Here is a 144,179-nt window from a genome sequence, read left to right on the forward strand (position 1 = left end):
CTAGGTGTGGCCTCACCAGCAACTTGTACAGCTGCAACATTACCTCTCTGCTTTTAAACTCAAAACCTTGAGTAATGAAGGACAAAATTTCATTTGTTTTCCTAATTATTTGTTGTACCTGCAGACCAATCTTCTGTGATTCATGCATAAGGACACCCAGGTCCCTCTGCATAGCAGCATGCTGCAACATTTTACCACTCAAGTAATTATCTATTTTGCTGTTACTCCTATCAAAATGTATGACTTCACATTCACTAATATTGTATTCCATCTGCCAGACCCTTGCCCATCACTCAATGTATCTATGTTCCTCTGCAAAGTTTCACAGTCCTCTGCACACTTTGCTCTGCCACTGATCTTAGTGCCATCGGCAAATTTTGACACCGTACACGTGGTCCCCAACTCCAAATCATCTACATAAATTGGAACTAATTGTGGTCCCAACACCAATCCCTGAGGCACACCACCAGTCACTGATTGCCAGCCAGAATCGCACTCACTTATCTCCACTCTTTTCTTCCTTTCAGTCAACCAATCCTCTATCCATGCTAATACTCTACCCAAACACCATGCATCCGTATCTTATGCAGCAGCGTCATGTGTGACACCTTGTCAAAAGCCTTTTGGAAATCTAGGTACATCACATCCACAGGGTCCCCGTTGTCCACCTTGCTTGAAATGTCTTTATAGAATTCCAAAAGATTTGTGAAGCATGACCTGCCCTTCATGAACCCAAGCAGCATCTGCACAATGGGACAATTTATTTTGAGACGCCTATTTCTTTCGTGATAATAGACTCAAACATCTTCCCCATTATAGAACTCACTGGTCTATAATTCCCCACCTTTTGTCTACTTCCCTTTTTAAGCAATGGTATCACAGTTGCTATTTTCTAATCTGCTGACACTGTCCCAGAATCCAACGAATTTTGGAAAATTACCAAAGGTATTTCTCCCTCCAATTCTTTTAGTACCCTGGGATGCATTCCATCAGGACCAAGAGAGGTATCTATCCTTAGCTCCATTAGGTTCCCAACACTAACTCTTCCTTAAAAATAATTGTTTCCAGGTCCTCACCTACCTTCGTCTCTTTGTCACTTACTGGCATGGACCAGGTATGAATGAATCTGTACGAATCCGCATCTCACTCTGCCAAGTCAAAGGAGTGGTTATGAGCACCCACTTCGGTCCCATACCTGCCTCTTTATGTAGTATTTGGAATTATCCTTTTTTCTGTCCTACATTAGGCCTCTCCCACAAATCTTTCTTTGGTACATTGATGACTGTTTCATTGATGCTTCATGCTCCTGCCTCAACCTTGAACATTTTTTATCATACTGCCTCCAATTTCCACCCCACTATGACTTTCACATCATCCATTTCCAACACTTCCTTTCCTTTCCTTGATCTCTCTGTCTCCATTTCAGAGAATAAATTGTCCACCACCATCCACTACAAAGCCACTGACTCCCATAGCTTCCTTCACTACAGCTCTTTCCACCCCATATCCTGCAAGGATTCAATCCCATTCTCCCAATTCCTTCCCCTACATCATATCGGTTTATACGATGCCACCTTCCAGAACACCGTTGATGACTTGGCTTCCTTATTACATAACCGTGGTTTCCCACCTACTGTGGTTGACAGGGCCCTCAACTGCTTCCAAACTATTAACTGTGCTTCTGCCCTTGCTCCTTCCTATCACTCCCAACAGAGTGATCACGTCCCCCTTGTTCTCATTTTTCACCCCACCAGCCTCCACATTCAAAGGGTCACTCTCTGCCATTTCAGAGAAAACCAGTAGAATGCCACCACCAAATACATCCTCCCCTCAAACCCACTGTCTATATTTCGCAGGGATCATTCCCTTTGAGACACCTTAGTTCAGTCCTTGACCACCAGCACCACTATCCCTTGCTATGACATCTTCCCATGTAACCGAATATGCAACACCTGCCTCTTCACCTCCTCCCTGCTAAACATCCAACGGACAAAATAATCTTTCCAGGTGAAGCAGCATTTCACCTGTCCTACTTCCAATCTTGTGTATTGTATTCACTGCAACCAATGTGGCCAACTCTACATTGAAGAAACAAAATGCAGACTGGGTGCCTGCTTTGCAGAACACCTAGGTCTGTCCGCAAGCAAAACCCCAACATTCCCATAGCCAGTCGTTTGAACACAGCATCTTGCTCCTATGGCCACTTGTCTGTTCTTGGCATGATGTAATGCTCCAGTGAACCACAGCGCAAACTGGAGGAGATGCATTTCATCCTCAAACTAAGCAGTTTACAATTTTCTGAGCTGAATATTGAGGTCAACAACTTCAAATTGTGAACCCATTCCTTCACTTTTAGCTTTGCTTGTTGCATTCTCTGTAATCCTCTCTCCATTCTTCGACCCCAGTGGGACTGTCTATTTTTTCCTCTCTGGCATTGTTCTACTTTTCACTCATTCCAATCACTTATTCTGAACTATCAACATAATTTCTCCCCCAGCATTCCAAACACTGCATCCCCCACTTTTGCAGAAATGCTACCCCCTCCACACTTCACTTCAGCTCTGATGAACAGTCGTCCAGCCTTGAAAGGTTAGCTTACGTTTTCTTCATGGAAGCTGCCTGACCTGTTGTGATCTCCAGCACTTTACCTTTTCAGTTCAGATTCCAGCATCTGTAGAACTTTGCTCCGAGATTACAATTCCATTGCTGTTGATGACCCAAAGCACCTCAAGTGTTGCTATATCTATCCAAACTCTGTCCCATTTAGCATGGTGATATTGTCACATAGCACAATGGAGGTTATTCTCAATATGAAGGACTTCATCTCCATAAGGAAAGTACGATGGTAACTTACCAATACTATCTGGGACAGATGCATCTACAGCTGGCAAGTTGGGAAGGATGAGTCAAGTATGTCTTTGCCTCTCTCACCACTTGCTGCAGACCCAGTCTGTCAATTATGTCCTTTAGGACCCAACCAGCTTGATCAGTAGTACTACTACCAAACCATTTGTTAGTGGACATTGAAAGGTTCCTCATGGGAGACTAATTAACAAGGTTAGAAAACATGGAATACTGGGAGAACTAGCCATTTGGATACAGAATTGGCTCGAAGGTAGAAGACAGAAGGTAGTGGTGGAGGGTTGTTTTTCAGACTGGAAGCCGGTGACCACTGAATGTACCATAAGGATCAGTGCTGGGTCCACTGCTTTTCATTACTTACATAAATGATTTGGATGTGAACGTAGGAGGCATAGTTAGTAAGTTTGCAGATGACACCAAAATTGGAGATATAGTGGACAGCCAAGAAGGTTACCTCAAAGTACAATGGGATCTTGATCAGATGAGCCAATAGGCTGAGGAGTGGCAGATGAGTTTAATTTAGATAAAGGTGAGGTGCTGCATTTTGGAAAGGCAAATCAGGACAATACTTACATATTTAGTGGTAAGGTCCTGGGGAGTGTTGCTAAACAAAAAGACCTTGGGGTGTAGGTTCACAGTTCCTTGAAAGTGGAGTCATAGGTAGATAGGATAGTGAAGAAGGTGATTGGTATACTTTCCTTTTTTGTCAGAGCATAGAGTAAAGGAGTTGGGAGATCATGTTGCAGCTATACAGGACATTGGTTAGGCCACTTTTGGAATATTGTGTGTAATTCTGATCTCCCTCCTACAGGAAGAAAGTTGTGAAATTTGAAAGAGTTCAAAAAAGATATACAAGGATGTTGCCAGGATAGGAGGGTCTGAGCTATACGGAGAGGCTGGATAGGCTGGGGCTGTTTTCCCTGGAGCACCAGAGGCTGAGGGGTGACCTTATAGAGATTTATACCATCATGAGGGGCATAGATAAGGAACATAGACGGGGTCCTTTCTCTAGAAGTATAAAACTAGAAGGCATAGGTGTAAGGTGAGAGGAGAAAGATTTAAAAGTGACATAAAGAGCAACTTTTTCATGCAGAGGTTGGTGCATGTATGGAATAAACTACCAGAGGAATTAGTGGAGGCTGATACAATTACAATGTTTAAAAGTCATCTGGAAGGATATATGAATAGGAAGGGTTTAGAGGGATGTGGACCAAGTGCTGGCAAATGGGTCTAGATTAATTTAGGATATCTGGTGGGTGTGAATGAGTTGGGCCAAAGGATCTATTTCCATGCTGTACTCCTCTATCACTCTATGAAATCCCAATCCAGAGTCCATTTTGTGCACTTGCCTTCCTCAGTGCTTCCTCTAAGTGTTGTTCAACAAAGGGAAGTATCATCAGCCGAGGGAGGATGCTACATGATTATCAGAAGATTTCTTTGCCCATGTATTTTCATATTACAGTCGCCACATACTCAGGATCAATCTCATTTTTCTTCTCTTATAAGGTTGATAATTGCATGCGTGATGCCTACTTGTCGTTTCACCAACTGTATTGTTCTGACACTGGCCATAGTTTATCCTCTCATGGCTGTGCTCCTTCATTATCATGGACAAGCAAAATAATGCAAATGCTAGAAATCTGAAGTAAAAACAAAGTATTGCAATAGTTCAGCAAGTCTGTTCTTCAGAACTAAAACCCATTGAAATTGTTTTTTGTGTGCTGTGGAGAGTGGGAGGAAAAGCAGTGGAACAGATTGTCAGGGTGCCCAGAGCAAAAGACAAAAGAGTTCCTAATGGTGGTGAAGAAGAGATAGAGATGTACAATGGGTATAAATGAAGGTATGGAAAGGAGAAAATGAGTTGTCTCTGCTGACAGTAAAGTCAACAAAATACAAACAAAATACAACTGTATGCATATGTGTGTTGGGGTTGGAATGATGTAAGAAACATCAAGGGTACAGAGGTCATGCAACAATGTTGTGGAATTCAATATTGAGTCCGATTGGCTGTAAAGTGCCTAAGTTGAATATAAAGTGCTGTTCTTCCAGCTTGTGTTGGGCCTCCCTGGAACTCTGCTGCAGGCATAAGTCAAAAATGTTTGCATAGAAGCATGGTTTATTTAAATGCCAAGCAACTACAAGATCAGGGTCAGTGGTGTTCTGCGACACTGACACCAATCTGCATTTGTTCTCATCAATGTATAGGAGACTGCATTGTGAGCAGGGAGTGCAGTAGACCAGACTGAAATAAGTAAAACGCAGCTTCACCTGGAAAGTATGATTCAGGTCTTGAATAGGCAAGTGTTACACTTTCTTTGATTACATGGCAAGGTGCCATAGGGAGTAAGGAAGCTTTAAGAGAACTTAAAGAGAACTGAACTATATCATGGAGGGAATGGCCCTGGTGAAATGCTGACAGTGGAGGGTGTTTGGTGTTGGTATCCTGCTGGAGGTGGTGAAACTGAAAGAATTATCCATTGAATTCAGAAACCTACGAGGTGGAAAATGAGAAGGAAAGCACCATCATTCTGGGAGGATGGGAAAGGGATAAGAGCAAAAATGCTGGAGATGGGCCAGACATAATTGTTTGTCATGCCAACCATGGTTAGAGAGCTGGAGAACCATCAGGAGGATGCTGCCTGGCTTGTGTTCTTTCAGCCTCCTGCTTGCCTACTGCCAACTATGGTAGCAAGGATGGAGAGGGTTGTGGAATAATCAGTTGAAGAAAAAGGACATTATTTTGGAGTGTCAGAGAATTATCCAATTATTAATAATGCCCGTATGCAGATCTTGTGAAATTGACAAATACCAGTTTATTTCACCATAGCTTGTGCCAATGTTCCATCCAGTAGCTCAGCAGACCCAAAAGGTTTCAAAAGGGGTGCAGGCTGCATATCCCACTAGCGTTTGTTGGTCTGAGGGTCTGAATGAGAACCTGTCAGTACAGAGGATTCGGTCAGGATTGTCTAGTGGTGTCTCAAAGAGGTCAGGGCGTGGGGTGCCAACCTATTGAAATAGGTCTAAGCAGTCATGGTCTTCTGCTTGGGGATTCATGGGTGACAGGAAGAAGGGTAGCGGGGTTTAAAGTGGGGGCATGCCAAAGGGAAAGGGTAGCACAGGATAGTAGTGTGACCTCATAGCCTGTTCTCCTAGTGGCTGTGAAATGTTGAGTTTCTGACAAATTAAGCAGCAGGGAGACTGAATAGTGAACCAAAACAGTACATGGATAATCCAGCACAATAGAGGTGGACTTCTCTCCCATTACAGCGGTGACCACCACAGCTCTTAAACAGGCCGGCATTCCCCTTAGAACAGGTGGCAATTGTACAGAGTAAAAGGCTACAGGGCGCTGGAGATCCCCATGCATTTGGGTCAAAATGCCAGATGCATACCCCTCTTTTTCAGTCACATTGAGTTGAAATGGCTGTATATAGTCAAGGACCCCTAGAGCAAGAGCAGTACTTAAAAGTTGGTTGAGTTCTTTAAAAGCGTGCTCCATTTCAGGTGTCCAGTGCACCTTTGTTGGTTGCTTTGGCGAGGATGCCTTGCATAGGCATCATGGCATGGTGCTCAGGTATCCAGGGTCTGCAGTAGTTGATCATACCCAAGATTGCGAGAAGTTAAGTTTGTGTGGTAGGTGGGGAGAGCTTAGTGATTGCTGTTATGCACTCCTTCAACAGTGCTCTGAGACCATGGGAGGGTTCATATTCCAGGTAGCGTATTGTGCCCTTACAAAGTTGCATTTTATCGATGGAGACTGTGTCCATCCTGTGCCAGGCAGTGAAGCAGGGTGACAGTGTCCTTCATGCAAGCATTAGTGAAAGTGGAGGCTAATAGTTAATCATCAGTGTTTTGTAGCAAGGTGCTTTGACATAGCAAGTGTAGGGTTCTGAGCATCCAGTAGACTGCGGAAGCATATACCATGGGGCTCTCCATATCCCCTTAGGGAAGCCGCGTCCATGTGGCCACTGTAACTAAAGGCGAAAAGATATTGGCTTTCAGTGGACAACTTGATGGAGAAAAATGCTGATCAGAGATCAGTCATGGAAATGCAAGTGGCTGAGGCAGGAATGCTGGTGAGGATGGAGTTTGTGTCAGCGACCACTGGGGAGTAGGGAATAATGATAGAATTGATTGTCCATACATCCTAAACAAAACACATTTTCCTAGTCTGCCAGGTTTAGGGATAGGCAGGATGGCAGGGGCTCGTCGTAGGGACTAGAATGCCTTGTTGTAAGAGGGAATCAATGACAGGCTTAATTCCCTCCATTACTTCTGGCAACAGAAGGGACTGTCATATTGACGGTGGTACAGCTCCCCACATATATGGTAGGGCAGATAGCACCAGGTCCATATGCGAATGCTGTGCCCACAGCAAAGCCAGACGTCAGTCAGTAACAAGAGGTTTTCATAGGAGGGGGCAGTCACAGGTGGCTGTTTAGTGAAGGTAGCCTCTACTGATGTGAAGGTGCAGCACACGCAAAACTCTTCCTGCCCTAACCGGGCAACCTGAGTTAAGAGGGGATTTCTAGGGTAAAGGGGTGCAATGTGCAGAGGTCATTGTCATCATCTCGTTATCATGGGTTCCACGTCTTTGGGAAGTCATGGTGCCTTAATGATAAGGGGGATATGTGGAACCGAAGCAGGGTTGTGGTAGAACAATGTTGTCAATTCAGTATTGAGCAGGACTTCTGCAGCTACTCCCTCAGGTCCATCAAACAAAGTCCAGTCTGTACTATCTGGGAAGTCAAAGCGAGGCGAGGCGTCAGCAAGCGCAGAGTTGGGTGATCTCGGTTCATGTGGGACTAAGGCAGTACAGTGAAATTGACGTAGTAAGTGGCTCATCAGAACTGCCCAGTGCAGGATGGAGGTACAGGGGGATGGAGGGGCATTGGGCAAGAGGGAAAGGAGAGGGTCAAGGGGGACATGCATGGCTGTGTGCATGCATGACCAAGTGAAAATATTTTTGACAGGGGGGTGTGGATCCGGCTGCTGGCAATAGCAGCTGGTAGCATAGAGTACTGAGATCCAGGAATCCCTAAGGTGAGACCCTGGGGAGAGCAGTGAATGGTGCCGTTTAATTTACAGTGTCTGACAGCCCAGCAGGGCTACTGGACAGGATGAGAAAATTATAGTTAAGTCAGTGACGGCCACAGATCTGATGCTAAAGGGGACTGGATTTGAGAGTGGCTCTACCATGGGTATGCCAGAGACACCCATGGTGTGGACTGTTTCAGAACTGAGGGGAAGTTCCACAGAGGGAGGTGCAGACAGGTGGGTGCCCCCAGTGTCCACCAAAACCGACTCCCTACCTCTACGCCCATCATTGGTTTCTCAGACAGGGACTGTGAGAGATGTATAGAAGCAACCTACAAAACCTTACTCCCGTGACAACCCTAGGGTCTCTGGGAAGTGGGAAAATGGCTCGTTCATAGTATATAGACAGCCTGCTGAGGCGGCTACCACGGAGAAGCCTGTTTCATCGTGCTTATGAGGGAAGGGGAAGGGTGGAAGCATTCGGCTGCTGCTGAGTGGCAGCTGCCTAGCAATCGTTTGCCCAGTAACCCCACTTTCTACAGACTCTACACTAGTCCCTAGTTCTATCATGATGCCACTAGGCCTGGCCCTGACTCTCTCTGTGGTGTTCTGGCTGTATGAACCGGGAGTATGCCTCCCTCTCTTTCTTAATCTCAAACAACCCCTCTCTATCCAAATTGTTTAGAGTGGTTAGTACAAACCCCCCTGCTCAGTTGTCTGCTAGGTCAAATTTTGTGACCTGTTAACTTGAGCATGCAAGGGCAGTTTACGAGTGTATGGACAGCCAATCTTGCATTTTCCAGTAAGGGTTTGCCTGCTGAAGAGTTCCAGACATCTTTGAAGCAGGCAATGAAATCAGGGACGGGCTCATTTGCCTTCTGCAGGCAATGGGTAACGACTCCGAAGTCAGCCTGTTGCCTTGCAACTGCCTTAATGGCACCTTTGACATTATTTTCTAACCAGGTATTGCACTCGTGCAGTCTCCCACGGCTCGGTGGGAAATTAAAGCAATGGTTGGACAGGTGCACAGTGACTCCCGTAGGCCAATTACAATAGAGCTGAAAATGTATTGCTGGTTAAAGCGCAGCAGGTCAGGCAGCATCCAAGGAGCAGGAGATTCGACGTTTCGGGCATAAGCCCTTCTTCAGGAATGAGGAAAGTGTGTCCAGCAGGCTAAGATAAAAGGTAGGGAGGAGGGACTTGGGGGAGGGGCGTTGGAGATGCTATCTTAGCCTGCTGGACACACTTTCCTCATTCCTGAAGAAGGGCTTATGCCCGAAACGTCGAATCTCCTGCTCCTTGGATGCTTCCTGACCTGCTGCGCTTTTCCAGCAACACATTTTCAGCTCTGATCTCCAGCATCTGCAGACCTCACTTTCTCCTCAATTACAATAGAGACTAGATGTCTTGAGGTAGACAATTGTAAGTAGTGCAGATTTGAAATAGCCAATTATGGAATGCTATCGGATGCTTCAGCAGTTCCAGGGCTTCCTGGACCTTAGTATGAGCCCAGGGCTTGTCAAAAGGCATTGTGCCCATCATGATGCAGGAGCGTTGGTGCTTGAGGGTCTCCAATCTCAAAACAGCGATGCCACTGCAGGTACTTCTTGTGCTTTGCATGGTGTTGTTCAGTATTGGTGCCAGGTCAGGGTGTTCTATGCCTGGTATCCCTTCCCGCGCCTCCTTCTGGGGTTGTGAGGCAACGAAAGCAGTAACGTCACTATGAGTGTGTCTGGTTCTGGGGTTGGGAGGGGAACTTTAGGATACTGGGTATGGACGGTGGCGGGCTGTGGGCAGGGAATCCAGGGAGATTGTAGTATCTGGAGCCTGGTGGTGCTCTTTAATTTTAGGGGGCTGGTGGTCCTCTGCGACTTCTTTAAGTTTATCTACCCACTGAAGCATGTTCTCAGTGTCCAAGGAAGGGTCCGTGTGCCCAGCCGCAACACTCGTCCTCCAACAGTCAATTTTATCTATCGTAAAGGAGCCTCCATATGGGCAATTCCCGTGTGACCATGTGTACAAATCGCCACTGAAGGGGATCAGATATCTACTGTCTCCTGTTTCCTTCCAAACCATGTCTGCCAGTGACTTGCAGTACATGTATTTACTATGGCTCCTCTGAGTTTTCCGTGATAGAATCAATGGCCGCGAACAACTCTCACTGGCAGGAGGAGGCAGAGCTATCCTCGGGGGCAGTCTGTCTCCAGACCGTTTCAAGTTCCGCAACTCCATTCCCCTCTGGCTGATCGAGCTGAGAATAAAGAACAGGCTGCAACATGGATGAACACAGACACAGACAAGACAAACTGCTAGGACAGACAAACAATTCAGTGCACTATACGAAACGAACAGAACAAGCAAAGGCACTGTGGTCAATTTCCCAAGATCTCAGGACTCTGAAGTTGAGAAATTTAAAGGGTGATCTTTCTAATCTTCCTTCTTACTAGGCGCGTGTCTTCTGTGTACATCAGCAATCTAGCTCAGGTCAGGATCATGCAAAAAACCAATTAAGAGAAATTTAGGAGGGAGTGAATTTAGGTAATCTGCCCAGTCTACTGCCTTATCTAGTCGTCTGTGCTCTTCCAAGACAAGCCCGCTGGTTCAGGTAAGGAATGCTCTAGTGGCCGGATTGGAGGACAATTTAGTGAGATTAAAATTTAGGCGCTCCTTCCTATCTACCTTGGTGGCGAGTTGTCTGCCCTTTCCTTTAGGAACAGCCCACTTGGAGAGGTGTGGAGCACGTAAATTGCCAAATATTTAAACTTTAGGTCTGGTCAGCGGCCCCGTATAAAGTAGGGGATCTGCCAGCTACACAAAACCGTCAGATAATTGTCCAATTATAAATAAGGCCCACAAATGGATCTTGCGAAATTGACAAATACTAGTTAATTTCACGATATCGTGGGAAGAGAAATTGACCACACTTTTTTTATTTTCAAAAAATACTTTATGAATAAAAATATTTTAATATCTATACAATTCATATGTCATTCATATGTATACATTGCATTTCATTACATACAGAGATCAGAATTAATCATTCGTATGCACAAATCTGTATGTTTATCATCCAGATAATTAGCTGAGGCATCAGCGAAGCCCAATTACTGAGTGGGCCCACTGTTCTTCTTAAGCGGGCAGACCTTACATGGTGGTCTTTCCCCACTGTGCCTTGACGGCAGTTGTCCCAAGCTTCAGAGCGTCCCTCAGCACGTCACCCTGGACCTTGGAATGTGCCAGTCTGCAATAATCAGTTGGGGTCAACTCCTTCAGCTGGAAGATCAACAGGCTTTGGGCAGAACAAAGAGCGTATTTCACCGAGTTGATGATCCTCCAGGCACAGTTGATGTTCGTCTCGGTGTGCGTCCCAGGGAACAGACCGTAGAGCACAGAGTCCTATGTCATGGAGCTGCTCGGGACAAACCTCAACAAACACCACTGAATTCCTTTGCATAGGCACATTCCAGAAAGAGGTGTGTGACAGTCTCGTCCCCTTCACAGCCACTTCGAGGGCAGCATGCAGTGCGGGAGAGAGTCCAGGCATGATAAAGGATTTCACAGGCAGAGCCATGTCTTGGTGCTTGTTGGAAAGTTCTGGCGATCTGGCATTCTGCCAAATGGCTGTGACAGCCTGCCCAGGGAACTACTCGACAGGATCCGCTCTTTCCTTTTCCCGAAGGGTCTCAAGGGCACTACGTGTTGACCACTTCCTGATGGACTTGTGGTCAAAGGTATTTTTCATCATAAATTTCTCCACAAAAGACAGGAGATATGGAACGGTGTAATTACGGAAGATCAACTGTTCTACGTAGCCAACAAAGAGACAGGCATAGCTGGGGCCCATACATGTGCCCATGGCTACCCCTTTGGTCTGGAGGAAGTGGGAGGATTCAAAGGAGAAATTGTTAAGGGTGAGGACCAGTTCGGCCAAACAAATGAGTGTGTCAATGTAAGTGTACTGTTGGGGACGTCTGGAGAGGAAAAAACGGAGGGCTTGGAGGCCCTGGTCATGGCGGATGGAGATGTAGAGGGATTGAATATCCATGGTGAAGATGAGGCGTTGGGGGCCTGGGAAACGGAAGTCTTGGAGGAGGTGGAGGGTGTGGGTGGTGTCTCGAACGTATGTGGGGAGTCCCTGGACTGGGGAGATAGGACAGTGTCGAGGTAGGTACAGATGAGTTCAGTGGGGCAGGAGCATGCTGAGACAATGGGATATATTTCCCACCAGGGATATATTTCCCTCCCCACCCCTTTCCGCCTTCCGCAAAGACCATTCCCTCCGTGACTACCTGGTCAGGTCCACGCCCCCCTACGACCCACCCTCCCATACTGGCAATTTCCCCTGCCACCGCAGGAACTGTAAAACCTGTGCCACACCTCCTCCCTCACCTCTATCTAAGGCCCCAAAGGAGCCTTCCACATCCATCAAAGTTTTACCTGCACATCCACTAATATCATTTATTGTATCCGTTGCTCCCGGTGCAGTCTCCTCTTCATTGGGAATACTGGGCGCCTACTAGCAGAGCGCTTTAAGGAACATCTCCAAGGCACCTGCACCAATCAACCAGACTGCCCCGTGGCCCAACATTTCAACTCCCCCTCCCACTCTGCCGAGGACATGGAGGTCCTGGGCCTCCTTCACCACCGCTCCCTCACCACCAGATGCCCGGAAGAAGAACGCCTCATCTTCCGCCTCGGAACACTTCAACCCCAGGGCATCAATGTGGACTTCAACAGCTTCCTCATTTCCCCTTCCCCCACCTCATCCTAGTTTCAAACTTCCAGCTCAGCACTGTCCCCATAACTTGTCCGGATTTGTCCGACCTGCCTAGCTCCTTTTCCACCTATCCACTCCACCCTCTCCTCCCTGACCTATCACCTTCATCTCCTCCCCCACTCACCCATTGTACTCTGTACTACTCTCTCACCACCCCACCCTGCTCTAGCTTATCTCTCCATGCTTCCAGCTCACTGCCTTTATTCCTGATGAAGGGCTTTTGCCTGAAACGTCGATTTCGCTGCTCATTGGATACTGCCTGAACTGCTGTGCTCTTCCAGCACCACTGATCCAGAATCTGGCTTCCAGCATCTGCAGTCATTGTTTTTACCTCATTCATCCTACGTATCCTGGTGTCATTTTAGTCTGCTTGGGCATTGTGGTAACTGGGTTCCTGGGAAGACAGAGAGCACACTTGGGACTTCAGGAGCTGCAATGCCATTGTGAGGCAGTGAGTCTCATTAGCAGATCATCTGGATAACATATTCCTTCAGTCAGCAAGGACTTAGGTCATGGCTCTTTTATTGTCTGTTCCTGAGTGTGGCCAAGTTTACGTAACAGTGGCATTATGGGTAGGCCCTCTTTGGCTAAAGACAACCATAGTGTCTGTAAGCAAGTGGTCTGTAGGCAAAGTGGTTTTTCCTTCTCCTACATGGAGGCAGACCAGTAGAAGGTGGCATCATTGTAATATATGCAACTGAAATAGACATATAGGGAGAATTCTCCAAATTCAAAGGATTGAAATTTTCAATATGAAGCCTCCATTATGCTCTATTTATACCTCTAACAATGATTGCTGTTCTCCTAGGGCTAAACATTCTCATTCGCAGTTCAAGCGTTTTGGTAGATGTGGTTCATGTTGTCCAATCTCCCCTGGGTCAGGATGATTTTTCTAGTGCAATCTTTAGCCTTTCACCTCATTAATTATGCAACTGAGCTATTGGGCATATTTCTCGGAATCTCACAGCCAGCAAGGCAGATGGACTCACCACCAGCAAAACCTTCTGATATACACACCTCGAGTATTATATTTAAAGCCTAGCTGCACATCACCTCTGATGGTGCCAACTAGGAACAGCGCTTCACATAGAAGTCATGAATCTGACCATGTCACAAACAAAAGGCAAGCTCATTCACCACTTAATGGATAGAGATCTGGAGGTGCTGGCGGCTGGCCAAATAGAAAGAAGGATAGTCCATTTCCCCATTGGCTGTTTATGAGATCACACCAACCAGCCTGGATAAAAATAACAGCACAGGTCACCGTTCTGTCCCAATTAAAAGGAATGCCCAAACATGCAGAAAGAAGGTCAATGCTATGCAAGCTTAGCTCCCACTATTTCTTCTTTGGTATCTCACACTCACAGGATGAGCACTCACTCTAACTTTCCTATTGTACACATCTCTCATCCAGGCTCATGGTCTACAACTTTCAGTATTGTATTTCCCTATTGCCTCAAGGGCTCATATTCTCTTAATGCTTTCAAACCATCAACACTCCTCCTCTCCGCATTTCTACTCATTCACTGGGGACATCTCTCCTGCTCATATACAACTACCAATTGTTCTGGCATCCACTTCAAATATACTCCAAGTTTCCCTTTGTCTTGCAGGATAAACTAGCTCATTAGCAGCTGAGAGACTCAATATTTATTGGGTAGGGCAGAGGGGTGGTCCTGCAGACAGCAGACAGGCTCTTCACTCCCTGCAAAGGAGAAAATCTTAGATCTAGACAGAAAAGACTAGCAGAACACAGCAAACTTCCTCAAATAGGCCAATGCCTTAGTTTTACTTTGAGTTCTGAGGAGGAAGCCAGTGAATTCTTAGAGGAAGCACCAGCAAGGTTTTCACCATGCCGTACACCAGCTCAGAGACTTTCACCTCAATGGGCACTCTATCTACATTGTGCTCCAAAGCACAATCTGGAGAACATACTACCAAAACTGGTTGAGGAGGAAGTACCTCACATCTCTGACACTTCGTACACTGCCACAGTCCAGGCACCTGCTCAGCTCAGGTAGAATATATGCTTCTGTTCTCAATCATTAATGACTTGGTTGACCTGCAGAGACAGGCACAGGAACACCTGGCAGGTTTTCTAGAAGTACTCAGTAAGCTGGAACAAAGGTTGAGGAGTTTACAACATTAGTAAGTGCCACATTGACATGGGTGGATGAAAGTTGGGCAAGTTGGAGAATGCAGCAATATCATTCAGAAAAGTACAGTTGCATGATGACTGAGACAAGCATTTTGTGAGCTGCAGCCAGCAGTTATTGGTTAGGAATTTGTGCCATTTAGTTTCTGAGTGAAGGAGTAGAAATTTGAAGTGAGAGAAAAATAGGGAGAGTTGAGGGTTTTAAATGAACTCACAAACAAACAGAAATTAGGTAATTATAACACAGCATAGAGTCATAGAGATGTACAGCACAGAAACTAACCCTTCAGCCTATTTCGTCCATGCCAACCAGATATCCGAACCTAATCTAGTCCCATTTGCCAGCACTTGGCACGTGTCCCTCTAAATACTTCCTATTCATATACCCATCCAAGTGCCCTTTAAATATTGTCATTGTACCAGCCTCCACCACTGCCTCTGGCAGCTCATTCCATACACACACCATGTTCTACATAAAAAGGTTGCCCCTTAAGTCTGTTTTATATCTTTCCCCTTTCACCCTAAATACATGCCCTTTTGCTCTGGACTCTCCTTCCCCAGGGAAAACTCGAGGAGTGTGGTATTGGAAAAGTCAGGCTGTATCCGAGAAACAGGAGAATTGATGTTTCAGGCATAAGCCGTTCATCAGAAATGAGGCTTGCGGGCTGGGGGAGTGCTGACAGATAAATGGGAAGGGGTGGGTCAGGAGGAAGGGAGCTGGAAATGTGATAGGTAGATAAAGATGGGGGTGAAAGTGATAGGTCAGAGAGGAGGGTGGAGCAGATAGGTGGGAAGGAAGATGGATACGTAGGACCGTTCAAGAGGGCGATGCCAAATTGTGGAAGTTTGGGACTGGGATAAGGTGGAGGGAGGGGAAATGGGGAAACTGGTGAAGTCTACATTGATCCCATGTGGTCGAAGGGTCCCAAGGCAGAAGATGAGGCGTTCTTCCTCCAGGTGTCAGGTGGTTAGGATTTGACAATGGTGGAGGCCCAGGACCTGCATGTCCTCAATAGTGTTGGAGGGAGGGCTAAATTTGTTAGCCACAGGGTGGTGGCGTTGGTTAGTGCAGGTGTCACATAGATGTTCTCTGAAATAATCCACAAGTTGGAATCCTGTCTACCCAACGTAGAGGATACCACATTGGATGCAACAGATACAGCAGATGACACGTGTGGAAGTACAGGTAACTTTCTGTCAGATGTGGAAGGATCCTTTGGGGTCTCAGACGGAGATGAGGGGAGAGGTGTGGGTGCAGGTTTTGCATTTATTGCGGTGGCAGAGCAAGTTGCCTGGAGGGAAGGGTGGTTGGTGTGGGCGTGGACCTGACCCTGACAAGCGAGCCGCAGAGGGAATGATCTCTCCAAAACGCAGATTGGGGTGGAGAGGGAAACCCACCCTGCACACCCCAGGCAAAGACTTTGTCTATTTACCCTACCCATGCCAAACTTGCATTTAAAGCTTGAGGGGATGATTGAAATAAAACAGTGATATTTCTGAATCTCATTGATCTTTTTCCAGATTTTTCACCATTATTCTTCCCACACCAGGGAAGTGAGGCATAGATCTAGTTGCAGATTAGAACCGCATGTTTATTTGTAGAAGTTCAGTTAAGCAGATGCAACTATTGTCACTCTAATGTTGAGAAACAGCAATGCATGTTGGTTACATTAGAAACATTTCTAGGTGTTAAAATTACAATCCTGTGGTGTTGTTTTTTTTAAGGAGTTGGAGTGTCTCTCACTTGATTGGTATTTTGATAGAGGGGAGAGACCATTCATTTGGGAGCTTTTTTTTCACTCTTGCAAATGTAGTTCAGAGGAAGGATCTAGTTAGGTTCCCAAGCCAGCTTTGACTAATCACTTGCCTAATCCCTCTGCTAACACACCATCAGCCAATTCATCAGACTAGTGTTACACTAATAAAATGAAAATCTCTCAAATTTTACACATGATGATAATCGGTTCTGCAAGACTGTCATCCAGAAAACTTAAAAATGAATTTCAAACTTCTAATGTTGAGGTTAATCTTTTTATTAATTATTTTTAAAAGATTTAAGTAAATTCACATTTACGACCTCTTCTGTCCTTTTTTTGCCTAAACCTATTTTCAAGTGATGGACTTCTGATGAATTAGTCCCCACTTGTGGTCAAATTACACAATATTTTAATAAGCATTAATAAGATTCCTGAAGAAGGGCTCATGCCCGAAACGTCGATTCTCCTGCTCCATGGATGCTGCCTGACCTGCTGCGCTTTTCCAGCAACACATTTTCAGCTTTTCCTACTGAATTAAACCAGCTGCCGCCTCTAATTCGTATTAGTGTTTTCGCATGTTCATTGATTTGCAATCGGTGCTATTCGAATTTTGCAGCTGACTTGGATAACACTGATTGCTTAGTGGCCATTACTAATTCTCAATATCCCATTTACTCAGCAAGGATAATATTGAACAACCGTTTAGTATCTTCAATACACAGTTGTACAAGATACAAATGAGAGATAAATAATTGTCACTAAGGTTAATGATTTACAGCGGAACTTACCTGCTAGCGGGCGGGGATGGATGAAGAGCAAACACGTCAGCTGACCTTTGGAAGAAAGAAGCGCGTATTAGTTTATCTGTTTGCGATATTCCTAGATCCCATATTCAATATCTATAAGGAAGAAGATTTTAAAAACGAATGTTAGCGAGAATTAGTGACTAGAAATATTCAGTGCAGTCGGCAAGGTAGTGGTAAAATCTGTAGAATGAATCATTACAACTCGAGCTTGTCTTGGTGAGTGTATCACGTTCTTGGCGATTATTATCAGCACATCATCACAGAAGATGATCCCTACACAGTTTGATAACTGGACAACACACTCTAACTCGTCAGGAAAAGAATCAACTGCAACATGGCAAGTCATAAATCAGGTTGTTGTCTTCAGTATTCTCACCATGATCATAGCTGGAACTATCTTTGGAAATCTTTTGGTAATTGCTTCAATCGCCTACTTCACCAAACTGCGGACTCCAACTAACGCTTTTATAGTCTCCCTGGCTGTTGCAGATTTCCTCGTTGGCATTATTGTAATGCCTTTCAGTATGACCAAGCTGGTCTTTGGATGGTATTTTGGAAAAACATTTTGCAAAATCCACACGATCATGGATGTAATGCTGTGCACCGCTTCCATCATGAACGTCAGCTGCATTGCCTTCGATCGATTCTATGCCGTGTGTTACCCCCTGAAATATCGGTTCAGGATGTCTCAGAAAAGAGTGACCATCCTCCTTCTGATTTGTTGGTTTGTTCCTGCTTTGGTGTCGTTTGTGCCCTTGTTCCTAGATGTTCATTTGAGGGGTTTGGAGGCCATTCTACAACCCCTCGATCCACACAGTTGTGTGTTTATGGTCAATATTCCTTATGCTGTCTCTGCTTCAGTAATCGCCTTCTACTTTCCCATGTTGGTGATGCTAGTGGCATATGGAAAAATTTTTCAAGTAGCAAGGCTCCAAGACAGACAGATATATAGCATTGAAAACGGGATACAGGGAGGAAGCACTTTGACGCGGTTCCAAAATTCTTCCATGGAGAAAGAAAGGAAAGCAGCTAAAACTCTTGGCATCATCATGGGATGTTTCCTGATCTGCTGGTTGCCATTCTTTACTATGAATATAATTAACCCTTTGCTTGGATACCCAGCACATCATGTTCTTCTTGAAGTTTTTTTATGGTTGGGTTATGTTAATTCAACTCTCAATCCTTTGTTATACGCTTTCTTCAATCAATCTTTCCGGCAAGCTTTCTACATGATAATTGGCTGTAAGGTTTTGGCCAACAATTGCCAAAATAACCACTTGTCAGACAGCACCAGACAGAATACACATCTTGCAACCCTGTCACGTTAAGACTATCTCCCCATTTAGCCAAATGAGCAAATCCATGGGCAGCAACATGATCGTTGCATAAAGCTGCTCGATATGTTTTGACTGCAATAAAGAACTTTTTTTTCATCCATTGAAAACTTGTGTTTTATTAAACAATGGGGTGTTTGATATTGGTAAAAGTGTCCTGTGCTGTAGGTGGTTTTAAAGAGCAAAGCAATAACACCAATGTGGTTCAAAATATTTGGTGATGTTTCTTCTATAAATATTGGTCATTTTGCAAGAAAAAGAGCATTAGTGATAACTATAATTTCCTTTCTGTTAAACTTTCATCCATTTTGTGAAATAACTTTTGATAATTGTTTTGATCTCTTTTCATTGTGTGCTTAAAGCTTTAAATTGTACATTCAGAATAAATATTTAATTTGTCTTAAATCTGTTTTATATTGCTCAATTTTTAAAAGCACACTGTATCTTATGTCACATTGCTATGTTAATCACGTTAATGCTATGTTAAAAATACTCAAGGGAGTGTCTGATAGATTTGATTTGAAATTATGTGAAACAACTTTTTTTGTTGTTGTGTGGAACTGGTCTTTTTATTTCAGGAAAAACTGCTTTAGCCTGTCTATTGAATTCTTTCCTCTCTGTCCAAGTGTTTGACATCTCCTTTAATTTGGCTCCTGAATTTGTGAGTACTTTTAAAATATATTTAAGATTCTTTACTACATTAAAAGGACTTAATGCAATCAACAGCCAACAAATTATTTTCTGGCTACAAACTGTCAATATTTAGAACACACCAGAAGCTGTTTGTCTTCAATTGGCAGCATTGAATCTTTGGAGCAGTCTAAAACTAACCTGATCCCTCTTCTATAATCTTGTATCTTCCTCTGCTTTTAAATATTTCTCAACTTATCTCTCATGCTTTTTCTCTAGCAATGGAACCCATTTTAGATTAGATTAGATTACTCAGTGTGGAAACAGGCCCTTCAGCCCAACCAGTCCACACTGACCCGCCAAAGTGCAACCCACCCATACCCCTACATTTACCCCTTATCTAACACTACGGGCAATTTAGCATGGCCAATTCACCTGACCTGCACATCTTTGTGACTGTGGGAGTGAACTGGAGTACCCGGAGGAAACCCACGCAGACACTGGGAGAATGTGCAAACTCCACACAGTCAGCCACCTGAGTCAGGAATTGAACCCGGGTCTCTGGCGCTGTGAGGCAGCAGTGCTAACCACTGTGCCACCGTGTCTAACTATTCCCTTGGGGAAAACCATTTTCCTAATTGTGTTTGGTTGTTTTAGTGACTATCAGAAATTGATCACCTGTTTCCACAACAACTGGAAGGAATTGTTCTTTAGTTGGTCACTCATAAACAAAATTCATATTTTTAACTAACTCTAACTTAATCTCTAGTTACTGTGATCTTTCCAGTAGAAATATTGGTACTCATTTTACAGAGATGGGAAACTTCCAAGTGAGTGATTTATTCCATGTTCTAATTTGAATTTTCCGGCCCTTTTTTTTTCTTCAATGGATGTTCAAACACTCATAATTTGCGGCACAATTTGTACATTGTGTAATTTATTACTTTTACTCCTATTCCATATACTCCTACCTATTATCAAACTCCAATTATTGAGCTTCATCCTTGTATTTTCTGGTAATATCAATGTATTTTTATTTGTAAGCTTAAAATCATTTTCTCTTGTCCTTTCCATTCATTGCCTATTTTGGATCCTCCAAAATTTCTTTCCAAAATGTAATATCTCATACTTATTATATTTTGTGAATGAAATATTTAGATTCATTCTCTTGTTTGCCAAATTCCTTTCCTTAGCATAAGCTTGCTATGTCCAAATTATTTAGATAGTAACTCTCTCCAGCTTGTGGCATAAATAAAGCTAACTACAAATTCTAGGAAGAAATGTTTTCAGAACTTCACTGGAAAACATGGAGTGCCCATGTTGTTTGTTCTTTGATTATTTCTGATCAGTTGGCCATGAGTAGTAACATTTAGAGTACGATTGTACTCATTTGTTCAAATCTCTATTGGCAGGGCTTTTGACTTTTAATGGTGATATTTCACTTGCTGTAGGATGTCAGCCTGTAAAAGCTGCATTGGCCAGAGAAACCAGAGTAGGAGAAACTCTAAGAAAGAATTGGGAAGACCTAACCTTAACCTTTATTGCATTGCACACATTAACATTCCTAATGGCCAAAGAAATCCTAATTTTAGTTCAAATTCTGCTTCTTTTAGTCTAATTGAACTTTGCATTGGATTGTTGTATGTCCTCTTCTTTTAAAGAATTTGAGGAAGCATTTAAGTATTAATTCATTTTATTCCTTTTGTGTGATGTGGGTATTGTTGGCTAGGCCACATTTATTGCTCCGTGTGGTACATGTATGGAATGAGCTGCCAGAGGAAGTGGTGGAGGAAGGTACAATTGCAACATTGAAGAGGCATTTGGATGGGTATTTGAATAGGAAGGGTTTGGAGGGATATGGGCCAGGTGCTGACAGGAGGGAGTAGGTTGGGTTGGGATATCTGGTCAGCATGGATGGGTTGGACTGAAGGGTCTGTTTCCATGCTGTTAATCTCTATAACTCTGACTAATAATACTTCAAAAAGTGATGAGCTACCTTCTTGAACTACAGAAGGCCACATAGAGTAGAAATATCAACTGTACATCAACATCAGCAAGTTTCAGGATATTGACGCTGCAACAGTGAAGAAATTGAGGTATAGTTCTAAGTTTAGGATTGTGCGTGCTTTGGGGAATAACTTGCAGGTGCTGGAGTTCTGATGCTTTGGCTAGAAATGCCATTCTAGGTGGCAGACATTTTGGAAGGTGCTGTTGGTGGCGTCTTGGTGATTGACAAGATGCATTGCAACAATGGTATGCTCTGTAACTGCATTACTGGCAGAGACAGTGAGTGTTGAAGGTGATAAATGGGGTATCAATTAAGGAGATTGGATGGAGTTGAACTTCTTGAAGGTTGTTGGAGCTGCTCTCCTCCAGCAAGTGAGATTATTCCATCTGTCTTTTCAGACTTGTGGTTTGTAAATGATAGACAGACAATGGAGAATCAGGTGGTGAGTAATATATTGTGAAGTTCCAAGCATCTGAGCTCTTGTAGCCATAGTATTTATAGGTGTAGTTAGATTTTCAATCTTTCTTGACAATGGTAAGCCCCCAGGATGCTTATTGTGGGATCCAACTATCGTAATATGGTTACGAAGTGAAATTCTTCATTGGGAACAGCCTGACATTTAGGTAATGCAAAAGTTTATTTTCTGTGCCACAAATGTTACATTTTTCTGTTTCTGGTGTAAACAGATGGGTTACTGAGCAAGGTTGGGCTTCAAAGATTGATGAAACAACATGAAAAGGAAAATTGACAAATTTGAGAAGAACTGATCCAAGATGCTCAGTGAATTATTAAAGCTGAGTACTAATTCACTGTCATTAAGTTCTTGCTTCTCAAGCTATGTATAATGTGCAAGTGATCTGCCCAGCTAGGGAGATGATGGATTTGTATCTGGATGCATTGCAGTTCTGGACTGAACATCTGTCTAATGTGGCTATGGAGACCAGCGATATTAAAAGATGCCAATTGATGCAGTGAACATATTAAAATCTTGGGTGTCTTGTCTATCCGGTTACTGCAATGATCTATTTTCAATTTTCTTTTTGCCATTGTTAGCTTGTCTACAGAGACAGAAATAGCTATAAATTGAGACTTACTTATTTATGAATTGTGCAACTTAAATGACAGCTGTTAGCAGGTTCTAAGTTTGTTTTATTGTACAGTTGTAAAGCTTCTTTACAGAGATTTTATTTGGTATAGAATGTGATGTTCTAAAATAGACTAATTACATTTTATAGTGATGAGTTACATATCAGAACTATTCATGCTCTGTTCACTTCCTATCTTGATTTCAGTGGCCATATGGCAACACTTATACAAGTACATTTTGTCAGGTTATTTTTGGTTCTCCCTTCCTTCACTTTCAGCATGCAAGATCTGCTTACTGGTGAAATTGCAACCATGCAAACACCAGATTTTCTGATACTTTTCTGACAAAGCAATTATTTGTCAGATTTTACAAACTAAGTGTTAGCAGGTTCCACTGTTAATTGGAGAAGAGAGCACATCTGAGTCTGTTCCTCTTCTAATATCTACTCCTATGCTCTTTGTTAGAATTACTCCATAGCAATGCATGCAAATACAGTGAATGATGGAATTTTTTTTTAATGCAGATATCCTTAGGTCAATTAGTCTCTTACATCTAACCCAATAAATTTTCATCTCAGCCCTATAGGATGTAGAATTTATGAATTGGTCAATATATCCCAGCTATTCACTATTTACATTTGCTGAATTGATGTTTGATATAAAGCATTTTGAATTACTCCCAGATGTCCTGGTGTAGCACTGTAGAGGCATAAGCCCCCCTGACTGGGAACAAAGACACAGGAGGCAGGCAGGAATCAGACAAGTGGTTAGTGCAGGGAGAAGGCCAAAGACCTTCCACAAATTTGGTTAGGTGGGAGAACAGTCATTTTTCCTAATGTACAGCTCTGATCGGAAGAGATGTGTGATACACTTTTTTTGGTGAAATACAACATTGTAACAATGGTCACACACTCCCCATAATCTATACAACCAATCCTGTGAAAAACTTGATGTGATGGAGCCTCAGGGTCCCATGATCTCATGGCATTTAATAGGCATTGTAGTCTCCAGGCCTTTGGGATCTTTCTATGCATCCTATTAATTTGCATTCCAAAATTACTGGTTATACTCCTTTGGGTCTCCTTTGAGACTTCCTTATCCCTAAGAAGGACTGTTTAAGTTCTATGTGCTATCTCTATTGAATTTTGTTAATCCTCTTCTAATTTCTACTGTCCCAATTATGTACCTACAAAACAGTTGATCTTAACTAACTGCTATAAGATTTGTAATATTAATTTCCCAGTATAAACTTAGATTGTTCACAACTTCAGTTAAAAATTACAACTATTTCATTCAGGACTTGCCAGGCATCTTTTTCAGCGATAAGGAAAGCATTTTGTAAGACTAAATGGAGTTTCACATGTAGGTTTAAATGGCTTTCCTCCGATGCTTCTATTATAATTTGGTTATGTGTATCTATATCTCTAAGTATGTTGAAATCTATCTCCATGATTTATTCACAATATTAACTAGATTATATTTCTTAACATTCTTCAGATAATGTCAAAGAAGCAACTGAGTACTCCAAAATAACTAGCAGGTGTTTTCATAGCTGCTTAATTAGTTAGGCTGATTGCATGAACCAATGATTTACACCCTGATTTTATAACTGGGGCTGTTCACCTAATGGGACAACATCTGTTCATTTTAATAAGGCTTGAATCATCCACTTATTTGTTTTTAATGAACTTGTATCTATTCTGAGATACTCTCTTATCAAACTGTCTTGGATGGTAGCTTGTAGGCCTCCTCCTCCTCTTGGAGTAGTCCTATTTAAGTGAAACACAATGGTACCTTTTTAAATGCTGCAGCAGACTGTTCATTTTGTGTTTAATTCTATTTATGCCTTGATTGGCCACTTTGTGTCTTTTAAATGTGGACTGCCCTTAAGCTTATTTCTCTCTCTTTCTGCATTCCTTCATTGTTGAATGGTCCTGGGCTATGTACTGGAGGAGATTTTTATGATCATTGTGGAGAGTGAGTTATCCTAGTGGGGATAGCAATTTGTTTTTAAGCTTCTCATCTAACCTAATAACTATGGACACCTAAGAAATCTGTAGCTGTCTCTTTTGTTGTGCATTTTAGGATAGTGGGCCCACTCACTCAAATAGTTTGTGTTTCATGCATATGGTAGGTAGGTTGGTTACAGCTAAATTTCTAAGACATTGTTTGTTTATTTTGTGACCGCATGAGGTTATTTTTTTAAAAAAACTAAAATAGACCTTTTGGACTCGAACAACAAAACATTTAAAGCCATCATTGTTTGCTTAATTATATTTTATCTTAGAATCTTAGTGAGTGTGTTTTAGTAGGTTTGATTCATTAGCCATAAGATTTTATTTATTTGTTCATGTATCATTCCTATTCTTTAAGTAAATGTCAAATTGTGTGCTTCAGAGTCAGATCTACAGCACAGTGGGGAGGGAAAGGAAATACCCTTTTTAGCCATTGTCAATGTCAGTCAAAAAAACAACCAAGTGTTATGGATCAGACCAAGCCCCCTCCACAATATACTGTATTTCCTCCTTTTAAAGGTGAGTGCTGGGCATTGCACTCTGGTAGCTTAACCACTTGAATTGCACCCAATCATAAAGCAAAACACACTTTAATCATACACTACAATAGTTTAATACAACGAGAAAAAATAAAACTTATGTAAAGTTTTCCAATAATCAGTTTTACTCTGAGATATTTATTAATAAACTAAATACACTCTTGGCAAAGGCAACTTCATTTAAATAGATTGTCACATTTAAATCGCCAGTCCAGGAGGAAAAATATCAAGCGGAAACGGAGTAGCAGGGAGAGATTTACTGCAGCACCTCACCAGCTGTTGCTGGGAAACCAAAACTAAAAATCCTGGTTCTGTGGGATCTTGAACCCACCCATTTAGGCTACTTCTATTGTTCCAACATATAAAAACCCCTAGGTCTCTCAAGCTGTTTACTTTATTGGATTTAAATAGACAACTCAGTACCTCTGTCTTAAAACCTCTCCTGCCCAAAAGAACAAAATACATCTCTTAAAGTCATAATATCATTACACCTCCTGCCTTTTTGTAAAAACAACTATTGCTAAGCAAAGATGACTTAATTTAAAAAAATCTTTTTAGTCTTGTGGTATTAGTACACTGTAGGTATATTGAGCTTGAGTTGCCTGATTGATTGGGCTAGAGTCCTGGCTGAAAGATATAAACCTTCTCTGTTTCTGATTGCACTTCAGTCCTACGCTTCTGTTCTTTGGGCACTTGTATGGAGTGGAGGAGGGTGAGACTGAGGGCCTTCTCGTGGGTCTACTCCTGGCCCTGGCCAAATTGGCCATAAATAGGTCCAGTCAGCGGGCTGTGAAGGGTGTTGTTAATGCTAATTGCCTGCCCCTCTTCTGCATTTATGTTAGAGCCTGGGTACCCACTAACCCGCTTGAGCTGTTCAGGGAGGAAATCGGCATTGCAGGGAGCGGAATGTATTACTTCACCGCTCCAATTCTATTTTTATTTAATCTCTGCCCTCCCCTTCACTGTTTGATCATACAGCATTTCCCTCTAAGAAGGCTGTGACTGCTTGTCCCTGGCTACTTGCATGTTTCCTTTCTGCCTGGTGGTGGAAATTTAATAAAGATTTGTACACCTCGTGCCTTTCGCACACAACATGGATGCTGGGAAAAATAAGGTTGGAAGTTGTGGCTGCCCTGCTGTGCTTTTCCAGCACCACACTGTTTGAATCTGATCTCCAGCAACTGCAGTCCTCACTTTCTCTGATAAAATCAACCAGACTGAATTACAGTCAGTGGAAAATAAAGTGAGGATGATCAAAGGTGGCCCTGGCTCCCACTTCTGCACTGGTATTTAAGTCTTTCCTTGGGTTGGTGAATTATTACGGATAATCATATGTAACCTGACCTCCATCTTGAAATTCTTACACCTGCTATTGAAAAATGGTCAGCCTTGGAAATGGTCATGTAGCCTAGATGTAACCTTTTAGGGAAGTGAAAAGGCAGCTATCTTCATCTAAGGCACTGGCCAATACAACTCCCAAATGAGATGGGCTGACATGCAATGCCTCCCCATATGGTATCTGGATAGTGTTGCTGGCCAGTGGCCCAACAGAGAGGAATGCCTGATAGCAAATACTTCCCAGATTTTGGTTGATGCCAAATGCAATTACACGCAAAGAAGGAAGGTCTGGCGGTCATGTTCGGTGTGAGAAAATTCCATCAATACCTTTTACAGATGTAATAGTGACAGACCACAACTGCCTGCTGGGGTAAATAAAGAGGACAAAGTCATACCACCTATAGCTTCAAGTTGAATTCAGTGGAGGGCCCATATTCTCAGTGGATATAATTACAAATTGGAACATTGTGCTGGAGCCAAGTGGCAAATGTGGATACCTTGAGCCACATCCCACTGGCAGATACACCATGGGTGGTGTCTCCCCTGGAAGAGTCCCACCCTGGTTTTAAATTTTCTGGACAGCCTTTCAGTTACTGCTGATAATATCCGACTGTGGTCATAGAGAGATCCTGTCTTGGCAAAACTCAAACATGATGGGAGAATCAAAAGGGTCATCACAATCAAAATTGAAACCAGATCATTGTAAAGGATGGCATATTATTATGGGGAGCAAGAGTGATTGTCCCAAGTAAAGATTGCTGCCAGATACTGGCTGAATTCTACCAGGGTTATCCAGGGGTCTCCAAAATGAAGATATTGGCAACAAGTTATGTTTATTGGCCAATAGTGGATGCCGATTAACCGCAGTGGTGGGCAGTGCTAATGTCCGCAAGAAAGTCAACAATGACAAATTACCACCAGCATCTCCCCATATTCATGGGAATTGCCAGGTAAACCCTGGACTCTGTTACATGTTGGCCATGCCAGCCCTTTCATGAAGTCAATATTGCTGATCATTATAGATGCCCATTCAAAGTGGTTAGAAGTGCACAGAATTCATTTGGCAAACTCGGGGATGTTGATTGAAAATCTGCGAGCATCATTGTAACACAAGAGCTCCTGGAAGTGTTGGTTACAGACAATGGTAAGTCATATACCAACAGGGAATTTTGAGTATTTCTGAACATCGAATGACATTCAGCATGTTTGGAGAGATCCGTAAAATCTATTGTCCCATGCTCTGACAGAAAAAGCAGGCTTAAAGAAACAGCCTATAGCTTCACTCCATATCAAACTGTCCTAGTTCCTGTTTGATTGTAGGACCATAAGGTCAGAAGTGGGATGTTTGCCAATGAGTACACAGTGTTCAGCACCACTTGTGACTCCTCAGGTACAGAAGCAGTCCATTTTCAAATGCAACAATATCTGGATACGGGTTTGGACTGACAATTGGTAAGTAACATCCATACCACAGAAATGCAAGGCTATGACCATCACCAATCAGAGACGACCTAATAACCACTCCTTCATATCCAATGGTATTAACATTACTGCATTCCCCCACTCTCAAGATACTGGGGATTATCATTGACCAGAATGGACTGGATTCATCACATAAACACAATGGGTACAAGAGCAGGACATAGGCTAGAAACACTCCAGTGAGTAACACACCTTCTGATTCCACGAAGCCTGTCCATTATCTACAAGGCACAAGGCTACAGTATGATGGAATACTCCATACTTGCCGGATAAATGCAGCCTCAACAACACTCAAGAAGCTTGACACCAATCAGAACAAACAGCTCCTTTGATTGGCACTACATCTACAAGCATTCATTCTCCATCACTGACGTTCAGTAGGAACAGTGTGTGCCATCTACAAGAAATTCACCAAAGATCCTCAGACAGCATCTTCCAAACCCACTTCCATCTAGTAAGGACAAGGGCAACAGCTTTGTAGGAATACAACCACCTTCAACTCCCCTCCAAGCCACTCAACATCCGGATGTGGAAATATATCACCGTTTCTTCTGGCAATCCTCCTCATTATCCACATTTTCCCCAAAGCCACAAGTATACTAATTAGACCATCTATATTCTCATAGAATCCCAGCAGTGTGGAAATAGGCCATTTGGCCCAAAAAGTCCACACTGATCCTGCAAAGAGTAACCCACCTAGACCCATTCTCCTACACTATTAGTCCATATTTACCCCTAACTAATGCATCTAACTTACACATCCCTGAATATTATGGGCAATTTAGCATAGCCAATTCACCTACTTGCACATCTTTGGATTGTGGGAAGAAACTGGAGCATCCAGCGGAAACCCACGCAGACATAGGGAGAATATGCAAACTCCACACAGACAGTTGCCTGAGGATGGATTGGATCAGGTCTTGGCACTGTGAAGCAGCAGTGCTAACCACTGAGCTCCATGTTCTCCTCCAAGTCATTGGTTGAATGAGAGTCGCAAGCAAGAGTCGCAGCACTGATCTCTGCAGAACACCACTGGTTATACATCTCCAGTCAGATAAACAACTTTCCACCACTACTCTCTGTCTTCTGTAATGAATAAGGCCTGCATCCATTTTACCAGCTTATTATGGATCCCATGTGACTTCACTTTCTGACCAATTTCATTCCTTTCTTGAGACTTTGTCGTGACTGATCAATTAAGTGGCTTGCCAGGCCATTTCAAAGTGCAGTTGAGTCAACCTCATTCTCTGGGACTGGATTCACGTGTAAGCCAGGGCAGGAGACGATGGCAGATTTCCTTCCCTGAAGGACATTAGTGAGCCAGAGGAATTTTTCTGATAATTGGTAATAGTTTACTGGTCTTCAGTAGATTGTAAATTCAAGATAATTTTTATTGACTTCAAATTCTACCATTTGTCATGATGGGATTCAAACCTGGGTGCATAGAACATTAGCAATGTTTCTAGATTAATAGTCTAACAATAATGCCACTATGCCATCATCTTCCTTGGAGTTGGACCATTTATATATTGCTTCAAGAAACCATCCTGGACGCTTTAAATAAATATCTCTCCATCCAGCAGTAAGGGAGTCCCTGTCAATATAGGACAAGTTATCACCCACCGAAACAACTCTGTTGTTTTTACATTTTTTCATAATCTGTTCCAGTATCTGTTTCTCTAATACCCATTGGCTGTTGAGAGACCTTGTAGTACAACCCCATCAAAGTGGTTGCACCTTTCTTATTCTTAAGCTCTACCCATATGGCATCACTGGATTACCCTCCCTCACTATGGCTGTGATATTCTCCCTAATCACTAATACAAGTCCCCCAGCATTTTTCCATCCCTCACTATCACACCTAAACATCTAAATCCCAGAACATTAAGCTGCCAGTCGTGTCCTTCTCTCAATCACATTTCTGTAATAGCTACATTATAGTTATATGTGTTAGTACAAGCTCTAAGTTCATCTACCTTATCTGCCATACTCCTGTTGGACCAATACACTTCAGATTTCCAGTTCCACCATGTTCAGTAACCTCTCCCTGTCTGTTCTTCCTCAGCATCTTACTAGCCTTCGACTCTAATTCCTCCTTGGTCGTTTCACCTGCTGACATACTACTCTAGTTCCCAAACCTCTACCACACTGATTTAAACCCTCACAGGATTACCACCTGTGACACGTGCCAATGAAGCTAGGAATAAGAAGTTAAATTTGTGGCTATAGTCCTGGTTTAGGAGAGAGTTTAGTTCAGATATGTTAGCCACAAATTTAACTTCTTATTCCCAGTTTCACTGGCACGTGTCACAGGTGGTAATCCTAAGATTATAACCCTGGAGGTCCTGCTTTTCAGCTTTCCTACCGAACTCTCTGAAATCCCTTTGCAGGACTTTATTACCCTTCCTGTGTATGCCACTCGTACCAATGTATAACACAGCCTCTGCCTGCTCACCATCTCTTTTGAGAAAGTCCCAGAGCCACTCAGAAACATCCTTGACTCTGGCACTAGGAAGGCAACACACCATCCTTTATGGCTTATTTTCATCCCTAATTAGAGAGTCTCCTATCACTACTGATCTACTGCACTTTGACCCTCCTTGATGAACAACAGAGCTGCTGTGGTACCACTGTACTGGCTCCTGCCTAATAGGTGATTGCCTCTAGTAGTATTCAAAACAGTGTACTTATCAGAGAGGGGTGGCAGCAACAGGGGACGCCTGTCCTACCTGCTTGCCACTTCTAGTTGTCAGCCACCTTTTGCCTGAACTTTCGGTGTGACCACATCTCTCATACTCCTGTCTATGATGCTTTCTGCCTCCTATGTGCTCCTCAGTGTGTCCACTCACTGTTCGAATCAATCCATACACTATGACAGGGGCTGCAATTAGACACACTTCTTGCAGTTGTAGTCATCGAGGATATTTAAACAGTTTCTGACTTCCCACATTCTGCGGGAGAAACATACAATTATGTGGACTGCCATTTTTACCCTCTAGCAACTATTTAATTAAAAACAAATTTCGATTAAACTAAATGGTTGGCATGATGGCTCAGTGGTTAGCACTGTAGCCTCACAGTGCCAGAGGCCTGGGTTCAAGTCCAACCTCGGGCGACTGTCTGTGTGGAGTTTGCATGTTCTCCCTGTGTCTGCGAGGGTTTCCTCCGGATGCTCTGGTTTCCTCCCACAATAGAGGAGATGCAACAAATCTGAAGCCTCCAGGAACAGACCTCCCTCCAGATCCTCCGCTCCATGCTTGCGGCCATGCGCCACTACCTACACTGTCTGCAGTCAGCCTTGCCCCAGCTCAGGACAACACTCTCCCAGACCTGCAAAGGACCTTAGCTGTTCTTCATCCTCAGAAGAATTCATACACTGAACAAACGTTTTTTCCTAGCCATATCGAACACCAAAGAAAGTAAGTACAAAAAACTTTCATGTACTCACTTCCACACTCCGGATTCCTCGACTGTTCCTGAACCTTCTCGCGACCTCCGGAACCGCTCTGGCACTATTGCCCATGCGGCCGCTGCAGCCACCACTGCCGCGTCGAACGGTGACATCACTTCCGCCCTCACTGCCGCACGGACAACAGCCACCACCGACCATGCAGCCTCCGTGATTGCCGCCCAGACAACTGCCTCCACGATCGCCAGGAAGACCATCACCAACAGATACGCAGCAGCCGGGACCAGCGCCGCTTCTGCCCTGTGCGCCACCTCCACCCCTGGAGCTGCCGTCGCCACAGCCACTTCCGCCGCCGGAGCTGCCGTTGCCGCAGCCACTTCCGCCCCCAGTGACGCCACTCACCTGCTCAAGGACCACACCGCACACTACGCCACTCCCACATTAATCTCCGCCCCCATATTAATCTCTACCCTGATGTTAATCTCCGCCCCAACATCAATCTCTGCCCCCACGTCGATCTCCGCCCCCACGACCTACTCCGCCCCCACGACCAACTCCAGCCCCACACCAGGTCCCAGCTTCTAGGTCCCAGCCCTGCCGTATTTTCATGATCCCTCCAGGACTCTCCCTCTCTGAGGATGAACGATCAGGCCTCACTTTCATTCCCTACGCTCCCGGATCAATGAGTTCGACACGCGGCTAGACATCTAGCATTTCTTCCGCCGCCTTCACCTCCGTGCCTACTTCTTCAACCAGGACTCTCGCCCACCCTCTGATGACCCCTTCTCCTGCCTCCAACACACCCCATCCACCTGGACACCCCGTGCTGGCCTCTTACCCATCCTCGATCTCTTCATATCCAACTGCCGCCGCGACATTGACCACCTCAACCTGTCCACCCCTCTCACCCACTCCAACCTCTCACCCTCACAATGCGCAGCCCTCCACTCCCTTTGCTCCAACCCCAACCTCACCATCAAACCGGCAGACAAGGGAGGCGCTGTGGTAGTTTGGCGCACCGACCTTTACACCGTTGAAGCTAGACGCTAACTCGCAGACACCTCCACCTACTGCCCCCTTGACCATGACCCCACCTCACACAGCCAAACCATCATCTCCCAGACCATCCATAACCTCATCACTCCAGGAGATCTCCCATCCACCGCCTCCAACCTCATACTCCCACAACCCCGCACAGCCCGTTTCTACCTCCTGCCCAAAATCCACAAACCCGACTGCCCAGCCGACCCATTGCCTCAGCCTGCTCCTGCCCCACCGAACGCATCTCTGCATACCTCGACACTGTCGTGTCCCCCTTAGTCCAAGATCTCCCCACCTACATTCAGGACACCACCCACACCCTCCACCTCCTCCATGATTTTCGCTTCCCCGGCCCCCAATGTCTTATCTTCACGACAGACATCCAGTCCCTATACACTTCCAACCCCCATCACGAAGGCCTCTAAGCCCTCCACTTCTTCCTCTTCCACTCACCCAACCAGTACCCTTCCACTGACACCATCCTTTGACTGACTGAACTGGTCCTCACTCTTAACAACTTCTCCTTCCAATCCTCCGACTTCATCCAAACCAAAGGAGTAGCCATGGGCACCCGCATGGGCCCCAGCTATGCCTGCCTCTTCATCGGATATGTGGAACAGTCCATCTTCCGGACCTACACCGGCAACACCCCCCACCTTTTCCTCCACTACATCAATGATTGTATTGGTGCTACTTGTGCTCCCACGAGGAGGTTGAACAGTTCATCCACTTTACTAACACCTTCTACCCCGACCTCAAAATTATGTGGACCATCTCCAACTCCTCCCTCCCGTTCCCCTCTCTCCATTTCTATCTCGGGCGATTGACTCAACATAGACATTTACTACAAACCGACCGACTCCCACAGCTACCTAGATTACACCTCCTTCCACCCTGCCCCCTGTAAAAACATCATCCCATATTCCCAATTCCTTCGCCTCTGATGTATCTGCTCCCAGTAGGACCAATTCCACTACCAAACTACCCAAATGGCCTCCTTCTTCAAAGACCGCAATTTCCCCTCCGATGTGGTCGACGATGCTCTCCACCGCATCTCCTCCACTTCCCGCACCTCCGCCCTTGAGCCCCGCCTCTCCAATCGCCACCAGGACAGAACCCCACTGGTCCTCACCTTCCACCCCACTAACCTCCGGATACATCGTATCATCCTCCATCATTTCCGCCACCTCCAAACAGACCCAACAACCAGGGATATATTTCCTTCCCCACCCCTATCAGCGTTCCAGAGAGACCACTCCCTCCGCGACTCCCTCGTCAGGTCCACACCCCTCACCAACCCAACCTCCACTCCCAGCACCTTCCCCTGCAACCGCAAGAAGTGCAAAACTTGTGCCCTCACCTCCCATGGTGTTAGGTGCATTAGTCAGGGATAAATATAGGATGGAGAATGGGTCTGGGTGGGTTACTTTTCGGAGGGTCAGTGTGGACCTGTTTGGCCGAAGGGGCTGTTTCCATACTGCAGAGAGTCTATATTTTTTAAACTACAGCTAACTAGGTGGCCCTAATGTTACGTTCTCTGAAAGAAATACTGAATGCAGCATTTACTGTAAACTACAGTCTAGGTACTACTCTAATTCCCAGTAGTGCATCAGTTACCAGTAGCCTAAGTCCCACTACTCTTAAAGCTTATGGGTATGAAAACATTAATGGAAATTGGATGTAAGAAAATTGAAGGGCCAAAGGGCCTGTTTCCACACTGTAAGTAATCTAACTTCCAACCTAACCACTGCTTACCAGTCAGGATACCTTCTGTCCAAAACATTACTTTAGATCATGTGATGTGACTAAATGCAGCTCCTATGATTCTACCCTTGTAATGGATCAGGGTCTTCCCTGTGCTTGAGTTTTTACATGCTGGTTCTACTTCCCAACTGCTGATCAAGGCAAGGCTGCTATTTGAAACAAGCAATTGTGGTGATTGCAGCAACTTCTCTCTGAAACTTCCTTGGTCACATCTCACTGGCGCCCTCTGTTGGATGCTCTTCCTCCTGTTGAGCACCAGGTCACCTGCGATCCTCTTTTCAATTTTGGTGACTGAGCCAACTTCTCCAAGAGTCCTCCTTGCTCACTTTTCTCTGGTCCTCTCTGTTCTAGAAAGCACATCAAAACAGAATATGCATACAATGACTAGATAACTAGTTCTTGTAATGCTTCATTGAGAGAGAAATAATCCGTTGCTCCCGCTGTGGTCTCCTCTACATTGAGGAGACTGGGCGCCTCCTAGCAGAGCGCTTTAGGGAACATCTCTGGGACACCCACACCAATTAACCACACCGCCCCATGGCCAACATTTCAACTCCCCCTTCCACTCTGCTGATGACATGGAGGTCCTGGGCCTCCTCCACTGCCGCTCCCTCATCACCAGACGCCTGGAGGAAGAACGCCTCATCTTCCGCCTCGGCATCAGGGCATCAATGTGGACTTCAACAATTTCCTCATTTCCCCTTCCCCCACCTTACCCTAGTTCCAAACTTCCAGCTCAGCACTGTCCCCATGACCTGTCCGGACTTGTCCTACCTGCCTATCTCCTTTTCCACCTATCCACTCCACCCTCTCGTCCCTGACCTATCACCTTCATCCCCTCCCCCACTCACCTATTGTACTCTATGCGACTTTCTCCCCACCCCCACCCTCCTCTAGCTTATCTCTCCATGCTTCAGGCTCTCTGCCTTTACTCCTGATGACGGGCTTTTGCCTGAAATGTTGATTTTGCTGCTCCTTGGATGCTGCCTGAACTGCTGTGCTCTTCCAGCACCACTAATCCAGAATCTGGTTTCCAGCATCTGCAGTCATTGTTTTTACCTCAGAGAAATATTAGTGACAGTATTGGAGTTAACATGTCTGTTCTTGCTTCAGATAGTGCCAGACTCTTGTGTTCACCTGAATTAGCAAATGTTACTTTATCCGAATGTGTTATTAGAGAATCAGGTTACAGACCAACAGGTTCATATGAAATCAAAGCTTTCAGTGGGCTGCTCCTTAGTCAGGTGAAGACGGTCATCTGTTGAACTGAAACCTGGTGTCATGTGACTTCTGACTTTGTTCACCACAGTCCAACACCAGCGTATCCATATCATTATTAGGGAATCAGCACGTCTGCCAGCTGAAGTAGCGTTGAACTCATTGACATCACCTACTGAGTTGTGTCTCACTGTAATGCATTAAGAAGGAATGTAAACTGTAAGCAATCCTTGTAATCCTTTTCTGCTATTTATGTGTAACCACCTTTTGTTGTTGGAACATGTTGAAGAACAGTTACTAATAAGAAATCTAAAGCGATCAGTAATGAACTAATTGTGAATACAAAAGTTGAATCCAGGAATATTACTGACATGGAATAAGGACTGTCAACAGAGCAACAGTTGGTCCGTGACTATTTCTAATGCAACAGGGGATTTGAACACATGGAAGGCCCAAAGATGAAGTGAGAAATTGTTATTCCATTGGCATCAAGTTATGACAACATGAAGGGAAATTGAGATCAAGTATGACTGTGTATACATGGAATGAAGCCAGTGGTTTACACTGTATTAAGAAATCCTTTGTCTACCTACTCCTTATTCCCAAGAGGTCTTGTACCCCAAAGATTCTTTTTTTTTCCCAGAGAGGATCTGTTTGTCTGCTCTAGTTGCCTTGCCTCCTTGTTGCTGCCCACTGTGGAGGTCTCAGCACAAAGGCTCAAGTTCCTCTGCATGGCACCCTCCCTCACAATCACCAATTGTTGCTGGAGGTTCCATTACACAAGAGAAAACATTTTCTATGCAAAGGGAGGGAACATTTCGTGTCGTGTCGTTGAGATCATGTGAAAGTACACAGCAGCATTAGTAGTAACAGATCAATGGTTGTCTCACCAAGGAATGGTGCACATCACTTTCAAGAGGGAATACGAAACTTTATTGCAATAGTGTGGTAAATGTTGCCAATTAGTTTTTATTTTAAATATTAAAAGCTGTAGTTATTGAATTAACATGACCTCCAGGGTATAGGAGTGAATTTTTTGAATTTGTGCAACTTTGGAATTCATTTTTAATGGCTGCAGTTTTGAATATTTCAAATTACTATTTTGAAGAGCTGTGCTAAATAAATGGGTGTATTCAAGGATGAGAGCAAGCGACTTTCAAACTCTCAGTCCCAAGTTGTGCGACTCAAACAGGGAAATGTATATAAAGTATAAGCTAAGCTGCTATTGATGAATGGCAAATGGCTGTATGACATTCTGCTTTTTTTTAGGGTATACATAGAAAATGAAAGAAGATAATTTGAAGATTAGATTGGACTAGATTAGATTGAAGATTAGAATGCAGCAAGAACATATATCACCGGCTTCTATCTCTGGCTAAGACAGACGATCTGAAAATGTGTTGCTGGAAAGGCGCAGCAGGTCAGGCAGCATCCAAGGAGCAGGAGAATCGGTGTTTCAGGCATGACCCTTTCTTCAGGAATGAGGAAGGTGTGCCAAGCAGGCTAAGATAAAAGGTAGGAGATGACCTTCCTTGAAGAAGCTCTCTTCCTCCCTCTACAAGGATTTCAGTGAGTCCCTCTCTCACTGCAGCCCCCAGGTCATCTTCTCTGCACCACCTTCCAAACCTGCAATCTTCTTTCCTGACCTCTCCGCCCCCACCCCCACTCCAGCCTATCACCCTCACCTTTACCTCCTTACACCTATCGCATTTCCAACGCCCCTCCCCCAAATCCCTCCTCCCTACTTTTTATCTTAGCCTGCTTGGCACACCTTCCTCATTCCTGAAGAAGCTCATGCCTGAAACATTGATTCTCCTGCTCCTTGGATGCTGCCTGACCTGCTGCGCCTTTCCAGCAACACATTTTCAGCTCTGATCTCCAGCATCTGCAGTAAGACAGACGATTCGCAACTTTGTAGATGGTACTGATAAGATTAATATTGGGAAGTGCTGTCAGCACTACCCTAAACTCATACCATATTCAAATCTATATAGATTTATAGGTAAAGCAGTTTAGAATCTTTAAGAAGTGAGACCTAACATCTGGTCCTTCTCAAATTTTTTGTAATAATGCTTATCATATCAATTGTTACAACAAGATCTTGATGAGGTTCATCAATTTATTACAAATCCAGACAGGATGCAATAAATTGTCGTCTTTCCACGTGCGGAGGCTGCCCTTCTTTAATCACCCAGCCCTTTGGTTGGTTATAATCAAGGTAATTTACAAAAGATCCCTTCCATTCTCCATAACATTTGTTACTTCGAGACAAAATGAATTTCTATTTTAAAGGAGCTAATTCAACTAGGCCTTTTTTGAGTCATCCAATATAACCTGTAACTTATTGTTAAAATGCAATAACGATAATTTCTTAACTATTGGATATTGTTCTAGTTAGACGAGGAAGTGGTTGTGCTCAACTACACTGGATGAAGCAGGTCCTGTTAGTTTTTCACATTAAAAAGGATGGTGGCAGCAACCTTTGGCATATGTAACAGCCCACAGTGTGTTGTTATGCTTGTACAACAACCTTAGCATTTTATTTGGATCTGAGGGAATCTGCTGATTCATATTCTTTTCCTCACTATGGTCTCATTTCCTGAACCTTGCAGAATGATTGTGTATTTTCTACAAATTGAGGTTCTGCATCCAAACTCTGCTCGCAGCACATCAGGCAATTTTCTTCCCACTGCTGCACTGTACCTTGGTGTAATGCATTGAGAAGGAAGTATCAGAGTCAGCAAGCTGTGAGGGGTCCCTGCTTAACTCTCTTCTGCTATTCATGTGTGACCACCTTATGTTGTTGGAACATGTTGAAGAACAGTTACTAGCAAGAAAGCTAAAACAATGGCATTCCAGAACAGAGAACCCAAACTATTTATTGGTAAATATATTTTGGGGAACCATGTCTAAATTGCCGAATTCTACTTTGGTATAATTGCTCGATTCCTACCTCAGGCCAGCTTTAACTGAGAACTTCAATGATGTTCAGTACCTCCAGACTCAACCGTTCAAGGCACCCCCCACCTTCTATTCATCATTATAGAAACAAAGGAATCAGGAACAGAAAAAGACCATACAGATCCCTCAAGTCTGCAGTGCTATTCAACATAATCATGGCTGATCTTCTGCCTTAATTTCAAATTTCCACCTGTTCTCCATGTCCCTTTGTTCTCTGAGAGAAAAATCTGTCAATTTCACTGTTAAATACCTTCAACAGTGGAGCATCCATCAGACTAGACCATTCAAACAATTCACAGTCTTTCTAAGTGAAAAAAGATTTTACTCATCACAATCTTAAATCATCTTCATCCTAACATTTATGTTCTAAATCCTCCAGCATTCCATATTTATCCAGTCAAACTCTTTCAACATTTTGGAGGTGTCAATGAGACCACATTGTGTTTTTATAAACTCCAGAGAGTATGGGCTGCATTTACTTAATTCCTAGATACTATAGGCAAATTAACAAGGCCAAGCCACCCTAATCTGTGGATCTTTGGACTGTGAGATGAAACTGGAGTCAATGCAGAAACAGGGAGAATGTGCAAATTTGTTTCACACATCGGAGCAACATTGAGGGGTAAAGGGCTTATAATGCACTGTAATTTGCTATAATCTATGTTCTCACAAGACAATCATTTCATTCCAAAATGCCAAGAACTAATTAAATGAATATTTCCTGTTCTGTTTCCTGTGCATACATCTTTTGGGGAAGGAAATCTACTGGCCTTCTCTGGTCCGATACATATGTTACTCCAGAGTCACTGTAATATGGCTGACTCTCAACTGTCCTCTGAAATTGCCTAGCAAGCCAATCTATTCAATGGTGAATAGGAATGTGCAGCAAATGCCAATGTAGCCAGTGATGCCTATACGCCTTGAAAGAGATGTAAAAAAAACTTTAAATAGTAATTTATCTTTACTCTCTATTTCCTGTCCATTGATTTATTCTCCATCCATGCTAATATATTGCCCTCAATTCTGTGAGTCTTATTTTGCCCAATAACATTTAAAGTTGCACTTTATCAAATACCTTTGAGAAACTCTGTTTATAAAATCTACTGCACCCCCTTCACCTATTATGCCTGCTACAGTGTCATAAAACTCTAATTTTGTCAAACACTTTTTTCTATTCATAAAACCATGTCATTCTCTACTTTTCCAGGTACATCATTAAGATATCCTTGAAGATAGACTCCAGCGTTTTCCTGGAATCTGATGATAGTCTAATAGGCCTTGTTAAGGATGCCCATATTTGGGACACATAAGATGGCTGGCAGCTAGGTTGTCCTTCTCGTCCTGCACAAAATGGCAGGCAAGTGGTTAAATAGAATGAAAAGCCTGCTCCAGCATTTAAGTGAGACACAACAGGAATTTTGAAAAGGGGTCATTCTGAGGCAAAAAGGAGTTTGCATAAACAGCTGCAAGGAGATTTGTTAGAGACAGTTTGACAAAAAGCGTCCAAGGACAGATATTTTGAAGATTTGAAACAAGCATTGAAGGGGAAAGTAAACTCCTGCAATAACAAACACAGATGAACTAATGGGATTATGGTTCATAAAGATCTGGAGGATCAAACAAGTAAACAAGTTCATTAAGCTAAAACAATAATTCATTCTAATCTCATCAATGAAAGGACGCTGTCCCTTTAGGTGAAAAGAGTTAGTCAGGATAAGGACAATAAATCTCAGTCCAGAAGACAGCAAATGGTCAACTAAGCTTATTGTGCAGCTGTGAAAACAGCAGATAATGACATTTTGCAGCAATTTGTTGTTCCTTTGAAATTATTCAATATTAAGAAATAGGTTCTAGTTAAAGATTCTTCACGTAATCAAAGAGACAGATTTCAATGTAATTCTAAATACATATATATAACTAAATACAAAGGTCACTAAAAGCATTAAGGGAAAAGATTTAAATATAGATGTGAAAGTTGATTAGTTTTGGGAAGCTTTATCATTAAAGGAATGCCTGGTATACCCTGTAAGAAACAAATTGCTTGCAACTCATTAGTTAGCGCGCTAACAGTAGGGGTAAATATAAAACTTAATATATAACTAACCTTATAATAGAAATTAATATTACAAATCTTATTGTAATTAAAAATCAAATTTTTAAAATTTAATTAGGACAGTGGGAAATATAAGAGGAGTAACAGAATTTGATAGAGGTAGCAAATGAATATAACAAACACCAGAATCCAAACCGTCCTTAGAGTTAAGTAAGCCTTGGACATATCAGAAGAAGTACAGCCAGTAACTTTGGAATGTGAATTAATAGGATGCACGGAAAGATCTCAAGGCCTGGTGATTACAATGTCTGTTAAATATCATGAGATCATGGGAAATTAGAGCTGTCCATCATTGATTAGTTGTTTCACAGGTTTGGATGTATAGAATAAAGGGAAGGGTACAGTGACTGTGTTGTATCTGATTACTGTAACACAAAATGTATAAAAATAGTGTATCCCACAGTGAAAATCAGACCATCATTGAGCACCCTTCTGATCTGAGCTAAAGATTAAGGGCACAATTATGTCCTCACAAGGCCAGATTCAACAGGAGTCTGTGGCTCTCTCCCTGCATGATCCATTGACTGCTTAAATAAAACCTGCCACATGCCTGAATTCTGCCTGCCTCCTGAGTCTTTGTCCTTGGTGAGAGGTTTCACTCCTACAAGTCTGTAGTTCATTTTACTTTTCTCTCTCTCTTTCGGTCTGTCTTCTTTTTCTTGAATAGCAATTTGCTAACTTTCAACTTGTGGGAACCTTTCTAGACTCTTGGGAATTTTGGGAAATTCAGTACATCTGCTAGTTCTGCAGGCACTTTTAATATGGGATAGAATTTATTAGCTACTGGTCACTTAGTTTCTCCGATATATCTTTTCCCCTGATAAGAGTCATGGACTTGAATTAATTATAATAAATGGGTCCCTGGTTACCCTCTATTTCGGATATGAAATTTGACTCTTTTAAAATAAAGACCAACATTTGTTCAACATTTTTACCCTTTCTTCAATTCCTGTGATAATTTCTCCTGGCTTTACATCAAAGGAACCAATATTACAATCTATTCTCTCCATTTGTATATTGGAGTGTATTGTCAGATCAAGTTTGCTGCTTTTTAAATAAACATTTTCCTCCCACTTTTTTCTACTTTCTAAAATTCTACCAATCCTCACACTTCTTCCTGTTCTTCACATTATCAACTTCTTCTTTTAGTTTGATACTATCCTCAATTTCCCAAATAAGCCATGGACAGTTTTAAAAGACATAGCTGCTGGACTGGGTCTGTGGAAGGTGAGGAGGGGGCCAAAATAAAATAAAAACTTATTTGACTTCATTCTCACCCATTCACCTGTTGCAGATGCATCAGTTCCTGATAGTACTGATAGGAATGATCACTGCAAAGTCCTTGTGGTGATGAAGGCCGTCTCCACATTGAGGCCACTCTCCATTTAATTGTGAGGCATAACTATTGTGCCAAGTGGAATATACTTGAAACAGATTTGGCACTCAAAACAGGGCATCTATGAGGAGTTGTGGACCATCAGCAGCATCAGATTCATACTCTGCCTTATGGCTTGGCACATCCTCTACTTTACCATTACCATCAAATCAGGAGACCAACCCTGGGTCAGTGATGGGTACAGGACGACATGGCAGGAGCAGCATCAGACATACCTAAAAAATGGGGTGACAACGCGTTGAAGCAACAGCAGATGACTACTTGTATGACAAACAGAAACAGCATGTGATAGAGGGAGCTAAGCCTCTGAACCAACAGATCAGATCAAAGGTCTGCAGTTCTGCCACATGAATTACTTGACAACTAAGAGAAGGAAGACATGCTACAAATATCCCCATACTCGATGGGGGAATCCAGCATTTCAGTGTAAAAACAAAACTGAGACATTTTCAAGCATCTTCTGTCAGAAATGCCAAGTGGATGAATCATTTGTACCTTGTCCTGAGGTCTCCAGCATCACAGATGTCAGTCTTCAAACTAATTTAATTCATTCGACATAATTATCAACATAACCACGTTGAAGGTTCCAGATACTTCAAAGGTTATGCACCAAGAAAACACTCCAGCAATAGTACTGAAGTTTTTTATTATCCACTCATAGATTGTGGATGTTGCATGTTAGCTAGTATTTATTGCCTGACCGAGCTGCTCGTGGAAAGCTGCTTTCTTGAACTGTTACAATCCACATGCTGTAGGTTAACCTACAATACCCTTAGGGAGGGAATTCTTGGATTTTGATCCTGCAACAATGAAGGAACAATGATATATTTCCAGATCAGGTTGGTAAATGACTTGGAGGAGAACTTGCAGGTGAACATGTTCCCATTTGACACATGCTCTTTCCCTTCTAGACTGAAGTGGTCATGGGTTTGGAAAGTGCTATCTCAGGATTTTTGATGATTTTCCTGCAGTGTAAATAGTACACACTGCAGTTATTGAGCATCAATGGTGGAGGTAGTGAATGCTTGTGGATGTTGTGCCAATCAAGCGGGCTGTTTTCCTGTCAAATGAGTTCTGCTTTGTCAAATCAGTGGAGCCGCAGACCAGATCAGAAATCTTAAATTCTAGTCCATTAATCAGGATCAAAAGATGACTGACATTTTTCAAAAAAATCACTATTTTGTAAGGCAATCTGCAATAGCTGGCCAACTTGGTAAATTAAATCATTTAATCAAAAGAAATATGACTGGTGAGAACAGACAGCTCAGTTTTCATCAGCTTCAAGGTTAATGCTTCTAACTTTTGCATAGAGCTGGACTTTAAGGTCTCATAACACTTGTTGGATTCTCTACATCACTTTACTGATGATCTAGAGAAGACTGATAGAGTTTAATTCACCAGGCTAGATTATTCTCCTTTTTGTGTACAAGACGTACCTGGACAATCTTTTACATTGTCAGTTAGGTGGCAGTGTTGCAACTATACTGGAACAGGTTGGCATCATGCATCTTCAGTGTTGTTGGAGTTACACACATTCAAGCAAGAGGGGAGTATTCCATCACAATACTGACTTATGCTTTGTTGATGATGGACAGACTTTGGGAATAAGGAGGTCAATCATTTGCTTCAAGATTCTTAGCCTCTGACTTGCTCCTATAGCCACTGCAATTATATACTAAGTCCAGTTGGGTTTCTGGTCAATGGTAATCCCAATGATGTTGGCAGTGGGGGATTCAGTGATGGTAACACCTTTAAATGTCAAGGAGTAGTGGTTAGATTTGGAATGAAGTTGAAGGATGTACTATACCTTTAAGAGAGAGTGAATGCTATTCTGAACTGAGAACTTACAAGCACCTGTGTGATGTTTCTAGATGGAGAAACTGAGGACTGCAGATGCTGGAGATCAGAGTTGAGTGTGTGGTGCTCGAAAAGCACAGTAGGTCAGGTAGCATCCAAGGAGCAGGAGAATCGTCGTTTTGGGCAAAAGCCCTTCATCAGGATCCTTGGATGCTGCCTGGCCTGCTGTGCTTTCCCAGCAGCACACTCCCAACCTTTTCATATGAAACTCTTGACCCCAGGGAGATCTTCAGCTGGAAGATGACAGACACTGAAGACAACAGCAGCTATTTGGTGGTGAAATTAAGCCGATGTAATTTTAATAAGTGTCTTATTGGAATAGTATATTGTTATTGAGTTGGAGGTAGATATTAAGCGGTTAAGAGAAAGGGGGGCTTAGAGTTGTGAATAGTTGTTGTTTAATATTCACTTTTAGAGTTAAAGAATAAATTGATATTATTTTCTTTAAATAGTTGAGGCAAGGTGAGGTTTTCTGGGTGTTTGGATTAATTAACAGAGGGGTTCACTGCTGTATCACCACAGATTGTCTGTTAATACAGCAGGTCATTGCCTAGCATTTGTGTGGCACAAGTGTTACTTCCATTTGTCAGCTCAAACGTGACGTATTTGAACAGACTTGCTAAAGTATCTGAGGAGTCTCAAATGGTGCTGAACATTACATAATCATTGGGAAATATCCCCACTTCTGCCTTTATTGTGGAGGAAAGGTCTTTGATGAAGATGAAAATCATTAAACATTGGACACTACCCTAGAACTCTTGCAAAGATGTTCTGGAGATGAGTTGAAAAATGTGATTCTGGAAAAGCAAAGCCAGTCAGGCAGCATTCGGGGAGCAGAAAGTCGATGTTTCAAGCAGAAGCTCTTAATCAGGAAAGTTCCTGGAAATGACATGACTGACATCCAACAACCACAACCATCTTCCTATGCCTGTGTACTTCCTCGCTCCTCACCATTCAGGGCCCCAAACACACCTTCCAGATGAAGCAGCGCCTTACCTGTATTTCACTCAATCTACTCTACTTTATTTGCTGCTCACAATGTGGTCTCCGCTGCAATGGGGAAACAAAATGCAGACGGGTGACCACTTCACAGAACACATATTATCTCTGCAAAAAAAGACCCTGAGCTTTTTGCTCGTTACTTAAACAAACCACCGTGTTCTCGGGCCCACACATCTGTCTCAGGCTTGCTAGAGTGCTCCAACAAAGCTCAGCACAAGTTATAACAACATTTTCTACTTGGCTACCCTGCAGCCTTCTGGACTTATTATTGAGTTCAACAAGTTTAGCTCTTGAGCATCTATCCCCTTGTATTCCCCCACCCCACATACTAGGCCTTGCTCTCACACGATCCTGATGAAGAGCTTTTGTCTGAAACATCGATTTTCCTGCTCCTCGGATGCTGCCTGACCTGCTATGCCTTTCCAGCACCACTCTAATCTTGACCCTTGCTCTCACACGGGCTGCTATCACACACTACCCATTAGCATGTACGAATAGTCTCATTAACAGTTCTTCATTCCCCCAGACTGTCGCTTAACACTCCTTTGTTTGTCCACCCATTTTTCTCTCTTTTTGGTAATCTGTTGTTTACTATTACTCTGTGTAAAAATCATTGTCTTTTTGGCTCCAAACAGTTCTGAAGAAGGATTCGAAACGTTAACTCTGATGTATCTCCACAGATACTGCTAGACCTGCTGCGATTTTCCAGCAATTTCTGTTTTTGTTTTGGTGTGACCCAGGACTCCAAATGTTAATTCTGTTCTCCCTGCACAGATGCTACCAGACCTGCTGAGTTTCTCCAGTATTTTCTGCAACAAAAATTGATTGCAAGAAGAGCTGAACTCAGAGTTGTCCAACAGGGGGCGTCCGAGGGTGCTATGTTTGCGTAGTTTTTTGAGGGAGGGTCGGGAGCTGGCGAAGACTAAACGCGCATGCTCTTTATTGCACTGCCTGCTGAGATATGTAGTCCATCAAGCCTGTGAACTACAATTCCCGGTATGCTTCAAAGAGGTACCCACACATTTCGATTGGATAATGTTGCCGGAAGTTGGTGTTGCTGTTTCCGCCGGGTAGGTTCATGCGCAGCTATTGAAGAGAGAAGCAGGTTAGTGAAGGGGGTTTATGGAGATGTGATATCGTCGTTTCGGTTAGCTGGGGGTTTAAGCCAAGGCTTTGAGCCCGGTTTTTCAGGCGAGTAAGGTTGGCATCTGGACTCGCCGTCAGTTTCTTCCAGAAATGTCAAATATCTTTACCCACCTCCCAGCCGGAGGCGCCCGGTTTCTTGCCCCGGAGGAAGGGCAGCACCTATATCTAGTGTAGACAAAATAAATGTTAACTTTTCGAATCGAATGTGACCCTCTCCTTCAACTAAAGAGTATTTCCAGTATTCTTCTAATGTTTTAAATTTCAGCTTTCTAGCATCTAGAGTTTTATTTTGCTTTTATTTCTTTGTAGAAAATCTAAGATCCAGAAAGAAAGTTTTTTTAAAAAAAAGCACTGAAGTGGACCAAATCAGGAATCTTCCAGACTTTGTTGCAGTGTCATCTATCCACCCTGTTTTGTCTCATTGGTCTGTTCAGATATGTTATTACACATCTCTGGAGCAGGTTGGACTTAAACCTGGGCCACACTATAATGACTGCCTGACAGTTGTTTGATGCAAATTAATTTACCTTCTAAACAACTTTTGAGATGGTTTTTCAGGGCCTTTAGTTTCTGATAGGTTTTGAATACTACAAAATTGAACAAGAAGTAGATTACTCAATAGAGAATTATGTGATTGGCATGCATTGGGATAATGATATTTTGGATCTACAAATGAATAGAATACTTGCCAATTTATTGTGCATTCCATGTTTTAAAAATGCATTTCAATGTTTAACAGTGGATAATCATTGAGTCTTGAAGTTTGATTTTTGTCTTATTAGAAGGAATAGGATTAATGTATCAGTAAGTACTAGTGCAAATTTATAAATAGTGGGGCAGGGGAATTGCTATTACCCAGAGCTTCAGGCATGGGAAGAAAATGAATAAATACTCCCTCGATATTGCTGAAATTTGGTGGTTCAGTGTTTATTGTAAGTTGATACAAGCAAAACCGCACTTGTTTACTCCTATAAATTTATATCCTGAAATGGAACCTAAACCGACAGCAGAGACTGTATACTGTAGACTTTTGGCAGGGTGGGGACTTACAGTACATGATCCTAATTTCACTTTGGCCCTAGTGGGTTTGAGCAGATTTAAATTGAAATGGACATGAAAGCAACAGCATGCAAATCTATCAAGTGTATAGATTATGATTTTTGATAAGCTATATCTGGCTGCAAATAAGTTTTGGTCATTGTATGTTATTATTTCCTGTATGCAGTCAGGGCAATTTTTTTTCAAGTAGTAGATCCTGAATTACATTTTCAACAAACTTCTTGGCTTTAAACTTTTCCCAGTGCTGACCTTCGCTGAATTAACCATAAAGCAGACTTCTTTGAAGTAACTGATTTTAAAATTGAAAAATACTATGACATTATCAGTAGTTAGTAATGCAGTAGGCATTGAATTTCTGTACTAGTGCGGTGCTGGGCTTGCAAGCCAAATGTTCCAGTGGTTGACTGATCAAATCAGACATGTCTGTCTGACTGGTTACAATGGCCAGAATCCAGACTACTCAACCAGACCATACTTATAAGATACAGGGCAACACTTTTAGATGTAATTCTGATGGTCAGAATTTGTTGAACGATCCAAGTATGCTGATGGCTGCATTGTGGATTTCAGATAATCAGTTAAGTTTGTAATTTGCTCATTTGTGCATGCTAGAAGCAAAATACATTCTTGTGTAGGGACCTGTCTTCTGCAAACAACAAATATATTCACATATTCCAAATTTTTTGATTTACCAGGGGCTTGGAGTCATGTTGTCATTTTGTTTGTGACTGTCCCTCAGCCAATAAATCAGCTTACCAACTAATTAGAACCATGGTCTATATTATAAACTGTCAACATTTAAATCGTTCAAAGTTTGACATTTCTTGCATTTGTGCTGATTAATGCAAGACACACAGTTTTGACAGCAAGTATCTTTTCTTAACAATATTCAATTTTTTGAATCTTGTGGGAAATCTTGCATGAAGGCTCCACTGGCTATTTTCCTTAAGGGTACACAAGTGAAATTACCCCTAGTAGTAGGTACGCTTTTTAAAAGGAATATTATGAACAACTGAATTTACCCAATTTTACTCCCATTATTTGCACAATAGTATGAAAGACTTTACAGATTTAAATTATAATTTACAACTGAAGGATAGCAATTCCATTTATATAGTGCTTTTTGCATCCTTGGACTTATACAAAGTGTTTAGATGTGTTGCCACTGTATAATATGTAAAAATGTGAAAAACAGTTGTTTATATCAAAGCTTGACAAACAAAAACTTCCTATGCCTGACCACTTTTGCAATTCAGTCTGATGGTCTCCAACAATCAATGATTATGTTTAAACATACAAAATGATCTAGTGGCTAAGACTGGAAGTCGATATTAGTAATGGGGAATCTATCACAATGTGAGAATACAAGGATATCCTTGGGGATTCAGGTGACACAGAATCCATATGTAGAAACTTAAGAATTGCTTTCAGTTCAGTTCTTTTTGTGCATTGTAAATAATTAATTGGGAAGCATTGCAGGAGTAAGATCTCTTAACAGTTTGCGATATGAGAACAATGTTTAAAAGACGTGGATAAGTACATGAGTGAGAAATGTTTGGAGGGGATATGGGCCAAGTGCAGATAGGTGAGATTATTTTAGTTTGGGATTGTGGTCGATATGGACTGGGTTGGACTGAAGGGTCTGTTTCCATGCTCTGACTGTTTAACAGTGAGATAAATTATCAACTTTAGAGATGATGGTCAAGTGATAAATTTTAGTTCAATAAAACTTCCCTGTTCTTCAAAATAATCCCTTGTGACAGTGCATTCTTGTGTGGAAAAAGCAGACATGATCACTGTTTAACATCTAATCCGAAAGAATGCAGCACTCAGCCGAGATTGATGCATCTATGTGTTTTTCTCAAATCAGCTTGACTGCTTTATGAAAAGATTTACGAAAAGATTTCTACTAATGTAGTTCATTTTGAATTAAATCGCCTTTCAAGATCGGCTCCTCATCGAGCAAAATAAGTTTGAGTACGTCCCCATTGAAACACCTTCCATGCTGTGTATTTATGGTTCCGTTCCTACACAGGTAAATGTACAGAATAATTACTTTAGTTATAGAGTCACAGAGATATACCCTTTGGTCCAACTTATCCATGCCGAGCAAATATCCTATATAAATCTAGTCCCATTTGCCAGCATTTGGCCCACAACCCTCTAAATGCTTCCTATTCATATGTACATCTAGATACCTTTTCAATGCTGTAATTGTACCAGCCTCCACCACTTCCTCTGGCAGCTCATTCCAGACTTGTACCAACCTCTGTGTGAAAAAGATGCCTCTTCGGACCCTCCTATGTCTTTCCCCTCTCACCTTAAACCTTACCCTCTGGGATCTGGATTCCCCATGTCAGGGAAAAGACCTTGCTTATTTACCCTATCCATGCCCCTCATGGTTTTATAAACCTCTATAAGGTCAGCCCTCAACCTCTGACACTTCAGGAAAAATAGCCCCAACTTATGCAGCCTCTCCCTATAGCTCAAACCTTCCAATCCTGGCAACATTCTCATAGATCTTTTCTGAATCAATTCAGATTTCACAACCTCCTTTTTATAGGAGGAAGATCAGAATTGCACATAATACTCCAAATATGGCTGAACCAATGTCCTGTACAACTGCTAAATGACCTTCCAACTCCTATACTCAATACTCTGACCAAAAAGGAAAGCACATCAAATGCCGCCGTCACTATCATAACTACTAGGACTCCACTTTCAAACAACTATGAACCTGTATTCCAAGGTCTCTTTGTTATAGAACATAGAACATTACAGCGCAGTACAGACCCTTCGACCCTCGATGTTGCTCCGCCCTGTCATACTAATCTGAAGCCAATCCCATCTAACTATTCCATGTATGTCCATATGCCTGTCCAATGACGACTTAAATGAGCTTAAACTTGGCGAATCTACTACTGTTGCAGGCAAAGCATTCCATACGCTTACTACTCTGAGTAAAGAAACTATCTCTGACATCTGTCTTATACCTATCTCCCCTCACTTTAAAGTTGTGTCCCCTCGTGTTTGCCGTCCCCATACCTGGAAAAAGGCTCTCCCTGTCCACCCTATCTAACCCTCTCAAACCCTTTTATGTCACCTCTCAACCTTCTCTCTAACAAGAGCAGCCTCAAGGCTCTCAGCCTTTCCACATAAGACATTCCTTCCATACCAGGCAACATCCTAGTAAATCTCCTCTGCACCCTTTCCAAAGCTTCCACATCCTTCTTAAAATGCGGTGACCAGACTGTACACAATACTCCAAGTGGGGCCATACCAGAGCTTTGTACGGCTCTTCAACACTCCTCAAGAACTTTCCATAAAGTGTACAGGTCCTACTCTGATTTGCTTTACCAAATTGTGATAAGCTTTTTGTTTTCTTTTTGCTTCAGTGGATCAGAACAGTAAATGGATCGGGAATCAGAAGACACCGAGCTTTCTGAAAATTTGGGAACTTTTCTAAATGTTTCTGATGGTGAGGGAGCAACACAGAAACCATCCTCAGGGCATTTAAGTAGTGAGTCAACTTCAAGCAGGCTAACACCTGTGGAGTATGAAACTTTAGGAGCCAGCGGTAATGCTGAGAAGCTCCGATCTGCTCACATTGCTGATGAGGAAGAGACAACAGAAGAGCGCTTCTTTGAATGCAGAGAATCACTGGAGACTGGTGGTTTTGTGGACACAGAAGATGGCGTGACAAATTCCGAGTTAGAGGATGATTCAGAAATAAAAGAAACCAAAAAGCTTGAGTTTGATGAAGAATATTTAAGAGAACTGGAAAAAGATATGCCTGAAGAAGAAAAACAGGTAATCCATGTGACTTGAGTTCATCAGATAATTTGTTTTCCATTTGAACTTGGTCTCCAGTTTTGTGAATGATAAACTGCATTATTTTTGTTTTATCATTCAATTTGCATTACGGCGTTTCTGTGCTAGTGTGTTTCAGGTTCTGAAATCCAAATATATGGTTTTGTGCAGCCATCAGTTTCTTATGCAGTTGCCATTTGTTCATAACTACAGCTATATATCTCAATACATTGATTTGGGCTGTGACAATGGCATGAGTTAAACCAACGATGATAGCTGCTGACCTCAAGGAAAGATGGCTCAGAAGTTAGTACTGCTGCCTCTCAGCTTCAGGGATCCAGGTTCAGTTCCATGCTCAGGTGTCTGCGTGGAGTTTGCAAATTTTCCCTGTGTCTGTGTGGGTTTCCTTTGGCTGTTCCATTTTTCTCCCACTGTCCAAAATTGTACAAGTTAAATGAATTAGCCACGGGATATACAGAGTTACGGGATTGGGTTGGGATGCTCTTCGAAGGTCAGTGTGGACTTGATGGACCAAATGGCCTGCTTTCGTCCTGTAGGCATTTTATCCTATGAAAACCTCAGAGGTCGTACAGTCATAGAGATGTACAGCACGGAAACACTCTTCAGTCCACCTTGTCCATGCCAACCAGATTTCACAACCCAATCTAGTCCCACCTGCGAGCACCCGGTCCATATCCCTCCAAACCCTTCCATACTTATTCAGATGCCTTTTAAATGTTGTAATCGTACTAGTGTCCACCACTTCCTCTGGCAGCTCATTCCATGCATGTACCACCCTCTGTGTGAAAAAGTTGCCCCTTAGGGGAAAAATGTAAACCTATGCCCTCTAGTTCTGGACTGCTCCATCCAGGAAAAATACCTTGTCTATTTATCCTATCCATGCCCCTCAAGATTTTAGAAACCTCTAAGGTCACCTCTGATGCTCCAGGGAAAACAGCCCTAGCCTATTCAACCACTCCCTATAGCTCAAATCCTCCTACCCTGGCAATATCCTTGTAAATCTTTTCTGAACCCTTTCAGGTTTCACAACATCTTTCCAATAGGAAGGAGACCAAAATTCCATGCAGTATTCCAAAAGTGGCCTCGCCAATGTACTGTACAGCCACAACATGGCCTCCTAACACCTGTACTCAGTATTCTGACCAATAAAGGAAAGCATACCAAACACCACTTTCACTACCCTATCTACCTGTGACTCCACTTTCAAGGAGCTATGAACCTGCACTCCAAGGTTTATTTGTTCAGCAACACTCTCTAGGACCTTACCATTAAGTGTATAAGTCCTCCTAAGATTTGCTTTCCCAAAATTCAGCACCTCGCATTTATCTAAGTAAGCTTTGCAGTGAGAATGTAAAAGTACAGAGCTGAAGTTGGACATTTGGCCCGTGGAGACTACCATTCATCAAAATAATGTCTGATCTGTTTGTGTTCCAAGTTCCATACCCAACTACTCCTGATAATGTTTGATTCCTCATAGACAGTCAGCACTTCAAGTTACAAATCTCGTGTACTGATTTCATATTTACATCCCTCCTTAAATAAGGAAACCAAAACTGAACACTATATTTGCAATGTGAACTCACCAATCCTATGTATAACTAAAGTATAACATCATTACTTTACGTTCCATTTCTCTTATTGTAAAGGATAACATTCTTGTGGCTTCATTTTGCTTGTGGGTTGTTATGTTCTTAAATATGGATTCCTGGTGTGGACCTGCGAAGCTGTCCCAAGAAATCAATCCCACAAAATATTTTCAAAGGCAACAACCAAGAAATAAACAGCATTAAAATTAAATCATCTTTTGCTGTTTAAAACCTTAGTTACACCTTATTGAATAATGTAATGTTTTAATGGAGTGCATAACTGCAATGTGAAAGGAGAAAAGGGAATTTGTTTCCACATAATTGAAGTCAATGGGTGCTGGCTCAGAGTGGAATGGGCTGATGTCACTTATGGCAGTGCATTGAATATGTACTTTGTTTCCTGTCTTAATCTGCAATTGTGCTGATGTTGCTGTCAGACTCAGAGGGGTAACAATTGTGAGCACTGACAAGTCAAAGGGAATAGAGGGTGGACAGTAAAGTGGAGTTGAGGCCATAAGTTAGCCATGATCTGATCAAATGGTGAAGTGGGGTCGAAGGACTGAATGACTTATACTTAAATGTGTATGTTTATAAATCTCCCTGCAAAATCTGGACCAGACTGTCATTTGACCATTATATCCAAAAGTGCACGCAACTCTATTATAAATGTTTCCAGTCCCCTTTCCAAAATTTCGGTGCCCCCTATCTAATTTTAAATCCAATATAATATCTGTGGGAAAGCTGGCATTTCCATAGTCCCAGGATTTCAGGAGGCACCAGACTTCAATCTTCCATCTGCACTTGTGTTTCAAACCTTCAGTTAAGCTGTTATTTATGGAATCTGTTCCACATGTCCACAACTCTGGAAGATTATAAAATATCCATTGCTGTCAAATTGAAATTTACTTTTGTGAATTACATTTGTATTCAGTACATGTTAAACAGTATTTCTTTCAAATATTCTCTATTTTAATGCCACAGTAATATCCTTTCTCAATGATGCATTTTGTTTCAAGTATTTCTTCTTTCAAACCATAAATGGTGAATCATCCAATTCGCTGTTCCTTAAATTATTGGTTCATCCCTGTTCTTATCACCAGACTACATTTCTAAATGTTGGCAACCATTTGGTTAACAATGGAGTAATGTTGTAAGTTACATCTTATGACCTGTTATTTACAGGGCATCCAGTTGATAAAGCCATGTTTTCCATTCCCTTTTATTATGAATACTTGTTTCTTTGTTATTCGCATATTGTTGTGCTTCCCATTCTCGCAAAAAATTAGCCTATCTTGAAATCCGCATACTTGACTGATCCCTTTCATAGAAAAACCTCTGTCCTCTTTCAGTTTTCTACCTATTTTAGTTTATTCCTACATCAAGCATGCTCATTATTCTCACCTGTTTTACGTTTGAAATTATTTATCTTTTTCCTCTTTTCTCAGCCTACCTCTTCCTAGTGATCAAAGAACTGTACATAATCACCATTTCTATTGCTGTTGCAACTATATTAGAATCATGCTTTCCCAACAGTGGGTGAGGAGACAAATCAAATGTGAAGGAAAACTGGAAAACACTTGAAACGTGCAATAAGTTAATGTACTACTGTACAGAGAAGAAATTATTAGCATTTTAGTGTAATTCACAATTGGGAAATAAGATGTACAAAGATTTTAATGGAATTGGTAAGAAACAGGAGTAAGAGAGCACTAGAAAAAGTACTGTTTTGAATTGGGGAGGAAATGCAGATTGGTTTAACTTAGATAAAACTTTGAGATATGGAATTCAAGTTATAATGATGCAAAACTGAATTTACAAGTAGTGAGGACCAAAAGTCATACCCTTTGAAAAAATAAATGGTGGATATTTGAATGGGGAAGAGAACGATGACTGCAGTAGTAGGTATGGAATGAAAATTAAAGTGCTGCCAATTGGTGTCTATTCAACAAATTTCAGTAAGAGTGCATTTAACATAAAACCTATCAAAGCACTTAATGGGCATGTTATAACAGAAAGTTACTTTGTGCCACATATGGTGATATTGAGGTAGATGACTAAAAGTTTGGTAAGACTTTGGTTTAAATATGTGAAAGGAAAGAATGAAGCAGCAAAATAAGGAAATAATTCCAGAGTTTAGGGTTCCGGCAAGTAAAGTCATGGCTGTCAGTGGTGATGCAATCATCAACCAAATCCAAAGTTAGAGGAATGTAGATATATTCCATTGTAGAGCTGGAGGCAATTAATATTGCAGATGTGAGATTAATGAGAGATTTGGAAAAATTGGTAATTTTAGCATCAAAGTATTACTTCAGTGAAAACTAGTGTAGGTTAGTGAGTACCTGGGTGGAGTGATAGGTGAGCAGAATTTGGTGCAGGTGAAGACATGGCCAGGAGAAATCATACCAAAATTTAAATTTTCTTGTGCTTTTTAAAATTTAGAAAAATCTTTGTGTAAAAAATGTGTTAGGTTGAGAAAAAAGAAGAATTGTTGGGGAAATATGTTGCTGTTTCTTCAGTATTATTGAGTCAAAATCTTCCTCAGCACTGTGGATACATCTGCAGCACATGGACTGCAGCATTTTCTGGAAGGCAGTTCACTAGCGTTTTGAGGGCACCTAATGATGGAAAATAAATGCTGGCCAAGCCAGTGATGGCTATGTCCTTCAGTTTAAAAAAAGTTGTATGATAAATCTGGTATCTCTGGCCCACTATTGTGAAGACTGACCTGCTCCCAGATGACTGCTCTTGGGCTAGATGTGCAATATTTGTCCATTAGTCAAATCATTTTAAAACTTAGCACTTTCTGATGCTTCATGTAAGGCTTTGGTTTTGGAGGATAAAAATAACTGACAACACAGTCAACTTTATATCTAACATATTTTATGGATATTTTTAGTCAACTGTAGGATTTGAAATCGAATCTCTGAAGAATTCCCATATGTAAGTCATCTTAGTTGTCAGTCTACACTCAACAAATATTCAGTGACAGTTACAGAATTTAGAAGATCTGTATGTTCTGGTATGTGAAGCACAGAATGGAGAACTGAAGTCTTTTTTTGTGGGTTTTCTTTTTATACTGTAATAAAAGATATGACAATACTAGAATTCAAAATCTTTAACTTCTGTAAGGGTATTCAAAAGTGTAAGTCAATGAAAAGGGTGGTGATGTAGAACCTGAAGGGGTAGGGTGGGGGGTTTGGTGAGTGAGTGTGTGTAGATGTATATAATTGAACACTTTTCATGTTACAGCATTATGTTTGGAAATTCTGCACTTCATATTCATACCTCTGGATTTTTAGACTCTCACCAACCTTCTGTTTTACAGCGAAGGCAAAAGTCAAGTCGAACATTGAAAGAAGTTGGAAATGGGCAGTTTAAAAAAGGAGGTATGTTTTTTTTTGCAGCATGTTTTAGCCTCAAGTGTATTGAGGTTAGACGACCATAATGGTCATTTAGCTCAAAATGGCCATGATTCAGAGAAATTAATAAATAGTTTTGTTCATTAATTGTTTGTCCATTTACTAATCTTGCCTGTTAATGTATTATATTGAGACTGAAAATATTATTGAGAATAAAAGCCTATATTTCCCTGGTTTGTCAGATAGAATACCGTGTTTCCAAAAGTTTTTATCGCTTCTGCTCTGAAGTGCTTTCTTTGTCTCCATGTTCGATCTTGATAGCAACATTTGCACCTAGGACTTGGAAGCATTAGGCCATTTGGTCCTTCAGGCCTGCTCTGTCATTCAGTGAGTTAATGGCTAATCTGGTCATAGACTCAACGCCACATGACTGTTTGATCCTATATAACCTTTGGTTGCCATATCTCTGTCAAAAATCAGCCTTAAATACATTTAGTGACCCAGCCTCCACTACCTGGGGAAGAGAATTCCACATACTAAAAATTGAGAGAATTACTATTATTCTTAAATTGCATTCCTAAGTTCTACCGTCCCTGGCAAGAGAAAATATCCTCTTGGTAGCCACCATTTGAAGTTTTTTTTTCAGGATCTTGTATATTTCTATACAATCACTTCTCATTCCTCTAACTCAATGCAATTATATCTTTTTTTCAAATATAGAGACCAAAATTGGACAGATGATTTTTTACCATGATTTTTAGCAGCTGCAGCATTATTCCATCACTTAGTCGTACCTATTGGGGTAGTGCACTAGAGTTAGACATTTAATAAAAAAAAGTATGCAAAGTCCCAATTTACCTGTTGGATAAAACCAGCTTGACAGAAGGCACGGTGGGCGGCATGGTGGCACAGTGGTTAGCACTGCTGCCTCACAGCGCCAGAGACCCGGGTTCAATTCCCGACTCAGGTGACTGACTGACTGTGTGGAGTTTGCACTTTCTCCCCGTGTCTGCGTGGGTTTCCTCCGGGTGCTCCGGTTTCCTCCCACAGTCCAAAGATGTGCAGGTCAGGTGAATTGGCCATGCTAAATTGCCCGTAGTGTTAGGTGAGGGGTAAATGTAGGGGTATGGGTGGGTTGCGCTTCGGCGGGTCGGTGTGGACTTGTTGGGCTGAAGGGCCTGTTTCCACACTGTAAGTAATCTAATCTAATCAAAATGTGGACCAGATTTCTATAATTAATAAAAACAGCTATTTATCGCAAATAAATGTGTTCCAATCACAGGTAAACAACTATGAACTGTTGACATGTAATTCCACTTGTTAATACTTTAACCATAGAATCCCTACAATTTGGAAGTAGGTCATTAGGTCCATGGAGTCCATACTGACTCTCTAAAGAGTATCCCATCCAGACCCATCCTCCTGTCTATTCCTGTTACCCTGCATATTCCATGGCTAATCTACCTAACCAAGACATCCCTGGTACTATGGGCAATTTCCCATGGCCAGTTCACCTGATCTCCACATCTCTGGACCAGTGGAAGGAAACCAGAGCACCTGGAGGAAACCCGTGTAGACACGTGGAGAATGTGCAGATTCCACACAGATAGGATCAAATTAAATCCGGGTTCCTGGCACTGTGAGGCAGCAGTGCTAACCACTGAGCTGCCAAATCAATGTCTAAAGCCTCTTTGCACGCAGAGGTAAACACATAAACAAAAACATTGGTGTTGTGGGTGCATACAAAAGAATACTGAGGAAACAGTTCAAAAGCACCAGTCCTCAGGATTTTATGTAGTGTTCCTTTAGTTTCTTAAGTTCGTGAAGTCTTTGTCTTTTTCCCTTTAGATTCTCACTTCTTCACATGATTTACAAAGACTGTGACATAACAGTTAAAATGAACAGCCTACAGCAACTGTGGGAGAAAATAAACCTATTTTCGTCAAGCTTTAGATATTGTACTGGAGGGAGAGATACAATACCTTGTGCCTTTTTCACAGGCAAGAGGATGCTAGTATTGTTCGCACCCACAACCTGTTAAGCCACCCAGGAGCCAATCAGATAATCGTTGTCAGGCCAATAGTCTTTGGTGTCCACAACTGGTTGCAGTTCCACAAACCAATCAGCAACATGTTTCTGGCAAAATGTGACTCTGTAGAATATTATACACTCCCAAGAGTCAGGACATGTACAAGCATCTCTTCCCCGCGCCCCCCCCTCCAAAAACTTGAATAAAGCAGCAATGTAAGCACTTATTATTTAAAAGTACAATAATTCTTTCATCTGTTCTTTATTGTAAAACAGTCTTTTCATAATTCAGTCCACATTCAGTATTTACAATTTGTAGATTTTAAAAAAAACACCTCATAAATGCTGCTAACATCTAGACTGCATTAAATTGTGTATAAGCACTCGTGACTTTCAGTTGAGTGTCAAGTTCAATATTTTTGCCATTGGCAAGAATTCTGCCTCTGACAGTGTTCCATTCTATCTTTACATGATCCTCATCTACACTGTCGCTGGAAAGTTTCAACCACAGCATTACTTTCTCTGAATTCAATTACTCCGGAGCCTGTTTATCTCTGATATTCCTTAAGTTGCAAATTATCATAGACCATTCATGTTCTTCCTTCAGTCTTGACAACCTTATTTGGCTCTCTTTGTACTAGTAAGGGAAAGTTAGAGTGACTGCTCTTGACATTAAGACAGGATTTGAATGCGACACCAAAATGCCTAGTAAAATTCATCTCCATGCAAATTGCGGCAAACTCTATTGGTTGGAGTGTTAGCTTGCAAAAGGGAAAATGGCTGTGGTTGTTGAACATTGATCCTCAGCCCAAGCATGTCATTGTGCAGTTTCTCAGGATGATGCCCAAGACATGTGCATATTCAGCTGCACCATCAATAATCTCTCCTTCATAAGGTCAGAAGTGGGATGTTTGCTGATTCCATTTGCAAATCCTCACATCTGTGACTGCACGTAGCAAGATCTGAACATCAGGCTTGGGCTTGTATTTGCTAAGTAACATTTGGTGCCATACAAATGCCACACAATGATAGCTTCCAATGAGAGACCATCTAAACATCTCCCCTTGAGGTTTGATAGTATCACTGAAATTCCTACCAGCAGTAACCAGGGATCAGAAATTCAACTCGATCAGTCTATGAATACTATGCCTGCACAAGTCTGGCCTGGGAATTCTTTGGCGAGTAACTCATTTCCTGACTCTGCAAGACTATTAACCATGCGAAAGTCTGAAAAATATATTTCACTTGCCTAGGTTGGCGTAGCTACATCATACTCCAGAAGTTCCAACCATCTAAAGCAAGACAACCTATTTGATCTGCATTCATCACCTTAAATTTTTAGTTTGTCCATCTTGGATCCATAGTGAAAGCAGTATATACTTCTACAAAGTGCACTTTAGCAATGCAGCAAAGCTGCAGATACTTGAAAATACCACATCCTATAAATTTCTCTCCAGGCACATAGTATACTGATTTCGAAATCTGTAGGCATTTCTTCACTGTTGCTGTATGGGAGTTTTGGAGTTCACAGGAGCATGAACTTTGAACAGGAAGGAGATCAACCAGAAAAAGAGCTGTTGTTGAGACAGTCAATGATGGAAGAGTTCGTGAGAGAGTGGTACGAGGCCAGATTGCAAAAATGATGAATTATAATCCATCATGAAGTTTAGCAAAATTTGATATCTCATCACATCTTTAAAGTTTGAAAAGTTATAAGCAATTATAGAATCTGTCTTGATTGCATTTGTTATTTGATGTGTTCTATAGGAGTATGTGTTACAGTATATGACTCAGGTTTACCACGTTCATTCTCAGTGCTAAAATTATTTGTATTTGTATTTAGAATGTGTTATTGTTCTGACTTTTGCAGTATTGTTTGTTCAAACATCTTATTCTGTTAGTAAGACTCCTGAATCTTAAATATCTTAAGCAATTTTGTCTAGTATCTAACAATATATGATCGGGCTCATCCAGGATTTTTAAAATAAATTTGGTGGTCTGCTTTGGGATCATGACATAATTTGCAGGGTTTCTCCATGAACAAAAAAAATGGATGTGACTAGAGGATTTCATCACAATATTGTAGTATGCAGTAATTGGTATCCAAGTTTATAGCTTAGAACATGGTTAATTAAATATTAAACAATTCAAAAAATTGGAGTTTTGAAACTGCTCATTAATCACAATCTTATGGTGAAAATGTCTCCTGTATGGGTAATCAAATTTTGATTTACTGCTGAAAGAGAGAGACTTCTCATCAGGATGGATGCAGGAATCCAAAATTTCATGGGGGGCAACTTGCACAGCATGACAAAAAAAAAGGGTGATTGGATGGCAAGTTGATTCTGGTCAAACCATTGTCATGGACAATATACCCTCGGGAATAGATATCTGCTAGGCTTATGTTTGAAGAAGATGCAATGCTTGGGTACGGTCTTTCTGTTTGTAAAGAATTGGGCCTTGCATGTGAATATGTGTAGCTTCCAGCAAGCGTTAAATGACTGTGACTAATAATTGGAAGTCTGATTAATCATTTTCATGAATTGCATTATGTTGGCAGGCATTCACTATTCCTGGTCAAAGAAAAATTGATGCATGTTGGGTCCCTTCTGCAGATCCAACTTTTCTTTAAATTCTTTTACAACTTTAATGGAAAACTGCCGTAAACTAATCTGATGCCAATGTTGTCTTTACTTCCAGAGTATTTAGAAGCTGAAAACTCTTATACAGAAGCTCTTGGTGTTTGTCCAGCATATTACCAGAAGGACAGATCTATTCTTTATTCCAACCGAGCTGCTGCAAGAATGAAACTGGTAAGCGCACACCTTTTGTTATGCCTTATAATGTTCTGCAGGTTAGATTTATTGACTTTCAGGCAAGCATGTTATCTGTTTGAGGAAGTAGCGCTCTATTCATAGTAAATTGACTTGATTAACAGGTTTCTTTTTTCTTCATTCATGGGATGTGGGTTTTGCATAACTAATTACCCAGAGGACAGCTGAATCAACCACCTTGCTGTGGGTCTGGTGTTATATGTAGGCCAGACCAGGTAAGGACAGCAGATTTCCTTCCCTGAAGGACTTTAGTGAACCAGGTGGGGTTTTCCTGATAATTGGCAGTCATCTGATTTCCAGATATTATTGAATTCAAATTCCACCATCTATGTCATGGTGTGATTCAAACTCAGAGCCCTAGAACATTACCCGGGTCTCTGGATTAATAGTCTAGTAGATAATAGTCGTGATATTATCGCTGAGAGGGTGAGTTGAGTTTTGCTTCCCAGCCTCAATAATAAGGGTAAACTATTGACAAGTCATGTTTGCAAATTGAGTAGAGTTAGGAGAAACCAAACATACTCAGATTTGCATAGAATAAATTTGCCATGAAGTATCTTTACAATTGGTGTTTTAACGAATGTCCTTGTCTTCTCTGACAGGCACCTAACTGTAGACTTGGCTGACTGCTTCATATAATATTAGAAATCCATTTCCTTGAAGTACAAAATCTTAGTTGTTGTCTGTTCCACAATGATTTTAGTGCAATTTTCCTCCAGGGAATCAGATAGTATATGTTTGTGAACACAAGAATGAAAGATCTTGTTCACAAGCCTCTTTGCTGTAAGGACTGATAAGATACCAGCACATTCACCCAGTGACTTGTTCAAAAGTGTTTGTCAAATTGTTGTTCCTTCCTGATCTTTGTTTCATTTAATATATATCCTGACCCTATTGTTTCAGCTACATTGCTGATCCTTAAGTGGAAATGTAGGGGCAATTGTGAGCTAAAATATTTTCATTTGGTCACACTGGTCTAGCAGTAAGATCACTAGCATTGCAGTTTATTTGTTTTTTGCAAAGTAAATACTTATGTGCCAGAAAGTCTCTGCAAGTAAATTTAGTCATTGTGCTAACATTTGATGGACAAACTAGGCTTTCTTCAAAGGCATCAGGATAGGTATATGAATAGGAAGAGTTCAGAGAGATATGGGCCAAATGCTGGCAAATGGGATGAGATTAAATCAGGATATCTGGTCGGCATGGAGGAGTTGGACCGAAGGGTGTTTATGTGCTGTCCATCTCGATGACTCCAGTGAAGTGATGATTCAGGCCTGTGTGAAATTTAACTAGTTACAGTGTTCAACTTAGCTGACTCTATATTGAATCACAATTCCAACAGCATCAACTACTTTCACTCCATGAATGTAATTGACTACTAGTTGTGATCCTAATGATAAATACTGACAATAATTTAACCATCAAATGATGTAGCTAATCATAATCCTGCTGTTGACATGGGAGAAGAATTGATCTTTTCACTAGATTTTAAGTCCTTTCTTATAAATTTATCTGATCATCCTACTTCAAGGAGGACACAAGTGAAAATGGAACATTTGGTTTGCACATGTAATATAAAAATATTGGTGTTGTGCAGACTGGTCAACAATATTCACATTTATCTGGAAAATGGGCACAGGCCTGCTAAGAATGTAACGTGTCAATCCTTTGTAACAAAATGAGTTGGTTTTACTATTTGGAAATGAAGAAAATGTGAATTTTTGTTTTTGTTTTAAAAATTCCTTATAATATTATTTTCTACTTCTACAGTAAATTTCTTGACTAATGAAAGATCAGCATATGACATACATATTGCAGGATATAAAATGCATCAAGTGGTGGAGCAGTTTTCTTGTTAACCAACTGAACTCAATCCTGCAATTTCCAAATTAAGTTTCAATTATTTTGTGCATTCTACAATTCAGATTTAGAAAGAAATTGAGGGAAATTCTGCTTTGAAATTCACAGATGATGTCCAGTTGCAATTAACTTGCACTGAAGAGGTTGTTGCAAAACATTTTTTAATATAATCATTGTCCTTGTGAATTTTTTTCTCTAATACTCTTCTTATTTCAGGATAATAAGGAAGAAGCCATAACTGATTGCACCAAAGGTAAGTTTTATATTTAGTTATTTTCTGAAAGCAAATTGTTAGTTGAAATAAGATTACTATCTTGGATTTTAGAACCTTATAAAAATATACCTCCACTTACATTTTTTGTTCTTGTTTCCATGAAACTGAAGTATTTGAACTGTGGTTTATATTATTTTGATGGATATTCTTTTTTTTAAAATTTGTAGCTATTGAGTTAAATCCCAATTACATACGTGCAATACTGAGAAGGGCAGAGTTGTATGAGAAAACTGAAAAACTTGATGAAGCTCTGCAAGACTATAAAACTGTTATCGAAAAAGATCCATCAGTAGGACAAGCCAGGGAAGCCTGTATGGTAGGTATGATATAAGTGAATTCAAGTTGTACACAGTTGTTCATTGTATCTTAGAATAAAGTATAAAACATTGATTCATTTGTCAATTCAGAGTTGCTTCATATTGTATCACTGCATTTGGCATCAAGGTATACAGTATTCGTTCTTTCATTTTTCAGCATTTGTATTCCAATAAGACAAGTAATTTATTTGTCTCCCTCCCCTTACAATGGAAAATGAATGATATAGGAGAGTGCTGCTTTTCCTTGTAGTTTTTAGAATATTAGAAGCTTGCCATGTGGAGGAAATTGGCGTTGAATCTCCATCCTTTCCCTTTGCTGCATGTCATAGCACGGAACCAGTGACTATTGCTACCTTTGAAAATTCTTTGATTCATGACAAATCCAAAGACTGGCTAATCAGGCTCACGCTTGGATTTTGAGAGAGTTGCTTAGATTTAATGTAAGGAGTTAAACATTGACAGTTCATGTTTCAATAAAAACCGCTGCTCTATGTTAGTTACATATTTGTGCCATTCTACATTTGTCTTTGCTAAGTGCATACATCTGAAGTGTATTTGGGACTGTACTTGGATTTCTGTGATTGCTGATTTCAGGGTTTTTGTTTAATCCTTATTATGTCTTCAGCATGCTAAGTAACTGGCTGTTAATAAGTTTAAGCTTCAATAGTTATATCTTGATGTTTTTGGTTCTTGCTTGAAAGAAAGCTGCGCATACATTTTGTACAATATTTTTGAGTTTAGTTCCTGAACACAGTAGCTTTTATGTACTGCTGAATGTAATTTCTTCATTAATTTGGTGCACATGCGCAGTCATTTTCATAACTGCCATCATGTAGGTCTATCTCTAAATGACTCCCTGACTGTGACAAAGACCTTTGAGGCCCTATAATGTACATGGGTGAGGGGATATCAAAAACAAGGCAGGACTTGTACTATAATTAAGTGCTTGTGCGCTGAGGTGTGTGTAGGGGAAAAAGACATAGCAGTGAGACTTTGAACGTTTGGGGTCAAAATTGAGGCTGCAGTTGGTAGAGGGGAGACCAGAAGCTGCTTTGCCAGGGGGCAGGAAGCATTATTCCTGGCCCACAAGGAGTACTAAATTTGTCACTTATGGAACTGACAACGCTTGAGTCTCTTTCATTACTGAAAAATTTGCATAGCAGAGTTTAAGTAGTGGGGCTCCCAATTACGCTGTGGTAGTCTGAGTTGTATATCTAATAAAGCATTCAACATCTCTCTGGTTGACCTTCAGATACCATGGTATCTGTGTGTAACACCTTCGTATCACATTTCATGTATTCAGCAGTGAAATCCCACTATCATATGGGCTTTAATATAAAGGTTTAGTTTGTCAGTTATTGTGAGGTTTACCTGTTCCAGTAAAGGTCTAAAGAAAATGTCTAAAACTATTTACAAATTGTGATGAACTCTTCAAAGTATGATGAAATTGAACTGAGAGCATTAGTATCCGATGTTGACGGTGAAGTTGTTTTGAATGCAATAATGAGGTTCATACTTGGATTTTGAGAGAGTTGCTTAATTTTCCATTGGTCTTTGAATTTAAATAGGATAACTTTGAGCGTACTCGAAATAAGGCAGGTGAGCTTGCAGGATGGATAGTAACTGGGACTTCGATGTTGTGACCATTTCGGAGACATGGATGTTGCAGGTTTCGGGATTTAGATCTTGCATTAAGAACACGGAAGGTGGTAAAAGAGGGGGGGTTGTGGCCTTGAGACTGTAACTGTGGCTGAAAGAACTTTTGACAAGGGCTTGTCCACTGAGGTAGTATGGGCTGAGGTTAGAAACAGGAGAGGAAAGGTCACACTGCTGGGAGTTTTTTAAAGGCCTCCGCAGAGGTCCGGGGTTGTATAGGAGAGTATTGGCAAAATGATTCAGTTGGGGGTGATCATTATGGGGGACTTTAACTTTCCCAACATTGACTGGAAATGCTATTACTCTAATATGTAGGATGGATCAATTTTTGTCCAATGTGCGCAGGAGGGTTTCCTGACACAGTATATCAAAGGGCCAACAAGAGGGGAGGTCACATTGGATCTGGTGGTTGATAATGAACCAGGCCAATGTTTGATTTAGTGGTAGGTGAGCACTTTGAAGAGAGTGACCACAATTTAGTTACATTCAGTTTAGTGATGGAAAGGGATAGCATATACCACTGGGCAAGAGTTATGGATGGGGAAGGGCATTATAATGCAATTGGGCAAGACTTAGGATGCATAACATGCAAAAAGCAGGGGATGGGGACAGTCGAAATGTGGAGCTGGTTTAAGGCACAGATATTGCGTGTACCTTGATAAATATCTCCCTGTCAGACAGGGAGGAAGTGATAATAGAAAGGGAACTATGGTTTACTAAAGAAGTTGCACCTGTTAAGCGGAAGGAGGAGGCTTATGTGATGTTGAGAGAAGATGATTTAGATAAGGCAATGAAGAATTACAGGTTGGCTATTAAGGATTTAAAGAGAGAGTTAAGAAGAGCAAGGACAGGACATGAGCAGTCTTTAGCAAGTAGAATAAAAGAGAGCCATAAAGCTTTCTAGAGGTATGTGAGCAATAAAAGGATGACTATGGTAGGAATAGGGTCAGTCAAAGACAGAAGTTGTGTCTGGAGATTGGAGAGGTGCTAAACGAATATTTTTCATCTGTTTTCACTCAGGAAAAGGAAAATATTACATAGGAGAAGAATGAAATATGGGATATTAGATAGAAAGGATCAAGGTTAGTAACAAGGAGGTGTTATCAATTCTGGAAGGAGTGAGTCCCCTGGCCCAGATGGGATTTATCTGAGGATTCTCTGGGAAGCTAAGGAGGAGATGCTGGTGCCTTTGGCCTTGATCTTTGAGTTGTCACTGTCTGCAGGTTTAGTACCAGAGGATTGGAGGATTGCAATTTTGTGCCCTTGTTCAAGAAGGGGAGAAGAGATGACCTAGGTAATCATAGACCAGGGAGCCTTATGTCTGTTGTTGGAAAAGTTTTGGAAAGGATTATAAGAGAGAGGATTTATAACCATCTAGCAAGCAACAGTTTGATTTCAGATAGTCAACATGGTTTCATCAAGGGCAGGTCGTGTCTCACAAAACTCAGAGTTTTTTTTGAAAAGGTGACCAAGCATGTGGATGAGGATGGGGCAGTTGACGTGGTGTACGAGGACTTCAGTAAGGCCTTTGATAAGGTTCCACATAGTAGGCTTTTGGACAAAATGCAGAGGCATGAGATTGAGGGTGCTTTAGCAGTTTGGATTTGAAACTGGCTTTCTGTAAAAAGGCAGCAAGTGGTGATTGATGGAAATCGTTCAGCCTGGAGTCTGGTTACTAGTGGTGTACCACAAGGATCTGTTTTGGGATCACTGCTGTTTGTCATTTTTATAAATGACTTGGACGCAGGCATAGGTGGATGGGTTAGTAAGTTTTCAGATAACACTAAAGTCAGTGGAGTAGTAGTCACTATGGAAAAATGTTGCATAGGGTCTTAGATAAACTGCAGAATTGGGCTGAGAGGTGGCAAATGGAGTTCAATGCAGATAAATGTGAAGTGATTCACTTGGGAAGAATAACAAGAAGGCCGAATACTGGGTCAATGGAAAGATTCTTGGTAGTGTGGATGTGCAGAGGGATCTTGGAGTCCATGTACATAGATCCCTGAAAGTTGCCACCCAGGTTGATAGTGCTGTTAAGAAGGCACACAGTGTGTTTGGTTTTATTGACGGAGGGATTGAGTTCCAGAGCTGTAATGTCCTGCTGCAACTAAACCAAACTGTAGTGTGGCTGCACTTGGAATATTGTGTACAGTTCTGCTCACCCCATTACAGAAAGGATGTTGAAGCATTGGAAAAGGTGCAGAGGAGATTTATCAGGATGTTGTCTGGTCTGGAGGGAAGGTTTTATGAGGAAAGGCTGAGAGACTTGGGTCTGTTCTCATTGGAAAGAAGGCGGCTAAGAGGGGATTTGATAGAGACATACAAGGTGATCAGAGGATTAGATAGAGTAGACAGTGAAAGTCTTTTTCCTCGGATGATGACATCACCTTGTACAAGAGAACATAGCTACAAATTAAGGGGTGATTGATTTAAGACAGATGTCTGAGGCAGGTTCTTTCCTCCGCTACATCGATGACTGTATCGGCGCTGTCTCGTGCTTCCACGAGGAGGTTAAACAGTTCATCAACTTTACTAACACCTTCCATCCCGACCTCAAATTCACCTGGACTGTCTCAGACTCCTCCCTCCCCTTCTCTATCTCGGGCGACCGACTCAACACAGACATCTACTATAAACCGACTGACTCCCACAGCTACCTGGACTACACCTTCTCCCACCCTGCCCCCTGTAAAAACTCCATCCCATATTCCCAATTCCTTCGTCTCCGCCGCATCTGCTCCCAGGAGGACCAGTTCCAACACCATACAGCCCAGATGGCCTCCTTCTTCAAGGACCGCAGATTCCCCCCAGACGTGATCGACGATGCCCTCCACCGCATCTCCTCCACTTCCCGCTCCTCCAACCGCCACCAAGACAGAACCCCACTGGTTCTCACCTACCACCCAACCAACCTCCGTATACAACGTATCATCCGCCATCATTTCCACCACCTCCAAACGGACCCCACCACCAGGGATATATTTCCCTCCCCTCCCCTATCAGCGTTCCGCAAAGACCACTCCCTTCGTGACTCCCTCGTCAGGTCCACACCCCCCACCAACCCAACCTCCACTCCCGGCACCTTCCCCTGCAACCGCAGGAAATGTAAAACTTGCACCCACACCTCCTCCCTCACTTCCCTCCAAGGCCCCAAGGGATTCCTCCATATCCGCCACAAGTTCACCTGCACCTCCACACACATCATTTATTGCATCCGCTGCACCCGATGTGGCCTCTTTATTGGGGAGAAGGGCCGCTTACTTGCGGAACGCTTCAGAGAACACCTCTGGGACGCCCGGACCAACCAACGCAACCACCCCGTGGCTCAACACTTTAACTCTCCCTCCCACTCCACCGAGGACATGCAGGTCCTTGGACTCCTCCATCGCCAGAACATAACAACACGACGGCTGGAGGAGGAGCACCTCATCTTCCGACTGGGAACCCTCCAACCACAAGGAATGAACTCAGATTTCTTCAGTTTCCTCATTTCCCCTCCCCCCACCTTGCCTCAGTCGGTTCCCTCAACTCAGCACCGCCCTCCTAACCTGCAATCTTCTTCCTGACCTCTCCGCCCCCACCCCACTCCGGCCTATCACTCTCACCTTGACCTCCTTCCACCTATCACATCCCCAATGCCCCTCCCCCAAGTCCCTCCTCCCTACCTTTTATCTTAGCCTGCCTGGCACACTCTCCTCATTCCTGATGGAGGGCTTATGCCCGAAATGTCGCATTTCCTGTTCCTTGGATGCTGCCTAACCTGCTGTGCTTTAACCAGCAACACATTTTCAACCAGGTTCTTTACTCAGAGTGGTAAGGGTGTGGAATGCCCTGCCTGCTAGTGTAGTTAACTCAGCCACATTGGGGGCATTTAAACAATCCTTGGATAAGCACATGGCTGATGATGGGATAGTGTAGGGGGATGGCCTTAGGTTAGTTCACAGGTCTGCGCAACATCAAGGGCCTGTTCTGCGCTGTATTGTTCTATGTTCTAAGTGTCCACGTTTGGAGAAGGCCAACTATATGGTGCATTGAAAATTGTGCATTTTCATAGAAAAGAAGAAATGTGTTTTAAAATCTGAACAAGGTTTTGGTTAAATGATTGTAAAATCCTCATTCTGAAATTCCTTAATTTTTTGTGCATTTTTTGGTTCTTTCCTTATTGCTTTCACCTGTGATTTGAACTATTTCACTGATGTTTTTCAAAGATTTTATAATTATAACATCTTTTATCTTTGTGTGTCAGAATGGATGTGTTATTTTGGTGTTACCTGCCAGATGTTTTTATTCTCAAGCTTCTCTTTATTTTAGCACATCGTTTTTACCAAATGATGTAAGGAAGAAATTGTAACAGGCGTATCTCCCGTCTACACAATGTTTTAATATATCATGTTTTAAAGTAAAAGTGAAGGAACAAACATGGTTTCTGGCTGACTTAATGATATTGCCCTTGGTACTATCAACAAACTCCATGGTATTGCCTGCTTTTTGTTTTGAATTTACAAGCCTGACCATTTGTACATTATATAGTAGCATTATATCTAATTACAAAATACTTTGGAAATTGGATATCTGAAATAAATCTGTTGGAAACTTCCAAACCCTGCAGAGAAAGTATCAGGTTGATAACTCAATTCTGCATTGAGCTCATGATCCTAAAACATTGATTCTCCTCTGCAGATGCTGCAAGGCCTGCTTAAATATTTCCAGCTTTTTCTGTTTTTATTTCAGAATTGCATGGAGTGCTTGAGAAACATATGCACATCTGTAGCTGGAACAAAGTATCATATTCTACATGAAAAAAGGCAGTGTGTGGTCTATAACTATTTAAATCCATACGTACCCTAAGCAAGCCCTAGACAAACTTGTAGAAAAAGTTTTCCTGATGTAAATGTTATTTCCAATAATAAAGTCAAATATTAACAAAAACTGAGTCTTTCTAATAATATAAATAATATACAGGTTGTTCAGCTACCACACACATTTTGTTAACGCAATTGGCGAATTGAGGACACTATCTAAAGTGCAGACTTTTAAAGTATGTGTTGGCTGTAATGTGATTAGTTGCCGATATTTACTCGCTGTTTCTAAAATGTCGTTTTTCTGGAACATGGGATTGCATAAGAACGCAACCATCGTGTTACAGAAGGAACTACCTGTGTCTACCAGCATTTCCATTTAAAAGTATATTTCACTTTTTGACTTAGAAGCGACTGACCTCTGTAGTTGCATGCTTTGGCCTCTGAGTGGCACCATGGTTTCACCACAAATTGTTTTGTGGAAAATATTTCTAATTGCAATTTTGTCCATGGAGAATGAAATTCTACATATCTCAATTAAGAATTTAACAAATCATGGAAAATTGTCTTTCATTACTTTAAATTTATTCAGTATATTGTCATATAAGCCTTTCAGTAAAGCTTTTCATTAGACCTGGAATTGTCAGTGATTCCTGTCATTATCGTGTGAAACTGTCATCATGTTCTGATCCTTGCACGAGCAAAGTTAAACCAAAATCCAGAAGTTGGCAGTCAGTAATTTTTTGTTCCTCCACATGGTACATTGTTAAAGTTCCTGCAGATAGCAGGCAATCCTTCAGAAATCATTAAATCAATGAGCAGGGTTCCCTCTAAGCTGCATGCTGTGCAGCTACTCAGAGATTCCACATACATTGCATATGCCAACTCAAAGGCATTACTTCTGGAAACCACTATGCGTATGGACCTTGGAGGTCTATATAGTGAAAAAATAATTGAGAGAACGAACTGATGAGAACGTACCATTTTATATTGTACTGATATTAAACTCCTCATAATTTATTAAGAAAGCAAAACTTTAACTGACTTTATAACAGTATGCTAATTTTTTGTCTGCGTGAAACCAATTTCTCATCGACTCTTCTCTTAACCTTCTCTTAAATTTATTCCCTTTATTTGTTGACCCCTTTATTAATGGAAAATGCTTTCGTTTCCCCACCTATCTATGCTGCTCTGTTTTGTACAGTACAATCAGTGCAATGGCTTAACCATTGCCACTTCAAGAAAAATGAGCCCAACCTATCCAACATTTTCTCATAGCTGAGATTCTCCTAGGCAGCATCCTGGTAAAGCGTTTCTGCACTCTCTCATACTGTCACATCCTTCCTGTAATGTGGTGACCAGAACTACATACAGCTAGCTGGCCGAGCCAATGTCTTATACAGTTGCATGACCTCTCTCCTCTTGTATTCTGTGACTCAGCTATTAAAGGCGAGTATCCTATCTACCACCTTAATCATTTTATCTCCTGCCCTGCTACCTTTAGGGATCTGTGGGTATGCACACCAATGTTCCTGTGATCTTTACTTTTCAGAGTCCTACAATTCATTGTGTAACCTCTTGCTTTGTTAGCCCTGTTTAAGTCATTACCTCACACTTTACTGAACTCCATTTGACACTTCTTTGATCAGCCAGCCAGTCTGTCAGTCGCCTCCTGCAGTTTACAGCTATCGTCTTCACTGTTTACTATCCTTCCAATCTGTGTCATCCATGGACTTAGTGATCACACCACCACTTGTTCATTAATGTACACCACAAACAGCAAAGGTCCCAGTACAACCCCTGTGGCCAACCAGCTGGCATTGCCCACATCCCGTGAGTAAATAACCAAATTTTAAAAATGCAGCAGTCTGGTCAGAGTTATTGAGCTGGAATGCGCACCTGGAAAGTCTGCTTCAGAAATCATTGCAAATTTTGTTATTTAGCTGTAAATAATCACAAATGAAAATACCGTGAAATGATGCAGAATGTAGGATTTTAAGGTAACGATCCAAATTACCTTTGCATATCGTATTCCAATTAATCCTTTCTCTCTACCCCATTTCACCAGAAGGCTGAATGCATTTACTCTTGCCTCCCAAACTGCAATGCTGCAGGAGGTTATCTTATATTCTATAAATACTTCGAGGATTGTGTACTGCACATCACATTATGTTTGATGTTTATCTATGAACTGATTATGCAGCTAGTGCAATTTTGCATCAATATTTACTGTGGAAAAGGACATGGAAAATATAGAATGTAGGGAAATAGATGGTGACATCTTAAAAAATGTCCATATTACAGAGGAGGAAGTGCTGGATGTCTTGAAATGCATAAAGGCGGATAAATCCCCAGGACCTGATCAGGTGTACCCTAGAATTCTGTGGGAAGCTAGAGAAGTCATTGCTGGGCCTCTTGCTGAGATATTTGTATCGGTGATAGTCACAGGTGAGGTGTTGGAAGACTGGAGGTTGGCTAATGTGGTGGCCACTGTTTAAGAAGGATGGTAAGGACCCACCAGGAAACTATAGACCAGTGAGCTTGAAGTCGGTGGTGGGCTAGTTGTTGGAGGGAATCCTGAGGGACGGGGTGTACATTTATTTGGAAAGGCAAGGACTGATTAGTGGTAGTCAACATGGCTTTGTGCGTGGGAAATCATGTCTCACAAACTTGATTGAAATTTTTGAAGAAGTAACAAAGAGAATTGATTAGGGCAGAATGGTAGATGTGATCTATGTGGACTTCAGTAAGGCGTTTAACAAGGTTCTCCATAGGAGATTGGTTAGCAAGATTAGATCTCACGGAATACAGGCAGAACTAGCCATTTGGAAACAGAACTGTCTCAAATGTAGAAGACCGAGGATGGAGGGTTGTTTTTCAGACTGGAGGCCTATGACTAGTGGAGTGCCACAAGGATCGGTGCTGGGTCCACTACTTTTCAGCATTAATATAAATGATTTTGATGTGAGCGTAAAAGGTACAGTTTGCAGATGACACCAAAATTGGAGGTGTAGTGGACACCAAAGAAGGTTACCTCAGATTATAACAGGATCTTGACCAGACAGGCCAATAGGCTAAGAAGTGGCAGATGGAGTTTAATTTAGATAAATGCGAGGTGCTGCATTTTGGGAAAGCAAATCTCAGCAGGACTTATACACTTAATGGTATTGTCCAAGGGAGTGTTGCTGAACAAGACCTTGGAGTGCAGGTTCATAGCTCCTTGAAAGTCGAGTTGCAGGTAGATAGGGTAGTGAAGGTTGCATTTGGTTTTTTTTAGGTTACTTAGTGTGGAAACAGGCCCTTTGGCCCAGCAAATCCACACCGACCCACTGAAGCACAACCCACCCAGTCCCATTCCCCGACATTTACCCCTTCACCTAACACTACAGGCAATTTAGCATGGCCAATTCACCTAACCTGCACATTTTTGGATTGTGGGAGGAAACCGGAGCACCCGGAGGAAAGCCATGCAGACACGGGGAGAATGTGCAAACTCCACACACAGAGCCACCTGAGGCGGGAATTGAACCCAGGTCTCTGGCGCTGTGAGGCAGCAGTGCTTTCCTTTATTGGTCAGATTATTGAGTACAGGAGTTGGGAGGTCACGTTGCAGCTGTACAGGACATTGGTTAGGCCACTATTGGTAAATTGCATGCAATTCTGGTCACCTTCCTATCGGAAAGATGTTGTGAAAGTGTTCAGAAAGGATTTGCCAGGGTTGGAAGATTTGAGCTATAGGGAGACCTGAACAGGCTGCGGCTGTTTTCTCTGGAGCATCGGAGGCTGAGGGGTGACATTATAAAGGTTCACAAAATTATGAGGGGCAAAGATAGGATAAATAGACAAAGGCCTTTCCCTGGGGTCGGGGAGTCCAGAACTGGAGGGCATAGGTTTAGGGTGAGAGGGGTAAGATATAAAAGAGACCTAAGGGGCAACATTTTCATGCAGAGCATGGTATGTGTTTGGAATGAGCTGCCAGAAGAAGTGATGGAGGCAAGTACAATTGCAACATTTAAGAGGCATTTGGATGGGTATATAAGTAGGAAGGGTTTAGAAGGAAATGGGCCAAGTGCTGGCATTTGGGACTAGATTGCGTTGGGATATCTGGTCGGCATGGACAGGTTGGACCGAAGGGTCAGTTTCCATGTTGTATGTCCCCTCTGACTCTATGACCTGATGCAATGAGACTTCATGAGATCCAAATTTAATGTTAAGGGCTCCTTCCTGGTTATATGCTACTGTACTACCACCTCTGTGGCGGGTCTATCCTTGCGATAGGACAAAACATACTCTGGGCTAGTTATGGTGGTGTCTGGGACATTGATTGTAAAGTATGATTTAATGAGAATGATCATTTGCAACTGTTGCTTGATTGTCTGCGAGACTCCTCTCGCAATTTTGACATAAGTCTCAAACGTTTAACAAGACGACTTTACAGTGTCAACAGGGCGATTTTTACTGTTATTGATTTTGATGCCCAGGCCATGTCTTGTTGACTGTCCGGTTTCATTTCTTTCTTTAGACTTCATATCAGTTTTGATAAAGCTGAGTAGTTTGCTGGGTTTTTAGTGCAGTTGAATTCTAAACACATTGCTGTGGGTCTGGAATTGAATATAGGCAGTTCAAGGTAAAAATAGTAGATCTCCTTCCCTGAAGGACATTAGTAAATCACTAAATGCTGAATAAACAATACCATATGTTAGCACATTGGATTATGGTCGGAGATACTTTAAACCAAATTATGTTGTCTCTTGTGCAGAGTGCAAGTTCTGTATATATCAGGGGTCTTCAAATGGGCTTCTGCAAGAATGTTTCAAGGGAGCATCCACAAATTAACCAGAGAACAGATCAACATATGAAATTTGCCTATGTCTTTATGAATTTTTAATTTCATGCTTGGCCCCCATGGCCATTTGATTCATACAGTGTCCAGTAACTGAAAATTGCTCCTGATGTAAAGGCATGAATACTCAGTTGCAATGTATCATTGCACCTTATGCCCGAGCTTTATGGTAGTAATTGTCCTCACCTAAACCTTACTCTCGTGATACCTTATGCCACTGAAGCCTTGAAACAGTAGGTGGGCAGACAGTAAAGGTGAATCACTGGGCTGAGCAAATTATCCCCCTGCTTCTCTGAGTAATCACTAATCCAGGATGAACCTTAAAAGTAACAGTAACAGAAACAGGTAGCTGGAAAAGCTCAGCAGGTCTGGCAGAATTTGTGAAGAGAAATCAAAATTCATGTTTTTGGGTCCGGTGACCCTTCCTCAGAACTGATGGTAGCTAGGGAAATGTCGGTTTACGTGCAGAAGATAGGGTGGGGTGAGTGGGTAGGGAGTAAATGATAGGTGGGAACAGAGCCCAAAGAGAGAGAAGAGCAATTGGACAGACAAAGGAGTTGATAACAATCTGGCTAGGAGGGTGAATAGCTGTTCTTCCAGCTTGCACTCAGCTTTGCTGGAGCACCGCAGCAAGCCTGAGACAGAGATGTTGGCCCCGGGAACAGGATGGTGTGTTAAAGTGGCAGGCAACTGGAAGTTTGTGGTCTTTTCTGTGGACAGAACGTAAATATTCTGCAAAATGGTCACCTATTGTACTCTTTGTTTCCACAATGTACAGGAGACTATTGTAATTGTGAGCAGCGAATGCAGTAGACTAGGTGCTGGTAAACTGCTTCATCTGGAAGATATGTTTGGGTCCTTGGATACTGAGGGGGAAGGAGGTAAATAGGTAGGTGTTACACCTTCTGGTGGTTGTAGGGGAAGGTGCTTTGGTCGGGGTGGGGTGAGGTGTTGGGACTGAAGGAAGAGTAGAAGATGGAACGGTCCATTAACAGTGGCATGGATGTGTGTTCGTTGAACATATCTCCACATCTGAACAGAATTGTTGATTTAGCAACAAGCTTCCCATTAGCTAAGTAAAATAAAAGTAGTAATAAAGATATTTAATTATATCAGTAATTTTTATATAAGAAAAAATGTGCATACTATGTAACATAGAATAGTTACATAGGACAGGTAAAAGAGCTGAACATTCTGGATGACTCAACAACATCAATGGTGTGTGTCATTATTACCCCACAATAATTGTCAGCTTTTATTGTACATTTTATGAAATGAAAATCTTGAGCACCCTTTTGTTTAACTCTGACCGATATCAGTGACTTTCAGCCAAAGTAGATACAATAATTTAAAGAGTTATCATCTCCAATGATAGTTTGGTGTATCAAGTTAAAATAATCAAAAGGACACATTTTTAGCAACCTATTTCTTCCTGAATATACTTTCATTTATATCGCACCTCGGTAATACAGAAAAGAATGTTTCACAAATGGTCTCTAACTAGCAAATTTCATCCAAATTCATGTTTGCTGTATACAACTAATTCATATACAGTTATGATCCTTTTAAGATTTCTGTGCACATGTGCATCTTAAAGGGAAAATTGGTTAAGCACAGTCTGTTTGTTGCTCTACAGCATATGTTCTGGTTTGTTGCATTATCGCATAGTCCAGAGGAAACATTGCTAAGCAGGAAAGAGAATTTGTTGGCCATCTCAAAATTTGTTAGGGTTTGTAGGTCTCGATTTAGAATTTCAAGAGTAGTGGTAAGGTGTGTGGAAGTCCTGCCAACAATGACTTGGCAAAACGAAGCTAAGTGCACAAGGTCAGCATTCAAAGTGTGTCACATTTTGGGAAAGAACACAGGGTTCCAAGAGAGTTCAGAGATATCGTGACACAGTCATGCAAAGATTTGCAAATGAAAAGAATTTTATATGTGTTGTCTTGAGAGAATGGTATGGCTTAATTTGGATGTGAATGAGATCTTGCAGTCTTACATGAGACTTTGCAGTTTTATACAAGATGAAATTTGAGAGGGTGGATGAAGATTGGTCGTCCAATAATCAAATCTGGAGGTCATTAAATTGTAGGAGAGTGTTTTGGTAGTCTGGAATCGAGTTAAGGAATGTTGTGTAAGCTACTTTATTAACAATGACTTGCATGTGTTTAAAGTCAAGTTGAGATTGTATATACAATTAAGTTTGACCTGAGTGTGGCTGGAGGGAGTGGTGAAATCAATGTGATCAGATTATGCTTTATGATTCTGTCCTAAAATATCAGTGTAATCTTAGAAGCATGCTAAATTGGAGCAGGAATAAGCCATTCAGTCATTTGCACTGGTCTGCTATTAATCTGTTCAACTGCAAAATAAAAATGCTAATTCAAGCTAATATACAAGGCAATCTGACAACAGTAAGTCTGTCAAAGGATTGGAATGTCATACCATTGCCGCCCTCCTCAGTCAAAGCAAAACACTCAGAGAAACAGTATTGTTTACCACCTTCATCTTTATTCTGTGTCCTGCAGGAAGAGAGAGCAATGGCCCATGTGCACAGAGACATGATCTCAGTCTTTTCTGGAACAGCAGTTTCTCAATGAACTATACAGTCAGTTTACAGGGAGGAGCATCCAGATAAGGCAACATATAATTGGGTGACTGTTACAATCAGCGAGTTTCAATAGCAAGACCAAGCCCTTTACTGTTATACAATGAATGTCCTTAACGTTGTTAACTGGATTCATACAATGGATACTTTTCCCCTTGTTAGCTGACCTTGCATACTGAATGCTTCCAATATTGTTAAATGGCGTACATGACTGCTTTTCCAACTTGTTAACCCATTACCCTTGCCTCCAGACTCCATTGTTAACCAAGTTTTTATCCGATCTGAGGCATGCTCAGCTGAATCTCTTGTTTCACAAAACTCAGAATTTAACTGTTTCCCTGCCTGCTTATAACCTGTACACATTCTCAGGAAGAAGCAATATATTATCAATGTGTATTGCAAGGTGAAGCTGTATCTGCAAATGGTATTACTGAAGGGTAACATTGTAGCTAAAGAGGCAAATAAATCATTTGAGGAAATCTGGCAATGACGGATGTCATGGAGGGGTGGGGGCACTGAGATTTGGCTGAGCAGCAATTGAAGAGGATATTCTGGCAGTATTCAGCTCGATAGAACTAGAACTGTGTCTGGGGAGGGTGCCAGATGAGTGTGTTGGGGGAGGGTGCCGGTTGAGCTTTGTTGAATGTTGCACAAGTGGTCAAAGTGGGGTCAAGATTCACAGTTATCAAGGACCTCACTCTTGACTTTTGCTGGCTGCTTCTAAAAGATAAGGAATTTCTTCACCCAGATAATGAACCTGTGGAATTCGCTACCACAGAAGGCAGTCAAAGCCAAAACATTGTGCAATTTGAAGAAGGAGCTGGCGCTAAAGGAATCAAAGGATCTAGGTGGGGGGAGACTTGAAAGTCTGAATGGCTTGCTTCTGTTGCTATGTTTCTTAAAAAATACGGAACTGGACAAGGAGATTCAAACAAAGATTTCCAAGAGTTAGCACTGGGTTGGGAAAGTGTAGTACAAGGACTATTTGAGGAAAAATGGGGATTAAAAAAAAAATCAGTTTTGTGGGAGAGGACGGATAGCTTAAGGTTAACTTTATTTGATGCAGTGTTATAACTGTTTCTAAAGATAGGTAAATGGTACACGAGGCAAGGAAGCCTTCAAATCAGAAACGTAAAATGTTGTTTAGAATATTGGAACAGAAATAGTCTGTTAAGCCCACCAATCCTTCTCTGCCATTCAATTATATAATGCTTGAACATCTGCTTCAGTGCCACTTTCCCACGTTATATAGTATCCATGTCTCCCAGTATCATTGGTCTACATTACCCTATGAATTTGTGTCATAAACATGCTCTGATCGAAATTTTACAGCTCTTTGGGCTAGAATTCCAAATATTGAATGTGATAAATTTATACTTGGGTAATAGTGATTGGATTGGCCTTGATCAGCATGGATTTGTACATGGGAATGTTTGATAAACTTGAAGTCTTTTGATAATGTTACGAACAAAATTGATCAGGCGTGTCAAAAGATGTGTATTAGTTGGATTTTTAAAAGGATTTGGACAAGGTTCCCCACTGGAGGTTGGTTAGCACAGTTAATGCACAAGGGATAAAAGGCAATGAACTAAGGTTCACACAATGGAGGGGAAAAAAAGTAGGAATAAATGGATAATTCTTATGTTGGAAGGCTGTGACTTGTAGGATACCGCAAGGATCAGTATTTGGAGCTCCACTGTTTACAATATATATCAATAATTTGGTTATGAGGACCAAGTGTAGCATTTTGAAATTTGTAGATGATACAAAGTAAGGTAGAAATGTGTAATGTGAGAAAGATGTGATGCAGCTTCAGGAGGATTTGTGTAGGCTGAATGGGTAGACTCAAATGTGGTAGATGGAATATAATGTAGAAAGATGTGAAGTTATCCACTTTGGTAGGAGAAATTTGTGCAGAGTATTTCTTAAATGTTAATATAGATTGGAAAGTGTGAATGTATAGAGTGACCTAGTTGTTCATGTTAAATCATTTGAAAGTTAATATGCAGGTTCAGCAAGATGTTGAGAAGACTTATGAAAGGTTTATGCACTGACGCAGTGGTTAGCACTGCTGCTGGGTACCTACCTTCATTTACAGCCTTGGGCAACTGTGTGTGAGGAGTTTACATTTTCTCCATGTCTGAGTGGGTTAACTTGAGATGTTCCGGTTTCCTCCCACAGTCTAAAGATGTGCGGCTTAAGTGGATTGACCATGCTAAAATAAAACTATCCAGTACTGTCCAGGGATATGCAGATTAGGTAGCCATGCTAAAATCCCAAATGGGGTGGGGGTGGACGTGGGTAGGATGCTGTGTGGAGGATCACTGCAGACTTGATAGGCCAGATGGTCTCTTTCTGCACCATAGGAATTCTATGATTCTTTACAAGGTTTTGAGTACTGAAATAGTGAAATCTTGCTGCATTTGCTTAGAACATTGATCAGACCACACCGGGGATATTGTGTGCAGTTTTGGTCTCCTTAAATCAGTAAAGATAATGTAACCATGGAGGGAGTACAATGAAGGCTCAGCAAATCTGTTCCAGGATGGCAGGACTGTGCTTTTGGTAAGGTGGCCTGTATTCTATAGAGTTTCAAGGAATGAAAGGTGATCTCATTGAAACCTGCAACATCCTTAAAGGGATAGACCAGGTGAATGCGAGTAAAATGTGTTCCCAAGGTGGAAATTCAAGAACAAGGCATAATTTAAACATAAGGGAATGGCATTTAGGATTGAGATGAGGAGAAAGTTTTGTTTTGAACTTGGAGCATTGTGAATCTTTGAAAAGTTCTATCCCAAAGGGCTGCGGAAAGTCAGGCTTTGAGTATGTTGAAAGTAGAGACAGATTTTGGATTACCATAGAATAAACTGTTAGGGGGATTGTATGAATAAAAAGCATTATAGTGTTTGATGTTATTAACTGGTAGAGCATTCTCATTAGGTTCAGTGGCCTACTCCTGTTCCTAGTTCACTGCCCTCTGAAGAAATTCCTCATCGCAGTCTTAAATGGCCTGTTTATCTTGAGATTATGTCTCCTGCTTTTAGATGCACAAGCCAAGGAAAACATTTGATCTGCATTCAATCTGCTATATACTATTAGAGTTTGAAGTTTCAATAAGATCAGTTATCCTTCTTTGAAACTCTACAGCATACCAACCCAGTTTCTTCATTCAGACCTCATAAAACAATCCTGTCATCCCAGGTCTAATTTGGTGAACCTCTGTTGAACTCCCACTTTAACAAGTATATTCTTCTTTCAAAATGGAAACTGAAACTAAGCAATGAGAGACTTATAAATGTTGACGTGCAGAAGGATTTGCAGGTTCTTGCACTTTATAAATATTCATTCACAGGATGTGGCATCATTGGCCGGGCCAGCATGTATTGTTCATTTCCAGTAACTCTTAAGACTGGGTAGTGAGCTGTGGTCGATTTGCTGTAGGCTAGATCCACAATGTCACATGAAATTTAAAGTTTACGTGCAAAAACCGCAAACAGTTTGATGGAAGGCAAGTTATCCAAAAAATATTGCTGCAATTGTATAGAACTTTGGTAAGACAGCATCTAGAGTACTGTTATGATTTTGGTATCTATCTGAAGAAGGATATATTTGTCTGAGTAGGTTCAGCAATTGATTTTTGTTCCTATCCCTGAGCTCTCGTCATTTTCTAGTGCTTTTATCTCTCTAGTTCAGCTTGCCTTGTGCAATCCATCTCCTAGTTCTGAAGCTTATTCAACTAAAACACTGGCTACATAAGTTTTTTTCCCGTCCTCAGTGTGCCTGATGCAGTCAGTGGTTTGTTCTCAATCCTGTCCATATCTCTTTACAATCTACCATCAGCCAACTCCAAAAATATTGTCTTGACTCCCTTCTGTTTTTGCAAACTACCATCTTATCGTCTCCCACTTCATTTTTTCCCTTCAAAATCATTTAATGTGTATCACCTCCAAATTGATGTCCATCTTTCCAATCAGATTTTGGGTTTCTGCCATGGGATTCAAACTGGCCTTACCAATGAGAGAATGGTGACCTATGTTACTGTGAAAAGCACTCTTGTCGTTTGCTTGTCCACTTGCCTACAGGATTTGACACAGTTGACCATGGCATCCTTTGCTTTGTCACAGTCATCCAACTGAATTAGGCCATGCACATCTGGTTCCATTTTACCATCTTTATTTATTTTCTGCCACAGACAGAACTTGAAGCCTAACCTTTGAATGTTTTCTTGACGCAATTAGATATAGTTAAAGAAATCAAAAGGTTTGAAAAATCAAAAGCAGGAACAAGGTACTGACTTGGATGATCAGCTATGATCATATTAGATGGCAGAGCAGGAATGAAGGACTAAATAGCTTCTATTTTCTGTTTCTGTGACTGCAGTGGTTTAAGAAGGCAATTTCATCACAACTTTCTCAACGGCAATGAGGAAGAGCAATAAATCCAGCCAGTGATACACACTTCCCATGTCTCTATGCAAAAAGTTAAGCTGCTGTTATTCCCTCAAGCTTGTCTTCTGCAAAAATCCCATATTGTTTTTCTGGGAAGATGTTGGTCGGTGTTATGTACAATACCACGATTGCATGACCAGTTGTTTTCCAGTCCTATAGCATCTGACAAGGATGTCAGTTTTAATTGGGACTTACTTTGCATCATCAAAATAACACATGTAATGTTAAAAGCCTGTTGTCTTTTGGATGCGATACAAAACCAGTTATGACTGATTTTCTATTTGATGGGAACAGTTTGATGGTGTGACATGCAAATGTCATTATTCCCTGTGTATTGTCCAAAGATGCAGTCTGTGGCATCTTGTTGCCTTACTGTTCTGTTCCATTTACTCAGCTGAATGCTTTGGATAATGGCCTTCAGACTGAGAATGTTTTGCAGCTGTTTACAATTATCAGTTGTAGCTAGCAGTCATTCACAACAACTGGTAAAATATGTATAGCTTTTCTAGGTAGTTATGATTTTGATTTAATTTATTGTTGTCACGTGTATCATGATGCAGTGAAAATTGGTGTTTTGCTTTTTATACAGGCACCAGGGTAGTAGAACAGAATGTAGAATGCAGTGTTACAGCTGCAGAGTAAGTGCAGTGAGAGAGATCAGAATTAACATTTGCGAGGTCTGTTCAGAAGTCTGATAACTGTAAGGAAGAAGCTGTTCTTGAATTTGTTCGTACATGTATTCAAACTCCTGTATCTTCTGCCTGGTGGAAAAGAGTATAACTGGGGTGGGAGGGTTCTTGCATTCTGATGGTTGCTTTCCCAAGGCAACAGAAAGTATAGATGGAGTCAGTGGATGGAGGGCTTGTTTGTGTGATGAATTGGGTTGCATTCACGACTGTCTGTAGTTTCTTGCGTTCTTGGGAAGAGTAGTTGCCATTCCACGCTGTGATATACCCAGATAGGATGCTTTCTGTGGTGCATCTATAAAAATTGCTAAGAGTCCTCGTGGACATGCCGAATTTCCTTATTCGTCTTAGGACAGCATGATGGCCCAGTGGTTAGCACTGCTGCCTCACAGTGCCAGGGACCTGGGTTTGATGCCAGCCTCAGATGACTGTCTGTGGAGTTTGCATATTCTCCTCTTGTCTGTCTGGGTTTCCTCCGAGTGATCTGGTTTCTCCCACAGTTGAAAGATGTGTGGGTTAGCTGAAGTGGCCATACTGAAATTGTCCAATTATTTAGGGATGTATAGGCCAGGTTGATTAACTCTGGTAAACATGAGATTATGGGGTATGGAAAGGTCAGTGCACACTCATTAGGTCAAATAGCCTCCTTCCACACTCGGGGTTTTATATTTGCTGAGGAAGTAGTGACATTGTGCCTTTGTTGGTAATTACTACCAGGAACTTGATGGTCTTGACCATTCCACCTCAGTACCATTGATACAGACAGGGATGTCCCCTCCACTCTTCTTCCTGATGTCAATGAGCAGCTCCTTTGTTTTACTGATGGTGATGGAGAGATTATTGTCTTTACGCAATTTCTATCCTGTCTTCTATCTTGTCGTTGTTTGAGGTGTTACCTACATTAGTCATGTCATCAGTCTTGTAAATGGAGTTGGGGCAGAATTTGGCCACATACTCGTGAGTGTATAAAGAATATAGTAGGGGGCTGATTATGCAGCCTTCTGGGACACCAGTGTTTAGTCACGAACACAACAGTGGAGGAAGTGTCACCTATTCTTACTGATTGCGATCTATGGGTCAAGAAGTCGAGCATCCAGTTACAGAGTGGGAAATAGAGACCTAGGTCTTGGAGTCTAGAGATGCGCTAATTTGGAATTATGATGTTGAAGCAGGGATGCTGTCAATAAGTAGGTGCCTGACGTGGGTATCCTTGTTATCCAGATGTTCCAATGTAGGTAGGTCCAGGGAGATGGCATCTGCCTTCGGCCTGTCATGCAGGTAGGTAAATTGCAAAGGATCCAGACAATAAAGTTGTCTGTGGTTGGTGTGAATGAAAAGTGTGGTGCTGGAAATGTACAGCAGGTCAGGCAGCATCTGAGTAGCAGGAAAGTCAATGTTTCAGGCATAAGTCCTTCATCAGGAGTGTGGAGGGAGCGGCCAGGGTACTGAGAGATAAATAGGAGGGTGGGGATGGGGGCAGTCTCAGTTGCGGTTGATGTGAACCATGACCAACCTCTTGAAGCACTTTGCAATTATGGAGGTCAGAGCCACGAGGTGGTATGAAGGATTTTGGTTACTGTATGTTTGGATCTTTTAACTCAAAGATTCTAGCTCTGTAGAGTTATATGCTTAAGATTATGTAAACAAATAGACAAATTCCATCATTTGAAGTCTTAATACTTCGGAAAAATGAATCTGTTAATTATGATTATGTCGGCAGTGTAGCGCGTGATTCTGTTTTTCATAGTGAATGGTGTTTATTTAATTTTACGTGAGTAAACTGGCAATTGTAATACATGGGAATGCCACATGACAGCAGGCTATTTAGCCCAATCAGTCTATTAATATTTACCTTCCATATATGTAAATTTTCTGACTGACTTCACTCACCCTGTCTGAGTTATGCCCTTTTCTAAAGTTTCAATACTGTACATGGGGTTCATTTCACTGTTATTTCTGTTCACTATGTATATCAATAGCTTCATTGAAAATGAGTTTGTTTTGCTCTTGATACCAAAGAGGACATATTAATTATTAGAGAACCATTAGCAGCTGAAAAAACATTTATTAAGGTTCTTTATAGGCTCCCTGTTACCTTGTTTTTATTTTCATTTCTGTGGTATCCCTTTGACCAAATCTGGAATTCTATTGGAGTTTTTTTAATATCCTTATCAACCGGGAAATACTGTTCTTAATTCCATGGTACCTGAAACCCAAATCTGATTTGAGCCTAATTCAATTTAGCATATAATTACTGTTTTCTTTTTAAACTAAAATGCTTTCCTCACAATGACACTATATACTGCTTATCACATGTAGTCTGTTCTGTTATCAATATCTGTGCAATTTCTTTGAATTACTAAATGTCAAGCAATGTTCTACTTTGGAATCATCTGCAAATTTCAGAATCAATCCCTCTTGGTCTGTATCCAAATCACAATATACATAATCAATACACATAGAACACGAGCGAAAATGTAGAATCCTTCTTGAAGAATATATCTTAATTCCTAACTTTCATCCTTCAAACCAGTTAACAATCTGGTTTGCTCTGCCAGATCCCTTAACTTTCCCTAGTGATCTCCTATGTTAAATGCTTTTCTAAAGTCAATACATCCCTGTATTTCCAAAATTTATTCTTATAATAATTTTGAGGTTATTAAGAACAACCAAGTCTTTGTAATACACGATAGCTGCTTCTAACTTTTCTTCCTAGCTGTATGTGCAGTATTCTTGTTGGATAAAGGAAATCCAGCTGTGGTAGTTCCAGCATTTCACAGCTGGTGTAGAAAGTAAGAATTATCTGTGATCTCTCGATCTTCTTACTTGCCCAGTCAAATCCTTTGAAATTAGAACCACCAAGCAATTGTTACAAATTTAACACTTATTCAGGGGCAAAAAGGATTTGTTTGATAATTGTAAATATCAGATTAAGGAACCAATCTCTTTTCATTCTGAAGTGGGACAATGAGAAGTTGTCCAATCAGTACGTGGATGTGAAGGAGAGTGCTTGGTAAAGGAGTTGTATATTGGTTGTAAATGGAAACATAATTAGAAGTATCATTACAAGAGCAACATTTCAACTGTTCCCACTAGGGCAGCGTTTATGTTTCATTATATTGCAGTGCATAAGAATACTTAGCCTACAGGCAAGTCAGTGGACAGGCAGTGTAAAGTATATTGATAATATTTGTGCACATAGCCTTATATGAGAACATTTATAAATGATATACTGTAATTTTACAAGTATATACACAAATTTTCAAACATTTGGAAATAGCATAAAAATGTTCAAATTGCATCCAGGTTTTATTGTTATCATTATCCGTATATTTTTCTTTGGAAGTAGTTAACCTGTGTCCCCTTGCATTTTGCAGATGTTTTAGAGCCAATCTTGGAATCATGTAACCACTGTTACTTCACAAGATGGATAGAAATAAGACTATTGACCCGAGTTTGCTCGTTTGTTTTGAAAGAGCATATTGTCCTTTACTGAGGGGTTCTTGTTGTCTGCACAGCTTGATAAGAAATATTTATATTGTAGTTCTGTACTTCTTATAGACCTTATCCTATCCTTTATTGATTTTTTTTGACTCATCATAAATGTTTTGCTTCCAGCCTATTGGAAAATCCATTTCATAATGGGCACTGTTCATGTCAATATCATTCTGATATTGACCATATCCTGTCTCCTTTGTTCAATATAAATATTTTATAATGTTATCATGATACATTCCTTTAATAAGAATTAAAGTCAGTTGTCAAAGTCCTATATGTTCCTAGTTTTTTAACGCCACCAGTTTCTTGTGAAATGGTTAAGCTGCCATTGATGTGAGTGTTTGATTTAGAATTAATGAATATTCTTTATTTATAAATCAATTAGATTATAAACTGATTTAAATAATTTATTATTGCTCTAATGCTTAATTAGGTTATTGCATAGCAGCAAATTTTCACTCAAATTAAAAATCAGTTATGTGAACTAATATGAAAATTAAAATAAGATTTTTCAATTAAAAATTAAATTTCAAATTGAAATAACTAAATTTAAAATTCACATTCTAAAATTTTAATTAATGTAAAAATTGTGTCAACAGCAATCCTTTCACTTTGGGGCAACTTGAGGGCAAGTAAAGCAAAATATCAGTATAAAATATTTGAATTCCTGTTTTTTAATCTGAAAACAGTTTACATTGGAGACTTTGCTGCTGTGACCTTCTCAGTTCTAATATTTCATTAGTTCTTAGACTCCCACTTCTGATGTTAACTGAATGCAGTAGTTATTTTTCTTTCTTAAATCTGGCCACAAACTTAAATGCACTTAGCACATAACTGTCAAGACTAAATCAAGCTCTGTTGTTCTTCACTATCTCTACCAAATCCCCTTAATACTTCATGACTGCCATTGAAGGTAGAATAAACCTACAAAACTGTTTTGCCGTAATGTAAGGACTTCTGAAACCTGTTTCTTGTATCGTCAGCTGCAAGGAACCTGTTAATTTAGACTGTTTCAAAGTATTGAGTACATGAGTTGGGAGGTCATGTGGCTGTACAGGACATTGGTTAGGCCACTTTTGGAATATTGCTTGCAATTCTGGTCTCCTTCCTATCGAAAGGATGTTGTGAAACTTAAAGGGTTCAGAAAAGATTTACAAGGATGTTGCCAGGGTTTGAGCTATAGGGAGAGGTTGAACAGGCTGGGGCTGTTCTCCCTGGAGCGTCGGAGGCTGAGGGGTGACCTTATAGAGGTTTATAAAATCATGAGGGGTATGGATAGGATAAATGGACAAATTCTTTCTTTTCCCTGGGATGGGGGAATCCAGAATTAGAGGGCATAGGTTTAGGGTGAGGGGGGCAAGATATAAAAGCGACCTAAGGGACAATGTTTTCACACAGAGAGTGGTACGTGTGTGGAATGAGCTGCCAGAGGAAGTGGTGGAGGCTAGTACAATTGCAGCATTTAAAAGGCATCTGGGTGGGTAAATGAATAGGAAAGGTTTGAAGGGATACGGGCCAGGTGCTGGCAAATGGGTCTTGATTGGGTTGGGATATCTGGTCGGCATGGACGAATTGGACCGAAGGGTCTGTTGCCATGCTGTCCATTTCTATGACTCTCTGGCTAATGCCATCTGTGCTGCCTCTGGTATCACCTGTCTTCTGTTACTGTCCGAAGTTTTCCATATGCCCATTTTTACTTTAACCCTGTCACTTTTGGTCTCACCATCCAAAAGCCCTTTGAATATTAGTTGTTTTGTACAACTTAACCACACCGCATTTCCACTCAGTTCTTAATCATTCAGTTATCTTGTGATCCATGTACTTAACAAAATTGTTATTTTTACCTTAGCACCCATCCTGCTCAGCTTCAAATTCCACAACCATTTTTCACAAAACACCTTTCCTCGTTGCTTCACTGAACTTGAAAAGATCATCCATATACAGTCTCTCTCAACATCTCATCATTACCATCCTTTACCTATCCAAGGTTCTTCACTTCCTTCTTGAAGCTCCAGTCCACCTCACGTTTGTTTAAGTAATTGTTGGTGACTTACCTTTATTCCTTCCAATTAACCAAAATCTCACTTTCCCTCTAAAATTCACACGAATTAATGGTTTGACCTGGAAGTCTGGATGGGGAATTGTGATGCCAGATCTAGCACTTATTGCATCAGCACTTCATGGCTGGATACAAGCGTAAATCCTGGAAATGCGCAGTCTGGTCATATTGTGGAACAAGGGCTTAAGTTTATCAAAGTTTGTGAGAAGATTTGTAGCTCGGGTGCTCGTTGTTGTGGTTCTGTTCGCAGAGCTGGGAATTTGTGTTGCAGACGTTTTGTCCCCTGTCTAGGTGACATCCTCAGTGCTTGGGAACCTCCTGTGAAGTGCTTCTGTGATTTTTCCTCCAGCATTTGTAGTGGTTTGAATCTGCCGCTTTCGGTTGTCAGTTCCAGCCGTCCGTTGCAGTGGTCGGTATATTGGGTCCAGGTCGATGTGCTTATTGATTGAATCTGTGGATGAGTGCCATGCCTCTAAAAATTCCCTGGCTGTTCTCTGTTTGGCTTATCCTATAATAGTAGTGTTGTCCCAGTCGAATTCATGTTGCTTGTCATCTGCGTGTGTGGCTACTAAGGATAACTGGTCGTGTCATTTCGTGGCTAGTTTGTGTTCATGGATGCAGATCGTTAGCTGTCTTCCTGTTTGTCCTATGTAGTGTTTTGTGCAGTCCTTGCATGGGATTTTGTACACTACATTGGTTTTGCTATAAAACATTACATAGGACAAACAGGAAGACAGCTAACAATCCGCATTCATGAACACGAACTAGTCACGAAATGACACGACCAGCTTTCCTTATTAGCCACACACGCAGATGACAAGCAACATGAATCCGACTGGGATAACACTACTATTATAGGACAAGCCAAACCGAGAACAGCCAGGGAATTCCTAGAAGCATGGCACTTATCCACAGATTCAATCAATAAGCACATCGACCAGGACCCAATATACCGACCACTGCAATGGACAGCTGGAACTGACAACCGAAAGCGGCAGATTCAAACCACGACAAATGCTGGAGAAAAGATCACAGAAGCGCTTCACAGGAGACTCCCAAGCACTGAGGATGTCACCTAGACAGGGGACGAAACGTTTGCAACACAAATTCCCAGCTCGGCGAACAGAACCACAACACTTAAGTTTATATTTCACGTTATAACACTTTGCCACACTGGAGGAATATTAGAGATGAGTAGGTTAGAAGAAGGATCTAAGTCAGTGCAAAAAGAAGCAAAGCTGATGCAATAATAGGATGTGCTTAAGTAGAGAGCACAAAATAGTTAAATGAAAGAGTTGTAACAGCATGACAGAATAAAGCAAAAAGAAACAAAAGATGTATATGAGATCAAGAGGATGTGTAAACACAGAAAAGTGAAACACGGTTGAATTATAAAAATGTAACAATGTGGAGAAAGGCTCATAGAAGAGCAGGCAAGTGATAATTCACTTATTTTCCAGCATTTTGTTTTGTTCAGATTTCCAACAGCTTTGATATTTTGTCTTTTGACCACTATTAAAACCTTATTAACTGTTAAAAATTTGGCCATGTTGTTTGTGTTGGACTAACATAACCCACAGTTCAATGTGGTGTTGCATTTATCTCATTCCACTCATCAAATTTTCCTCTTTGAAGGGAACAATACTTGGCAGCTTGTTTTGAAGTGTTAACGCAATTGTAATAGTTGTAATGCTACTATTCCAAATTTAACCATCTCCGAGTAGCAAAATCAGTTCCGTTTTAATTTTGATGTAGCACTAAACAAGACAAATGATGGTAGCTCTTAAAGCACAAATTGAGTTTGCAGTCAGCAGTGAAGCATTTTGTTTAACTTCTTGCAATTATTTTGAAGTAACTAAATGATTTATTTTAAAAAAACACATTTGCTTGCACACTGATCTAGTTTGGCATTAGAGCTTAAAATGGATGTCTTGAAATGCAATCTTTATCTAAAATAGTTTGTTGAAATGGAACCAACTTCAGGGAGTATGCTAAGCAGAGATTCTCAAACTGAACTGTGATGTGAAGTCTATATTATTTATTTCGCCTGTATTTGATTCCAAATCTTAATATGAACAAATGAAGTTTAATCCCATTATTTTCCCAATCCATAATCTGCAAATCAGTCATGTTTGATCTTTGGTTAGTTCTTTTAACTCCACATGATAACCATCTCGGCAAAGGAACTGAGGGCATTGTCATTAAATTTTCAGATTACGCAAAGATAGGTAGAGGGATAGGTAGTATTAAGGGAATGGAGAAGCTGCAGAAGGACTTGGACAGGGTAGGAGAATGGGCAAATAAATGGCAAATGGAATACGATATGGGATACTTTAAGGTTATACACTTTGGTAGGAAGAATAGAGGCATAGACTATATTCTAAACTGGGAAAGGCTTTAGAAATTTAAGCACAAAGAGACTTCACAGTCCTAGTTCAGAATTCTCTTAAGGTTAGTATGCAGGTCAATTGGCAGAAGCTATGTTAGCATTCATTTCAAAAGGGCTAGAATACAAAAGCAGAAATGTACTGCTGAGGAGCGAGTTTCACAAGATTGATCCTAGAATTGAAAGGCTTGTCATATGAGGAGCAGTTGAGGACTCTGGGTCTTACTCGAAATTTAGAAGGTTGAGGGAGGTATCTGATTGAAATCTACAGAATACTGAGAGGCCTGAATGAAGTGAATGTGAGAAGGTGTTTCCAGTAGCCAGACAGACTAGGACCTGAGGGCATAGCCTCAGAATAAAGGCATAATCGTTTTGAATTGAGATGAGAAGTTTCTTCAGTGGTTATAATTTACGGAACTCAATGCCCTAGAGGACTGTGGAGGTCAAATCATTGAATATTAGTCAAACTGGTTCTTGATTGGGAAGGAATGGAGGGTTACAGGAAAAAGGTAGGAGCATGTTGAGAAACATATCAGGCACAATTCAATGGCGGTCAGACATGAATGGTTCAATTCTGCCCCAGTGTCTAATGGCCATATGCATTTATGTTTGAATGTTAATTGGGGAAAGTACAACTATGTATGCTGTTATTTGCTATCTTTTACTCTCGATTTGCTCTTTTCCTTTCTAGCGATTACCACAACAGATTGAGGAAAGAAATGAGAAAATGAAAGAAGAAATGCTAGGTAAATATTTATGTACAAGTATAATATTGCTAGGAATACAATGTCTTCATTTTGGCGCAATTGTATCCAATAGTTCTCTGTATTGTTATGATTTTGGTAGAGATGAGTAATACTTATTTTTTTTTGTTTTAAGTTAGTAAATCCAGCTATTTACGAAAAGAATGAAGTCACAAGGTTGCAGACTAACATGGGCCAAGATGTGCAGACTATGTGGATTAGCCATGGGAAATACAGGACTACGAAAAAATTGATACCAAAAAAAGGCAGCTCAGTGGTTAGCACTGCTGCCTCACAGCGCCAGGGACCCGGATTCAATTCCCCCTTTAGACAACTGTTATTGTGGAGTTTGCACATTCTCTCCGTGTCTGCGTGGGTTTCTTCTGGGTGCCCCGGTTTCCTCCCACAGTCCAAAGATGTGCAATTTAACCATGCTAAATTGCCCGTAGTGTTAGGTGGATTAGTCAGGGGTAAATGTAGGGGAATGGATCTGGGTGGGTCGCCATTTGGCAGGTTGCTTTTCAGAGGGTTGGTGTGGACTTGTTGGGTCCAAGGGCCTGTTTCCACAGTGTGGGGAATCTAATCTTATAGGACTACAGTGATAGGTAGAGGCATGAGTTTGGGTGGGATGGTCTCACGAGGGTTGGTGTTTGCTTGATGGACTGAATGGCCTGCTTCCACGTAACAAGGATTCTATTATTCTATGAATAACTATACTGTCTTAGGTATTAACATTAGAATTAAAATTGCAATGAACACAGTTACTTTTTAAACCAAATTTCTTAACACGTATGCTTTTGCACCTATTTCGTCCACACCTCAAAACACAGATACTTAGTCTCATCATTTCAAAGATTTGTCGAAGAGCTGAGGTTTCTTGGGCTTTCTGCTTACTTGAAACAAAGTTGGTCTTTCAAATCTTTGAGAGAAACAATCCAAAAATGTATATGTTTTGGGAGTTGTAATTTAGTAGTGTAATACACTTTATTTGCTTTTATTGCAACCATGTAAGGAGGAATGAACTGACTCCCCTCTCTTCACCCTCTTTAGTTGGCACCAACAAATGTTTAAAATATATCGCTCTCTGATATAACATGTAGTTATCCAATGTTTATTGACTGTTACGAGACCTGGATTGTGCATCTGTGATACATAGATTCTGACAACAATGCCTCTGTTGCAACTTCTGAATTTAATGGGAAAACTATTAAAGGCTGCTGTCCTTTTTAAACTCAGCTCCACAAGCATTTAAGCAAAACTCAGGAAAATCAATGACTATAGAAGGTGCTGAATCTGGGAAGTTAGAAATTATCTCTCCTCCACCTCCCCCAAAAAGGTCCCATTTTCACACTTACCAAGTGGCCAGTATTCTAGGAGAGGACTTGCATCATCGTATTTGAATACCTGGGACTGTAGTGGCCTGACATGATTTGAAAGAGGAAGATCTCTATCTTAAAATGGCCTCAGCAATCACATGATCACAGATTAGCCAGGTCATGAAAGTGAAAGTCAAGTTGGGCATTGGGAAGAGGGCTTATGCCCGAAACGTCAAGTCTCCTGTTCCTTGGATGCTGCCTGACCAGCTGCACATTTTCAGCATTGGTTAGCTCAGTTGGCTGAACAGTTGATTTGATGTAACTGTTGAGTGATGTCAATAGTGTGGGTTTCATTCCCACACCAGCTGAGGTTACTTCCTCAATCTCTCCACCTACCTGAGCCATGGTTACCCTCTGGTTAAACCATCACCAGTTGTCTCTCTCTAATGAATGATCAAATACAATGTTTTCTAGAGTGAAAAAAGAGCAACTTTATTATCTGTTAACCCCAAGAAGAAAGCTGAAGACATGAAGGCAAGCTTATACACAGCTATCTAATTAAAAAGGATAATGTTCAGTACAAAAGGAAGATAGAGTCATACAGATATACAGCATGGAAACAGACCCTTCGGTTCAACTCATCCACGCCGACCAGATGTCCCAACACAATTTAGGCCCACCTGCCAGCACCTGACCCATATCCCTCCAAGCCCTCCTTATTCATGTATCTATCCAGATGCCTTTTAAATGTTGCAATTATACTAGTCTCCCACCACTTCCTCTGGCAGCTCATTTCATATACGTATCACCCTCTGAGTGAAAATTTTGCCCCTTAGGTCTCTTTTATATCGTTCCCCTCTCACCCTAAACCTATGCCCTCTAGTTCTGGACTCCCCCATCCCAGGGAAAAGATTTTGTCTATTTATCGTATCCATGCCCCTCATAATTTTATAAACCTCTATAAGGTCACCCTCAGCTCGGACGCTCCAGAGAAAACAGTCCTAGCCTATTCAACCTCTCCCTGCACATCAAATCCTCCAATCCAGGCAACATCCTTGTAAATCTCTTCTGAACCCTTTCAAGTTTCACAACATCTTTCCGATAGGAAAGAGACCAGAATTGCACGCGATATTCCACAGTGGCCTAACCGATGTCCTGTAAAGCCACAACATGACCTCCTAACCCCTGTACTCAATACTCTGACCAATAAAGGAAAGCATACCAAACATCGCCTTCACTATCCTATCTACCTGCGACTCCACTTTAAGGAACTTTGAACCTGCAGTCCAAGATCGCTTTGCTCAGCAACACTCCATAGGACCTTACTATTAAGTGTATAAGTTCTGCTAAGATTGCTTTTGCACAATGTAGCACCTCACGTTTATCTAAATTAAACTCAATCTGCCACTTCTCAGCCCATTGGCCCCTCTGATCAAGATCCTGTTGTAATCTAAGGTAACCTTCACTGGCCACTGCACCTCCAATTTTGGTGTCATCTGCAAACTTACTAACTATATCTCTTGTGCTCACATCCAAATAATTTGTATAAACGATGAAAAGTAGTGGACCCAGCACCGATCCTTGTGGCACTCCATTGGTCACAGGCCTCCAGTCTGAAAAACAACCCTCCACCACCACCCTCTGTCTTCTACCTTTGAGCCAATTCTGTATTCAAATGGCTAGTTCTCCCTGTATTTCATAAGATCTAACCTTGCTCAACAACTTGCCCACCACCGACATCAGGCTCGCTGGTCTATAGTTCCCTGGCTCGTCCTTACCACCTTTCTTAAACAGTGGCACCACGTTAGCCAACCTTCAGTCTTCCGACAACTCACCTGTGACTATTGATGATACAAATATCTCAGTAAGAGCCCAGCATTCACTTCCCTAGCTACCCACAGAGTTCTAGGGTACACGTGATCAGGTCCTGGGAATTTATCCACATTTATGTGTTTCAAGACATCCAGCATTCCCTCCTCTGTAATATCGACATTTTTCAAGATGTCGCCATCTATTTCCCTACATTCTACATCTTCCATGTCCTTTTCCACAGTAAATAATGATGCAAAATAATCATTTAGTATCTGCCCCATCTCTTGCGGCTCTACACAAAGGCTGCCTTGCTGATCTTTGAGTGGCCCTATTCTCTCCCTAGTTACCCTTTTGTCTTTAATATATTTGTAAAAATCCTTTGGATTCTCCTTAATTCTATGTGCCAAAGCTATCTCCTGTCCCCTTTTTGCCCTCCTGATTTCCCTCTTAAGTATACTCCTACTGCCTCTATATTCCTCTAAGGATTCATTTGATCTCTTCTGTCCATACCTGACATATGCTTCCTTCTTCTTAACCAAACTCTCAATTTCTCTAGTCATTCAGCATTCCCTCTACCTACCAGCCTTTCCTTTCACCCTAACAGGAATATACTTTCTCTGGAGTCTTGTTACCTCATTTCTGAAGGCTTCCCATTTTCCAGCCGTCCCTTTACCTGTGAACATCTGCACCCAATCAGCTTTTGAAAGCTCTTGCTTAATACTGTCAAAATTGGCCCTTCACCAATTTAGAACTTCAACTCTTAGATCTAGTCTATCCTTTTCCATCACTATTTCAAAACTAATAGAATTATGGTCACTGGCCCCAAAGTGCTCCCCCACTGACACCTCAGTCTCCTGCCCTGCCTTATTTCCCAAGATTAGGTCAGGTTTTGCACCTTCTCTAGTAGGTACATCCACGTACTGAAGTTAAACTAGACTTAGACTTAGACTTACAGTGTGGAAACAGGCCCTTCGGCCCAACAAGTCCACACCGACCCGCCGAAGCGCAACCCACCCATACCCCTACATTTACCCCTTACCTATCACTACGGGCAATTTAGCTTGGCCAATTCACCTGACCCGCACATCTTTGGACTGTGGGAGGAAACCGGAGCACCCGGAGGAAACCCACGCAGACACGGGGAGAACGTGCAAACTCCACACAGTCAGTCGCCTGAGTCGGGAATTGAACCCAGGTCTACAGGTGCTGTGAGGCAGCAGTGCTAACCACTGTGCCACCGTGCCGCCCAAACTACTTGTGGTATTCTTGAGATGTAAAGTTTTAACAAGGTCATTGTATTTTTATTGATGTTTTCTATCTTAGAACCAGCTATTATTTCATTTGTTCTTTAAGTTCACAGTGTCCTGAACCAGTTTTGTTACCAGGCATTTTTCCTTGAGTGGTCATGTGATCGCTTTTTTTGTTATAGTTACAGTCAAAACTCCACTGTGCCAAAAACATTTCCTTGAAATTTCAGCTTGTCTTGTATATTCTGTTTTTGGGAATTATGGTCTTCTACACTTGATAAATATGAGGTTCCATCTTCAATCTGTGGAAATTTGCATAATCAAAAATGCTGAGGGTTTCTAAACATCAGACTGATTTCTGTGCAGACCCTTTTTGATAATTACTCATTTTGGTTCACATTGACTTTACCTTACTTTAAATAAAGACACAATAGCCTTACCAGACCATAGGGATACACTCTCATTATAGAGATGACTATTGATTAGATTAGATTACTTAGTATGGAAACAGGCAGTTTGGCCCAGTAAGTCCACACCGACCCTCCGAAGAACAACCCACCCAAACCCATTCCCCTACATTTACCCCTTCACCTAACACTACAGGCAACTTAGCATGGCCAATTCGCCTAACCTGCACATTTTCTGGACTGTGGGAGGAAACCGGAGCACCCAGAGGAAACCCATGCAGACACAGCGAGAATGTGCAAACTCCACACAGCACTTGTCTGAGGTGCTAATCACTGTGCCACCGTGCCGCCCGAACATCAGTTGAGGGGGTATGTTGAGAAAAAGTTTCCATCATGGTAACCACAGCCAGTATGTGAATGGAACCCACTGTTGGCATCACTCAACAGTCACATCAAACCAGCCATCCAGCTAACAGAGCTGACCAATGCCTGTCTTTGTTTATTGTACTGTGGTCTCATGACCTGGCCGACCTGTGACCAGGTGGTTGTTGAGACTATTTTAAGACCGTGATTTTTCTCTTTAAAACCTTTTCAGTCCACCAAAGGCTTGATTTGATTTCTTTGTTGTTGTTACATGTGCCTAAGTACAGTGAAAAGTTCTGATTTGCAAGCAGTACAGGCAGATCAAAGCAAACAAGGGTATACAGATCATCAGGTGCCTAAGCAAGGCATACAAGGTTAGAGCTGCACAGGAGGTGCACAAAGCAAGATCAGCATTAGATTTGATATTAGAATATCCTTTATATAGAATTTTTTTTATAGTCCTATCTTAGAGAGGCCAATTCAGCAGTCTAATACCAGCAGTGGAAAAGCTGTTCTTGAACCTGTTGTGTGTATGTGTGTGTTCAAGCTTCTGTATGTTCTGCCTGACAAGAGGTTGGAAAAGCGTATTACTGGGGTGGGAGAGGTCTTTGATGATGGCAGCCTTTCTGCAGCAACGAGAAGCATAAGTGCAGTTCATGGATGGGAGGTTGGCTTCTGTGATGGTCTGCGCTGTGCATGCAATATTCTGTAGTTTCTTATGGTCCTAAGCAGACAGCTGCCCTATTGTTATGCACACAGATCGAATGCTTTCTATGGTGCATTTGTAAAAGTCCTCATGGCCATACCAGACATGAACAAATCCCAGGTATTAAAATAAGACGGTGGAAGTCCGCCCGTAGAATGCTGTCCACTTGAGAGATAAGATCTGGTGGGGAGAGGCAATTTTTATACTTGCCAGATTCTGTCTCTTCTAACGTAGTTGATTTTGCCTGAATACTTGTGGAACTGAGTTCAGAAAGGACAGTAGCCTTTGATAGTCCTCCTGTTAAATCCAAATGTTGTGGTGGAGGCATTGCTGATGGAGTTTCTCTAAGTATCACTAATGCACAACCCAGGTCTCATGGTAGTCAAGTATTGCAACAACAACTGCTGTGTGGATGTGGGCTGTAGTTGACTTTCTGTAGCAGTTTATGGAAGGCTGAATGTCGCATCAGTCCTGTATTAGATCTTTTCATCAATAGTGGACTTTTGATAGAAGTAGCTGCAATAAATGTTCAACATATGTCTTCAGCATATATAGGGGGTGAAATATTTGGCTAACCAAGTGTGGGTTGATATGAAATTGTATGTAGATTGTGTCACTAAAGTGTTATTAATAAAGTAATCCTCTTCTATTTGAATCATTCAGAAGATTATTGGTAGATTTGATCTTGCATTTCACTTCCAGTTAGTGGCAGTAACAGCAGAAACTTGGAGTTATCTCATTTGCCAAACTCCTGGACAATGTTGGGGGAAGAACAAATTAATTAGAAAACTTATTCCAAAATTTTACGGAGAATGCAGGGTCTTGGTTGATATATTTAACCATTGTATGACCTTGACTAATAAATGATGTATTGCATCCACGAGTGTCATAGATGCTCTTAAGGCACAGTGGTTGTGTCCTTGCCTCTGGACTAGGAGGCCTTGGTTCAAGCCCCACTTGCTTCATTGGTATGAAATAACATCTCTGAACAGGTTGATTAGAAAAATAGGTTAAATATAAAGAAAATGTAGTGGATCCGCTGGAGGAATCTTCTGCTTAAGTGGAATATTGTTTTCCAATTAAAAACATTGCTATTTTTCCTGAAATATTTTCACTTTGCACAGATATCAAGAATATTAGAGTTTCTGTTGTTCAGTTATGTGCACATAATATTTATGCAGACTTGTTGCACATTGAGGTGATATATATATATATATATATATATCATGTCAAGATGAGTTGTAGAAAATGTGAAACTGTGATCTCTTTTAGAACATCAATAAAAACTTATTTGGTTTTCATGCTGTGAATAACAGGAATGGTTTTAATTGCTTTGCATCTATTCTGTACCAGTTTGGTTACCAGGGGAATGCCTGAGATTTTCTGCAATGTTGGCTAATTTGTACTTTCATTGTTTAAAAATATTGTACTGGTGAGAAAGTACATCCAAAAATTGGAGAAGTATTTTACTGACCAACAGTGTTAGAAAGATTGATTGTCTTGAATGGTCAGTTACAGAATCCAGTTGGTTGGAATTAAGAAACAATAAATGGGTAGTTATGCAACTTCATGTATGTTATATACCCCTCAGAACAGTGTGAACTTGAACAAGGCGTACACTTTGTGAGGATATCTTATAAGTATAGGACCTGCAGAGTAATGATAGTGGGAGCCTTCAACCACCCCAGTACTAAGTGGAAGTATTGATTGTGTTATGGGTGAATGAGCCAATAGATTTCTGAAGTATAATCAGTAGACTTAATCTGTATGTTTCTAATCCATTGGAGAATGAAGTATTGCTTGAGCTAATCCTTCAGAAGTGGGGCAAGTGAAAGATGTCAGTGACTGAGTATTTCTTGAATAGTGGTCATAGTATTGGGGTGGCATGGTGGCACAGTGGTTAGCACTGCTGCTTCACAAAGTGAGGAGCCTGGGTTTGATTCCAGCCTTGGGTGACTGAGTGAAGTTTGCATGTCCAAAACTGTGCAGGTTAGGTGGTGAACAATGGCCATGCTGAATTGCTCCTTATTGTTCAGGGATGCGCAGCTAGATGGTTTAACTATGGCAAATGTGGGGTTACAGGGATGACCAGAATTGCTTTGCTGAGGAAGAAATTTAGCAAGTACAAAGCAGCAGCAAATTAGGGACAAATGGATGAAATCTTGGATTAAATGTACAGTAGAATAGAATCATATAGCCTTTATTGTCACACAAACTCAATGAGTATGGTTAAAAGTTTATACATCGCTAATTACAGTGCCGACTTAAGATACAAAAGTATCTAGGCGCAGCTTCCTTAATTACAAGATTTTAGACAATATAAAAGTAAAATGTCCAGCATCACAGAAAAACATTCAATATAGCAGACCACGCTGGCACTGGGCCTGGCTCCACTCTGTGCCAGCGGCACACCATGTTGGGAGGCCACTACAAGAGGCCGAATGGTCGCCACACCCCACCAAGAGGCTGCTGTGGAAGGCCAGGAGTCTTCTCCAGAGGCTAGGAATTGTTGTTGGCCAAAGGCTGGGGTTTGTCGCTCGCTGGAGGTCTCCAGAGGGTGGGAATTGAAGGGGAAGGAAAAACGCACTAGGAAGTAGAAAAAGCGAAGAGAAAGAAGCAGAGCAAGCAGATGAACTCTGGCTGGAGCATCCTACTCTATCACCATCTTGCAACGTGGTAGCATGGATATAAAGTAACAAGAAGATGGAGTACTGGGCTAACGGTCGGATACTTGGTAGTGTGGATGAGCAGAGGGATCTTGGTGTCCATGTACACAGATCTCTGAAAGTTGCCACCCAGGTAAATAGTGCTGTGAAGAAGGCATATGGCGTACTGGCTTTTATTGGTAGAGGAATTGAGTTCCGGAGTCCTGAGGTCATGTTGCAGTTGTATAAAACTCTGGTGCGGCCGCACCTGGAGTATTGTGTGCAGTTTTGGTCGCCATACTATAGGAAGGATGTGGAGGCACTGGAACGGGTGCAAAGGAGGTTTACCAGGATGTTGCCTGGTATGGTAGGAAGATCGTATGAGGAAAGGCTGAGGTACTTGGTGCTGTTTTCATTGGAGAAAAGAAGGTTTAGGGGTGACTTGATAGAAGTGTACAAGATGATTAGGGGTTTAGATATGGTTGACCATGAGAACCTTTTTCCACGTATGGAGTCAGCTATTACGAGGGGGCATAGCTTTAAATTAAGGGGTGGTAGGTATAGGACTGATGTTAGGGGTAGATTCTTTACTCAGTGAGTCGTGAGTTCATGGAATGCCCTACCAGTAACAGTGGTGGACTCTCTCTCATTATGGGCATTTAAACGGGCGTTGGATAGGCATATGGAGGATAGTGGGCTAGTGTAGGTTAGGTGGGCTTGGATCGGCGCAACATCGAGGGCCGAAGGGCCTGTACTGCGCTGTATTTTTCTATGTTCTATGTTCATCAGTAGGATTGTGGTGAATAGTTGCTTTTCAGACCCACCAAGGGTGAAATGGAATAGTCGAGCTGGCTAAGTCGGATTGGCATGGATAAGATGGACCGAAGGGTCTGTTTCCATGCAGTATGACTCTGTGACTCTAAGTACAGAGATGAAAAATGCATGTAGGTGAAATTTAGCAGTAGATGTTGAACGAAATTGCCCATTTCTGTCCTATATATCCAATGTAATTCTATTTTAATGAACTGAAGCAGAGACAGTCACCAGCAAAAGTCTGATTCAGCCTTTGAAAGTTGTTAGAGGAATGTAGTTATTAAAGAATGAATGGTGTTTGTGGCGGTTCCTTTCAGTATTTTTGAATATACATGATAACAGTGATTAACCACTACCATAGGCATGCTGTAAAATAATTATCCCTAATGTTGATCAATATAATTTTAACCTAGCTCTCATTCTTTCACTGAAGAAATGTTTACATATTACAAACCAACAGATGGTAGTGAGTGAATAAAAAATAATCTGTGTGTTGAGGGCTCAGATGATGATTGAATGCATTAATTTAATTGTGACTTTCTTTCGTTACCCAAACGATTTATAGTTAGAGATGTACATTTTCTATGGAAACAGCACAGAAACAGACTTTTCAGTCCAACAAATCCATGCCAACCAGATATCCTAAATCAATCTCGTGCCATTTGCCAGTATTTGGCCCGGATCCCTTAACTCTTCCTATTCATATAGCCATCCAGATGCCTTTTAAGTATTGTGATTGTATCATCCTACTCCACTTCCTCTGGCAGCTCATTCCATACACACACACTACCCTTTGCATAAAAATGTTTCCCCTTAGGTCAGTTTTAAATCCCCCCTGCCACGCCTTACGCCTATGCCCTCTCTTTTTGGATTGCCCAGCCCTGGAGAAAAGATCTTGTCTATTCACCCTATCCATGCCACTCGTGATTTTATAAACCTCTATAAGGTCACCTCTTAGTCTCCAATGCTCCAAAGACAATAGCCACGGCCTGTTCAGCCTCTCCCTATAGTTCAAACTCTCCAACCCGGGCAACATCCTTGTAAATCGTTTCTGAACCCTTTCAATTTTTAACAATATTCTTCCTATGGCAAGGCAAATGGAATTGAATGCAGTATTCCAAAAATGGCCTAATATTGTGCACATGACCACCTAACTCCTGTACTCAATGCACTGACCAATGAAGGCAAGTGTACCAAATGCTGTCTTCACTACCCTGTCTACCTGCAACTCCATTTTGAAGGAACAGTGAACCTGTGGTCCAAGACCCCTTTGTTTGGCAGCACTCTCTAGGACCTTACCATTAAGTGTATAAGTCTTACCCTGATTTAGCCCATCAACACCTTACTTGTCAGGGTTTCTATGTCAAGATAATTGAGATTTAGTTGATCAAGTTGATCACAGCAAGTTAATTATTTTTTTAATAAACAAGTTGCAGCATTAAATTCTCAGTAGCAGTCACAATGGTTAGAATGCTTTTAAGCCTATAATGTCCCCTCTATGAATGTTACATTTTTCAATTTTAACATTTAAATAGATTATTCAAAATTCTGTTGTAACACACTCTGATGGATGTGCATGAAATAATTAATGACAGTGCAGAAGACTTTGAGCCTGTGATTTCTTTTAAAACAATCCACCTGAAATTGTTAATGACACTATATATTTTGACTAGAATTATCCATCTGTGCCCACAGATCTGTTTTGTTCTCTGCTAACCATGTGGCTGTGTTGTAAATCACAGTTGCTAGAGTAATGCCTCCTCCACCCTTGAGTTTCCTTCTCAGACTGACTGGTTAGATAGCCTTGCACTTTAATACAGTTTTCTCCACTGCACCTAACTGCAGGCCATGCATCCAGCCTCACAGCCCTGTTATGGTAGGATCATATTGACTACTTTGGTAAGTTTAAGGTCACTTCAGTATCTGCACCATGTGATCCATTTGCATGTTGGACCACAGTTTGTAATGTGGCCAGCAGAGAGCCATAACATTACACTTGTGAATGAAAACAACTAAATTCAATAAATAAAGACAAATTGTTTATTTGTTTGTAGATTTTTTCCTACTCAGCTAACTAAGGCACACCTCCAACATAATGAATTGTATCTTTGCTGTTGCATTGGAGAGAAACCACCATACTTTAAGACCACATCCAATCAAGGAGTCAACTCTGCATCGGAGAGAAAAATTATCTGGAGAAAGGATCGTTTGGTATTGATGGTGGTGGGTTAGGTGGTTGAAAGATGGAGGACAAAGGAGAATAAAAATCTTTTATCTCTTGAGTTCAACCATTTTCTTCCACCTATCCACTCCCATGTAGTTGTCTCTGCCCTTCTCACCACATTTTAATTTGTTGCAGTATCTCTTCTCCAGCTGTTAGTATTTCACCTTTTAATGTCAATATAATTTGCTTGGGAGGCAATATGTCTCGTCTCATAGCTATGGTTTGAAATGAAGAAAATTGACAGGTCATGTCCCTTTTATAGAACATGACTACTATATCATCTTGAATTCATAATATTTCTGTAGTCTGTTTGCTGCAATATAATTTTGCAGTTGGGCTACTTAACATACTGAATATTGAAATTGAGATGTTTTGATTAAGGGTTTGTATGTTTCCAAAAAAAGACTTATCACTGATCTTGTACTTTTTTAAATTGTCTATACCCAAGTCCTTTTGATGTTAATTTGAGATATTGCCCTACCCTTCTTCTTTTTTATTGTAGGCAAGCTGAAAGATCTTGGCAACATGGTCCTGCGACCCTTTGGTCTGTCCACTGAAAACTTCCTGTTAAACAAGGATCCCAACTCTGGCTCATACTCCATCAACTTTGTGCAGAATCCAAATAACAATAATAGATAATGGCTTAATTTGGAAAACAGCTCAGTGCAAGAATATGCTGTAAAAAGAAAAAACATTTAGTTATATAATAAAGTATTGCTTTTCTGGGCATACAAGAAACTGATCTGTTCCAACGTTTGCAATACAATAGCAAGTATTTGTTTACAATTAGAATCTGCATAAGTTTCAAGACACTCAGTTTGAGCTGCTTGTTGAATGTAAAAACCAGCAGTGAAACCATATGTTTATTTTGTCATTACATCTGGATAAGTGTTAACCCAAGTGTGATATAGTGTTTACGAACAGAAATAATTCATTGGATAAGTTGCCATGTTACCACTGGGTAAACGTTTTGTTTACCATGGCCATTTGAAATTTACAAAATGCTGAAGCTTGATGTTTAGCTGTATACTGTTGATCATGCTAAATATATTAATGTTGCCCATTGCCTTATTTTCTGTAGTTTTAAAAAAAATAAAGTTTGAATATGATTCAGTATGATTCAGAGAACTTCCTGAAAATAAAAATATCAAAATTGTTCTTTTTTTTTTCCATGAAATTGATATTGTTCCAATATGCAATTGGAATTAACTTGGAGCAATTGGTCTTCACAGAGCTTCACAAAGTTTAACCATCCAGATGGATTTTAAAAGGTTTTCTTTTTCATGTTCATAATTCAGAAACAGGCTTTTCCACTGAGCAGATCCATTATTATTCTCAAACCGCTTCCAATCGTTTCTCATTTATTCACATCAAACAAAACCTTCTATTATATTTTCCCTCAATTGTTTATCTGGCTTCCTCTTAACTGTATCTCTACAATCTTCCTGAGTTGCTCTTGAGGTATTGAGTTCAAACGTTCAAAGAGCTCCATGGAAAGAAGTTTCTTCTGAAATCTGCATTGAAAGTATGAATGGCTACTTTATATTTCTGACTCCAAACACTGACCCCCCCCCATTGCAGATATTTCATTAGTTATGATTAATTAGATGACCAAAGTCATAATTAACTGTACTAAGTGCATGAGGTATGCATACTTTTTAAAGCTATTTCCCTAGTTAAATAGCAAGTATTGGCGGTATCACAAGAAACCCTCTTGAAGATATTGAGTTCAGGTTTTTCTTTACATACACACCTTAGTCATGGGTCTACCATGCAATACCTTATTTAATAACTTGTTGAGATCCAAGTATATTATGTCTACTACACTATCTAGATCTGTTTTTTACTTCAAAACTATTCATTCATTTTGATCAAACACAACATATAATTTTGGAATCTGTACTTCATATTTTTGTTATTTTTCTGTTTCTACATGTTTTGCTACTGCATCTTTGAATAAAGATTCCTTTATCTTTCACCCCATTAATGTTAAATGAATTAATAGTTGTTGGTCTTATTCTATCTCTCCATGTTTACTGACAGCTCTGAACATTCCCTATTCTCTCTGACATTTATTTGGACACCATTAGCTAAAATTTATCTTTTTTTAAGGTCATCTTGCTTGTAACTATGAGTATGAATGTTCAAATCTATTGCATTCTGGAAAAACGGAAAGATTTCATTAAACTGAACTTTGTTAGATCTTGTGATAGGCCAGTAGAATGACGACCTTCGTTTGTTCAGCAGCATAACCGTTATTCATTCCTCAGTTTCTACAGGCATTAAGGGTGCCCACTCTCATCTAGATTGGGGAATTGTGCTTGTTGAGGACTCATATTTGACATTTCCTATTATCAGTGATTGTATCTTGAACTCTGATAATTTGCTGCAAAGTAGTAGGATGTCAAGCTCCACAACTCTTTCTTCTTTCGACCTCTCAACAATAGTTTGCCCCCATAACAAGGGGAAAAAAATCGACTTTTCCATTTCTCTTTTTTGTAAAAGTTTTAGTCCTCATGTAAACTCTATTATTGGGAAAAAAAATTAGTTGAAGTTGTTTGAATTGCAAAAAAGTCACATTATTTCACTTGTAATGTCTGTGTTGTTTTCATTTGCATTAACTTGAGGCTTCCCTTGACTGATCTGATTTCTCTTGTTATGTGGCTTCGAGTGCAATACAAGTTCATGTACACCTTTGTCCTTTCCAGCTCTTGACCTCTCACATATCTGCCATCATGCACTGTTGCATGATGTTGTAATGTGTGAAAAAGAAATGTTCAGTGCAAGTGGAGGACCCATCATGTATTATTCACTCATATATTGGCAAGGTGCTATCGAGAGGTCAGTGTTCTCCCACAAAACTGAAAGTAAAAGCAGAAATTGGTGTTGTGATATGTAGAAATTGGGAAAGAAATTTTAAAAAACCCACTTAAAATTCTGTTTATCACGTAATTTTAGAGATTGCTTTCATTTTTTTTCCAAGTGGCAAAGCCTTGCTGCTTGTTACTAAAATCATAGAATCCTGCAGTGTGAAAGCAAGCCATTAGCCCCATCAAGTCCACATTGACCCTCCAAAAAGCATCCCACCCAAACCCACCTCCCTACCCAATCCCTGTTACCCAGCATTTTCCAGGGCTAATCTACCTAGCTTACACATCCCTGGATACTATGGGAAAATTTACACTGCCAATCCACCTAACCTGCACATCTTTGCACAGTGGGAGGAAACCCATGCAGTCGGGGAGAAAGTGCAAATTCCACACAGACAGCTGCTTGAGGATGGAATGGAACCCGGGTCCCTGCTGCTGAGGCAGCAGTGCTATCAGAGCGACCATACTGCCCTCGAAGTGATTATAAAATTTGAGAAATGCATTAATCAGAAAGGTGATGTGTTCAAAGAAGTTATAAATATTTTGAGGTATGTTTCAAAGCCGCCATTTCTTTTAAGAGTGGTTTGAAGAGAGAGCTTACTTTTTGTAATTTTAAATTGCTTGTGTTTTAATGTAAAATTGCTATTAAATAGCTGTTGAGGTTGCCTTGCATTTTGGAATTGTAGAGGTAAAGTTAACAGTTGGCATGAAGCTATTAATAATATCAAGCAGATCCAGTGATACTTACTAATATACTGGGCCCAAGACCAATGAAGGAGAAGCAAGATCTCTTTTTGAAGATTTTTAGAATACTAATTATAGAATGTTATTTTGTCCAGATTAAACAGTTCTGTTAATATCTGCTCTATTAGAATGTTACTTTAATTCTAACCATTAATATAATATTGCAGTGTTTAAAACTAAAATGCTCACAACAGCAGCCTTGGTAGTAAGATAGCAATAATGGTACATCATTAATGAAGAAAGGTTATATCACCTTTTGAGGGAGTAACACCTTCAAACAGCTAGGAGAAAGTGAGGGCTGCAGATGCTGGAGTACCAGAGTTGAAAAATGTGCTGGAAAAACACAGCAGGATTCCTGAAGAAGGGCTTATGCCTGTAACGTCGAATTTCCTGTTCCTTGGATGCTGCCTGACCTGCTGCACTTTTCCAGCAACACATTTTCAGCTTCTTGTGATATTGCCAATATTTGCTATTTAACTATGGAAATAGCTTTACAAAGTATGCATATCTCATGCATGTAGCATAATTATGATTTTAGTCATCTAATTAACCAAAACTAATGAAATAGCTGCAATGTACCCCTTTCTTGCTTCTAGAATGCTACCTTGAGTCTCATCTACGTCTGGCCCTCAGCAATATCATCCAAAAGCATGTCAGGTTCCACTAGCAGCAGCTGTGCCTCAAGTTGTCTTGGCTCAAAGCTCTGGAATTGCCTTCAGACAGCCCAACTTTCTACTTCTTTCTCCCCCTGTAAGATGCTCCTTGAAAGTTACTTTCTTTGGCCAAGCTTTTAGTATATGTTCTGACATCCTTTTGGCTCAATGTCAAAATTCATTCAATAACATCCATTAAGCATCCAAGGATATTTTGTAATGTTGCATGCATGTTGTTGTAGCTGTTTGAAGGTGTTGAAAAATGTGGTGCTGGAAAAACACAGCAGGCCAGGCAGCATCCGAGGAACAGGAGAATCCAGGAGCAGGAGCAGGAAGGGCATAAGCCCTTCCTGAAGAAGGGCTTATGCCCGAAAAGTTGAATTTCCTGTTCCTTGGATGCTGCCTGACCTGCTGCACTTTTCCAGCAACACATTTTCAGCTCAGATCTCCAGCATCTGTAGACCTTATTTTCTCCTCGAAGAATATCACAAGAAACCCACTTGAAGATACTGAGTTCAGATTTCTTAAATACAGGAAATTTGCAAGTAACTTCTAAAAACGCTAGATTAATTAAAAATAACTTTTTGCTCAAGTTATTAATCTGAAATAAGAACAGGTTCCCCACAAAGCAAGAGGAGCATTTAACAGAAACCAAGCACTAGAGGAAATTAACAAAGGAACTGCAATGGATGCAGATAGCCAAGTAGGTATACGAATGCACGTTACAGCATTGACCTTTGTTCCTCGTTTTATTTTATTTTCAGAAGAATACTCCAGTTTTCTGAAGAGATTGTATACTCCTGTCACTTTATGGAAGAACGTTTTGCCACATTTAGGGCGGCATGGTGACTCAGTGGTTAGCATCGCTGCCTTACAGAGTCAGGGACCTGGGTTTGATTCCACCCTTGAACAACTGTCTCTGTGCAGTTTGCATGTTCTTGCCGTGTCTGCGTGGGTTTCCTCCAAAAATGTGCAAATTAGATTGATTGACCATGCTAAATTACCCCGTAATGTCCAGTGATGTGTATGTTAGATGCATTAGCCATGAGAAATGCAAAGGTACAGGGACAGTAGGGAGATGAGTCTGTTGGGATGCTCTTTGGAGGGTGGACTCACTGGGTCGAATAGCCTGTCTCCACACTGTAGGGATTATGATTCTTTTGAGATTTTTGTTTAAAGTATTTGTGGCATATAAATGTTCCTAGCAAAGCCAGCATTTATTGTACATCCTAATTGCTCTTGAAGCATCATTGGGTGTCTCCATTTTTAACATTGCTGTCTTTGACGCTTGGAACACCCACATTGCTGTTATGGAGGGAGTTCTAGGATTTTGACCCATCAACAGTGAAGAAACAAAAATACAGTTCTGAGTTAGAATGTTGTGTGGTATGGAGGGGAACTTGCATGTGGTGTGGTTCACATTCACCTGCTTTCTGGGTGCCGTAGCTCAGAGGTTTGGAAACTGCTGTTGAAGGAACCTTGGGAATTCCTTTACTGCTTTCGTAGATGGTGAGCACACTTTTTTGCTTAGTGCATGGAGGGAGTGAACATTTAAGGTGACGGGTTGCTGATAAAATTGTTGCCTTGGAGTCATCCAGGTCTAAGCATAGGAAATGGTCTAGCTGCCCATTGAATTTGTGCCAGTCTAAAACAATCCCTCATCTGGCTTGTGAACCAGAAGGTAGTGCACTTGTAGGAAATAAAGGAGTAGCAGCATAAGTTTAGAATGATCTGTATCTCTATAGATTGCAAGTTTATAGGCTTCAGCTGTTCCTAATGTGTAAAGTTTCTGATTATGTAATGAAGTAGACTTAATTAAAGAGCTTTAAGTGAAGAAACTCTTTGGGTCAGTGACTATAATGTAGAATTCACCCTACAGTTTGAGAGGGAAGAACTGGCCAGACTTGATTGAATGTGGGAGACTATGGGGCAGCAATGACAGGAGAGTGTCCGGGGTAAGTTGGGAGGCGCAGCAGAAATTCATCCCAAACAAGAAGAAACATACAAAGGGGAGGGTGAGGAAAACATGGCTGATAAGGGAAGTCGGGGACAGCATAAAGCCAAAAGAAACAGCATATAAAGCACTGAAGATTAGTGGGAAGCTAAAGATATGAAGCCTTTTTTTTAAAAAAAAGGGGGCAAATTAAAACAAAGAATGAGAGAAGGCAAAATATGAGGATAAGCTAGGTATTCATATAAAATGTTGCAAGAACTCTAAGAGAGAGGCAAGAATGGATATTGGCCTACTGGAGAAGTTGAAATGGGGAAGAAAGAAATGGTAAAGAAAGTGAATAGGTAATTTTGCATCAGTTTTCACAGTGGAAGGTACTGCAGCATTCCAGAATTTTGAGACTGGGTAGAGGTGAGCATAGTGGCTATCACAGTGGAAAAGATGCTCGGGAATCTGAAAGAGGATAAGTCACCCAGACCAGCTGGGCCACACCCAGAGTTCTGAAGGAGATAGCTGCTGAGATTATAGATACATCGCTGGTGATCTTTCATGAATCACTGGAGTCAGGGAAAATCCCAGAGGACTGGAAAATGGCAAATGTAACAAGTAATAACAGAGGCGGGAGGCAGAAGACAAGAAACTATAGGCCGGTTAGTTTGACCTCTGTTTTTGGTAAGACTTTAGACTCCATTGTTTTGAATAAGATTGTGCAGTACTTCAAAGTCCATTGTAAAATAGAATAGAGTTAGCAAGGCTTCATCTAGGTGAGGTTATGCCTGGCAATTTGTTAGCATTCCTTCAGGAGGTACTGAGCAAGATATACAAAGGTGAGCCAGAGGACATCATCTCTTTGGATTTCTAGAAGGTTTATGTCAAAGTTCCACAAAGGAGGCTGCTAAATAAGATAAGAGCCCATGGTGATCGTGGCAAGGTACTGACATGGATAGAGCATTGGCTGACTTGCAAGTGCTGAGAGTCTGGATAAAAAGGTCCTTTTTTTAGGATAGTGGGCATTGACTAGTGGAGTTCTGCAGAGGTCAGTATTGGGACCACAACTAGTCATGTTAAACAACAATCTAGATGAAGGAACGGAGGGCATTGCTGCTAAATTTGCAGGTGACACAAAGATAGTTGGAGGGAGTCGTAATTCAGGATTCTCTTAAGGTTAATATGCTGGTTCAGTTGACAAGAAAGCAAATGCAATGTTAGCAGTCATTTTGAGAGGGTCCAAATACAAGAGCAGAGATGTACTGCTGTGGCTGTATGAGGCTCTCGTCAGATCGCATTTGGAATATTGTGAGCAGTTTTGCACTTTGTATCTAAGGAAAAGGCGCTAGTGTTAGAGGGGGTCCAGAGGAGGTTTACAAGAATGATCCTGGAATAAAGAGCCTGTCATATGGAGCAGTTGAGGACTCTACGTCTGTGTTTAATGGAGTTTAGAAGGATAGGGGTGGCGATCTGACCGAAACTTGCAGAATACTGAGAAGCCTGGTTAGAATGGCAATAAAGAAGATATTTCCATTAGTAGGAGGGATTAGGACCTGAGGAGACAGTCTCGGTGAAGGGACAGCCCTTTAGAAATTAGGAAATGCTTCAGCAAGAGGGTGGTTAATCTATGAATCTCATTGCTGCAGTAGGCTGTGGAGGCTAAATCATTGAGTGTATTTAAGACAGTGATAGATAGGGTCTTAATTAATAAGTGGATCAAGGATTATGAGGAGAAAACAAGAGGATGGGGCTGAGAAACATATCACACATGATTGAATGGTGGAGAAGACCCGATAAGCCAGATTACCTAATTATATCATTCATATACCTTCATATTATATTTTTTGGTCTTTATGGAATATTAAACAAGATTCTTAATCTAACTTTATGTTGGATCTAAATGTGTTCCATGTCATTTTAACTTTTTCCATAATTCGGAACGTTTTGTGTTACTATTGATTTCTAGACAGAATCTGTACAATGACTTGAGTGGTATATATCATATTTTTCTTTATTGCTTCATGCTTGTATTTGTGGTTCAAAAGCCTAAACCAGGTTGACAACTGCGGCAGCTCTTGGATATTGGCAATTTCTTTGAAAGTAATTTTCTAACATTCTTCTGTGCTCACAAGTAATTTTCTAAAATGCTTTTAGATTTATAAGCTTGAGTTCAAGGCTTGGGTTTGTCTGATTCTCTAATGTTAACATCTAAAGAAATGTCTTGGATTCTGTAAATTAATTAAATACCTTGTGTTTATTTCTGGTGGATGTTTTCTGTCTCTTGATTGGTCATTTGACTTGGTTCATTTCCTGTGCTAGTAGTCTCAACTTCTGCTCAATTCATTTAATTCCCTGTACACCAGTAGTTCTAAGTCACCTTTTCAGTAATAATTTATTTCAATTAACTATTTTCTTTAATATTCTTAAAGACATTATTATATTAACAGATTTTTTTTCTTGGATGGATATAATTTGTCATACTAGAATCTAGTGAATTCAAGAGCTATGAAATGACTGATAACAGGACCATTCATCATCGGATCAACTCTATTTCATACTGTTCTTGTTATGGCCAGGTGAGTATTTCAAATTGTTTGTTTATTCCCACTTCTGTCTATAAACTGAGTATTTTTATGTTTGTGAAGTCCATTTTAAAAATAACCCTTGCTGTGAACAGTTTGAATCAATAATATTTTTGACTTACTTTCAATCCAAGGTGGACCTTGTGACTTCTAACTCGCGTACACTTGCACAAGCAAGAGAAGCAGGCAAGTTTTACAACCATAGATATTAAAACAAAGAATTTAGATATTCACATTCATTATTGTCTGTTAAACTTGCTTTACTAATTATGATCCCAGCTGGTGGTGTTACTGGACAAGTCAGATCCCAGACTGAAATCTAGCCATAGAGTCATAGAGATGTACAGCATGAAAACAGACCCTTTGGTCTAACTTGTTCATGCTGACCAGATATTCATAATTAATTTAGTCCTATTTGCCAGCATTTGGCCCATATCCCTCTTAAACCCTTCCTATTCATTTACCAATCCAGATGCTTTTTAAATGTTATAATTCTACCAATCTCCACCACTTTTTTTCTGGTAGGTCATTCCCTAGACGTAGCACCCTCTGCACGAAAATGTTGCCCCTTAGGTCCTTTTTAAATCTTTCCCCTCACCTTAAATGTTCGCAATTTAGTTTGTGATCTGAGATCCAGTCTGTACAACTATGGTCCACCCCGTGTAAGTACGATTTGGAATCCAGTTTGTGTGATCAGATTTTTTTTATTTAATAAGATGGTCTGTGCTGAAACACAAGTATGCAATGTTACAGATTAGGTTTTATCAATAAAACCAAAGTTTATTACACAAGGAACTAAGCTTTTTTACTAAGTTAGTCAGTTCTCATATAATGCGATAGCTCTGTTCCTATGCAACTCTGCATTTTAAGAAAATCATGTAATAGCAAAATCACTTAAAGTAATGAGGCTGGAATCACATAACCAATATAGATAAGGAAAATTTGTGTTCTAGTCAATTTGCATTGAAGAAAAGCGCGTTATTAGCAGAACCGAGTCTATTTACATTTAATGCAATTTGAAAGATTTCAAAAGACCGACAAAACAAAGTTCCATCAATCCCAACACCATTAATTTACACTCAAAAACTAGAAAGAGAGACAGTTCCCTTTTCTAATGTATCTTATTGGTTTGAGTAAACTGCTTCTTTCAATTTCCAGTCATTAATTATTCAACTACACTTAAACATTCTTAACTTCAAATAACCCATTCAAAATGGGAATTCAGTTTAGGCACTTACTATGACTGCAGGGTAACACATTTTCCTGTCCTGCTATACATCCAAGATAAACACCATGGTTTAGCAACTTTGATTGTCTTCAAATTCACTACAAGGTTTGCCATTGGATCAGTGCTTCTAGGTAGTTAAAGTGATAACTCCAGATGTTCCTGATATATGGCCCATCTTGAATGACAAAAACTGGGGACTTGCCAGTAGACCCATCAGGAATATGTAGTCCTTAATGTATGAAATTGTTAAGGGAACTGATGCAGTCATGGCATTTGCTTTCGACAATATAGACCTGTTTTGATCCATCTGACTTCAGGAACAGTACTAAGGAGAAGCACCAGCTCTTCTGGCTGAGTTTTCTAGTTGACTAGTGTGCAGGATCTTCTGCCCGACATGGGCCAATATTTCAGTCTCAGCCATAGCAATCCTATTTGGATAAACCAGGATGCCGTGAAAGGCCATAAGAACAGATAACATGGTAGATTGTGGGGTTAAAATCCATGTAGATTATCCTAGTAATTTATTCCACTCCATCTAGCTGCTTATTGAAAAAACAGTAAGACACTGGCCCAGATTTTGCAGTCAGCAGTGAAGTGGAAACGCATACTGCTGATTATGTTTAATATCACTTTATTTTTGTAAACCAGCGGGGATATGCTTTCCTGGCTGCAGGGTAAATTAAACTGATGTATTGAGCTGAAGGCAAGTAGCTTCATGACAGGTAAAAAGTTTTAGTTATTGTAAATATATCCTCACTCTTACCTTTAATTCCAGCCCCCTGCCACCCATTCCTTTCTTCCAGTCTAACTTGCAAAGGATATCAAAATTAGCCAAGTATATTTTCACTGTTGCATCGATAAAAAGAGAATAGAGTCCTTAAACCAATATGGTGACATTATCATTAAACACAAGGATAAGACAGACATGCTTGTCATGGAGGTGGTTCAAGGTCGGGGTGGGGTGGGGGGAGGGGGTGGAGGGTGGATAGTGAATATGTGGCAAGGCTCGGGCTGGAGTGTTCGGTCTATCTTGCTTTCTCCTATTTACAATACACAACGAGGTCAGCATGCCAGAACACCTCGGGGAAACTAATATTGAACTGAGGACAGGTGGTCACTACAATTAATGTGGGCAAAATAATAATTAAATAATGCTTTTGAAGGCGTGCTAAATACCCTGAATTAAATGATATACAGGAGGTGGATAAAGTTGTGCACAGGTGAATGTGCTTATGTGGATGCCCAAAAAGCATTTGAAAATATTGGTCATAAGAGACTGTAAGCTAAAGTCGAAGCTGAATTGAAGGTAAATTACTAACATATCTAGGAATTTGCCTGCACAGGAGACAGCAGAACTGACAGGCGTATGCTGTAATTGACATGATGTGTCTAGAGTTTCCAGAAGGATCTGTTTGAAGTCTCAGCCATTTACAGTAATTACTGGTACATAATAAGGATATGGAAATCCACATATGCAAATTGGCTAATGTCACCAGGATAGATGGTATTTTAGCAGTGTTAATGAAAGCTGAAAGTTATAAAGGTGGATTAAATGACTAGATAAAATCATCGTGAATAGTTTTCAGTGCAAGCGCTTTGAACCTAAAAAGACATATAGAGTACATTTTAATTCTTGAAAACAATGAAGATTCAAAATCCAGCTATGGAGCTTATCAAAAAGTCAAGTGTTATCAGAAAATACATAAAGTAATTTAAAAATAATTGAATATTAGCCTTTACGTTTGAAGAAATAAAATACAAGAATCTGTAGGTTATGCTTTAGGTGTATAAAACACTGGTGAAACCACAAGTGGAGGATTGTATGCAGTTCTGGAAGTGCATATAAGAAAGAATATAATAGCTATGAGATAGTACAAAGTTTAAAATCTCACAACACCAAGTTATAGTCCAACAGGTTTATTCGGAAGCACTAGCTCCAACACCGGTATCTCCAAATTATGAGACAGTAGATTTACGAGCATGAAAATCCATAATAAGATCATACGATGTAGAAGTAAGCTATTTGGCCCATTGAGTCTGCTATTCAGTGCAATTAGACTAATTTGATCATTCTTATCTCCATTTCCCTGTTTTATCCCCATAACACTTCTTTCCCTTCTTGATTAAAAATCTATTTCAGCTCAGATGATTCAACTTCAACAGCCCACTGTCGTAAAGTACTTCACAGGTTGGCTACCTTATTAGGGAAAAGAAAATCATTTCAGTAGGATGTTGTTCCATCAAATTTGGTAGGTTAAAGGGTGATTTGATCAAAGTTTTTTTTAAGGGGAACAAGATAGTCAGGGAAACGATTTCTTCTTTGTGAGACTAGAAGCAGGCAGCATAAACTATATGCTTTACTCAAATTTTGAGTTAAATTGAGCAGTACTTACATGCACTATTTGAAATGTAATATGACAAATATGGCTGCTGATGGCAAGATAGGAAGAGGGTGCCACTTCATCTTGAGTGTCAGGAGCTGCAATGCATGCATGCACAATGCAATTTGTAAGTGTATGTAGTAGGTACATTTTCCACCTATAATTGAGTGGTGGTAAGGAATTGCTCTCCGCAGCCTGCTACAATAGCTGATGTTTTATTGCAAGTTCAACATAAAGGTCCTAAAGAAAAATATTAAATATTTAGGGTGCAATGGTGGCATGGCTGATATTACAGTATGTTCCAATGTTACACTAGGTACATAGAATATATAGATATCACAGTATATTTTGCCCACTTGATTGGTAAGAGGACAGTGGGAGAGGGTGTATGGTTGGGGGAAGGGCTGTGGGGAGAAGAGGGTGTAAATAGAGTGTGGGGTTGTAAATGTGAGTAGGCCTGGGGGAGATGAGGGAATAGAGAAGGGCTGTGGGGGAGGGGAGGGTGTGTGAGAGGAGGACAGTGGGCGCTTATGGGGCAACACTGGAGGAGGATGATGGGGAGGGGGATGGGGACAGCTGGGAGGGGGATGGGGTCAGCTATGAGGGAGGACCTGTGGTTGGGGAAGGGCTATGGATTAGAGAGGATGATGGGGAAGGTTGTGTGAATGTAGGAGTGATGGGGCAGGGGTTGTGGATGGGGGAGGACGATAGGGATGTGGTAGATTTTGAAAGCAGTGAGGAAATTGTCATTCATAACAAGGGCAGCATTGGAATGTTTGACCGTGTGGTGGTTTGAAATGGTGCTAGAGATGGACAAGGTGCTTTCAGGCTTGGCCACAAAGATAACAAAGAACAGAAGGCAGTGAAGGTATGGCAAACCTTTGGAAAATTTTGAAAGTAACCAAGAGAATGGGTTCAAATCACAGTGAAACTTGAATTTAATTTTTCAAAAATCTGGAATTTTTATATACTGGTGACCATACTGTTAATTACCATAAAATTCAATTTGTTCATTAATACATTTCAGGGAAGGAAACCTGTTTTGCTTACCCAGTCTGGCCTATATGTGACACCATACCCAAGGTTCCCAACTCTCAACTGCTCTCTGAAGTGAGGTACTTGTACTGATACGTTACAAAAATAGATGAATGAAACTGGAATAAAACTGGGAGGTTTGAGTTATAAGGTGAGGCTAGGGAGACTGAGACTTTTTTTCTTGGAACATAGGTGTCCGAAGCATGACCTTAGAGATTTATAAAATCATGAGGAAAGTAGATAAAGTGAACAGCCAAGGTATTTTCCCTAGGGTGGAAGTGTCCAAAACTAGAGGGCATAAATTTAAGATGAAAGGGCTAAGATTTAAAAGGGACCAGAGGGCCAATTGTCTCTCACAGAGGGTCATGTGTATAGGGAATGAGTTGCTACAGGAAGTGGTAGAGATGTGTCCAATTACAACATTTAAAAGACATTTAGAGAGGTACATGGATAGGAAAGGTTCAGAGAGAGATGAGTTAAACACAGGAAAATCGGATCAGTTCAGCAAACCTCGACATGGACAAGTTGGCTGGAAGAACTCTTTCTATGCTATATGACGCTTAGATATGTCTCTTGATTAAACATAAAATATAAGCCATAACTATTAATTTAATCTGGGGCAGTGTTTTGTAGAGGAATAACAGTGTTATTTTCAGGGTCTGTAGATTGTGAAGGAGCAAAAATGGCCTTAGTAGAGTGATAGATGTGGGAGTTTAAAGAGAGTTTAAGGGTTACTGCAGATTATATCTGCAATGAATGCTGTTGCTTGCGAATCTTATCAGATCGAATGGATCGGTTGGAGAGAGAGTTAGAAGCAATGAGGAATTTGCAACAGCAACAGTATGTGATGAATGGCAGTTATAGGAAGGGGGGAAAGGTCTCAGATACAGTCACATAGATGGGTTAACTCCAGGAAAGGTAAGAGAGGTAGACAGCTAGTGCAGGAGTCTTCTGTGGCTATACCCATTTCAAACTGGTATGCTGTTTTGGAAAATGTAGGGGGTGATGGATTCTCAGGGGAACGTAGCATGAACAGCCAAGTTTCTGGTGTTAAGACTGGCTGTAATGCAACGAGTTCCAAGAGATCAATTGTGTTAGAGGATTCTCTAGTCTGAGGTACAGACGTTTCTGTGGCCAGCAATGAAAAATCAGAATGGTGTGTTGCTTCCCTGGTGCCAGGATCAAGGATGTCTCAGAGAGGGTGCAGAATGTTCTCAGGTGGGAGAGGGGCCAGCAAGAGGTCATTGTACACATTGGAACCAATGACATAGGAAGGGAAAAGGTTGAGATTCTGAAAGGAGATTACAGAGTTAGGCAGGAGTTTAAAAAGGAGGTCCTCAAGAGTATTAATATCTAGATTACTCCCAGTGCTACGTGCTAGTGAGGGCAGGAATAGGAGGATAATGCAGATGGATGCCTGGCTGAGGAGCTGGTGTATGGGAGAAGGGGACCCGAATTAGAAGGGGACTGGCAGGGAGATTTGCTAGAGCTGCTTGGGAGGATTTAAACTAGTAAGGTGGGGGGGTAGGGGGTGTGGGACATAGGGAGATAGTGAGGAAAGAGATCAATCTGAGACTGGTAAGAGTTGAGAACAGAAGCAAGTCAAACAGTCAGGGCGGGCAGGCAGGGACAAGGTAGAACTACTAAATTAAACTGCATTTATTTCAATGCAAGGGGCCTAACAGGGAAGGCAGATGAACTTGGCATGGTTAGGAAGATGGGACTGGGATATCATAGCAGTTACAGAAACATGGCTCAGGGATGGGCAGGACTGGCAGCTTAACATTCAAGCTTAGGGTACAAATGCTACAGGAAGGATAGAAAAGGAGGCAAGAGAGGAGGGGGAGTGGCATTTTTGATAAGGGACAGCAGTACAGCTGTTCGGTGGGATGATATTCCCAGCAATACATCCAGGGATGCTATTTGGGTGGAACTGAGAAATAAGAAAGGGATGATCACCTAATTGGGATTGTATTATAGACTCCCTAATAGTCAGAGGGAAATTAAGAAACAAACGTTTAAGGAGATCCCAGCTATTTGTCAGAAAAATAGGGTGGTTATGATAGGGGATTTTAACTTTCCAAACATAGACTGGGACTGCCATAGTGTTAAGGGTTTAGATGGAGAGGAATTTGTTAAGTGTGTACAAGACAATTTTTTGATTCATTATGTGAATGTTCCTACTAGACAAGGTGCAAAACTTGACCTACTCTTGGGAAATAAGCAGGGCAGGTGACTGAGGTGTCAGTGGGGGAGCACGCTGGGGCTAGCGGAAAAGGAAAGACTAGATCTAAAAGTTGAAGTTCTAAATTGAAGAAAGGCCAATTTTGACGGTTTTGAAAAAGGGAGCATATGTAAGATATAGACAGGATAAATCGAGTGAACCATTAGAAGAGTATAAAGGCAGTAGGAGTATACTTGAGAGGGAGAACAGGAGGGCAAAAAGGGGACATGAAATAGCTTTGGCAAATAGAATTAAGGAGAATCCAAAGGGTTTTTACAAATACATTAAGGATAAAAGGGTAACTAGAGAGAGAATAAGGCCCCTCAAAGATCAACAAAGCGGCCTTTGTGTGAAGCCACAGAACATTTTGCATCAGTATGTGGAAAAGGATATGCAAGATATAGACTTTAGGGAAATAGATGGTATAGTGACACCTTGCAAAACATCCCTATTATAGAGGAGGAAGTGCTGGATACATTGAAATGCATAAACGTGGATAAATCCCCAGGACCTGATCAGGTGTACCCTAGAACTCTGGGAAGCTAGAGAGTGATTGCTGAGATATTTATATCATCGATAGTCACAGGTGAGGTGTCGGAAGACTGAAGGTTGGCTAACGTGGTGCCACTATATTAAAAGGGTGGTAAGGACAAGCCAGGGAACTATAGACCAGTGAGCCTGACGTTGGTGGCGGGCAAGTTGTTGGAGGGAATCCTGAGGGACAGGATGCACATGTATTTGGAAAGGCAAGGACTGATTATGGATAGTCAACATGGCCTTATGCGTGGGAAAGCATTTCTTACAAACTTGATTTGAGTTTTTTGAAGAAGTAACAAAGAGGATTGATGAGGGCAAAGTGGTAGATGGAATCTATATGGACTTCAGTAAGGCGTTCGACAAGGTTCCCCATGGGAGACTGGTTAGCAAGGTTAGATCTCATGGAATACAGGTAGAATTAGCCATTTTGGATACAGAACTGCCTCAAAGGTAGAAGACAGAGGATGGTGGTGGAGGGTTATTTTTCAGACTGGAGGCCACAAGGATTGTTGCTGGGTCCTCTACGTTTTTCCATTTACATAAATGATTTGGATGCGAGCATAAGAGGTAGTTAGTAAGTTTGCAGATGACACCAAAATTGGAGGTGTAGTGGACAGCGAAGGAGCTTACTTCAGATTACAACAGGATCTTGACTAGATAGGCCAATGGGCTGAGAAGTGTCAGTTGCAGTTTAATTCAGATAAATGCAGCACCTCACATTTTGGGAAAGCAAATCTTAGCATTAAGTGTATAAGACCTGCTAAGTCCTAGGGAGTGTTGCTGAACAAAGAGACCTTGGAGTGCAGGTTCATAGCTTCTTGAAAGTGGAGTCGCAGGTAGATAGGATAGTGAAGAAGGCGTTTGGTATGCTTTCTTTTATTGGTCAAAGTGTTGAGTACAGGAGTTGGGAGTCATGTTGCGAATGTACAGGACATTGGTTAGGCCACTGTTGGCATAATGCGTGCAATTCTGGTCTCCTTCCCATCGGAAAGATGTTTTGAAACTTGAAAGGGTTCAGAAAAGATTTACAAGGATTTTGCCAGGGTTGGAGGATTTGAGCTATAGGGAGGGGCTGAACAGGCTGGGGCTTTTATCCCTGGCGTGTCAGAGGCTGAGGGGTGACCTTACAGAAGTTTACAAAATTATGAGGGACGTGGATAGGATAAATAGACAAAGTCTTGTCCCTGGGGTGGGGAGTCCAAAACTATAGGTTTTGAGTGATAATTAAAAGATGTAAGAGACCAGACTGGCAACTTTTTCACACAGAGGGTGGTACATGAATGGAATGAGCTGCCAGAGGAAGTCATGGAGACTGGTACAATTGCAACATTTAAAAGGCATTTGGAGGGGTATATGAATATGAAAGGTTTGGAGGATATGGGCGAGGTGCTGGCAGGTGGGACTAGATTAGGTTGGGATATCTGGTTGGCATGGACGGGTTGGACCGAGAGGTCTGTTTCTATGCTGTACATCTCTATGCCTCTATGATTATGGTGTGCATTATGTACCTTTGTTGAGATGTCATCTTGCAGTAGTTATTTTGCACTCTCAGACTTCATATTTGGCAGTTGTTGAATGAAGGGGTCTGAGAAACACTTTCCTATATTATTGTCCTAACAGGTCGATCTTAACTGGATGGTTAAATGTGGCATAATTTTATGTTCTTAAGGCAATATCATATGAATACACATTTAGCATCCAACATCCAACCTGTAGATGAACTGTCAAGCAGCTTGGCCAAGGAGTGGGTAAGGAGCAGAGAGATGGCTTATGATAGCTTCATTTACTTCAGCATCTCTCCAGAACCATTATCCTCAGGTGTAGTCATCTTTTCAACCGGAGAGAAAATTCCATACCTCTTGGTTTTTTCGGAGCGGAGGGTGTATTTAATGAGGGCTCGAAATGGTGGCTACACAATCAAAGTTGGCAAAAGCTTGCAGATAATGATGGTCTGGTACATATCTCTTGTGGCCCACACATTTGGAGATATCACTCATCACCATCCTATCTCTGCCAAGCTGTGGCCTCAGGGAGAACTTGTCCACAGTCTGTCCTCCTTCTGTTTCTCCTGGTTATCCTGATTTGCAGTGGTGGTAAGCAATTCTTTCATGTTCTCGATTGTTGAAGTCCAGCAGACGTTGATGTCAGGTGTCCTCTGTGGTCCATATTGTAAGGCTCCTCTGCATTAGTCAAGGCATCAGAAATATATTTTGAGCAACCCTATGGTGTACTGTATAATTGACCTTGTTGAGCTGTGTACAATTATTTAAGGGGGCTTTTGATGCCAATGTTCAAGTCTTAGATAACATGTCTGAACCATTTGATTAAAAATATTATAATGCTTCAAGATTGCTATCATGAACCATAATCTGAGGGCATCGCCCTTGTCACATAGAATGGAAACACTAACTTGGGCATCAGACTCAAATTAATTGTTGTAACCGAGAATTCCTTAAAATGTCTTTCTATGAGCAATTAGCACAATTCTTTTCTGATCATCATAGATACAGTAACTTGAATGTTAAGGGAGTGGATATTACAAGTTATTGGCATGGAAATTTAGGACTGTAGTTATTAAGGGCAGCTGACGTGGGTTCCTCAAATAATGGAGCTATAGAAGTGCATAAAGGTTTGTCATAATTTGGAGGAGTTGGTGTTGAACTGGGGTGTACAAAGTTAAAAATCACACAACACCAGGTTATAGACCAACGGGTTTATTTGGAAGCACTAGCTTTCAGAGGGCTGCTCCTTCATCATTTCAGGGCTCCACTAGGGCCATGTTTGGAATTCCCCGGCTATAACATATGTACATAGAGTTGACAAATGGCCTGTTCAGAAGGGTGATAAATCAGATTCTCAGCAGACACTGATGTAGAAGCTATGAGGGCAGTTGCCTTTGGGGCTGTAAGTACAGGCTGCATTTGACTACCCATAATATGTATTCCTTTAACATTCAAGTTTGTAACTGTCTTTGAAGAAAGCCTTAGCCATCATCTCTTAACCATCTAGTGACATCGGTACCTTTTGAATAATATGCTAGTTCTCATCAGTGAAAATGCCTGCCCTAATTTGGCTCTTATTAACCCCCATTTCCCCTCAGCTTGTGGTCTAGGTTGTTGTGCAACTCAAGCACTTGTCTGAGTCCTTTCCAGGTGGTTCCCAAAAGATTTGTTTTGGAACAAAAGAGGATAGTAGCAAGGCTTTAGTACTGTTATATAATGGACACAGGTGTTTAGAAGCATGAAAATCTTGATGAGAATTACATTTTATGTAACGTAAATGAAACTTTCTATTTGTTTTGCTGAACTTAAAGCTAGTTGATTGTAGCACTACCAACTGGTCAAGAAATAGGTCAAGAAATATCTCGTACGTATTTTGGGCCATGTGAATCTCATTACTCTGATTTAATGGTTCACTATAAAGACCCAAAATCAATCATAATACAATCTAAATTTTAATCTCTTGAATAATTGTTTTACACCACATTCTTAAAACATTCAATTTTATGCAAACCTTAAAGCTGAATCACATAATTAAAAGGTATTCAAGTCCACAAAATAATTGACATTGGGCTCCTTTTGATATGAAGACAAAACTAAAATGTGGACCATAGCTTAAATATTAAGCAACTAAGCAAAACCAATGGAGAGCAAATACAGTACTACATGTAAAAAAAATCCCTGACAAATGGTTCAATTTCTAAAACTGAATTCATAATTAAAATCCAACTCTCAGGATTTATATAAAAAATAAAAAAAGGACTACAGTACTTGTAAGAAATGTCCGGGTTCATTTACCTGTGGACTCATCCAGTGACCGTGTTTTAAACAGGGCACATCACATGAAAAGAATTTCTAAGAAAGAATTTGCCATTTCAAGTGAGTCATATATACTTGTGTCAGAAAAATCTCAACATGCATTAAGAATTGCAAAATCTTTTTTAAAAAATATCTTCCATTTTCCATGTGAGAAAGCAATGTACAATAGGTACAAGTGTCATGTTTATTTCAGTTATGACTAGACAGTCATTAATTTTCTCTCCAGCAACCCTCCCCACAAACTTCGGACAAGATGGCATATTGGGTGTCTGAACGTTGCAGCCCAACAAATGGCAGTGTAGTGGACATCTTAAGAAACAGCAGCCAGAACCTTTAGTGTCGACGGGCTAAAAAGGGAAAACAAACAGTCAAACAAAACGAATGTTACACATCACATGTCAAAATGATAACTGCTGATTAAATCTATTCAAGACACTGTATTTAAGTACAGATCAATTATTTTGTGATTATTTAAAATAGCTGTTACCTCTTGGTAATGTGTGAAATGGGATTTGAGATTTTCTTTTGTAGATCATAACCTATGATTAATTTTCTTGATATGACTAATTGGCAAGAGGTAGATGTCATCCTTAGAGGAATAGTTGGCAAAGAATTCACTAGCTTTTAAACAAAAGCACAGAAAACATGACTAAAACTTAGAATGGAGACACTTCTGATTTGAGGGGGAAAAACATGTGGACAAATGTCTAAGTTACTTCAATTGTAACTAGAAGATTGAGTGCACTAAGAAATTGTGTAGAGCTGTCAAATTGATTTGGGTCACAGATCACCTCTGAAAGTTCAAAATGAAATACAAACAGCTAACCACGAGATGTTAACCCTCATTTGTTTCCCCCCCACCACCATATACAGGATCTAATGGACAAGAGGAAACAACTATTGAAGAATAAGTGCTAAATACTAATTGGTATTTCAGAAATGTAAATAAAATCAAATGCTATGCCTGGTAAATGTTCTGAAGTATGCCATGCAATGTTGTCAATTAAAATATTCTACAAACTGAGAATAAAATGCTGACAAGAAAGGAAGATTGGGGGAGGTAAAAAACAATTAACTGAACTTCTGTTCCCTAGTGTAGAGAATACCAACTTGGCAAAGCTGACTGTCCACCTTTCATTTGAGCACATATCCAAATGATTTGTCAGACATGCATTATTGTTAATACAAGTAACTAAAAGGTAATGATTTGTTCTGATAGCATACCCCAATTCAGAAAATGACTATTTGATAGAATCACTATGATTTATCTCATAGTATCTCAACTCCAATGTGTATACATTATCCATGCAAATTATAGGTCAGATTTGAAATTTCATGGTTCTATAGGTCTGGTGTATAGGTTCTGTTAGATGTGGAATCATTTTGTTCTCAGATATACTTGTGTCCTGAGGCCTGAATGCATACTATATTCTTATGGCAAAAGATGCATTGTTGCGTCTTCAAATTAAGTACCATGGAAGCTGCAGTAGAATATTAAAACAAAGTGTAATATCCAAGGATTTTTATTTTTAAACTTGAATTATTTAACAATACATGTTAAATATGCATAACCCATATAGTACAATACCAGAGACAAAGTGATTTGCTAAACCAACAAGAAACCAGAGGGAAACGAAATATAGAATTTCAGGTTGAGTATAGGTGGTATGGATGTCAAATTTTAAGTTTTACCAACATTCCTTATTTCAACTGATAGTAAACTTTATCTTCAGATAGAAAATAGTTTTAAAGTCACAACAGTTCCAAAGGATCAGAGGGTTGCGCTCTCAATAGAGAAAGATGACTAGCCATTGAGTTTAACCTGATGGTCATCATGCCTCAGATGAGGTTCAGAAGGCAGGAACTTCATGATAATCTCATTAACTCCTGCACTACCTAAGAGTTGTACATAAAGCCAACGGTGAAAAGGTTACCAGTGTCCAGACTGTACGTAGGTCTACTCTTTCCCCAGCATTATTTGAACATTCCCTGTATATCAATCATTTTACTTTATCTATTTATAAATTTGCAGGTTGGTATCCTTATCTGATGTCTGAAAACCAAGACAAAAACTGAAGGTCTTTTGGAAAGTAGGCCTAAACAGACCTGCTGAGTATGGACTTTTGGAAAATAATATTTCACTGCTTAGCCTGAATAAACCTAGAAATGCTGTTTTGCGCAAAGGGCCTGAACCTAGTATGTCATGTGGGGTGGAGAGAGGATGACGCCTGCTTCCCTTCTAAGCCTATGTGGACCTATAAGTGGGGCAACTCTATCCAAAACCAGTTGGTCCTGAGGTTTCCAAATAAAGGATCCTTGACCTGTAGAATATTTCAATATTATTGTGTCGTCCTATGATGTAGAACTCTTAAGGGCCAGCATTGCTTGTAACACTGATTTGGTAGCTTCTGTAATTTTCATTTAAAAAAGGTATAAGAATACAACTATACAGGTTTCTCTCTAAATCTACACTACAACTTCAGATTTTAGAATTTGTTTTCATGCACTACAAATCATATTTTCAAAGCAGAAGGGTAGATACATTTGTATCAGTAAATGTAACTATCCCATCAATAAAAGTAACTCAGCATTTCTTGAACAGTTATGCTTTTGGTCTGGCAAAAGAACTGATTTTTACCAAAATATCTGGATGATGGTGATGTAGCACTCATGATCATGTTCATTTTAATTCAAGCACAGCACACATGAAAAGTTAGCAAAACAAACGCACTATTATTTCACTGTAGCCATTTTCTTTTCCAGAAAAAGGGGAGATGTCAAAGAGTTAAAACCAAATTCCTTCAATCCTCAGGTGACCATCCTTAAATCCAGAAATGTAGCACATCATGTTTTTGACTTCTTAGCATTGCTGAAACTTTCACATTAGGAAAATTTAGTACTTCATTGACCCAATTTCCAGGCTGCATGTGGAACTGTAACATATAGACTAGGCTCACTGTCAGCTCAACCACCATCTAACCCAGAGGGAAAAAACTTAGAAGTAGGTGGATTAAAGAACTTAAATTCCCAAACAATTAAAACTTTGCTTAAAATTGATTCTTAAACTGTTTTATTTCACTGTGCATTTTGTGGTAATGTTAACACCTTTGAAAGTAATTATTTGAACAGAAATATTGAAAAATGGTTATTGCTCTGCACTTTTGAGATTTAAAAAGTTTAATTACTGAAGTAGCAATATTTTACAAGGAAAGCATCAAGAAAAACATTGTTACACTTTAACAGTCTGGTCCAGGACTGTACACACTTCCAAACAGTTTGGATTTTTAATGCATAACAATATTAAAAAAAAACCAACAGCAAGGGGACTGGATGGCACAATTCTAGTCTTCAACTTCATTCAGCAATCCTGACCTGCTGACCAAGCATCCTGTGAAAAGATTTTGCTCGACTCAATCCTACAACTAATGAACTTAACTGAATTTTTGTCAGAAACCCCAGGTGGCATGCAAAATGGTCATTTGTCACAGTAAAAAAAACCCTATTGACATTAACACTGAGATGCTCTGATGGGGGAGTTTTATTTTGCATTTCTTTTAAAATGTAACCCAAATGATTCAGGTTTTCAATTAGGGAAGGGAACCCACTCCCACCATCTTATACAAGTCAACACAGGACTGATGCTAGAAGCATCAAGTGAGTTCAGAACTAAGAATGTGCAGTTAACAGTCTTTCTAAAGTTGGCGGTGCCCTGATCAGTAGGCTTCTGAATATTGAAGAGCTTAATTTGCAAGTAGTAACATTGAACATGCGACTCAAGCAAAGATAGCAGCAGGAATTCACTCTTCCATTCTTTTCATAATGAAATTTAGGCAACAGTTGTAATGATGATATTTTCATTGTGTATGAACAGCATCACAGATAAAGATTGTGTTCATTTCATTCAGCACTTCTCTCACTCTGTATATCCAGAGGTTTTGCAACTTGAACCAACATTACATGGAGAAAAAGATAGCTTTCATTTGTGTCCTTTGAGACTACAGAACATTACAATGCACTTTACCAATAATCAGTTACTTTCGAAGTGCAGTCAACAGTGAAGGTTACCCTAGATTACGACAGAATCTTGATCAGATGGGCCAATAGGCTGAAGAATAGCAGATGAATTTTAATTTAGATAAATGCAAGATGTTGCATTTTGGGAAAGCCGATCTTAGCAGGATGTACACACTTAAAGGTAAGGTCCTGGGGAGTGTTGCTGAACAAAGACCTTGGCGTGCAGGTTCATAATTCCTTGAAAGCAAAGTCACAATTGGATAGGATAGTGAAAGTGGTATATGGTATGCTTTTCTTTATTGGTCAGAGCATTGAATACAGGAGTTGGGAGGTCATGTTGCAGTTGTACAGGGTGTTGGAATAGCGCATGCAATAGCGCATGCAATTCTGGTCTCCTTCCTATCAGAAGGATGAAGGATGTTGTGAAACTTGAAAGGGTTCAGAAAAAATTTACAAGGATGTTGCCATGGTTTGAAGAGTTGAGCTTAAGGGAGAGGCTGAATAGCTGGGGCTATTTTCCCTGGAGAATTGAAGGCTGAGAGGTGACTTCAGATTTATAAAGTGAGGTGCCTCGATAGGGTAAATAGACGAGGTCTTCTCCCTGGAGGTGGGGGAGGGAGGTCCAGAACTAGAGGGCACGTTTAGGGTGAGATGGGAGAGACATAGAATGGGACAACTTTTTCATGTAGAGGGGCGTGAATGTATGGAATGAGCTGCCAGAGGAAGTGGAGGAGGCTGGTACAATTGCAACATTTAAAAAGCATCTGGGTGGGTATATGAATAGGAAGAGTTTAGAGGGATATAGGCCAGGTGCTGGCAAATGGGACTAAATTAGATTGGGCTACCTCATCAGTATGGACAAGTTGGACCAAAGGGTCTATCATCTCAATGACTATAGTACTAATAGGTAAACATTGCTATTCAATTGATTGCCATGTTCCAGAGTCAATACAAATTTTGTATAATGCTAGAGACATATTGAAGCTGTTCATCTTGCACTTATTAGGGCAAATGTCAAATTATCAATTTATGGACAGGAGTAAGAGTGCCAGGATATATCAACTTCTCATCCCTCTTAGTAGTTCAATAAACATAGGCTTGAACATACATGCAGTTTTCTGCAAAATAAAAATCACTATTACCAAAAACTTGCAAACAGACCTGAAAATTGCCAGGTTTCTTATTACCCTGAAAAGCAGTGTTCAAATTTTTGCAATCAGGTTAAAAGGTGTTTCATGCTGCTACTATCAAGCAGCAAGTGGTACTTTCTACTAACTGGATGCCAGTCACCAAATTCAGCAACTCTCATGAATTTCAGTGCCATTGAGCTGTTAGGTGCATATGGCCATAATTCTAATAATCAGCTGTTTGAATCTAATAGCATCTTTCTTTGGTTGTTCGAAAAACAGCTTAAGTAGATAGTTAGCTTGGCTGTTCAAGAATGCTAAATCCAGAACAACTGGTTAAAGTGATTCTGCAATTGGATAACACTTGCTGAACAACAGTGAGCTAACAACTCAATCTGAGATACTCCGTTAGGATTGTAGCACTTGCAAGAAGCAAGGTAGACCAATTTTAGAGTAAGAGTCCTACAGCACACGACAGGCCCTTTGGCCCAAACTGGTCCATGCTGACCAAAACGTCTGTCCACACTAATCCCATTTCCCTGCACTTGGCCCATATCCTTCTGATCTTTTCCTATTCATGTATTTGTTGAAATGCCTTTTTTAATATTAATGTACCCACTTCAACAACTTCCACTAGCAGTTCATTCTATATGCATACCTCCCTTGAAAAAAGTTGCCCCTCAGGTTCGCTTTTATACTTTCCCCTCTAACCTTAAACTGATGTCCTCTAGACTTCCAATTCCCCAACCTTCCTATAACAAGGTGACCAAAACCGAATATAATATTCCAAGTGTGGCCTCACCAAAGTCCTGTATAACTGCAACATAACTTCCCAACTTCTAAAGTCAATGCCCTGACACCAAAAGCCTCCTTAATGCTCTGTCTGTGACTCCACTTTCAGAGAAATGAGAACCTGAACTCAAAGATCCCTCTGTTCCACTACACCCTTTAAGGCACTACCATTCACCATGAAACTCCTATCTTGATTTGACTTTACAAATTACAAGCCCTCCGATTTATCTATATTGAACTCCATTTGCATTTTGCGGTCCATTTCCCAACTGATCATGGTCCTACTGAAACTTCTGACAACCTTCCTCACTGCCCACGACACCACCTATTTTAGTGTCATCTGCAAAACTTACTAATCATGCCTTGTACATTCTCATCAAAATCGTTGACATAGATAACACACAGCAATGGGCCCAACACCGACCAGAGGCACTCCAGTAATCACAGGGCTCCAGTCTGACAAGCATTCTTCCACTCTTACCTTCTGCTTCCTACCATCAAGCTAATTGTGTCCAAATTGCCTGCTCACCCTGGATTCCATGCGATCTAAACTTCCAGAGCTGCCTACAATGTAGAACCTTATCAAAAGGCCTTACCGAAATCCATATGGATTACATCTACTGCCATGCCCTCGTCAACCTTCCTGGTCACTTCAAAGAACTCTAACAAATCTGTAAAGCATGGTCTCCCACTTAAAGCCATGCTAACCACTCCTAACCAAACCCAGACTTTCCAAATGCACATATACCTTCTCTCTCAGAATCCTAAGTAACTTACAAATCCCAGATGTTTAGCATACTGGTCTATAGTTCAGGCTTTTCTTTGCAGCCCTTCTTGAATAACAGCACAATATTTACTACCCTCCAGTCTACCAGGACCTCACCTGTTGCTAACAATAATGCAAAAATATCAGCCAGGGCTTCCGCAATTTCTTCTCTAGTCTCTTGCAGTGTTCTTGGATAAAGCTGGTGAGGACAAGGACATTCACCCACTTTCATACATTCTAATATATCCAACACAGCCTCCTCTGTGATATGGACTGTCTCCAAGACATCACCAGTAACTCTCCCAAATCTTCGTGTCTTTCTCCATGGTAAAGACAGGAGAAATATTCATCGAGAACCTTGCCCATCTCCTGCATATATGTCCATTTTGGTCACTGAGGGGCCTAATTTCTCTCTAGTTAGTTATTCTTTTTCCACTAAAGATGGATACTTAAACTCACCCTAATCTTTTCAATCAAGGCTCTCAAGTGTTCCCTTTTTGCCCTCCTGGTTTCCTTCTTCAGTAAACTCCTGTAGTTCCTGCATACCTCCAGGTATTCACTTGATCCTAACTGCCAGTACCTGAGCCATGCCCCCCTTAGGTCAAAGTGTTTTTCAAAAAATTAATATGTTCAAGCTTTTTGTATCTTCCCAGAAGCTTGGAGAGCTTATGTGCTTTCTTAATGTGAACTCAGCCAATCAGCATCTTTTTCTCCTATTGTGTGAATCATTGTGACTACTAGAATCTGAAATAATGTATATTTCCTGCTGATTGCAAGACAAAAAGCATGGGCAACATTTCCTTTTTCATCGACATTGCTCATGGTAGCTTGTATCTTTCCCCATCTCATCACTTGAATAGGAAGATGGATTAAAGACAAGTGCTGAAAACACTTAACAGGTCAGGTATGAAATGTGGAAAAAGAAACAGTTAATGTTTCAGGTCAATAATCTTAACTATAGATATTTTTAATCAACCTGTTCAGCAATAAAATGAAAATGTTGGGACTTGAACTCAGGTCTTCTGCCCCAAAGCAGGTTTACTACCAGTGCTACAAGAGCCCTTTAAACTTTTTAATCCATCCTAACTCAACTTTACCTTTCCACAGATGCTACCTGGTATGATAAGCATTACAAGCATCAGTGATAATTTGGTTTTAAGAGGATTCTGATTGTTACAAAATTTAAGCCATTCAATTAGATTTTTCAATTTTAGTCCTTTAAATTTATGCTGCATGGTTCAGCTAGATAAACAGAATTCAAACTTTCAGTGCACTTCAACACCACATTGAAACAGATGGTGATTTCTCGTCGGCTAATGTTCATTTTAGAAACTATCTAGCATGAATCACTGATTAGTTATATCATTTTTTTAAAAAAAAGCAAAACCACTAAAGCATCATTACAACATACATTATGGAGATAGTTATCCATAGTTAACCAATAAGCCGGCTTCAGTTTTAACAACTATTACTCCAAATAACAGCACTTGACGAGTTGTTCAAAGTACATGTGTACCAATCAATCAATTTCATGGTTCACTTTGATCCTTAGAACTAGAAAGAATTTCAAAAAAGAAGCTTTTTAGAAATGATAAAGTAAAAAGGCAAGGGTCATCTCGATGTGTAGACAGTTTTGGAGCCAATTTTTAAAATACTTTTCCATGGAGGGTCCAGAGAAGCAGAAACTTAGTCTTTAATAAGCATTTATTCAAAAAAAGGAAAGGAACTCAAACAACACAATAAAACAGCCAGCAGACTGTCCTTCAAGGTTTCAGCTCCTACACATCCAACTTGTGAAATGTTTAAGGCAACTGGACCTAACGAAATTGGAGTACTTATTGGATCTAAATCGGATTTATTTGTCCAAATTCCTGCTCTTAACTGCTGAAAAATTGATAAGTAGATATTTACCCTCTTAGTATTATAATAGTCAGCAGCCATCCTCATTCTAAAAACTAACTAACAGTGAATTGAAGTCATTAAACCAATGTGTCTAATTTGAAGTTTTACAATTAGTCATACATATTTAAATTTGGGCTTCAGTTTAGTGTAACCCCAACCACTTGACTTGCCTACCTTCTTTGATGTTTTCATGTTTCAAACTGTGTCAGCAGGGCCCGCACCTCAGGTGTCAGCTGCTTTGCAGCCTTGGCTGCCTCTGTGATGGCCTTTCGGTAAAGGCCCTTTCTCTTCTTGTTAAACCGTGACTGGAAGTTTTCTAAAAACGGGGAGACTTGTGAAAGAGCCAGGAAAGATGTTGTTGGGGACCCAAACCATGAAATTCTGGCCTCCTGTCTTACTAAAAAGCCATTATCTTTTCGGCTCACAGTTATAGTAAGTATGCGGGCAGGCCACCAGGGGAAGCCGTAAATCTTGGCCCAAACAATGTCCCCTACACATATGGTCTTGCCATCTGGAGTCACACATTTAGAGACATTTTTGGTAAAAACTTTCACTTTCAAGGAATTAGTGAGCTTTTCTTCTTTTGAGGAGGAAGAGCAAGGTACATGCATACTGCCTGGAGGAAAGTCAAATGTTTCAGTAGAACTACATTCTGAGTTGGAGGATTTTATATCATCTGCACTATCACTACTACAAACTGAAAAGGCGGAAGAGTCAGATTTATTTTGACTGTAGGTCATATAAACAGTTATATTGCCTCCTCTGCCCCTTTTCCCCAATTGTTTTTCATCTTGCTCACAAGGCCATTTTATTTCCCTGGTGTCTTTATTCTCATCAGTGGATTGTTCCAACCCTTTTGTGGGACTATCTTTTTCAGAAGGCTGCTCACCTGCTGAGCGGGAAGAGGTACAGCGAGGCGGCGCTTTGGACGCTGTCTTACAGCTGCGTAGTCTATCAAGTTTAGCCTTGTAAACAGAATCATTTTCTTCATTCCTGTACCTTTGTGGTTTTAAACGAATCCGTGGAGGGAGAGAGCCAGAGTTGGTGGTTTGAAAGCGCCGTGTAAAATGAACTTTTGGAATGGTACCACCAGATGAAGAAACTTCCTGCTGTTTCTTCTGAACTTTGTCTTTGGCCATTTTCAATACTTCCCTGGCTTTCGTGTGATCTACGTTCTTGTTCTGTAGCACTTTCTTGGGATTCAACTGCACTTTAGAACTATGTACTTGGGAAGAAATCTTGACTACTTTGCCCTTGCCTGTAGTTAGATTTGAAATTTTAATGACTGTATTCCTCTTCTGACCATCATACTGCGTTTTTGCTTCCAGTTTATGATCGGTTTTTAGTCTCTTAGATACTGCAGGTGCACTGTCATTTTTTCGTTTCTTGTCCTCACTTCGAGAAGTGTCACTTGTGCTGCTGCCCCTTCTCAACTCTTTTTTATCTGCAGAAATACTATTTTTGCATCTGTCACATAAAACTTGTCTTGGTCGGAGTTTAATAGAATTCATTATGGAAGTAGACTCCTCTCTGAACATTTTCTTTTTAGGTCGTTTAATCCTTCTTGGAGGAGGTTGAGGTATAGACTGGTTATAAGTATGTCTAATAAAGAGTGGAGGAGGATAAGGTGCTCCTTCGTAAAATAACGGTGCAGGTTTTGCAGTCCACAGGCTTTCAACCACACTAGGGTGTGTAGAAGGTACCAAAGATGCTGCTTCACAAGTACCTGCTGATTTTGAACTTTGCTGGATCTGTTGCTGGAATGGTTCACATTGAAGTTGCAGTAGGTCAGTTTTATCCTTGTAGTCCCTTTTTGGAAGCACAGTCACAGGAATTCCATACGGCCCAAATCTGAGAAGGTATAGCACAAATGGATTCAGTCATAAAAATCAGGTTTTTGCATTTTGCTCCAACTTTACTACAATTAAATGCATTCATTTCCAAGCAACACATACTTTTTGCATTCTTAGTGATTCAGATATCTTTCAGATGAATCAGAAAGCTAAAAATACCACATTGCAGACTGTGCATCACAAGTGCATTAAACTGTTGACAATACTACACAAAGAAAGAGTCTAGAGCTACACTTAAAAGTCAGGAGGGACTAGCTTTGAATGCTTAACTTAACTGGACTTGCTCATGTCCTCCAGGCAAATATTGATTATAAACATGCAAAAGAAATTTCTCCTTATATACCAATGTAGTGCAATATGGCTTTGAAAAGGAAAACTTTATTCTAGTTCAACATCTTACACCAATCAAAACCTAAAAGATGTCTATTAGAATAAAGTTTGATTCCATTGACAGTGACATCCAGAAAAGGGATTTGTGAAAATTTGTTGAATGTTATAGTAAATGACCTTTCTGGTTGCTTGCTTACCTGGTAAATTAATCTTTTTGTTACCAAAAATTGACGATGATTGGAGCAGAATTGCAGTGTCAAGTTTTTCATAATTTACAATACTTTATAAAATCTTCCATTAAATAAGCTTTCATTTCTGAGCTAGCAATTTCACAAGTCCAAAATTGAGATGTTGCAATAAACAGTAGATTGCAGGATTAATGCTAATCGATAATTATCTCATCCAATGACTTAAACATTATCACCCGAATTCAATTTTATATGCACATTAATTACAACTTGTCATTAAGAGTTTAATTCAGATCAAGTAACCAAGTGGCCTCAGTACAGATTCTTATAAATGGTGCTTTGTTCAAAAATAACTACCTGCTAAATTGTTTATTCCCACTCTGATGTCATGCATAAGGAATTCTGGTCTCTCCATCTGTCTTCATCATAAAATCAAACACTAATAATAAAGATGAAAGTGTCCACTGTCGTGGCAGAGTTGAGAACAGTTGAATCTTCTTTACGTTTTCTTGAATTCCAGCCCCCTCTTGCCCATCGAAATGTCATATTTAGTCTCGTAGCTCCTCTCCCGGGTGAAGACTAAATAATACCAACTTCTGATTTTCATATCTTGGCAATAAGTAGTTAAAGGCACATACCAGTCTATGATCAGAGGATGGGATTAATTTAAACTACATTAGATTGTTCCAACTGGAGGCTGGTAGCACCAGAATTTTACAATATTGGATAGCTCATCACTAACAGCACAATCAACCCCAATTACTTGGAATATTTTTGATAGTATTTATCCCAGAACTGTGCTGAAGAACTAAGTCTGTGTGTTAACGTTTCAAAATCAAGCCATACAATTATTCATATAATGCATAGTATTAAAAGGATCACTCTGGATGCTTACAAACAGAAGGAATCCTACCCGAAGTTAGCCTTTTAATTCACCCATGATTTTTCTGGACTAATCATAGATGGTACTTTCACTTCATCTTTCTTTCACACTTTTTAAAGAAACTATTTCAACAGTGAGAAAACTGAATACAATTGCAGTTAAACAGGTTTCCTACATCCCAAACTAGACTAATGGAACAAAAACTCTGATTCAGTGGACCAACAAACATTCTTTTTCTCTCTCTCTTCCCCCCCCCCCGGCCCATTTCCAGATGATTCTGCAAATGATACAATAATATTCATTTAGCACATTTTTAAATCAATGACTTCTAACAATTATGTTAATATATGCTTGTCCTACAATCTTAATATTTTACATTAATTCTTTTTCAGAAGCAAATATAAGCCAAACAAATCCAACGTTCAGTTCTCATCTACTACTAGAAATGGTAGTGATAAGAATTTCACCTTTGACGATCTTCCAAAAATCAGATGTTCAACTTTTCACATTTCTAGCAAAAGAAATGGCAGTGACAACAAAATGGAAGCCACCTTGAGACCATGGCTTGCATCCTAATGCTGATGAAACACCAACTATAAATGGGCACATTATATCAGGAGTAGTAAAAGTCTCTAATATATAGCATTTAAGACATCTCCACACTATAAAACAGGGTATGAAACATTGGCTGATGTTAGAAAGATCATGTCTTCATTACAGAAGATGCAGTAAAATGAAAAATTACTGCTGAAACAGGCGTTATATATGCATTCAAATGATACCCAAACATTTATAGAAAAAAGCTATTTGGAAAAAGGCCTATAATTTGGGTTCACTTTCCCTAGAGGATTTTTACTCCAATTGTTCACTTCCATCATCGCTATTATGGAGGTCAATATTTTGACAGACCTACAGCAGACAGTAGTGCTTTAGGATGGACTGGCCCAGATTTGTTATGAAATAGAGGGTGTTGCTACATAAAGAAATTTTATGTAGTACATAAATGCAAAGTAGGCTTTTGACTGGATAAATGTTTGAAAAGCTTATTTGTAGCCATTTGCATTTAAGTTTAGAAAAAAGTTTAGAAAGAATTCATATAAAGTACTTTCAGTAATTGGAGCAGATAGCTACTTTAAAGAATCCTCCTTTCAACATTTATTCTAAATTATAAAAATTAAAAATGTACTCGTTCTTTATTTTACAGCAGCCAAGATGAGAAATGCTATATGCTGAACACAATGGATTATGCTAAATAAATGCAAGCAGTTTTTCTCAAATTTATTTGAAGATAAGACTTAACTGGCTGGGCTAGCATTATTCTCAAGCCACAATTATCCTTTTGGAACAGCAGTCCCTTTGAGGTAGGGACACCACCAGTGTATTATGTTGAAATCTTGGAATAGCCTCCCTAATGATAGAAGGAATTCAATAAAATTCTAAAAGGATGGTGAGAGACTGAGAACTTGCAGGTAATGGTATTCCCAAGTCTCCTCTGCCCTCGTCCTCTTGGATGTTAGTGGTAAGACATATTCTAAAGCAGGTTCCACAAAATTTTGCAGGCATTTTAATCGGTGTTAAACACTGCAGTGGTGGATGGAATGAATACTTGCAGATGTGGTGCCAGTCAAACAGTTTTTATCCCGATCGTGTCAAGCTTAAGAGTATTAATGGAGCTGCGTTAATCCAGACAAGTCGAGAGTATTCCAATTTGTGTCTTGTAAGATTGTTGACAGACTTTGAGGAGTCAGGAAGAGAGTTACTCAGTGCAGAATTCCGAGCCTGAATCTAAAATTACTTATAGCTTAACTTTAAACAAATCACTCACAGGTTTTGATGAAAAATGGCATAAGGGACATAGACAGCAGTTCTTGATTCTGGAACCTTAGTTTCTGGCTAACTACGGAATAACTGATGTTAGAGCAGTAAAGATTGACAGTAACTGTCTGGGCCAACATTTATTGCCCATCCCTAATTACGTAGAACAGTTAAGAATCTGCATTGCTATAGGTCTAGAGTCATACGTAATCCAGATCAGGTAAGGAAGGTAGATTTACTTCCCTTTAGGACGTTAGTGATGGGTTATGACAGTCAACAGCAGTTATAAACATAACTTGAAGAAACTCAGCAGATCTGAGAATTCATGGAGAGTTTACATTTCAGGTGCAGTGACCCTCTTCAGAGCTGATTAAAAAGTGTTAATTATTTTCTTTCCACAGATGATACCAGACCCACTGAGTTTCTCCAGTGGTTTTTGTTTCAGATTTTCAGCATCCACATTTTTTTAATTGGTTAAAAGACTAGCATATTTTATAATTCTAAAATTTAATTTTTGACCTGAATTCAGATTTCACCATCTGCCATGATGAATTCAAATCTATGCCCTCAGAACTGAGCCTGGAGCTCTAGATTACTAGTCACGTTACCACTATGCAACCACCTCGCCTCATACAACCTTTATTTATATGAAACAAAATACATCCCAAAGTAGTGATACTACACTCCAAAATTTAGCATCTCAAAAAAATACAAATGTTACACTGTAAGAAACCTAAAATTGTTTTGCTCTCTGGGAATAGACTGGTTTCAATATTGCATGGGAGGCTTGAGCTGCCCCACCTACCATAAGCATTTCCCAACTCTTGATCCAAGAACAGCACACATTACCATGTTGGGGGCATCTTGGGCTCTCACCAGGTTGAGAGGGGGGGGACACGCAGGAAGGTTGACTTCGAAAGCAAATCTGGAGGCCAGAAAAAACCTTGAGACACACATGAGACCTTGACCTGAATGAGTAGTAGAGGCTCAACCTGTATGCATTTTTTTTTTAAAAAGTATTTTTGTTACAGAACCGCAGAGTCAAAGTTTTCAAAGACATACATTATCAAGTATAAGTAAAAAAGAATTATTTATTAGCCCTGGCTCACTTCTAATGTGAAACACAGACTGCATTACATTGTTTAGATGTATACACAAACTCTGCATAACGTCTAGGTGCATCACATTCTTCCTGCCACTCAAAAATCACTTAGTCAAAACTCATTTTAGATCAATTTAATGGAAATTGAAACACATTACAAAAGGGAGTTACAGTACTACAACTCATTCCTTAAAATGAGCAGATAGAAGTGGTCTCATTCGCAAAACTACATTATTAACCTTTCGAGATGCAATTGACCCCTAAATTGAAAAAGTAAATCCAAACAAAATAAAGAAAGGCATTTGAGGAGCTACATACTCTTTCTCTGCATTTCTATTTTTCTTTTTTCCAAAAAAGTTAGGAGGACTGATGATGCATTGAATTTGGGCGGGGTGGGTGACTATGTGCTGGGGGAGTTGCTGGAGCCTGGTCTGAGCAGGGCTGGGTATGGTAGGGCAGGGCTATGCCCCCACGAACCCCCCTCTCTCCCTCTGCACGTCTTTTGGCAACGCAGCGGCCACAAGGGATTCGGATGCAGCAGAGCGCGGAGACGGGGTGCCGACCGCTATCGCCTGCTGCCCTAGGCCCATAGGTGGGCACTTGATTGGCTCACACTTTACCTGCCCCACCATCCGCCCTCCAGGTGCCACTCCAAGCCTCTCGGGAGAGAGGTGCCTTTTTCTCCTCTCTTTCTACCCGTTATTTTGTGTTTTATTTTCTCGTACCTTCTGGAAATATCCATTAGAACTCCTGAGAAAAGCTTCTCTTCGAAACGCAGGGACACTACCAATGCGTCGTCCACGACGTGATCCACCGTTACCCTGACTTCGGAACCCGCCAGGAGTTTTAAAGCGGCAGCAGCGGCGGCAGCAACGCCAACACCCGCAGCCGCCATTTTGCTTCCTGCCTGTTCCTGAGCGCCGTTTCTCGTCTGCACCCACTCCGCTGCTCGCCGGCCTGGCTCCGGGGCGGGCGCTGCAACACCACCTGCCTCCCTGCCATCCTCCTATTGGTCCAAATCCATAGTCACCTTCTCTGATTCGTGTGCTCGAACAATCCATTGGCTGTGGCAGGGGCGGCCAATTTGTTCTGTAGGTATCACGATTGGTGTGATTAGCTGTCAATCTGCCGAGGTCGGGAGAAAGTCGTTTGGCGATTGGTTGAATGAACTGCCTGTCCCGAAACTGCGGCCCCGTTGTCATGAGAACTCGTGTCGCTCAAATCCGTTCTCAGATTTGTGAATGGTGAGACAAGCTGTCAATCAATCATCTTAGCCCCGAGGCTTACAGCAGTTTCTGACTCGTTGGATAACTTGTCAATTATCGGGCACCGCGCTATGAACAACGCAATTGATTAGAATCAATAGCGATTTTTGTAGTTAGATTTATTAACTATCACTGAAACCAAGATTTGTGAAGTAATAACTATAAGCAATGTAATACCATACTTTTGAAAAGTTACTTTGCTTGTGAGAGAGCAAATCTTTGACCCTTTACATGTGAACTATTTTAAGGACATTTCGAAAGGTCTTCGGAAGTTAAAGGCAATAGTTGAGGAATTCCGTTAGCTTTAGAAGAAACAAAATCGCACATTTGTTGAATTTCAAGCACTTTGAGAAACTGAAATTTAGATAATATGACACTGAAAGCTCTAAAATGTCCAAATGGGTTAAAAGGCCTTTCCTTTCATCCCCCTTGTTTCAATGTATTAGTACTGCTCTTTATAGTTGGGGCGAGGTAAAGGTGATTCAGGAATTCATTTAAAATCTGTTTCCCTTGTTTAAATGGAAGGTATGAAACATTTCATTAAGCCTCGACTGCAATTAGGAACTTGAGCACGTGATTTACTGAGCAGCAATGATTCCAGTTCAGATGGATGGGGTGGGCGGGGGAAGTGTTTCCAGTTGCTCTAAAGCGGACGTTTAATGTGGAATTAAGGCCTCAGCCTGGTAACTGAAAATATGTAGGAATGCAAATATCTACAAGATGCCCTTTCCGCAGATTGCTCTAGGTCTGAAATCATTAATATATGCATGCTTAACAACATTCTGCATAAGATTGACCAAATTTAAAAAATCATGATAAGTGTTTCACTGTGTCAGAGCTGTTAAATTATAGTAATTAAATTTGGTGAGATCATTTGGCAACAGGGGAAAATAATCTTAAATACTTTTTCCTCCTCAACCATGAAAAGGTTGTCAGGTGCTAAAATTTACTGTTTGTGTCCTTATTGGATGATATAATGAATAATGATATTTTTGAGATGAGTCCAGTTGAAGAACCATCCTCAAAATTTATCAAATTCAGCACCACATACAATGGAATAACTTTTAAACAAAGCCAGTGATTCGACTTGATTTTCCCATACCTAGCTACTCTTTTTCAATATATAGTTCCTAGCATATCTCATAAAGTTGTTCTTCAGAGTCCAAAACCTATGCTTTCTAGACTTACTATAATAACCTTGTTCCTTGCACTCTATCCTCTTGCTGGCCACGTTTCTCTGTGTCTCTGTAACCTTCCCTAGCCAAACAACACTCCAAGGTGTTTGCACTTTACAGTTCTGGTTTCTTGCATGTTGGGACTTTCATTACTTCGTCATTGGTGTTGCAGCTTCACCTACCTCAACTCTAAGCTCTGGAATTCTCTAGGGTGTAGGTTTACTATCGAGACGTTTCATTACCTAGCTAGGTAACATCATCAGTGACAACCTCCAAGTGAAACAAGGTTGTTGTCTCCTTCTTTCTATTTATATGTTTGTCCTGGATAGGGTTCCTGGGGTTTGTGGTGATGTCATTTCCTGTTTGTTTTCTGAGGGGTTGATAGATGGTATCTAGATCCATGTGTTTGTTTTGGAATTCTCTCTCTATTCTTCTCCATCGCTCTGATTTCCATTAAACACTGTTTAAAGCTAAAGCTTGCCACTTTTAGTCACCTGATATAGAGTTTCTGGTCAATGGTAACCCCAGAATGTTCACACTGGGGACCCAGTGATGGTAAAACTATTGAGTGTAAAGGGGGATTGTAAGATTGTTTCTGATTGAAGATGGTCATTGCCTGACATTGTGTGATGCAAATGCTACTTGCCATTTTCAGTCCAGTCTTGGATATTGTCAAGGTCTTTCTGCATTTGAACACGGACTGCTTCATTATCTGAGGAATTGCAAATGGTGCAGAACATTGTCGGATTCACGAGCGAACACTTCCACTTTGACTTTATGATGAAGGGAAAGTTGTTGAAATAAAAGCTGAAGATGTTTAGGTGTTGAAGAAGAACAACTGATGAAATGGACATGAAGTGCTGCATTTTGGGAGGGCAAATCAAGGCAGGATTTATACACTTAATGGTAAGGGCTTGCGGAATGTTGCTGAAAAAAGGGATCTTGGAATGTAGGTTTATAATTCCTTGAAAGTGGAATCGCAGGGAGACAGGGTAGTGACGAGTGCTAGTGCTAATCCTGCAAAGGAGGGTTTAAACTAGATTTGCAGGGGGATGGGATCCTTAACAGCAAGAAGGCAAGTGTTCGGTTCGAAGGAGATACAGTGATCAGAAATGATAAGTTGAAGAGATAGATCAGGCTTGAACACAACAGGGAACAAGGAATCCTTCGGATTCAGTTGCATTTATTTCAATGCAAAATGGCTGACAGGTAAAGCCGATGAGCTTAGGCATGGATAGATACGTGAATATTTCAGCCATTACAGAAACATGGCTAAGGGAGGGACTGGACTGGCAGCTTAATGTGCCAGATGCTTTAGGAGGGTCAGAGGTGGTTGAATGGAGGGGATGGGGTGTTGCATTTTTGATTGATGCAAGTATCACAGCAGTAATCAGAGTTGAAATAACCAAAGGATCATCCTGTGAGACTTTATGGGTGGAGCTAAGAAATAAGAAAAGGGTGGTAACATTATTGGGGTTGTACTATAAGCCCTCAGATAGTCAACGGGAATGAGAGGAGCAAATATGCAGGGACATTAGGAGACCTGCAGGAGGGATAGGGTTGTCACAATAGGGGATTTTGATTTTCCTAACATGGACTGCCAGAGTGTGAAGGGCTTCAAAGGAGCGGAATTTGTTAGTTGTGTTCAGGAAAGTTTTCTCAAGAAGTATATAGAGATTCCTACTCGGGATGGGGCAAAAACTCGGCCTACCTTTGGGAAATAAGGCAGGACAGATGACAGAGGTGATAATGAGGGAGCACTTTGCGACCAGTGACCACAGTTCTATTCATTTTAAAACCTTTAAGTTGCCTCGGGAATGTGACTTGAAAAAGTTCTAGGATTTACATATTAATGAATTGAAACCTGCAACCCATTCTAAAAGATGAAAGACTTAACAGTTATCTAGGTTTGTTCAATATGTCGCATCAATGTATGACACCATAATCTTTTGCTATAAATTCTGTGTGTCATGATCCTACTCACTAGCTACCTGATAATGGAGCAGTGCTCCGAAAGCTTGTACTTCCAAATAAACCTTTTGGACTATGACCTGTACCGTGTGATTTTTAATTTTAAAATAGTTATGGAGAGGTTTTTTTAAATTTTATATTTCTCTGTATATGTTTATACATTTGTACAGGAGGGTGGGTTGGGGATTTTTTTTATTATTTGAGTTTATGTTTGTACTATTTTTGTACCGTTTGAATTGCATTGTTTAGTGTTTGTTGTAATATTTAAAAATCTATTTTTTCTTAATAAAAATATATTTAAAAAATAGTTATGGAGAGGGACAAAACTTGTCCACAGGTTCAAGTTCTAAATTTAAATAAGGTGAATTTTGATGAAATTTGACAGAAGCTTGCAAGAGTTGATTGGAGTAGTTTGTTTGCAGGCAAAGGACCTCTGACAAGTCGGAGGCCTTTAAAACTGAGACAGCTAGAGTTCAAGGTCAGTATGTTCCTGTGAGGATGATGAGCAAGGTTGGCAGGAATAGGGAACCCTGGATGACAAGGCATATTGGATCTTTGACTAGAAGAAAAGGAGATGTGGTTCAGGTACAAGCAGCTGGGATCAAGGGAATCCCTGGAGGTAAACATGGAGTACAGGAGTTTAGATTAGACTTACAGTGTGGAAACAGGCCCTTCGGCCCAACAAGTCCACACCGACCCGCCAAAGCGAAACCCACCCATACCCCTACATTACCCCTTACCTAACACTACGGGCAATTTAGCATGGCCAATTCACCTGACCCGCACATCTTTGGACTGTGGGAGGAAACCGGAGCACCCGGAGGAAACCCACGCAGACACAGGGAGAACGTGCAAACTCCACACAGTCAGTCGCCTGAGTCGGGAATTGAACCCGGGTCTTCAGGCGCTGTGAGGCAGCAGTGCTAACCACTGTGCCACCGTGCCGCCCACTAAACTGAGGAAGGAAATCAGGAGGGTGAAAAGGGGGATGAGATTGCCTTGGCTGAGAAGATTAGAATGAATCAAATAGATACTTTAAATATTTTAAAGGAAAAAGAATAACTAGAGAGAGAATAAAGCTCCTCAAGGACCAAAATGGACAGGTTTGTGTAGAACCACAGGAGAGGGCGAGATTTTCAATGAATATTTCTCCTTTGTGTTTACCATGGAGAAAGACATGAAGACTTGGGAACTTGGGGAAATTAGTGGTGATACCTTGGGGACAGTCCATATCACAAGAGAGGAGGTGTTGGATGTATTAGAATATATGAAAGTGGATAATTCTGTTCATCATGACCGGATATATCCAAGAATACCACAAGAGGCTAGATAAGAAATTGCAGGGGCCTTGGCTGATATTTTTGCATCATCGTTAGCCACAGGTGAGGTCCCAAAAGACTGGAGGGTAGTGAATGCTGTGCCATTATTCAAGAAGGGCTGCAAAGAAAAGCCTGTGAACTATAGACCAGTAAGCTTAACATTTGTGGTGTGTAAGTTACTTGAGAAGATTCTGAGAAATAAGATATACATGCATTTGGAAAGGTAGGGTTTGATTAGGAGTAGTTAGCATGGCTTTGTAAGTGGGAAATCATGCCTCACAAATTTATTAGACTTCTTTGATGAAGTGACCAGGAAGGTTGACAAGGGCAGAGAGGTAGTCATAGTCTATATGGATTTCAGTAAGGCCTTTGATAAGGTTCCACATAGTAGGTTACTCTGGAAGGTTAGATCGCATGGAATCCAGGGCAAGCAGGCAAATTGGATACAAAATTGACTTGATGTAGGAAGCAGAGGGTAACAGTGGAAGAATGCTTGTTGGATTGGAGGCCTGTGATGAGTGGAATGCCTCAGGCATCGGTGCTGGGCCCATTTCTGTTGTTGTCTAAATCAATGATTTGGATGAGAAACATCCAAACATCACCTTGCTGATGACACTAAAATAGGCTGTATTGTAGACAGTGAGGAAGGTAGTCAGAAATTGCAGCAGGACCTCGATCAGCTGGAGAAGTGGGCCAAGAAATGGCAAAAGAAATTTACTATTGATAAGTATGAGGTCTTGTATTTTGGAAAGTCAAATCAAGGTAGAAGTTTCACGGTGAATGGTAAGGCCTTAAGGAATGTAGTGAAACACAGAAACCTTGGAGTTCAGGTTCACGGTTCTCTGAAAGTGGAGTCGCAAGTAGATAGGGCAGTGAAGAAAGCTTTTGGAACACTGGAGATTGAGTATAGAAGTTGGGGAGATGTGTTGCAGATATTAATTACTGGTGGTATACTGCAAGGATCTGTTTTTGGGTCTACTGCTGTGTGTCATTTTTATAAACAACCTGGAGGAGGGATGTGTTAGTAAATTTGCGGATGACGCTAAGGTCGGTACAGTTGTGGATGGTATCGAAGGATGTTGTAGGTTACGGGGGACATATATAAGCTGCAGAGTTGGGCTGAGAGATGGCAAATGGAGTTTAATGCAGAAAAGTGTGAGGCAGAGGAGTGGATCCCTCAGAGAATAAATTCATCCTGCTTTCACTCTTGACTGGTCCTGCGACTCATAAGGAAAATTCCGTTTTTGAGAAGAAAAAAGATGTTCGTCCTGAGAATTGACTGCAGTGTTCACTTATACAGTGTGAGCTACAGCCAATATCGTAATTTTTACAGAACTCTGCCATCTAAATCCTATTCGACACTGAACTGCTTATTTTTGCATCCCTCCCCATTGACTTCTTCCCACATCTTAATCAAAATCCTCTTCTTTGTTTCCAAACTATCTACATTCTCTCTCACAACATCCCTATCCCCACCTTCAGACATACATGCAGGCTCCTTTGTTTTACCTTGACTCTGAAAATTCCTC

The 144,179-nt window shown here is 40.8% G+C and overlaps 3 protein-coding genes across 3 annotated transcripts; 2 read left to right on the forward strand and 1 right to left on the reverse strand.

Annotated features, from left to right (window-relative positions):
• Nucleotides 1-17,660: 17,660 nt before the first annotated feature.
• LOC132823550 (5-hydroxytryptamine receptor 4-like) lies at nucleotides 17,661-18,722 on the forward strand. Its single transcript, XM_060837494.1, has one exon. The coding sequence runs from the start codon at nucleotides 17,661-17,663 to the stop codon at nucleotides 18,720-18,722; it is 1,062 nt and encodes a 353-aa protein (XP_060693477.1).
• Nucleotides 18,723-45,652: 26,930 nt separating this feature from the next.
• Nucleotides 45,653-103,208, forward strand: ttc1 (tetratricopeptide repeat domain 1). Its single transcript, XM_060836735.1, has 8 exons — nucleotides 45,653-45,692; nucleotides 50,188-50,602; nucleotides 55,535-55,595; nucleotides 60,297-60,409; nucleotides 62,507-62,543; nucleotides 62,732-62,880; nucleotides 90,553-90,607; nucleotides 102,640-103,208. Exons 2-8 carry the CDS (start codon nucleotides 50,204-50,206, stop codon nucleotides 102,774-102,776), a joined length of 951 nt encoding a protein of 316 aa, XP_060692718.1. The 5' UTR covers nucleotides 45,653-45,692; nucleotides 50,188-50,203; the 3' UTR covers nucleotides 102,777-103,208.
• Nucleotides 103,209-121,771: 18,563 nt separating this feature from the next.
• pwwp2a (PWWP domain containing 2A) lies at nucleotides 121,772-137,913 on the reverse strand. The gene is made up of 3 exons (XM_060836736.1): nucleotides 137,646-137,913; nucleotides 130,924-132,600; nucleotides 121,772-122,495 (listed from the first exon to the last, which is right to left on the reverse strand). The coding sequence occupies exons 1-2, from the start codon at nucleotides 137,813-137,815 to the stop codon at nucleotides 130,938-130,940; spliced, it is 1,833 nt and encodes a 610-aa protein (XP_060692719.1). The 5' UTR covers nucleotides 137,816-137,913; the 3' UTR covers nucleotides 121,772-122,495; nucleotides 130,924-130,937.
• Nucleotides 137,914-144,179: the final 6,266 nt, after the last annotated feature.

This window comes from Hemiscyllium ocellatum, chromosome 16 (genome assembly GCF_020745735.1).
Source record: "Hemiscyllium ocellatum isolate sHemOce1 chromosome 16, sHemOce1.pat.X.cur, whole genome shotgun sequence".
NCBI classification, from domain to species: domain Eukaryota; kingdom Metazoa; phylum Chordata; class Chondrichthyes; order Orectolobiformes; family Hemiscylliidae; genus Hemiscyllium; species Hemiscyllium ocellatum.

Bases quoted from the DNA above. Each gene is read 5' to 3' on its own strand.
- LOC132823550 (XM_060837494.1), top strand. From the start codon at position 17,661: ATGATCCCTACACAGTTTGATAACTGGACAACACACTCTAACTCGTCA.
- ttc1 (XM_060836735.1), top strand. From the start codon at position 50,204: ATGGATCGGGAATCAGAAGACACCGAGCTTTCTGAAAATTTGGGAACT. The intron at 50,603-55,534 runs GTAATCCATGTG...TCTGTTTTACAG, and splicing joins TGCCTGAAGAAGAAAAACAG to CGAAGGCAAAAGTCAAGTCG. The intron at 90,608-102,639 runs GTAAATATTTAT...TTTTTATTGTAG, and splicing joins AATGAAAGAAGAAATGCTAG to GCAAGCTGAAAGATCTTGGC.
- pwwp2a (XM_060836736.1), bottom strand. From the start codon at position 137,815: ATGGCGGCTGCGGGTGTTGGCGTTGCTGCCGCCGCTGCTGCCGCTTTA. The intron at 132,601-137,645 runs GTACGAGAAAAT...ATACCTTCTCAG, and splicing joins CTAATGGATATTTCCAGAAG to ATTTGGGCCGTATGGAATTC.